We start from the raw sequence: 135,560 nt of genomic DNA on the forward strand, positions 1-135,560 counted from the left end.
ACTCTGAAGAACATGGAAAACTAACTGGGAACTTCAAGCCACGAAGGAAGAAAAATCTCAAGACAGAGGGAGCCTTTGTCCCTAGCTGGTTTCTGGTGGATGCCCCTTCAAGGCCTGGGGCCAGATCTGTTCTTCAGTAATGGGTACAAGGAGCTCAGGGCCCATGTGGGTTGCTGGTGGTGCTTCCCCCCCATCCTTGAGTCACCAGAAGATTATGTCAACACAATGTTCACCGCCTAGATTGTCAGCCCTGCTGCTTTTATTTCAGCTCTGGTTTGTATTGTGTAGGAAAATAATAGGAAATCTTATAAGAAAAGCAGTCGGTGCATCGCACATGCTGCCTTTTCTTCCTTTCAGGCTGCTCCCAATCAATGGAAGGACATCCACAGATTACCACTGCGGTGGGCAGATGGGCTGGCATCTCTTTATCTTTGCACTTTTACCTGGCAGAAGCATTGATTTCAGGGACCAAATATAGTAGGTTGTGCTGAAAAGATTCCCCCAGCCGAATCTTCCAGAGTTTTTCATTGCAGTCCTAGGCACACCTCCTCTTTCCACATCTGGCTGATAGATGAGCAGGCCCAACAGCTTTTCCAGGAAGTTCCTGGGGCGTGGAGTTTTGCTAAACCAGGGGAGCGTCAAGCAAGCAAGTAGGAAGTCTACAACTCTTTCACAACTCAATTGTCGATATGGCTTCACAATACGCCTCTGCCGTGTGCGCCGATGGCGTCATTTCCATGAGAGGGGCAGCTATATAAATAAATGAAACCATCAAGGTGAGTGGTCAGCACTGTATTTGTTCTCTTCATTTATGACCCTCTAGCAAACAGAAGTAACGGAAACTGACTGGGAACAATTCAGACCCTTCCTTCCTAACAAAACTGCAAGGCAGCTGCTACCTTCTGTAAGAGCCTAAAGACGGGGCTCTGCAGCTGGCCTGGGGCTCCAAAGGGGGGGGCTTCACACGGGGTGGTTGATAGATTAATATCCAATCCCACCCCCCACCCCCGCTCATCCTACTCCCTCCTTTCCCATCTTTTAGCCAGTGTATTTTGCATTTTTTACAGCTTTGTAGTATTTTATTTCTAGAGTTTTATCTTTTAATGTTGCAAGCCGCCAAGGGTTAGTCTGTGGTAAGATGGGCAACCAGCACATTTGACAAATAAAATAAATATATAAAATAGTAAAAGGAAGGCTGGATCGTCCCCCTTGGTCTTTGAATAAAAGCAGATGTTGTCAGTTTGCACGCACAGATGTGGAAAATACGTGGGAAGGAGCTTCTGGGAGGGCAGCCTCCGTGTCCCCCCCCCCCGGGTCAATGCAGTTATGGGTCATTTCTCACATAACAGCAATTCGGCCTGTGGAAAAAGCGTCTCCGTGTTTATTACTTGGGTGGAAGCCCTGGCTGCTTCCTTCCCCTCTCTGGGAGAGAAAAATAAATAAACCACATGCTGGAGATTATAAATACTTACGAAACACCCCACAGAGCTGTTGCTTAGCAATTCAGCAAGGCATCGGGCAAGCCGATAAGGCAGGCTAGAGCATTTTTTCAAGGGTGATTAAAGCCGCACATTTTGTGGTTCAAATCGATATATGGAATTTGGTCCGCCTTACGGGCAAGAGGTACCTTCAGGGCGATAAGGAGACGGGAGTGCATCGCTGGATACGGAGTAGGCCCAAGCCCTTCACCGAAGCGGGCAGAGGACCTCAGCCAACCGGGTAGCAGCGCTTTTCAGGTAAAAATGCCAGCCAGGCAGGGATCTGAAAAGCTCAGAAACATCACAAAATGGACCAGGGCTCCAGAGAAACTGGCAAACAGTCACGCCATGGATCATGGCATGAAAAAAAATGATTAAAAAAAAAGACAACAGCAGCAGAGGGGCCTGTGGGCCGGAGAGCAGCCCTTTCTAGAAGTGAGTCTCTAGAAAGAATACAGAGAAGATCAGCAAAGACGATAAAGGTTCTGGAGGCCATATCATAGGATGAACGGTTGAGGGAGCTCGGAGTGTCTAGTTTAATGAAGAGAAGGCCAAGGGGGGTGGCAGGATAGCAGCCTTTCAGTATCTGAGGGGCTGCCCCAAAGAAGAGGGAGGGCCAAGCTATTCTCCAAAGCACCTGAAGGCAGGACAAGAAGCGAAGGATGGAAACTTATCAAGGAGAGATCTCCAACCTAGAAAAAGGAGATCCAAGCTCTGCCAGGATCACAGTCCTTTCAGAACAGATGTAAAGTCTCTGTGGCCCCCCTCATGTTGCTGAAACACAGCTGTTCACAATCTCACCAGCCTGGCCATGTTGAAGCCACAGCCCTATCAATTCAGCCATCCTGAAACTTCATTCATGTTTTCCCAAGAATTATTTAGATCTTTCAGTATATTTTTACATTATAACTTTGGTGAGGATACAATTTGGACCTGCAAAGTTCATAAAGAGACACAGGAGTCTGGATCTAGGCTGTCTTTCCACTGCAACCGAGAAATGTCTTTGCAATATTCTATGCTCAGTAAATCCATAGTGCTTTATATAGGATAATTCCAAATTTTTGTATATAATTCAACATTGCGTTCACATTTTAATGTGGCATCAATGTTCCCAAAACCATATTAACAACCCAATGGATATTAAACCAAAATAGGGTGATGGTGGAGGAAGCTTAGATCATTTGTATAAAGGTCCGCTCAATCATTGCATATTTCCAGCATAATAAAAATTTACAGCCATCTTTTTTTTAAATCTTCCCTGAGGTGTCTGGTAAACAAGCCAAAAATATTTTGTTGAAATAGCCATATCTTCATATTACAAGAATCATACTTAGTGTTATTTAAGATCCTTAAGTGCTGATGCCTGCCTCCATTGCATTCCCTCTGAGGGATTTTCTGTCTCTCTACTCCTCCACACCCCAATAAATTGAGCATGTGACATTTGTGTGTTTTGTGTGTATATGTGATTGAGATGGGTGGCATATCAATTTAATAAATAAGGTATGTATGTCTATATCTAGTAGTGGGATTCAAATAGGTCAGGGGTAGGGAACCTTGGCTCTTTTATGACTCGTGGACTTCAACTCCCAGAATTCGTGAGCCAGCATAGCATGGCTGGCTCAGGAATTCTGGGAGTTGAAGTCCACAAGTCATAAAAGAGCCAAGGTTGCCTACCCCTGAAATAGATGAACAACCGACTTCCGGAAGTCCGTTCTGGGCCTGGGCAACAAAAAATGAGCTATCGGTTCTGCCAAAGTAGTGCAAACCAGCTGAATCCCACCACTCTCTCTATCTCTATAGATATGGTATACATACACTGTATGCACCTGACCAAATAAATAAATGACCTAGGCATTACCAAAAAGAAAAAAGTTTAAAATTCAACAGGAAAGCAGTCTCCCCCCCCCAAATATTCAGGTTAAACTTGCATTTTTCTGTAGCAGAGTTTCCAACCATTTGCTCCCCCCCCCCCAGTCCACTGAATTTTCAGCTGCAATTTTATTCCTCTCGACTAAGCTTTTGGTGTTATCCGCAGCCTCTGAATATTCGGGGTAATAAATTCAGTGCAAAGACCAGTTTCATGAGGAGCTCTTCCATTGAAGAGCCTGGGCTGGAATTCATGAAAACATCACTATTTCAGGACAAACAGAGACCATCCTTTGTAATCACACTTTATGTGAGAACCACAACGCAAGAATACCTGAGTCGCTCTCCAGGGCTGTCTCCCACCTTTCCTTGCTCTAGTTTTTTCTTGTCTCCCCCCCCCCCCCCAGAAAGCACCGATTGATATGCTGTTCCTGTTCAGGGCAAACTATATTCTGAAAAGTGCCCCCCCCCAAAAGGCAATAATTAGTGGGCAAAGGAACTTAAGGAAGAAAAAAGGAGATCTTATGACTTTGTTTTTTATTATCCTTGCGCATCGCCCTTGTTTCCATGTGTCCATCCACCATCTCACATGTTTTCTTTTGCCCCATAAACTTCTCACCTCCATCTAACCACGACTTCCACTGTCTTTTCCTTCTCAGGTCACTCACTCTTCCTTTGTATCTTTTTTCCTCCTCCTCCTCCGTCATAATGGAACATTACCTAATGGTAAGGCTGCAGAAAGAAAGGGCACAAACCAAGCATGGATTTACTATGCGTGAAAGCAAAAGGGTTTCTTCGCTAGAGGCTACTACGGTAGTCTTAGTGTTAGATTAAATCAGTGTTTCTCAACCTTGACAATTTTAAGGCATGTGGACTTCAACTCCCAGAATTCCACAGCCAGCATTGCTGGCTGTGGAATTCTGGGAGTTGAAGTCCACATGCCTTAAAATTGTCAAGGTTGAGAAACACTGGATTAAATAGCACTAGGAGATACAGGCCAGGTACCAAGACTCAGCATAATGAATTTGAATTGAATACTTGATTTGGCTAAGTGTGTGATTAGACAAAGCACAAGGAATTTGTGTCCGGTGCAGAAGCTCTCAGTGTACCTGCAAAGCAACAGAATAACGATGTTCATAATAATATCAATAAAGGGGGGAATAAAGAAGATGATAAGAAGTCTTCTATTGTTATGGTTTACCCTTAATCTTAAGTATACTTTATTTGCTTTTCAAATTTTAATGCCCTGCATTCATTCTCTATTATTTACAACCATTTTCAGCTTTATTTAAGGAACCGTTACACATGGTATTACTTTAACAAGTGTGGCTGTGAAAAGAGGTTTTATTCCCACCTCCCAATGTCGACTTGTGAGAAAATGCTATTCTAGGCATCGGGGGTCAAATTATTCCCAAAAGTGCGCTATGAATTTAAACATTGCTCTGGATTTTTTGTGATTTTAGATATGACATGTACTTTCACATGGCTTTTTTTCTCTTTTTCTCCCCCCCTCCTTTTAAGAAACTTTACATTGGTTCTTGTTTGTTTTTATCTTTTGATTAAAATCCTTAACAGAAATTAAGAAACAGTACTGCTTGCGTTTGTTAGCCTCCCCCCCCCTTGGAGTGGTCTAGACCAGGGGTAGGCAACCTTGGCTCTTTTATGACTCATGGACTTCAACTCCCAGAATTCCTGAGCCAGGGCTCAGGAATTCTGGGAGTTGAAGTCCATGAGTCATAAAAGAGCCAAGGTTGCCTACCCCTGGTCTAGACCCAATAAACAGGTGGCCAAGCTGCCCCAGGGCCCGTCCCTTTTCTTGGGGTACCCCCCCCAGGCCCTGTCCTGGACAACCTTGACCTGCCCTGCCCAGTTAAGAGTCTAGACTGGAGCAAAGCAATCAGTCAATCAGAATGGAGCTGGGCGGGACCTTGGAGGTCTTCTAGTCCAACCCCCTGCTCAAGCAGGAGACCCTATAGCCATTCTGGACAAGTGGCCGTCCCATCTCTTCTTAAGAGCCTCCAGTGATGGAGCACCCACAACTTCTGGAGGCGGCAAGCTGTCCGACTGGTTGATTGTTCAAATAAAATTTGAAAAAAATGTCTAACAAAATGGTTAGTTTGGTGAAGTGACTTTATCCATCAGACAGCCCAGCGGATTCCAGGGTTCCCTCCGTACCGCGCAGAGATGGGGCCACTCTGATCAGCAGACGCAACAAGGGCGGAGGAAGACATCCCGCTGCCCTTAAGGGCACAAGGCAAGGGCTAAAATGGGGGGGGGGTGTCAGACTCACTTCGGCTCTCCCTCCAGTGGGGCTCCCAGCAGCTCTCCTGGCACTTCCATGCCTTGAATCACCCCACCTCAACCAAGGTCCGCCTTAGGACCGGCACACAGGGAGAGGCTGCGTAGGAGCAGAGGGATCCTTGGCCCAGTCAATCCACCCCCTGCGGGGAGCAATCGGACCGAACCAGCCACCGGATCCTTCAGGGAAGCTGAAAACTCCCAGAACTTGATGGGGTCCATCGATCCCCTGGGTGGGCTGATCTAACAGGTCCTGTCTCCCTGCAGTTAGTGCTGGCACCTGTCAATCCAAAGGCAAGCAGAGGGTCATCTGATCACGGCAATCCACCAATGTCTTCACTGCCAAATCACATCTCAACTGCCCGAAACAAAATACAGATCCAGCAAATTCCTGTCGGCATGCTTTTTATATTGTATACTCTGCTAAATGATTTTTGTTCCTGCGTTGGTATCTATTTTGTGTTTTTTAAAAGTAAGATTGATTTAACATTCAGCATCTTCCTTAATTAAATGATCCAGCAGACAATTCTTAATCTATACAACTAGCTTTAACGTAAACTGTTCTCAACAGTCCTCCTTGCGTGCAGAATTTACACCCGTATCTGCTCTGTGGTGGAATGTGTTAACGTTCAAACAGGAGTGGGGTTTGCTAACGGGGCCGGGTCCCTGAAGCATCGGCCAGAGCAGCAATGACTAAGTGAAAACCAGAAACCACTTTGCAGCTCAGAATATTGAATAATCTTTATTGAAAATATAAAAGATTTACAAAGCCACTGATACCCAGGATGGAAGAGTTCATTAAACGTTTTTAAAAACATCAGAATGGCAGAAAGTCAATGATGTTTTTCACAAAGTCTCTTTTCCATTCTCCCATATTTTTTTTCCGGTAGGAAAGTTCTGTGCAAGAATTGCTTTTCATGAAACAAACATTCTAAAAGCCATGAGTAAATTCATTATATTGTAATAGGAAACTAACATTACTAGCAATTTCCCCTATTAATGGTTATTAAAGCCTCTAGAAGAAAAACCACTGATTTGGAAATTGGAACAAAAATAATCAAAAGGAATTAGTAACTAATGCTGTTTTTTTTTAATCAGCCACACACAATCCTTATATTGCTGTATACCCTTCCCCATGGGGACTTTAGAAATATACAATGAGTTTAGCATACTCATAATGCTAAAAAATAGCAAAGTAACGTAACAGATTTTATTAATCTTAAATGCAGCTGCCAGAAATAGCCTTACAGCTCTCCTCCCGGATAAAGGAGGGATGGCTACAAAAGGTAATTTAATCCATTATATTCTTGAGGACGACTCAGAGGCTACTCAGAAGCAAACCAAGAGTCGTCGTGAGCTGCCAGAACTGAATTCCTAATTTTCTGTATTGTAGCACCGAAGGGAAAAACATAAAGAAACCAACCATGTTAATTCCATCCATTCTAGCAGGCTGTACTTTTGTTTAAGATTAAAAACGTTCAATGCGGAAAAGCACATAATTGTAGTTTTGGATTTTAATAGCCAAAGGCACTGAATTGATCCTGCAACCTGCCCCGGGTTCAAGAGCAGGCCCCGCCCAGGAGTCAAGCTCCTCAGCTGGCCCCGGCCTTTTCCCTCTGGGGCCACCGGGGCGCATCCAAACTGGATCCATCCATCCATCCATTTAAACCGCCATGATTGACTGAACTCTTGTGTGGAAGGATACCAATTTCTGGAGCAGGGAGCACGGAGTTTCTTGTGCCCCCCCCCCCTTCTCCAAGAGGCACAAGCATTACGCATTCCATTAACAGGGGGGAGGGATGGGGAATTATGGGAATGGGGGCTTTTTTTCCCATCTGCGGAAAGGTAAAATAAGCTATTTCATCTGAGGCAAAATGACACCGCCAAGAATTCTGACTTGGAGGGAGGGAGGGAGGAAGGAAAGAAGGAAGGAAATTGTTAACAAGGCACTATATGATAAGCATGAAGAGTCCCTGAGACTCTGGTTGGGCTCAATATCTCCTTTCTCTAGTTAAGTAGTTCAGAAGAATTAGGAAAATACAATACAGACTATTTTATAGGAAATATACCTATAGGAAATAAACCAGTTGCTAGAGAGTATATAGCTTTTTATCACTTTTTTTTTAAAAAAAGACCTTTTTCAAATGCAAAAATTGGTCCATTTTTAATTATCAGTAAGCCAGACTAATTACTTCACTAAGCTTAAACTGCTTTCAATTACAACTTTGCAATATTGCTACAAGAGGAGTAACTACATTCTAAAAAGCTGGATGAATGCTAAACGAATGAGGCAATCTTAAGAGCGTTTTGTTATTTTGAAAACTGCCAGTATAGCATATAAATCACAGTATCAATACTGAAATTTAAAGCTAAACTTTCCTTTAAGTTTATTGGCAACTCCACATAAGAGAAACAACACAAAATTGAGCAAACAACGCTGCTTCAATTATCCCACCCGGGGTCATGCGATTCAAAATCCTCCAATAAAAATACTGAAATATTTAATGTATAATCTACTTAAAGAGCAGTCACAGTTCAGTTACGATGGACCCATCTAGAGGCTACTTAAGATCCAGATTTTAATTTCCAATCTGTGGGCCCCCCCCCTTGCAGTCACATGACCAAATTTTGGGTGCCCAGCAACACCAGTGCATTTATGTCTGTTTGCAGCATCCCTTGGTGAATAACCTCTATTTTAAGACTGCTTTGTCAAAAAGTAGCACTTACTTGCTTTCTTTTGAGGGGGGGGGGACACTGTGCCCATAGCTACTGACTGGTTCATTTAACAACTGCTTTTAAGGATTATGGCAGCTGTTCACAAAAGAGGCTGGTCACATCACGGCGATAAGCCGAGGGCTGCCTGTCACCCGGTCCATGAAGCCAAGAGCTCCCACCAAGCCTTCCTCGGTACGGGAGCTTTCTGCCTGCAAGGGGAGGGAAGCCGTGGGACCCCAGGGTCCTTGGTCAAATGCAAGCAAAGCCCCCCCCCCTCTGCCTATCTGGCTCCTTCCTTGCCCTGAAACTTCTTGGGATTTCCCTGCTTTCCTGGCAGACAAGTCAGCCCGTCCGATCCATGAACGGTTCTGAGAAAGTGGGGACCCCGTCTGGACATCTAGAGGAGGGGGAAGAGGAGGAGGCGGTGGATGGGCAGCTGTTGCTGGAAGATGTGCTGGAGACTTTGCGGTGCAGCTATCGCTAAAAACCTGCAAGGAGAGACAGCCCCGGGCTCTTTGGGGTACCAGGAATCCATCCTGCCCAGCCCTTTTCCCTATCGGAGCCGCCAGGAGGACGCTGCGAGAATAGCCGGAAGGAGCTGCTACGCAACAGGGGGAGCTGGTGTGTTGTTGCAGGTCACCTGCTCCAACTTCTTCTAGAGAACAGCCACACACCCTCCTCCTCCTCCTTAGGGATCAGTGGCGGATACGCCGTCTCAAAACGACCAAAATGAGTCAACCGTGGCAGTCTTTGCAAAACTACTCTTAAAAATGGCAGCCTGCTTTGACGGCTTCATCTTTTCCTTTTCGAAAAATCCAAAGCAGCTGCGAGTGGGACAATGCGCACAAAAGGGAATTTTTGCAGTTTGGGTTAGTGACGTCGGCTGAGGTGTGCGGGGATAAAGGTCTGGTGCCCACTCGCTTGCCAAGCCACGTTCTTAAACTTTACATGAAAGTTTCCAGGCAGCGTCCCTTCGTATTTTAATACCTAGAACAATTTATCAAAATGGGTCCAAGTAATTTATTCAAAAGCGGAAGGGCTAAACTTCTGGGAGAGATCGACCGAGCCACTCTATGAGTGACCGCTTGCATTAGGGGCAGGCGAAGGAACTTCTTTTAACCCAAACTTTTTATCTACAACATCCCCAAACCCGGATTTCTACGGTGGTATTATCGACAGGCTAGGGAACCCCAGGCAGAGGCTTCCTCCCCAGGGGCGCTTTCTGAAGAGCGGCGGTCGATGGCACCTCTGGGGGGGGGAGGGCTTCCGGCGGGAGATCCGGGCGCCGGCCGCTGGGGCGGAGGCTACAGGAGCCGGGCGTGGCGTCTGTGGGGCCGGGCGTAGCCGCTGTCGCTCGAGCTGCCTTGCAAGCTGTCTTCTGCGTCGCTGCCGCTCCCGCTGCTGTCCATCTCGGCCGGGGTGAAGCCCAGTCCTTCAATGTCCACCTCTACACGGGGGAAGAGGAGGGAAGCGTCAGAGTTGAAGACCGTAAGTCTCAACGTTGCCAAGACTGGACATTCCTGGCTTAGGATATGTGTACAAAGGAGTTTCCGCTTGCAATAAATGCACTTAAAGGGTAACTCCAACTTTTCAAACTAACTCTTACCTTTAGTAACCCGGAATAAAGTCCAGTATTCATTCTGCACAATAATAGTAACAATGCAACAATCACCTCAGTAGGTCCTGGGACACTGTCCAACATTAACATGGCAATTGTTGCAGGATTACCTCAAATTGGATTGGAACAAGACGTGGCTTACGGCCTGAGCTGTCGTTTGTTTTGCAAAGAACACGCTGAATCTTGACGCTTTGGACCTCTGACATTAAGGCTTCATTCTTCTCTGCAGCAACCGGTTTTCTCTCTAACTGCTAATTAAATTTGTTTTTCCAGCCCATCACAAATTGTTATTGAAATTTTGTTTTTCAAAAAGAAGTTGGGTAGCTTTGAATGGCCTTGAGTCTTCCTGCTGCACACTCTGCACCTGTTGGTGCGTTTCAAGTGTGGATACTTTTAGATGGGAGATCTCAGAATTCGAACTGCCTACCTTGCTCCGAATCCGTCGATATCGTCGATCCGAGGCTGTCTGTGCGGACTCGCTCCAGGCCCTGCACGGAGAGCTGTTCCAATCTACGCTTGAGGTACCGATGTTCTCGCTGCAGTTGTTCTTTAATGTTCAGAGCTTTCCGATCCTGTTCTTCCAATTTCTACAGACCCAAAATCAATGAGACCCATCTGCTTAACAAAGAAAATAATCTTCTGCTCGCATCTGATTGGCCCCCGGATTGCAGGGAAGCGATCCTGAAGAGGACTGCAAGGTCCAGACTATCCCCACAGGGGTGATATAGTAGCTGCCACTTTTCTTGCAAAGGGTGGTGGTAGGCAAGGAAGCTGGAGACTTTTCCCAGCAGCCCTGATTAGGATAGTGGGGGTGGAGGTGGGGGGCGGAGAAGGGAGGGGCTCCAAATACTTGCTCCCCCAACTATTTCTACAGAAATGAACCGAATCCCTGCTGCTACTAACAACGGGGAAAATAATCCCAATTAACCTTGTTCCCCCAAAAAGACTCTCTTTCCTGAACAACAATCCCTGGTTGGGTTCGTGCACACATAAAGCTGTAGGACAGTGTTTCTCAACCTTGAGCATTTTAAGGCATGTGGACCAACTCCCAGAATTCCACAGCCAGCAATGCTGGCTGTGGAATTCTGGGAGTTGATGTCCACATGCCTTAAAATGGTCAAGGTTGAGAAACACTGCTGTAGGATATCGTAACAGTCTGTCAAACAGAATGATTAAACGGATATGGAACCATGTAAGCAAACAAACAAAAAATCACAGCTTAAAAAGCAACCGACTTTACAGTTCTCCAGGAGGTAGTCCCAAAGAAAGGAAAAGCATTTAGTTGAGTACAAAGTGGGTGTTACAAACAACTCGCTGTGGGTAAGTTGAGATTGTAACTCAGAACCCTTTTCCTGTTAGTTAAAATGGATGTTTCTGAATGGTGCAGGGGCGTCCGAGGCCGGCACAGCCTCTGCTGCAACGTCCATCTAAATCCATTTGCGCCAGAGGAGAACCAGGTGAAAAATGAGCCCTTAATCCTCTCTTTCAGCTACCTTTGGCCTCATCTCCATCCCCACTAAGGTAAACATAACTTTGGACTCCAGGGAGTCTTTGACTCTTCTTGCCAATTCTTCTCTATGGGAATATCAGGCTCTCCTGCAGATGTTCTGCACTGAAGGTCTGGTTACAGGTCATTCAAACAAGGGCAGGTAATTTGCGGGCTGAGTCCACCTCTAGTTGTAAATCAAGGGTTTTTAAAACCACTTGAAATAAGTCACAGTGATCTGGCAGGCATGTTATGTTAAGAAAAAACAAAAAACAAAAGGGGGGGAATGCTTTTGTTTCCTACATATCAAAGCCATTATCTAGAAGTCTCCCTGTTCATTTGTGGCTAAGGAAAGCAAGAACGTATATATTTTAAAATGTGACTTCTTCCCATTTTATATACTCCAAGTTGTGGGCGCACGCTGCTCTGATAGCCCCCAGGGCAGGGGTAGGCAACCTTGGCTTTTTTATGACTTGTGGACTTCAACTCCCAGAATTCCTGAGCCAGCATAAAAGAGCCAAGGTTGCCTACCCCTGCCCTAGGCGGTGAAGCACAGGGTGGCTCCAGAGGGCTTCTTTTGTGAGACTTACTTGGGTGTGTTTGGGACCCCAACGGCACAAGCCTCGGCTTTTGTGGTGGCAGGGCAACGCTTTGCCCGTTCCTGAAGGGTATGGGCAGCCATAGCATAAAGTCTCCGGAGGAGTTGGGGGAACTGAGAAGTTTAAAAAAAACCTTCAAGACCGGTTTATAAATGAGATTGTGCAATTCCCAAGCTATTTCAGCAACATTTTTCGAAGTTGAAAAAAATTATAATTTGAGCCAAAGTCTGAAACAATCAGAAGAAACAAAGGAGACCAGCGGTCAAGGCTGGAGTTAAAACCTCTTCTTATATACTCCTGCGAGGCCCTATACAGCCTCTGCCCTGGACACAAAAAGGGTGTGTAAAAAGGTGATCCTACCAGCATTTCACAGTACTCTGAGTAGCGGGCGACTCCAGCTGACCGGGTCCCTCCCAAAGGCTATACAGCAGGTGTTTCCCACAATGATTTAGGCCTCTTTCTGATTTACCTTGATGTGTACCTTGGCTCTTTTCAGCAGGCTGAGGGTGGTGTGCCTCGTGCTCTCGGCTCCTAAAGGGACCAGCTGTTTTAACTCTTCTAAATAGAGCCGTAGTTTCGCTCGCCTGGAACGATCGAGAGTTAGAAATTTGCTTTAGTGTCATTAGCATTCAAAATCTGCCCTACTTTCCACACAGTATTAATTGCAAATAAGTTATATTTCCCTAGCATTTATGCCTCACAGCTACCACACGCAAGAGATCTCCTCCAGTATCCGTGGGGATGCATCAGAGGCTGACTGGGCACTAAAGGAGCCCTGAATACACCCTGCGTGTTCGAGTCACCAAATATGTTAAAACTATAAGCCCAGAGTAAGATCCACACAACACAGTGTATCAATCCAAGCAAACCACACTACTACAGTGTTGTATCAGGAAATGGTCTGTCGACACTGAAGGCCAAGCCAACAATCAAAGACCCCCTTGGGCCAAGCACGATTCCTGGTGAGGGAATCCCTGCAGTTTTCTTGGAAGCGATCTGCTATTTCTTTCTTCCAACAGGCTCTTGAAGCACCCAAATGAACGACGCCCTCGCAATATCAAGTAACTCATTCAATAATTTTAACTACTGATACACAAAGTTCCTCCTTTTATTTCTGTTTTTCTTTTAGCAATATTCTCTTTGAGGCAGAGAAAATAAAAATAACGGGATCTCCAATCTTTCCTCCAAACTAGGCATTCTATTAGATCTCTTCCTTTCTTCCCTCCATCTCCAGTCAAAATCTGGTCTTTGGATAGCTTTGACTCAGCTGTTCCACAGCTTTCCAGGATCTACAAAGGACAGCTGAGGTGTGCCAGAGTGAATTGAAATGTGGGCACTACTCAACATAACTGTTGTATTGATTCATTTAGTGTTCAGGCTTTTCCTAACGGGAATCTTCTTTCCTCACTGACTGAATCCGTATTTTCACGGAGCTATGATTTTTTTTGGCACAGTGCTCTTTTCATTCACCAAAGCCCAAAGAGTTCCGTTTGGAGGGAGGAGAAACAATTTGCCATTTAGAACAACACAAAATAATGCAGGAATCCATCAGCATGTTTATTTTCTCACTTGTAACAAAAGATGGAGCATGCAAACAAGGAGTTATTGGTAAAAAATAAAAAACCTGTTAGTTGGATACAAAAAAGCTGAGATATGGTCCCCATCTTCCCAGCAGTCTCCTAAAAAGTATTATTTGGGGTCCTCAAATCTTCCACTGGCTCTGCCTGGGAACAGTGGTGCCTTCCTGGCTACATTCAGATGTGCTCATCAGAGCTTCTGTAAGCCCGAGACCAAGTTATTGGAAAAACCAGAAAAGCCATTCCTTCCAGGTAAGTCTGCCTGCCCTTTAAACTCAGGTAATGTTAAAGCGAAATGAAGCCCCTAACTAAAGTATGTTCTTCTCCAGTGCAAATATATTTGTGTGATTTAAAAACAGTCAGTAACAGGATCCTGAAACTTGGCTTTTACATTCACCAGGACATCCTGGAGCCTTGTGGCGAACTGATGTAACCATTCTCATGTGATAAAGTCCTTGGGTATAAGGCCAGAGACTAGTCTGGTTAGTTTCCACTAATGCAGAAAACAGCAGGGGCCTACCTGGAGAGTCCGTCCCCGTGTACGAAGCGAGGGTGGAACCCAATTCCTCTGAAGTGTACATCCACGGGAGGGGTGGCTGCTTCCTGGATCTTCCCTCTGCTATTTCTCCCCTTGCCACTTTCCTTCCCAGTCCAAGTCTCCAGGGCCTGAAGCCATGCAGGCCTGGGCTTCAGATCGGATTCCAAACAGGCTGCTTCCGTCTGAACGAGGCTCCTGGATAGCAGCTATCTATTTTTCCAGGACTGGGGGGCGGAGGGGGGGGAGGGGCGCTGTCCTCTGTCTGGAGCTACCCTGCATCCCTGGAAAGTTGCAAGCCCATGTTCCGTTCACACTTCATATGCTCCAGAGCACCAGGGTGGAATGCAATGCCCAGGGATGCAGTCCCAATGCAAAGAAATGGAGTTAGCTGGATGGAGAGGAAACAGGCCTTCTTCTCTCCCCTTACCAGCATTATTTCTTTTAAATATCTATAACGTGGAGATTGACCCTAAGCAGATACATGCTGTGGCCTGCTTCACCAGGTGAATCCCAAAGACAAATTTTAAACGTGGGACCGGAAATTAGAAAGTTCTTTCAGATTTGTAATATACATATTACTCAATAACTTCATTAGTTAATTATGCCTTCTAATTAAGAGTAAGTGATGAAATTTGTAACTGCTAATCTACCTAAAGGAAAGCACTACAAATGTTCCCAAACAAGGAAAATGACAAAACAAAACAAAACAATAATAAATTTTAATAGAGTATCCGATCTGGGTGGTTCATTCCCACGAGAGGTTTTGTCTTCCAAGGTTTTGGACTGGTGCCGATGTCCCCATCCTGAGGGGGAAGTTCCCCCTGGCAGTGTGGGAGCTTTGGGCTATTGGGTGTGTGGCATTTATAGGGTGCCTGTTGTGTGTGTGGCTTTTTAGATGTTGATTGGGGTGTTGATGGCTGGCTATTACGTCATTGGCGCTCGCCCACTAAGTTACTTGATAAGCTGGTGGTAAATCTGCACTCCTCAATTTTAATATAATTTAGCGTATATTCATTATTAAAACTACCATCTTTTGTGGCATGGACTGAGAGCTGAATCTACAGTATCTTATTCAGCTCATTATTTTTGCCAAAATAAGTTTTCCTTTTTTAATAAATGCTCCAAGTCTTTAGCAGCAGCAAGCCAAAATTTCAGCTTTTTATTGATCTTTTATCTATGTGAAAACTATGTTTATACAATGCGATCAACAAAAGATAGTAACACACGAATAAGCGACATAAAAGGGCACCCATGTGGAAGCCCCCTTTTTGCTAATTAGGGCCTGCAGGTTCTTCAAGGGAGGCATTTGGGCAGAGAAGGCAGACCTTTCCCCAGATTTACAAGGCTGCTGCTTCGTAAATCTGTTCCAGGCTGTCTCTACACATTCAGGTGCCCAGGCAGCAGAAAGCATTCTGCAAAAGCCACGAAAAGGCCCCCCAAATAAATGCTATATTCATTCGCAGAGAGCATTTCTTATGTCCACCTCTGCTTTCCATTCTTTCAAGGGGTTGTACTACACTGTTAATTTCGGCAGACCACCCAATTCTTCTTCAACTTTCTAGGGATGGGAAGTTGCTTTCATTTTTCTCTTCCAGCTTAATGGTGTGCTTAATTCTTTTAAAATAGCATAAATTCATTTAATCCTATTTCCAGAAAAGTCATGTGTCCATAAACAGTTACAATTCCTTAAAATGAAATCAGAATTTATTAAATGTAATTTTATTTGAAACTGAAATATAAATCAGAGATGTTTTAAAACAAATTCCTAAAAGATTTCAAATTTGCTGCAAACTCCTGATGAAATATGTACGTATAAAATTATCCATATATAAATGGTATGTATAAATATGCAAATGAGTAAAATTTGCATAAATTTAACTCACCGATTTCCATTAAAAAAGCTTCATTGTTTTATTCTATCAATATGCAAATGAGTAATTATCAATCAATACATCTGAATTGCCATCTGTGTATATTAATACCTCTATCAATTCTGTTATTACTTACCTATGTTTTTCTAATTCATTATGTGAGGACCTATTAAAAACAGAAAATGTGATACTTTAGAATATTATGTATTAACTTGGAGTACTTTAGAATATTGTGTATTAACTCAAATAGAAACATTTGTTTTAAAAGTTCCTAATAGGAACTATTTTAAAAGAATTTAGGCACTTAACTCAGTACACAAAGAACACGATTTCTTTGTTTTTCTCAGGTTTAACACAGTTTTAAGATCAACCCTGAATCAGATTAAATTTCTGTAATATCTCAAACTGAAATTTGATTGTTGGGATGTAATAGAAAACTCAGTCACAGGACTAACTGAAGATTAAATGAACTTGGACCATGGCAGAAAACAGTTACCTTAGTAGATATGTTTTTCCTCCTCCTGCCTAAGAACTTAAGCTAAATGTAGAAGCAAGTTCAACAAACAGCAAACCTTATAGGACACTGTCACGGTATCCTGAGGAAGGAAGCCATCTCACGGGCCCTTTAGAATAAACTGACATTACCTCATCCTTACCTTTGGGAATCTACGTGAGAAAAAGTATTCCCATGAATAAAAGTGTAATTACCACCGGGCCAACAGTATCACAGCAAAAATACCGCACACGTTCAGCCCTGGCACAGTGCACTCGGCAGGGAATTGCCGTGATTTCATAGGCCAGCCGCAAATAACAGACTGAGCCGAAGGCAAAAGAGCCTCTGTACATTAAAGGCTGGTGGCTCAGTCACATGGCCAGAGAGGGGAAAAAATGCTCACCTTCTTATTTGGCAACCTTTTCTTAGGATGAGAAGGTACCAGATATGCAATGCTAATAGCGGACTCAATTTGGGGTGCCCAATACTACCCGCTATGCATCTCCCTGGGGAGGGACCAATGGTGGGATTCAGCCGGTTCGCACCACTTCGGCAGAACCGGCAGCTCATTTTTTGTTGCCCAGCAGGCCCAGAATGGACTTCCGGAAGCGGCATCCCCACAGAGAGCCGCTTGTTGACCTGTCTGAATCCCACCACTGGGAGGGACCTGCAACTATTCTCCACAGATCTGGCACAGCACCTGGAGATAAAAATCTGGTTTCACACACCACGAGATGTCTGGTTTTAACAGGCCATGTTTTATACAACACAGTTAAGCAACCCGTCGCTATTTTCAGAACAGAGACATCAAAACAGGGCTGAGAACCGAGTCGGGGATCACGAGATCCACTTTAGGGCACTCCTACGTTCAATTGGGTGCAGTCAGCAGGGAACACAGGACCGGACCGGGCCGGGCCAGCCGTGCACCGGCTGGATTGGGCCACGACTGTAGGACAGCAGGGTCCCGAGTGCCGTCTGCTCCCGCCGAGCTGGCCAGGCACCGTAACAGGGCCGCCAGCTTCTTCGGATCGGATCTGGAAGTGGTTCCCTCCGGCCGGTGGGGCTGGCTCCACTTCCCCTCTGCCCTCTGGGGCTGCAGTCCAGGCCTCGGCAGGGCCTCCTCTGGCCCTGGAACCGGGGCTCCTTTGGGCCCGCCCGGTGCTGCCTTGGCCGGCCACAGGTACAGTGGGCTCCAAGGAGGCTGTTCTCTCCCGCAAGGGAAGCACTCGGGCCCCCCTCCCCAGGCTCGGACAGCCTCGCACGGCCTCCTGTCACCCAGGCGGCCCACCTGCCTCCCTTGCCGGGAGGGGGGAGAAAGCGGGGACTGGGCTCCAGGGCCAAACGCCCCCCGGGGCGGCCAGGCGGGGGGCGCGCGGCTATTTGGGCCGGTCCCCTCCCGGGCAGGCTGCTGGTGGGGGAGGAAGGCAAGCCGGGCCTTCGCGGGACGAGCTCGCCTCTTCCTCCGTTCCCGTCCCGGCCGGAGCAAGGCGGCCCAGGCAGGCAGGCAGGGCGAGAGGAGGAGCGGCCGGGGCCCCACCCGGCCCGGCGCTCGCTTCCTTTCAGGGACGGATCTCCCCTCCCCCCCTCCCTCCCCGCAGGGCTCGGCCACGGAAGCGGCTCCTCGGCTGACTTTCGGGGGGTGAAAAAGCGCCCCTGGGGACCCCCCTCCCTCTCCCGCAGAGCCCTCCCGGGCGCCCCCTGCCCGTCTAGCAGCCTCGCGTGCGGCGCCCGCCTCCCTCGCCCCGCTCAGCCCGGGAGGCCTCCTGGCCAGGGCCGGAGGGCGGCGCGGGCCGGGCTGCCCGGGCGACGTGGCGGCGGCGCCGGGAGGGAGAGAGCCCCGCGGGGGGCGGTGGAAGATGGCGGCGGCCTCCCCCGCCCACTCACCGGCTGCCGGGGGCCTTCCTGGCGGCGGTCCTCCCCCGGGCGCAGGCCCGCTCGAAGGGGGGCAGCGCGGAGGCGTAGCCGTGCTCGGCCTCTGCGGGAAGAAAGCGCCGCGTCAAGGCAGGCCCGGCCCGCCGCAGCCCTCGCCCGCCCGGACCCCCCCCCGCCCGCCCCGGAGCCCCCCGCGCACCCCGCTCGCGCCGCTCCAGGTACTCGGCGGCCTCCAGCAGCATCAGCAGCGAGTTCCACTCCATCGCCGCCTCGGCCGCCGCCTGCTCGGGCTCCCCTCGGGCGCGCCGCCTCCCGCCCCGGTTGGCAGGTCGCTCGCTCGACGGGCAGCCGCGCCCGCCAGTCGCCGGAGGCGGAGCCGCCGCGCCGCCAATCGCGGCCCGGACGGGGACGCTCAGCCCGCCTTCGGAGGCGGACGGCGTGGACGGCCCCGGCCGTCGCGGGCGCTCATAGGCCGGCCGCTATAGCAACAACTCCGAAGCCGAAGCTTAGCAACAGCACGTGGTGGCCCGGCCCCGCGCTCGCTGACTGGCTGGGCTCGCGTATGCAAAGCGGGGCGCGCCGCGGGATTGGGCGCCAGGGGGTCTATGCAAATGAGGCCGGGGACGCCGACGTCACGAAGCCTGGGGGAAACGGGCAGCGGGGGGGGGCTCTTCTCTCCGGGGAGCGGGAGGGGTTCGCTTTCCCCCGAACCGGCAGCTGCGCCTCCGAAACCGAGACCGGCGCCCCGAACCGTGATCCGCGCGGCCTCTCCGGGTGCAGCGATTCCGCCTTGATTCGGATCTCTGCCACCCCCCCCTCCCCCTTTCCCCCCGGACGTTATCCCCAGCTGCTCTCTGCCAAAGGAGGCGCGTTATTATTTATGAGGCTCGGAGTCCTGGAAAGGCCGGGCGGCTCCTCGTGCCCTGGCTCCGCTTGGGAGTTGGTCCCCTTCCTGGGAAGAGCCCCTGGCACCTCCGCTGCTTGCAGCTGCCGTGTGCGTTGAATTCCTAAATAAGCCGCCCTGGGGGTTTGCCCATATTCCCACTTTTCCCCCCTGCAAAGGCAATTAGCAGGAAGCGACACGAGCCAGCCTGAAGGATGAGTTTGCAACTGATGGCGTTCGAAGCCGAGGACTGGAGTCCCTGTAAGATGGCCTTGAAGGTGAAAGTTATATAGCAGTGGTTCTCAACCTTTTTAATGCTGCGACCCCCAACCGGTCGTAAGTTGAGGACAACCGGTTGTAAGTCGAGGACTACTCAGCTGGTGCAGCACCGTTTGCAGAATGGGACTTTTGGCGGGCTCAGCAGGGCAGAGACAGCCTGGACAATTCCTATTGGCTTTGGAAAGCCAAAAGAATTAGACTCTATTCAAGAGAGTCTCTTCTATTGGCTTTCAAAAGCCAATTGAATAAAAGGGAGTAGCACAGCTAAGGAAAAGGGGGGAAAAAATGGCGGACTGCGTTGTTTGGCGACCCCCGTGAAATGGTCGTTCTACCCCAAATGGGGTCGCGACCCACAGGTGGAGAACCACTGTTATATAGGCTTATGCGGGTTAGTTGATGCCTGGAATGGAGTGGAAATATTGCCCCGGTCTTTGAGAATTGGACTTACAATTGAACGGGAGAAAAAACCAGTGGCGTCCTCGCTGCCGGCTGGGCTTGGTTCTTTTCTTGCAGATATTTCGGTGCCCAGCTAGGCTGGCAAATTCAGAAAACCAGAAGCACTTTGTTTTCTGGAAGAATCTGGATGGCTAGGAGGGTGATGTGATAGAATTATGGAAGTCTACCAAAACAGTCTCCAGACCAACTTATGTTGTTCGTCCATCGATTTCGATGAAGACCTTGACATCTTGTGGGTCGTGGGCCGTCAACGATGTGTCCGTAGGTGGCTTATAAGACCGATGTTAGCACGGAATGTTCTGCCACATACTGAACAAAGAAGTGTAGACACTGTTAATTCAGCATTTGCAGCTCTGGCTTTGCGGAGTGCTCGCTTTTCTTGTGCCAGACCAACTTATACCTGGTGCAATTAAGGTGGAGTTATTCTGAGTCTCTTTCTCCCGCCTCCTCCTCCTCCTCCTGGGCCTTAGGGTCCCTTATGAAAGGGCCCCCTTCCCTCCCTCACATTCCTGCCTCCTTCAACCACCCAGGGTTGGTCCTTGTGGCACCTGGGACCTGCCTTTTTTAAAGCCAGAAACCAGGATAAATACCTAAGAGAGCGCTGCATCTGTTGGATTTTTCTGCCCTCTAGCAGTCCACCCTTTCATGAGCATGACACAGGATCATTTTTCCAAATCCTTTGCTGATATTAAGGTATCTGGTGTCAACAGCATTTACATGATCGACTAAGGAGATCGCTCCACATGATGAAAGGTTGATGTGGCAAGATTTGTCCTTGACAAATCCAGACTAACATCAGGCAGGAGCTGTATTGCTCCAGATTGACCTCTTCATGATCTGCTCCAGAATCTTCCAAATTATAGGTTTTAATACTGATTTGTATGTAGTTTAAGGGATCTTCCTTTTTCTCTTTTTTTGCAGATTCTCCACCCCCCACACACACACCCTTCTGTCATCTGGCACTTGCCAGTTCTGCAGGATTCTCAGTGACTAAGCATGAGGTCAGCCAAACCAGCCACAGGATCCTTCGGTATCCTAGCAGGCGGTTCATTTAATTCGGAGAGCTCTTCCCCAAGCATCTTTCGGTCGGCCTCATTCTTCATCCTGGCTCCTTCGTCCTGCTTTTTGCATGGCATCTTGTTGGGGAAGATGGAATCAAAACAAGAATTCAGAAGCACTGCCTCTGGTTTGATAGCGCTTAGCATTTTGCCTTCTTTATTGAGCGGTTGGTATGCTTCCTCTCTTCACTCTGAATGCGTCAAGGCTCTCTGCGTTGTTCTTGGCATCCTTTGCTTCCTACCCTCGTTCGTTCTGAGTTTTCGTTTCCTGTCACCAGATCTACAGTTCTTGGCTGTCTGCAGGCATCTTTGGTGACCTGGCCCTTGTCCCGGCCACCAAATGTAACTTCTTCTGCTTTGTTTTTGATTGTTTGGAGACGCCTGGGCTAAGCAAGAAGCACCCAGTCAAGGACAATGGATCCTCCTGTTGTCTGCCTGTATCCTCTGACAGTATTTACCCCCAAGACCACTGGGAATTTCCCGGAAAGACCCAGCTTGCAAACTTCCCAAGGTCATTCAATTTAGATTTCTGAACATGAACGGGTGCTTTTCATCAAGAGTACTGCCTGTAGCTTTTTCCTATTGTCTTCCTCCTCCTCTTTTATTCCTTCTGTGACTTTGGGACTAACGGTATCCTTCAGCGTCCTTCCTTTACTATATTTCAGTCCCCCTACTGGGTCGCCATGACAAATATGAAATCCCAGTTGCCCTTCTGTCCTTAAGGTCTCAGTGGGGCTGTTGCGTTGTCCGAAACTCATCGTGTTGGGAGATTTCAGCTCTAGGGTGAGAGGGTTTCCTCAGGAATGGCTCGGAATGGCCTAATCCAGGCATTCTCGTTCTCTGGCTCTATGTGAAGATGCAGAACTTGGGGGACCGACTCTGAAAGGGCCCACTGGCCCGGGGTGGACTTGCAAACCAGCCTCCTTCCTATGTAGGGGCCGGATCTGTCCCAGAGACCTGGCCTCACTGTGCACTCGTGTCGCCAGCTTCATAAAGGTGTTATTTCATCTGCCTCTGGTTGGATCCAGTTTCACTTGACTTAAAAGACCCGAGCCTTTGTGACTGCTTCACTTAACAACTGTGTTGCCAGTCCCAATTGGGTTTGCTAAACGAGGACTGCCTGTATCTCACATTTGGTAGTTGCTGAGGTTTCTGAAACCTTCACGTGTATAATTACTTTTGAGTTTCTACACCAGTTTTAAGAAAAGTTGCTGCCTCTGGTTTGGGCTAAAATATTTCTGCAGCTCTAGGTGGCTTTCCGAGAGTCGGGTCAGTTCGGAGGGCTCCTTAATTGTTTACCTTGCAAGGCCAGGTGAGTTTCCTCCTCTCTAGAGACTCCCCCCCCCTTATTTTTTTTTAGACTGAGCTCTGCAGCTTTCCTTTGCCTTCCTCCTTGCGTTTCCAGGTCAGTTTCAGGAGCTCTTCAGAGGGTTTCCACAGCAATCGAGAGCCTTAATGCTAAGTCAATTGGCTGCTGTTGGCAGAGGGTGAGCTTTGAACCACACACATTCCACTCAGAGGGCCAGACACAATGGCCGGACTGCGTCTTTTCCCAGACTGACCTTTTGACGGTTCCTTTCCGGTGGTTTATGAACTGCCCTCTAATCCCAGCCATTCCAAGCGGTGCCCCAACATGGTTTGCAAACTGGTTTTAGGGAGGAGTTTTTCCTCCCCAAGAAGGAAGCTTGAAGATGCAAACTTTCTGCTTCGTTGCTACCCCAAATATTCTCAAGACTTGGGGAAAACATCTTGGTCTGTTCCCCTTGCTATCTGATTTTACCTTTATTTTGCTTAGGAAGTATTGTAAACTTTATTAAAAGTAAACAAACTGCCTCCTATTAGATCAGGGTGTTATTCAAACTTATTTACGATGCGAGTTGAATTTTAATTCAGCTGTGGAGGTGGTTAGGAGCATCAAGTTTCTGGCTTTGTAGTTGAGCAAGTTTGGTTACTCAATAGGGAGACACTGGTGAAGCAGGCACAGCAGCGCCTGCATGTTCTGCGTTGCATGGGAAAAAGCGGATCTTCCTTCCCCTGTCCTGACCAATTTCTACAGAGGGACGATGGAGAGCATCCCGTCATACGGCATTGCTGTCTGGTTTGGAAGCATCCCTGCTTCAGACAGGAAGGCGGTGCAGAGAGTGGTGAGGACGGCAGAAAAGATCATTGGCCGTTCCCTCCCTCCCGTCCAGGACGTGGCACAGAAGCGCTGCTCGAGCAAGGCCTGCAGGATTGTCTGTGACGCTACACACCCTCTTCACGCCCTGTCTTCCTTGGGGGGAGGGTATGGGTAGATGTATATGAGTATTACCTGTATTAGTTAGTTCAAGAATTGATTCTGGCAGCCATAGTTTTTTCTCGTCATCTCAGACTCCAGGGCTGGTATCGGTGACATTTTGAGGGAAGGCTCAGGAAAACATCTGGTATGGCAAAGCCAGCTGGGAGATTCTAAGCCAGTCACTTTCTCTCAGCCCTAGGAAGCAGGCAATGGCAACCCGCTCCCAAAATCTTGCCAAGAAAACTGCAGTTAGGTGAAGATGAGTCCAGGTAGTTGCCAGGAGTCAACAAGGCCTCAAACATACATAAATAAATAAAACATAAATATAAAAAATTAAATAAAGAAAACATAAATAACAAAAAAACCAGATCCTGGCTAGAGATTTATTTGAATTTATCCTCTTCTTGACGGGCCCAGTTGCATTTACCATCTAAATCTCTTTAAAAGACAGAACTTCTGAGAGGTTCTGCCAGCCTTCCTTTTGTATCTCTTCTGGGTCTTTTTAATCACTTTAGCTACATGCACATAAAATAACCATGTCATTTGTTTTCAATGTAGAATTTGAAGGTTTTTTTTTTCTTTACAACAGTTAAGCCTATAGCACATGCTTCTCAAAAGGACCTAAAGAGAAGTTTTAACTGGGGCAGCTATGCCGTGAAGAATATTTCTGCATCAGCAATTAAGATCTAAAAGGCTTTAACAAGGTAGGTTTCCTAAGGAATATTGAAAAAAACGAAACCCTCCAAGAAAGCAAAGCTTTCTATTTTAATGAGAACAAGATCACATGGAAAAATTAGGAACATTATATACACAGTTTATTTACCTAATTACCTGTACAGGTTATATTTATTCTGTGATTTGGAAGGTCACTGAGTAATAAAATAATATCTATGTTCGTAATAGAAGATACTCTGTTTTAGAAAGTAAAGCATTTAAATTACCTAGTTCCAACTTTTTTAAGATACAATATTCACATTCTATTTGATTGAAAACCTCTCTACTCAAAATTCACAGCAGATTATTTTAAATATGTGTTATAGGGTACCAATAACTGGATTATAATGAAATCTGATGTCATTGATATTCTAATGCTTACAAACATTAATTTCAGTTATTTTAAAATTCTTTAAAATTAATTTATCTCCCTACAGAATTGAAACATAAAATTTTTAAAACAGTAAGAGTGCTAATATTAAACAGAGCAATACAGAACAGTCTGGATTCTGCAAAACTTTTAGTATTTAAGCTGTTTTCTAAAAACCAATATTTTAAACAGAAAGATTATACACACATCATTTAAAAATTACCTGTGTTCCCTGAACAATATAAAATTTTTATCTTTTTTATAATACAATATATACTAGATGCAAGATGCAAACTTCAAGACCTCTCCATGCCCGGCAGAAATGCACAACAATCAATTTATAGAAAAGGCATGTCTTGTAACTTCGCAGCAACAAACACACTGCTCTAATTCAAATAAAATGTAATTATGAAAAAAAATAAGAACTTGTTTCTATTTTTGCACCAGATCTTGCAGCTTTACACTTCAATTACATACTCCATTCTCCCAATCTTTCCACATCACGTTTTCCACATACTTTAGTTCAGTCATAACCTATTAAATGGAAATTTATTATCACCACACCATATTTTCTGCATAACATGTAGACATAATTTTAAGGCAAGGCAATCTATTTGCAAGGAATAAAACCAGAACAATGTCAGTATTCATCAGTATAAAGGTTTTGGGGGAAAAAACCACTGATGTATTGAAGTAGATTACATTAAGTGCTGTACCTATACAATAAACTGATTATTTGGCATCTTCCATAAATCCACCATCACCACTTACACTCTACAAAGTCTGATGATTTGTTGACATGTATAAGCAATGTAATAGTGCTAATTATTGGACAATATTACTAAGAGATTTGTGGAAAAGCTTGGATGTGTCCTTCAAAGTGGTCCTGATGTACAGATTTTGAGTAAAAGGCATCCATTCTCCAAATTGGAGTGTTCCAAATTCTGCCAAGGAAGTTGGGAGAGCAGACCTTCTCTGGATTTAAAACAGAGCAGAGGAGCTCAAGGACAAGGGCTATTTTCATCCTGGTAGGTGAGGCTTGTTATGGATCTGTAGGGATGATTCTGAATTTGCAGAACAGCAACATTAACTCTTCCCCTCCTTCCAGCGATGAGAGAAGCTGGATGCACAAAGGCCAACGCCTTTTGAAAGGCACAACTAGGCTGGTGGCCTCCAACCACCGTGGATGGTTTGAAGAAGCACTGTGCAGTTGGGCTACCAGATCATTATTTTGTTACTGACAAAAGGAGATTTACCTGAAAGACAAAGCATATTTATTTTTTTAGAAGCACAAATGACTTCCTTGAAAATTTATAAAGCAGATGTCCATTTGCAGTTTCTTCCGGAATTAAAACTACCCATGTCCTCTGTCCAGCCTTTCTACATTCTCCCCATAAACCTTTATACCTAAAATTTCACTCCCAAAATAAAGGACAAATAGTTTTAAAAATAGAAACTAAAAGAAAAAAGACAAGAAAATAAGCTGTTAGAGATACCTGTTCCATTGATGGACAAGCTATGATCTGGAGATCTTCATTACTAAATTCTTCTTTTAAGACCGCATGCAGCTTTTGAAACACTTGCTGGATATTGTTCTTAAAGAGAAAAAAATACTTGTGACTTCATTATCCTAAAAACAGCATGCGTACAGACACTGGCTCCAAGGTGGTGCGATGGGCTTCCACTCAATCTTGCAATAATGATGATAATGCAAAACAGGAATTTCACGTATGCTAACTCTAAAAGTGAAGAAGGTGTTAAGCACATATTTACAAATAACGTTGGATGCTACCAAAGACTTACCCTCACGGGCTTGAACAAGATGAATTCGGTGTCCTTATTGGACAAATAAAGTGACATACTCTGTAAGGTTGGCGGCAGTTTTGTTTTTATCCTCCTGTATGTTGATGACACCAAGTCACTGATCTTCACTGTAAATAAAATACACACAAAGACTCTCATGCTACAGAATTTCTTCCGAAACAGTTCTGGGCAATATCTCTCTTTGTGTTTTAGGATGCTTTTCTTTTCACTGACTACATTTTTATATACGTAGGTAAATCACTCTAAAATCAACAACAAAGCATGGGAACAAATAATACATTTAAGAATGTGATTACTAGGAATCCTTGATTTATAGCTATAGTTGAGCCCCACAATTTCAGTCACAAGTTGTGATAGCTTTGAAGCAAGTCACCCTGTGCCTGGACCTGATTTTAGGAGGTTTTCTGCAGGGTTAGTAGGGTTAAGCGGACAGGGCAGTTGTTAAACAAACCCACTGCTTTGTAACAGTTTCCACCTGTTGTAACTTCAGCAGGTCACTAAGCGATCGGTTGTAAGTCATGTGCCACCATCCCTCCTGCGGGATGGCAGCTAAGAAGGACCAAGCAGACTTAAGAGGGTTTCCACTTTAAAATACAACACTGATTTCTTCCATTAATGTTAAATTTTGCCTAATTAAATCGAAAACAGATTGCAGCTGATTGAAGAGCAATCAAAACCTGTGAGTTGTAGCTACTGAATAAAACTTGCAACAGTGATTGTACTTAAAAAGCCTTCAAAATAAGCAAGGCTCATAAAGAGATCACAAGAGTTTTTCACTGTTGGAAAAAACCTACCTGGTTGCGCCCAAGGCTGCTGCGAAAGGTTGTATTTAGGGCCCCTGGCAGAGACCACCGCGGTCAAGGCCGAAACCTAAAGGAATGAGAGAAAATACACAGTGTGTGTTAAATAGGTGTATAATGCTTCACAGACAGCATTTCAGCGGGCTCAAAAGGTTTCTTATGTCCCAGAGCACTTTTAATTGGCATCCAGCAGCAAATCTGCCCGTTCACAGGTCGTCTTTTTCTTTCTTAGAAAGCAAAATATAAAACGAAATCTCAAGCCTAAACAGGGTGAATCAAGATGATAATAGTGGATTTCTAGTATTTTAATACCTTGGACAGGAATTCCTGCAGGGGCTCCACCAGCTGCTTCGTCTGCTGCTGGATGAACTGCTCGCAGGCCAGCTTGAGGTGCCGATCCACGTCCTTCTTGGAGTCGATGTAGTGCTCCCTTATTTCTGGCGTGCCCTAGGAGAGGAAGGCGGGGGGGGGTCTTCAGAAATTGCCACACCCCCAAAATTATTTTCTCACGCCCGTCAACCTTTCAACAGGTGTTCTTTACCTCCAGTAAGAACTGTATAATTGCATTGTGGCTACTTAGTCTGAAGAACTGTGGGACAGTCATGGGGTTCAGAATTTTAAAGGCAGCATCTGTGAAAAGAGAACTGCTTTAAGGAATATTTATGAATATTTGTCTTATGCATTCAAATCGAATGGAACTTGTAAGAATTCTCATGCAAATTTTGAGGATCACATAGAAATCATACGTATGCAGTATGTAATTGTGATGTTTTCTTAGTAATATCCAGCCTACTGATAATCCCAAAGATGCTTTTTCAGGAGGGTTTCCCTGTAATTCCTTTGACGTTTGTATCTTAAGTAATACGTACTAGAGCCCCTTGAAATAAGTTCATTTTTTCCCTTTGAAATTGATGTACTGTTCCTCCCTCTCTCTTTTGTACACGTATCCACCACCCCACCTACCACCCCTTTAATTTTATCAGTAACTCTGCTTTTATAGTGAATAACACTGGATAAAATTCTGACAGGGAAGAAAAGCCAGAGACAGAATATTGAGTTTTCTTAAATTTTGTGTAGGAAGAAAAACCAAAGGTTTTTTTTTTTTTCCAGGAGGCAACTGGGCTCTTTTGTTTTTCTTTGAAGATGTTTCACTTCTCATCCCAGAAGCTTCCTCAGCTCTGACTGGATGGTGGAGAATGGAAGGATTTATACTCCTTGCAGACAGTTGGTCCTTTGCTTTCTTTTAGAAGGTCATTGAGGCCACCTGGAGGTTTATCTGTGTCCTCAGGGTCACCTGAGTAGTGCAAATGGTTCCAGTAGTCTGCATTTTTTTCCTGGAAATCCGTTCACACTCCCAAACCGTTCGAAGGGGGTTCATCCCAAAGTGCATGGCTAAAAGTCCATGGAGGTTCTCCGTCCTCCAGGTCAGGGTTGTCCCAAAGGTGCTTTTTCAGGAGGCAACTGGACTTTCTTGTGTTTTCTTTGAAGATGTTTCACTTCTCACCCAAGACGCTTCCTCAGCCGTGACTGGAGGGTGGGGAAGGGCAGGATTTATACAGACCGCTGGTCCTTTGCCTTCTTTTAGAGAGTCGTTGAGGCCACCTGAAGGTTTATCTGCATCCTCAAGGTCACCTGAGGGGTGTGGATGGGTGTGGGGCCTCCTTGGAACTGCGGAAAGGAGTGTGTGTTGTGGAGCTGTGCTTTCTGCAGGGGTTTGTGGAGCCTTCTTGGAACTGCAGAAAAGCATCTTTTGGACCCCCCTGCGCTGGATGGCTGAGAATCTCCATAGGACATTCAGCCTATGATGAAGTTTTTATTGAGATGTACTCAAACCATACAGGCTACAACCCATTATCTCCCCATTCCAATTTCTGACCAAAAACGCCCTCTATGCACAACGGAAGGCTTGCAAGATTCCGTTCATGCAGCCTGACACTCAAGTGCACTTAGCTGATCTAGCCCTGTTTCCTGCCTGGAGGACTGGAATCAGTTGGGGGGGAGGAACTTTGGCTGAAGGGTTTCCCATCCCTGCTGCGCATGGGACCCCTTAAATCACAGCCCTTCCGTGCAAGTCAATACCTCTGGTTTTCTTCAGATCCAGCGAAATTTCCTTAATTGTGAATTCAGTGTGGAAGGGAGCAATTTGCTCACGAAGAATCAAAAGGTGCTTTATTAGAAAAAGCTGCCCGTCGATTTGGGTCTAAATACAAGAACAACATAGGTCACGGCGGGTGGACACAAGAGCACCGGCCTGTAACTGATCAAAATAAGCCAGAAGCAGTTTTGAGGCCACACAGACCGACTGAAGGCAAACTGGACGGCCTCCGTTTCATCAGGGCAACCCCCCCCCCGTTCCCCCCACTTGAATCCAGCCGCCAATGCCTCCCCGCTTGCTTCTGACCTTGCTTTTAGCAATAGACTCTGCAGCCGCCAACAAGGACTGTGTGCAGGCCGAGAGCGCCTCTTGGGATAGTCCTTGGAAGACCGTTCCCTGGAGGAGGGAAAAAGAGGCAGCGTTTCGTAACAGGTCGAAGGTACCATTTTAATTTCACCCAGCACAGATTATACAGCCGGCACCCCCATTTTGCATGGCTAACTGTGATTTATTTACCTTAAACTTACCAGGCAATAAACCTGAAACAGCAGGGCAAGTTAATAAAGATCTGCGTTTTCCCACGTTTGATTTTAAAAATTTACATTTGTCCACGCCATTCTAATTTTTAACAGATTGGGGAAAATTAAAATAAGCGTGAGGTAAAGCCAAGAGGTGCAAAACATACAATGGGGGAGGGAATTCATATTTCAGAAGTGAAGTGATTTGTAATTCTGCAGCTGCAAAAGGATCATTAGGCTACTATTATGCATTTAAAACTGAAATATACATTACCAAAGGATAAACTTTAGCGCTAAATAGTTCTGTGAAACCGCTGCCATAAACTTTGAATGCCAGAGCTATTAAAAGCCTATCAAATATAACTCAGGATTTGACTTTCTGTCTCAATTCTAACTTTAGAGAAGGTTAACCATCAAAACTCTTACGCAGTGTGATGTGAAACAAAGCCTGTTTTTTTGTTTTTGTATGAACGGAAGACAATATTTCAGTGTGCCAACTTTGGTCTTACGTGTGCATTCTCTAAAATTCTTGAAATTAAAAAAAAAAAAAAAGTTTTAACGTGAACTGCTTACATCAATGCACCTATAAAGCTTGGAGAGACAGACCAGGGTCCTCCTCACGGTGGGATACCACATCCCGTGGAGGTCGGCGGGGGAGACGGTGTTGTGGGCTCTCGGACTACAAGGTTCCGACGTGTCTGTGAATACAGAAGATCGCATATTTAAAGATGCCCAGTTATTGCGCAGGGTTACCGGTAAGGTAACCAAATGCCTGCTGGGCCTATGAAAAGCATTCAAAACTGCCACAAAGGAGGTCTCAAAATTCTTCAAAAGCTTTTACAGTCACACGTTCCCTGTGTAATATACACCATTCCTTTCTGCGAGATGGTTTAAATCAGTGTTTCTCAAGCTTGGCAACTTGAAGATAATGTGGATTTCAACTCCCAGAATTCCTCAGCTAGCGTAGATGGCTGGGGAACTCTGGGAGTTGAAGTCCACACACATCCTCAGGTTGCCAAGTTTGAGAAACTGTCAGTTTTTGGTTTATATAGTAAGGGATCATCTCCATACGGCACCGTGTTACACCATCCGCTGTACTTAAGAGCGGAAGGAAGCTTTTCAGTGTTGTTGGACTGAAGCCCCAGGGGCTCTCGAAAGGCAGGGCAAGGCTCAATCTTCATCCTTTAAACCAAACAACGTTCAGAAAACGACAACCTACTAGTAACGACGGGTATAACCTTTCAAAGAGAGACTTAAGACTGATCCACACAAGCCAATGAAGTGGTTTGTGTCTGTTTTCCTCATGAGATTTCTAGATACCGAGAATCAAGGGTCCAAATACAATTATTACCAGCAAGCTTTTTCAAGGACACAACTTTGCACAACTGCACATACATACCAAGTTTTACCTCGCTGCAGCTGCCTGGATCTTCCTGCTTTGGAGCTGGCAAAGAAGCCTCAGCGGGCAGCTTCTTCTCCTCCTCCTCTTTTAAGCTCTGGGCAATTTGCTGCCAGGAAAAAACCCATTTTGTGAAGAAGCCCATAAAAAATGTTTTGCTTATTTTATTATTTGTTATAATTCTCTCTCTCTCTCTCTCTCTCTCTCTCTGTCCTCAGAGTTGATCTCGCTCAATACAGAATGGTTCCCTGGAGCTAAAAATCTTCCCGCAAAAATAGTGTCTTGTGTCGCAGACAATTGACTGATATTATAATACTGAATCTTACTTAGAGGATAACATTTTCATTCGACATCAGTCGGTGTTGTTGTACAAGAAAGCCCTCAACCCCGAGTGGACATTTTGCTTAATGACTTAGGACAGAAATTATAGGCTCAATTGTAGTTATAAGTTGAGGACTATATGTTTATACAGATTTAGTTTAGAATAGAATAGAGCTGGCAGGGACATTGGAGGTCTTCTAGTCCAGCCCCTTGCTCGAGCAGGAGAACCTATACTATCTCAGACAAGTGACTGCCCAGTCTCTTCTTAAAAGCCTCCAGTGATGGAGTGCCCACAATTTCTGGTGGCAAGCTGTTCCACAGGTTAATTGTCCACAGGGACGTGCAAGGGAAGGGGCAAAATGGAGACAGTTTTGTGCCCTCTCTATTATTTGGTCATGAACCTCTCAACACAGTTCGATGCCTCAAACTCAGGGAGTGCATGGCAACATTTGACTCCTCAAAATAACAATAATTTTTATTTTGAAAGTACAAACATTGTCAGGCAGTGAGCTGGTGTCCGCCGTGCTCGTCATCCTTAATGCCCCCTCCTGTCAAGACAACGCTCCGTTTTCCTCTGCCAAACCCTTACCTCCATCATTTCCAACTTGGCAGGATAGGCCAGGTCCCCGGGGGCAGGCTTGTAGCCCAGAATGTCCGTCTGAATGTAGATGTGGGTCCTGTAAACCAGCCGCTCTTGAACATCTTCCAGCATCTGCTTCACTCCAGCAGCGAAAGCGCCCAGCTGTTTCACTGTGAAAAAAAAAATTAAAGTCACCCTTCAACTTTCTCCTAGTTATGATAAAAAAAAATTCTATCCACTAATTCTGTCCAGATGCAAACAGTATTGCCATAAAGACCCTGAACTGAATTTAGGATCGATCTCTTCGTTGTAAACCTTTTTTTACTTGCCACTGTATTTCATTTCCCAACAGGGAACAAAGTACTGACTGCGCAGAGGACGGACAGGCTTCCAAGAATAAAACCAGAACAATTTTATTTGATAACGTTTACATATTATTAATTACTAATGTTAAGATTGGCGGTGCGTGTGTGAACTACAACATCCTTGCGGTCAGTTGTATCAGGGTGAATAACTGCAGCAGCCATAAAACTTTGAAACTGGGTTGTAAGGAGCTTGTGTGTGTGTGTTCCGTTGTAATTCTGAAAAGGTTACTAAGCAATTGATTGCCAAGTGGAGGATTACCTGCAGATACCCTCCAGTGATGTTTAAAATGCTCCCTCTTCCCTTGATTGTTTCATTCTTATTTGTTCCACTTACTGTGGTTTTGCACGTGATCTTCGAGCATTTCGTTTTTAAGGATCCCGCAGAGTTCAGACAAAGTTTCCAAATGAATTACGTGGATGATCAGCGGCCTGAGAACGTCATATAACGACAAGCACAGCTTTTCCAAGAGCTGACTAAAAAAGAGGAGAAAAAACACATCAAAAGATCAGAAGTGTTAATAAATGGCTGGCTCTTTCCAACAAAAAATGAAACCTAAGGCATCCAGCCAAAAGCGGATGGATAAGTGGGTAATTTCTCTCCACACTGCTACTGGGATTTCGTACGATAAATGATAATATTGCACGGACCACCTACTCCAGTTTGGGTGTTGGCTTTGTGAAGAACTCGTCAAACAGCTGATGCTCGTCCTGGCACACGTGAGCCATAAAGGCACAGCCGCTTCGTACCTGAGATCAATAAAAAAACAAAACCAGATGCACAGACATATTGCTATGATTTCTGAACTCGTTCCTCTACTGCTGAAATCTACCAAGGATGATGACTTGGCAGTTAGGAATACTTTACTGCAGGTCCCTGAGCTATCAGACCAGAGTCACTTGGTTGGCTGTGCCCCGGCTTCTCCGTTTCTGTTTTCCAAGCCCTAAATTTATGGACTGGATTGTCACCCGATGCTATTAAAAGAAACGTTGCTTGCAGTTTCAGTCAAGATATAAAGGACTATTGCAAAGTCAAATTAGGAAGCAGAATTACTCAACACACGCTACTCAGGTTTTAGCCAACCTTAGTTAATTAATTCTATCTCTCTCTAGGATCTCTCAAATCACAATGAATTTTATTCAGCCTGTAAGAATATTGGCCGAATAAAATCAAAGTTCCCCAGGCAATTTTGATCTCTTCTGGAATTGTTAAAAAAAAAAAAAATCAGGCTTGTGCATGATAAAACTGAGAGAGAAAAATACATTTCACTGAAAGCTAAAAAAAACACTTTTATGTGAGCAAAGTATTTTCCTATTCAAAAGGAGCCACCATTTCATTAAAAAAAATGAAAACAGAGAAAGATAAAACAACAAAAACCACGATTTTACCAGAGCACAATGATCTCTGTTGTTTCGATTTGTTAATTCTGTGACAGTGCTGGTAATGCTGGGCCCCAACAGCTGTTCCCTCTGATGCAGGTAACAGAGGTGGATTTCACTTAACAGTTGTCGATATCTAGACAAAGGGGTGGGGGACAGAAATTACATTTTAGAGATAGTAAACACATCCCTTTTTATATCCCTGTTCTCTGTTTTTTTCTCTGTTGAGAATGGGCAATAAAAAGTGAATGGATTTTTGGGGGGGCTGCAGTCATCTGCATGACTGAAATTACGCAGACAACCACTGTGAAACAACAGTGCAGCGATTGTGCCATTTTCAACATTAGGTATAATTTTAAATGCCTTTCAGTGACAACCCTGGAAATACTCAACAATTTATGGCCTCACCCGCTTACGAGAGGCTGCCTCGCCCAGTCACCTAAAAATAATCCGAACACAGAAAACTACACAAATCTTCAGCTTAAAAAACTATCATTGCTTGCTTCCAGTTGGTTGCTAGAAGCAAAAGAAAGGAATATAAAGTTGGCTTCTTTGATTGTGGCTAAAACATGGAATATTTTAGAACATTCTGGAAACCTTTATTGAATTTTTGCCAACATTTGGACAGAAATGACAACAATTTTTGGATTGGTAAATGGTGGGGGGGGGGAGATGAAGGCAGCTATGTTATGTAATCCCCTAGGGCAGGGTCTTCAAAGTTGGCCCTTTTATGACTTGTGGACTTCAACTCCCAGAATTCCTCAGCCAGGCACGTGTGGAATTCTGGGAGTTGAAGTCCACACGTCATAAAAGGGCCACGTTGGAAGACCCCTGCCCCAGGGGATGGAGGAGCCATCAATCTGCCTCTCCTTGTTGCAAGGCAGATGGGGAGTTAGTTCTCCATCCTTTTTTTCCATTTCTCTTCCTTTCTCTCCATTTTCTTTTTTTTCCTTTTTGCACTTCATATTTCTTCTTTTCTATTCTTTTTTCTTCCAATTTCAGTTTGCACTGGCTTCTACCACTGTAAAACTGTTTAATGAAGGGTATTTTTTTTTTTTTTTTTTTAAAGGAAGTGGCACAGTGCTGCCTAGGCAGAATTCAGCATCTCTTGAGAACGTCTTAGGCGTGTCGCTCTCTTTCTGTGGCTTCCAGGACGGAAGGACGGTGGGCTGGAATTATCCTGGGCTTAAAGGACCCCTAATACTACATGCAGTTCAAAAAAGAAACCACAGAAATGCGTACAGATTTTAAGAAGTGCAGTGAAAATAACAGAGAGACCAGAAACTAATTGAAAGCAAAGGAGCTCTCGGGGTCTTCACAGGGGATTCCGAGGGCAGAGAAGCCAGGCGGATCCCCAAACTCCTTCTCCAGGAGGTCTCCTGCATGCTGGCCACAAAGTTACTGATCCTCATTTGTCTCCAGCTGCTCGCAAAGTCCCGAGCTGAGCTGAGGGGGCCGAAGGAGGCCCTCCCGGTCCAAGGGAAGCCAGAGGCTGTCCCACTGGGGCCAGGGGGGGGGTCTCCCCAATCAGGCCTGCTGTGCTCAAGGGTGGAATGAGGATCAGGTGGCACCTTCTTGTGCCTCAATCCACAGAATAGTATTTTGCATTAATTTTAATATCAAATGCAATAAATAAGATTCTACGTACTCTGGCATTTTCTCAGATCGTTGCTCGATTTGTTCAAAAAGTGTCTAGGGAAACAGAGGAAAGAAAATAAAGGTAAATGATTCCTCAAATAAAGTTTTTTTTCCTGTTTCAATTTTTCTTTTAATCCCATTCATTAACTCCCCAGAATCCCTTCTACACTCCAAAAGAGACTCTTTTCTGAAGAAATACCTATGAAAAAAACCTCACCTTTCTGTCCTGCTAGACTAAATGCCTTTCCTTTTCAGTCCTACTAATTCAAATCGCCCAATGTTTTTTAAAACATGAAGAGTCAGGTATAATTTCATGACCCAGCAGAGAAAGAATATAAAACCCCAATTCCCAACATGTTCAGGTAAAGCAGCTAATTCCAGAGACTAAGAGATAGCGAAGTGAAGCCAATATAACAAAAGTGTGATTCAATTATATAAAAAAAGGATTAATTGGATGTCAGCTACGATCTTGCAAAATGAACCATCTGCTGGTCCAGCTGGCAGAGCTGGCTTTTATCCCAGTTATACGGCAGTGTTCTAGGTGAACACCAAAGCCTGCACGGCGCAGGACGTGACGCAAGCATCTTCAGCACCCACCCTCCAGCTTTGGCCCCAGTGTGGATCTCAGCACTAAGCGCAATTGTCAATTTTTAAAGTATTCTCGTAGGCCAATGGGCATACATAAACAAAACGAGTAAGTTTTGTTGGAGTATAAAGTAAATACCTTTTCACAATAATGTTATGTTCCTTCTGACAATCACCCTCCACTGCTTGACTTACCCTGACTTTGGGTGCAGCAGCTCTGAACTTCACATAAAATAAAGTAAAGGCGTTGTCTGAATTTGGAGCAACCAAAGGATCCTAAAAGAAACAGACAGTTATCTCCTTGCTGCATTACTGCACAACAGGGGGAAAAATATGCACTATGTATTCAGGGCCAGGCCAGGTTCCCAGCCCTTTTCTAACTGGTTTACAGAGTCAACCTGTTTCTCCCCCCCCCCAAAAAAAACTATCTGGGTCCTCATTTTACCGACCTCGGAAGGAGCCAGTGTGGACTGAGCTGTGGACTGAGCTGTGAAAAAGTGTTTGTCCTTTTGGGGGGGGGGGTGTTTCTGAATACAATTTTCTATCTCTTTGTCCCTGAACGTAAGTCCTAACAAAATGGAAAGGGGGGCTGGGTGAACAGAGAACACCAAAGGTGGGTATTTATTTCATCCGACAGAAAATGCAGCCCTTGGTCAAAACGAAGTTGCCCAATAAAACACTGCTGAGGACATTTTTGCAGATGATTTTCATTTAGCGCCCATGTAACACTATTTAATATATATTAATAACATACCCTTTTAATTAACTGATTTGTGAGGTTCTGTAGGGTATTCACAGTATATGTTTTCATAAGATGCACCGCTTTAGAAAGACACTGGTTACACTTTGCCAAATACACAGCGTAGTCCCTAAAATTTGGCTGCAAAAGAAGGAAAGTGTGTTAAACAAGAACAAATAAAAAAGTTAAATAATTAATAAGGGAATGATGGATTTCCTGCTTCAAATTGAACGTGCAGAAGCATTTTAGATAAGCAAAGTTCCCTCTGCACCAAATTAAAAGCAAGCAAAAATGCCATTTTTGTTACGGTATCCATCCACGCCAACTTTAAGACTTGTGGACCTCTAGGAGTTGAAGTCCACAAGCCTTAAAAGTTGCCAAGGTTGGACATCCCTGACCTAACTACTGAAAAAAAAAAGGAACATAATCTTTGGGCTGTAAGGCAAATATTTATGATATTGCTCAGGTCTACAGACAGAAATTAATAACTTTATTTATTAATCAAATTTATACACCACTCATCTCGCTCTCCAGATGACTCCCCACATAAAGTCCGTGCAAAAATAAAATTAGAAGGACGGAGAGAGCATCCTCAAGGCCCCAGACCTACACAGTTCTGCCCTTTAAAGCCCTGTGTAGGATACGAATAATACCCACATGGGAGGAAACGTAGGCTATGCAGTCATCCAGCTTGTTCAGCATCGGGATGAAACTCTCGCTGCTGACAGACAGGGTAGGTGAATTCAGTTTCTGACAGGGGCAAAAAGAAACCAAAGTACACAATAAATAAAGATGCACAACCAAAGAATCCTCCATTCAGTACGATTACGACACAATGTGCTTTCCAAAAACAGTATCTTTTTAACAACATTATCTCATTATTTTGTACCCATTTTTATACTTTGAGGATTCTCTTTGGAATGACCGTCTTTTTAATCCCAGTTCCATTAACAGAGAAGAGTTAGGGAGCTCAACCCACAGCCATTCAATGGGCTTGGAAAGGACGCTAGCCGGTTCTCTATAGGGGGAGAAGAATCAAAGGTCCTCTGACTAGGACAGGAGGAGGAAGTTGTCGTGATTCCGTGCCAGCCTATGTTCCCAACAGCTGAGTCCGGGGAATCTGCGGAGGAGATGGAGGAGGCATTCGGAGGGCCATCAGGGTCAGAGGGAGGCTCTGATGAATTACAAGACTCGTGGTTTGATGAAGAGCCTGGGCCCTCCAGTTGTGTTCTGGATGAAGCTCAGATGTGTGGGGAGAGTGAGTCGGACTTGGAGGATTCACACCTGATGGACATGATTGATGCTCGTAGACGCTGGCAATTAGCTAGAGCAGATCAGCAGCAGTCAATACGACAACTCCAGGGGAGAGGAGAAGGCATTGAGAAGCCACGCCTTGGGACTGCTTTATAAAAAGGGAAGGTGTGGGCGGTGCTGGTTGCTGAAGGCAACCGTTTGTAAAGAACCAAGGATCGTGGTCTGTTTTGTTTTATCAGTGAATTTCTTGTTTAAACTTCTGCTCTGTTTACTTTTGTAACCAATTATCTGTTAGGAAAGTATTCTGTGTTTTTGTTTTGGAGAATAACTTCTCAGGACTGTTTTGAAAATAAAAAGAGGTTGGTTTTCCCAGCCTACTGTTTAGGAGGGGTTTGTTCTTGTGACGTTAAGAAGGACGGACGTAGGCTGGGACAGAACAGAAGTGGAGCGATCTGGGTCCCTGGATGAAATTTCCGTTGCTAAGCAACACTGCTGCAAAGTGCAGCATCGCATGGCTGCCATCGTTAGGTGGATCCTGCCTGGTTGTGGCCTCCCAGGTGAATTAATTGCCCTTCTCCATCTCCTACTAGTTCCCCCACTGATCTGTCAGAAGCTGGCAATGAAGGTCATAAAGGACCGTCACCTCACTGCAGGACACTGCAATTCTAAGTTGTGCACCAAGTGACCCCATTGCAATCATGTGACACCACTCTGGGGACCCTTTCAGCACCAGGGCTTTGAATGGTGGCTGAGTGAGGGGCCCTTCAGTAACTTGTGTATGTGCTCCACCTTCCTCTATTGTCTTGTGTTTAATCTACCATTTTAATACACCTTAAAGAGTTTTCCTCCTTTGCTGCCTTTAAGGATGAAAGCCTTCAAAATAGCACAAGATATCCTATCAAAAGATTACTTGAAATAAAATTTTAATGAATTCTATGTATATTTCTGAGTTTACTAGGTTTCAATCTTAAAATGGCAATTATTAAATAAGAACAGCTAGTCGTCAACATTCATTATGTGCTTTTAGAAAGAGCTTCTAATGCAGAGACTGGGCTGTTCTGGATGGTAAGAAGCTGAGCAGCAATATACCTACTGTGTTAATATTTTCCAGTTCGATGAAATAGGACAGTTTCTGGTGGATGTTTTCTGCCAGGTCCACGAGCTCTGACTATTTAGAAAGAAATACTATCAGGTAATTAAAAGCATGTTATAACGTACAACAGGGAGTCCTTAGTTGCTTCTTAAAAATCATAACATATTTATAGGTTATTTATACTGACATTTTAGTATATTTCCTAACATTTCACTTGGATATAAACTTGATATGGCAGTGATATACAGAGGGCAATAATGCTATTGTAATGAACTAAATGAATCGATTATTTTTTAATTCATAATTAAGGAGCAAGATGTACTACAATGACATCATTCTGGTGTCTTCATTCCAGTGTGCTGGTCTAGAAACAGGAGATGCTGAGTTCCAGGCTTCCCTTCAATACGAAAGCCGGCTGGGGGTCTTTGGGCCAGTCCCCCTCACACCGCCCAATCTGCCTCACAGGGTTATTATTGTGTGGAAAATAGGAAGCAGGAATATTAGGTATACATGCCACCTTACCTATATCTAAATTATAGATAAAAGGCAGGATAAAAATATAATAACTACAACAATAGTTCTTCTTTCTTATAAGCCAGTGTTTCCCAAACTTGACAATTTTAAGGCATGAGGACTTCAACTCCCAGAATTCCACAGCCAGCAACGCTGGCTGTGGAATTCTGGGAGTTGAAGTCCTCATGCCTTAAAATTGTCAAGTTTGGGAAACACTGTTATAAGCCATTGGCTCATGGTTGCAGACCTCCATCTCTTCAACAGTTATATTTGTGGTAACAACACATCAGAGGGAAAAAATATAGCCAAATTATACGAGAGCTAAGGCATGTGATGCTAGACTCCAGAACATCAATTCCTGCATTAATGGCCTTGGGAACTCAAAAGCTGATCTTCTGCCACTCAGCTCTGGAGTTACCTGCTCTTTTAACAGCTGCTCGCAGGCTTCATGCAAGGTTCCTGTTTTGGTTGAGACAAAGAGGTATTGTTCCTGCAGTGACTTAAGGTGCTGAAGAGCACAATTCACATCATTCAGTATGGCATCACACTGCTCTTCAAATCCAGAATAAGCTGCCCTGGTCAGCCTGGAGAAACAGAAGCACACAAACCACAGAGTGCCTTTAAGTGTTTGCAGCAATGGGGGAATTGATGAAACAATGCAGAAATTTTGGACTGCCTATTGAATAGCTACTGCATGCAGAATTACGTACGCTAATTCTATGTGTACTGTGGTTCATTTGAGGCACTCCGTTGGGAAAGGAGACGGTAAAAAAGAAATTGAAAAAAGTAGCTCTGGGTAAACTGGAGAAATAACAGAATATATAAAATGAGTCTAAGATTCCAAATAACTTGTTGAATAAGTGAAACAAAGGGAGGAAGAAAACAATGTTCAATCTACAACAGGGGTCCTCAACTGGTGGGCTGTGGCCCACGGCAGATTTGCAACTGGGCCGTGTGAGTGGCAGGCCAACACATGTGTGTGCACACAGCCCAACTCGCATAAGCGGCAGGTACATACACTGCCCCTCACACAAAACCATCCCCTCTTCCCCCCCCTCCCTCATCATGCTGCACTGCCAATCTGGAAAGGCTGGGGAATGATGGTGTACAAGATATAGAAATTAAAGTTCGTATCGGCTGCTTTAGTTATTATTGATGGCTACTATACACTGTTATTCAAATTACAATCAAGAGAATAAATATATATATATATATATACAGACCGATATTTGGTCTCTTCATCTTGATCCATCTGTGCACGAAGTTGATCAAACCACGAGAAGAACTAGACGAGTGAAAGGATAAAGCTCTTAAATATCACCCTTAACTCAGAAGAAGCAGACAATTCGTTCTGTGTATTGTTTGCTGTTCTAAAAATGTTGTTGAAGAAAATAATATTTTATCAATGTTAACTAAAATCTGAAGAGAGCTGCATACTGATTTTTTTTCCCCTCCACCTTGGCAAGGTTTTCCACAAGTGCTTTGCCCCTGCCTCCTTCCTAGGGCTGAGAGAAAGTGACTGACCCAAGGTCATTAGCCAGCTTTGTGTCGAAGGCTGAACTAGGTTTCCAGCAGGATGCCTTAATCACTGCACCAAACTGGCTCTCAAGCGCTGTCATTATTTCTATTTGCATAAACTTGTGGGTTCTTCCCTCCCAAATCCCAGCATTCACTTTTCCTCCCATTTTCACCCAAGTTCAAAAGACAGAAATGTACTACGTCAACCCAATGTAACTTGAAAGCCCACTCTGGAGTTCTGGTAACAAATTAAAGAGGCTTTAGATGCATTGACTCTAACATCCTCAGACTCCTTAAAATGATCCAACTGAAGAAAGGAGAGGCCAACATTGCCAGCTATCCAGGAACTGGTTATTTCAGTCCCAAATGGAATTGGAAAGCTAAGGGCCAAATTAGTGATTAGAGCTATGCAGTGACATGAATTTGAAAAGGAAAAGATAACTTGCTTGTTGCAGCCATCTGAACCTCCTTAAATCAAGTGCATTTTTCCCTGCCTCTGGCTGGTCAAAGACACACATTCTTCCTGTATGCTCCAAATCATCTTTGCCTTTTGCAAACTGAATCTCTGCACAAGTAGTCATCTGTAGTTTTTTTGTATTAGTCCAGAACCAGAGAGAGTTTGCTGTTTCTTTGTGTCTTTTTTTTTACCTGCTGCGCCGTTTCAATTCTTTCATTTTCCATACCAAAAGAAGAGAATCCTTTCAAGAGGATGTTCTCTGTGGATTCTGGCAACATGGCTGTCAGCGTCACCGTTAATGATGGCTGGACCAGACTATTTAAATCTTCTATGGGTAGCTGTTAAAAGAAAAAAAAAATCATTCAATAAGTCTCCTGGCAGGTGACAATATTGTACAAGTAAATTGTATCCGGCTTGTAAGTGATAAAATATTGAAGCAAGGTCTTTACATACTACTAATATACATATAATATACACATTCAAATCATATTTAAATACCAAGGGAGAATCAAGCAGTAACAAACACACCACAATCCTCCAGTAGCAGTAAGAATCACACGGTCCAAGGGCCAAACTGGAATATTAAACTACAATTAACATTCAAATCCTGCTAAAAAGCCAAGCCACATAAATTTACCCATGTAATCTTGACATCCTAAATTGTAATATTGATACAATTTTCACTTTTCTTTCCCTAGTTTCAGTACATTAAGTTTTCAAAATAATAGAATGTTAATATATTATGTAGCCAATAACAGAGACTCTTGGTAGCTGAGGGTTGAAGGAGAAGCCCAGGGTGGTCTCTCAAGCCGGGTGGTACCCAGACTGGATCCCATCGTCAAGGCTAGGAGGCTTTGCTAGAGCCAACCCCTCCCCTCCCTTCCCCGCTTCTAGACCAATGATGTTGATGATGACAATGATGTTATCCATTATTTAGTCCATTTAGCCCAGGGGTTTTCAACCTTGGCAACTTTAAGACTTGTGGACGTCAACTCCCAGAATTCCTCAGCCAGCTTTGCTGGCTGAGGAATTCTGGGAGTTGACAAGGTTGAGAACCCCTGATTTAGCCGATCTTATCCATTCAGTCGTATCCCACTCGGGGGCGATCCTCTGGGCCGGCTGCTCTCCCCACTCCTTCCTCCTTCTCGGGAGTTGCCCTCTGCTCTGTCCGGTGCGTCCGATGGTGTGTCCGGCCGGCCCCTGTTTTTGGGCAGCCTGGTATCCTTTCATCGCTAACTCCTCCGAGCAGAATTGCTTTCTCTCCCGCGCCTGGCACGGCCAAAGAGGGCGAGACGCACTTCTGACATTTGGAGGACTTTTCCCCGAGGCTTCTGCTTCGCTGGGGGGAGAGACGTCTGCAAGAAAAGCTCCAAGCCCCGTATCGGAGGAGGGAGAAGGGGCGCCCCGAAGGAGCCCCTTCCGCGACTTCTTCCCAGGCACCCTTCCCGCTCGTCCCAGAAGGCTTCACTGCCCCGGGCTTGAATGCCGCCCCTCCCGCGGGGCTTCCGCGTGGTCTCCTTTCCTCCTACCCAGGCCACTTGCCACGACAAGCCCGCCCTTCCCACCCCCTCGCTCCCCACCCGGACGGGGGAGCTCCCGCGAGAGGGGCCAGCCTACCTCCGGCGGCAGGGGCAACCCCGGCGAGGCCCCGCGCAGCTCCAGCACCGAGTCCCGCTGCCGCTCGCTGAGAGGCGCCAAGGGCCGCTCGGAGCGCTCCCACCAGCTCAGCCGCTCCGCCGCCGCCGCCGCCGCCATCCTCGCCCCCGGCCAGCAGCGCCGACGAGGCGGAAGGAGGGGCCGCGCGGGCGACGGAAGCCGAAACGGGCAAACATCCGCCGAGAGCGGCGCCACTTCCGGTGCGGGGATCCGGAAGTGGATAGCGAGCGGACCCTAGACTTGCGAGCGTTAGAGTGACGCCTGGGAGGCGATTCCAAGCCCGCTCTGCAGTCCTTTGCCTTCCCTCCGCGGGGAGCTCTTTTCTCGCATCCCAAAATGCCCGCAGAGACCCCGACATTGTTCTTCCCTCCAGCTGGTGTTTGGAGGAGGGGTTGCCTCAAAGTCTTCGAGAAGAGCGAGCCTCGAGGCCAATGCCTACGGAGGAGGCTCCCATTCAACTCAGAGGTAGGCAACCTTGGCTCTTTTAGGACTCGTGGACTTCAACTCCCAGAATTCCTGAACCAGCTATGCTAAGAGAAAAGGGAGAGGTTTCCAAGCTGAGCCATGCTGGCTCAGGAATTCTGGGAGTTGAAGTCCACCAGTCATAAAAGAGCCAAGGTTGCCTACAGGTCCTGGTGTCCCAAAGGTGCTTTTTTTTTTTTTTTTAAAGGCAGCTGGGCTTTCTGATGCTTCTGAAAGAAAAGGAAACATTTTCTTAAAGAAAAATCAGAAATCCCAGCTGTCTTTAAAATAAAATCACCTTTGGGACTCTCAAGGCAAATCGCCTTTATTTAGGTATTTATTTATTTAGTAAAAACAGAGGGAACATTGGGTTCACGATTACAGCAATGACATTTTTATGCGTTTTTTAAAATCTTATTTTAAAAAAGAAAACACTTTCAAGTCTGAAGGCTAGCAACACTTATTCATTTATTTATCAAAGTAGGAAAAAAGGCGTATTTATTTTGTTTTTCAATATAAACTAATGCTTCTTTGTTTGATGGGAAACAATAAGCCCCAATGAGAAGGGTATTTATTTAAAGACAAACAGAGGAAAGAATAAGTTTCAAGGCCAATAGCATTTGTTTACTTATTTATTTTTTTAAAAGGGGGGGAATGAATGTCAAGGCTAATACTGTTCACTTAGCTCAGAGATCCTCAACCTTGGCAACTTTAAGACTTATGGACTTCAACTCCCAGAATTCCTCAGCCAGCTTTGGAAGTTGGGAGTTGAAGTCCACAAGTCTTAAAGTTGCCAAGGTTGAAGACCCCTGACTTAGCTGAAGACACCAGCTAAACCATCTTAGCATTCTATGCTACAAAGGGGATTGTCATTTGATATTAATCTAAATACTAATGCCATTAAGAAATGCAATGTATTTATGTTTGATAAAATGTTTACATTTGATAAATATTAATTAATAGCAAACAAGAAAAAGCGTTATCAAGCCTCTCCATCCAGAATTTTCCAGAGGCAAAAAACTCCAAATATATTTCCACTAAAATTCTCCCTTTATCTTATTAGGGTAGAATTCACCACTATAACCTTTCTTCAGTGACTTCACGATGTACAATGTTGATATGTATATTTAATTGCAATATGGAATTCATTGATGGAATCCTGATGGTGTTAGGTGTGACCGAGTGACAAGATCATGTCACGGAGGATAAGCTGATCTGGAGCTATTAGTCACAATGGCTGCATGGAATCTTCTGAATATTAGACCTGGATACCAGTTGCTAGGAAGACAGGGTGAAAAAGGGCTTCATTACCTTTTCATGGGCTGTCAGAAAGCATCCAGCAGGGCATTTTAAGAAGGATGCTGGATGGGTGGTGAACCATCCATTTTGAACAGGAACAACCTGCAAAATTCATACTGATGGCAGCTTTCTGCCACCCTCCTTAGTTCCAGCAGAGAGGCGGCAGAGTGGCAGGTAAAAACCACGCATCACCAATAGCTGAATCATTCAATGAAATGAATCCAGTCTAATCCAATCAATCAGTCAATGATTTGAATCTGAATTTGAATGATTTTCCAATCTTTACTTCACCCTGCCTCCATAGCTAGAACAAAATTGATAGAACTGTGATCTAGTTCTGTAGAGTTTTCCTTTGATGCTTGCCTACCTTTAAAAGCTGTGCTCCATTTGTGAGATATAAAATGGTGGTTGCTATCCCTCTGTCGTCTTCTCTATAGAAGCCCCCGTCCTCTACTGCATGACAGTGGTTGGGCAATTTGGAGGATCTTCTGCCAAGCCTAGATGCTTCATTCTGAGGGGACACAAGGAATATTTCTATGCCCTGGAAGTCTCCTCATTGCCATCATAGTTACTATCAATTCTGTTGTTTTACTGTCCAGTTTGAAACCATAACTTTCTTTATTTCCCTTCAATTCTTCTTCCCTTTAGGGAAGGTTACGAATAAAGATTATGCTGAGCAGCTGAGCTTTATAACTCATACTTTGGTTGGGTCCTCCAGAAAACGTAGGAGATCAAGTAGCCTGTAACAGAATTCTTTTATTAGTACAATCCTTGAAAAAGCTGATTTTGATGATATTATATGCACACTGTTTCAGCTCTGAAGCCTCTGATACAAAGAAGTTTCACCCGGACTTCCAGAAGGATAGAGAGTATAAAACTTGCTGAAGATCAGACCGATGTATTTTGTAATGTCTTCTGGACTCTTTCATGCTCAAGGCCAAGTCTCAGTTCAAAAACATCATTAAACAAATATAATAATATTGATTCAAATATTGTATGTTTTCTTAGAAAAGCACATTTATCTTAATTGAAGAAATAATATAGCAATGCTTTTTTCTTTCAGAAAACAGTCTTGTTTCCTGCACTGGAAATATGTCGAAGACCCCAACCCCCACAAAAGTGGGTAGTAAAAAAGAGTTGCCTTCAGAGGCGTTCCCAGATGCAGCGTCCAAGCCGGAGAGCAGCAAGCTCTCCAGCTCTCTCCTCACAGTTGAAAATGTCAAAAAACACCAAGAGGAGAACCCTGTGGCAAAATCGAATCTTGCTCAATGGTCAATAGAAACCTACATTGAAGAGAGCAACCGCCTTTTGAGCGAGAGTGGGAGCAGGACAGAGGGGAGCAAGGAGCAGAGGGGGTCAAGTGAAGAAAAATCAGGAGCTCTTCATGAAGGTTACACAGAAAATGCTGATCAAACTTTAGGAAAAGGTAGCTGTGGCTTATTTTCTTCATATATACCAGGGGTCTTCAAACTGGGCCCTTTTATGACTTGTGGACCTCAACTCCCAGAATTCCTCAGCCAGACACGCTAGCTGAGGAATTCTGGGAGTTGAAGTCCACAAGACATAAAAGGGCCAAGTTTGAAGACCCCTAATATATACCTATCCTATCTAACCAACAAATTAATCAAAAATCAGATGTGACAACTTTAATGTATTTTAGGATTGAGTTACAAATTAGTGGATAATACTGTATTGTATCTTATAGAGCTAATGAAAACAATTTTCCCACTTTTATTATGATTTGAAAAGCAATCTTTTTTCTTCCTCCGTGTAGATTTCCAGACAAGACCTTTGTCGACTCCAGTTCCTGAAACTCAGTTACCCAAGTAAGAGGCGGTGCTTATTTTGGAACTGTTACCAACATAAATACATCAACACACACTAATTTGACAGATTTATAATATATAGAATGAATGAATGAATGAATGAATGAATGAATTAATACAGTATACATTTTCAGCTGTTCTCAGAGGCCTTACTTCCAGGAATGTAAACTTATATATATTTTAAATAATTTATTTTTTGTGAAATGGATTTAAAATATTTGTCTAAGCATTTTGAAAACATTTGCAGATGAACTAATAATTCTGAAATGGAATAGACAATAAACACTAATATGCATCATTTTTTTCTCCTTCCATCCTATACTTGATAATGTTATCGAGTTATTTATTTCACTGGCATGTCTGCAGAATAAGGACAACAAAGTCAAGATGGTAGTCCCAAAAGTATAATTGAAGCTCTGCCCATTTATAATTGGATAGCAAGATGGGCAGCATGTAAATTTAATAAACAAAATAATTGTTTATGGGAAAGCATTTGTAGATTTAATCGCTGCAGATTGATTTGATATTTCAGACTGGTTTCTTCTGGTATAAGGCATGCTAATTACAGTAGTATCAGCTGCTTTATAGAGAAGATTGTGATATTTTTAGTTGATTCATGGATTTGTAAAAATGTATTTGTTATTTAACAAGTATGTACACTTATCTATATTAATTAAATATGGTTATACATTATTATAACAGTTAAGTGAATAAATAGTCCCTCTGATAACAACAGGGCATCTGTGCGATGCCTCCTGATAGGAAATTTCTTCCTGGATTTGTTTTCCCCTCCTGCAGAAAACGAGAAGTTGCCGATTTGGAGACTCAGACAGAATGGAGCTACTCCGTCAGCTCTGAAGACTCTAGTGAGCCGAGTAGGTTCCCGCGGAAGCTGGGCTGAGAGTCTGGGCTTCCAAGGGGAGGGATGGGAACAAGGAAGTGAGGGATGGGCAGAGGAGGGGGCTCCTGCAGTTAGCAAGAGCAATTCAGGGGTGAAATTGATGGCTCAGAGAAGAGGCTGATTCTCTTCAATAGATGTGTTCAAAGACAGGCCAGTTGGCCTCCGGTAGGGTGAGATACAAACATTAATGCAATTCTGTTGATAAATTATTGAGTTTGATTCTTGCCATAATATCTCTCATGTAGAAATAGAGAAGAAGGAGCCGAGAAGTACAGGTAGAAAAGAGAAAAGTGAGACCACAGAAAGCAGTAAGTTGCAAAAAAATCGCGGTATTTCCGTAATATTCCTGAAGCTGGTATGGTATCAATTCCAATCCCATTAGGATTTACGAGAAAAGCGCATCTTCCTTGCCCTGTCCTGACCACTTTCTACAGGGGACGATAGAGAGCATCCTGTCATACAGCATCACAGTCTGGTTTGGAAGCATCCCTGCTTCAGACAGGAAGGCAGTGCAGAGAGTGGTGAGGACGGCCGAAAAGATTATTCCCTCCCTCCCATCCAGGACATAGCACAGAAGCGTTGCTTGAGCAGGGTCCACAAGATTGTCTGGGACACTACGTGTCCTCTTCGCAAACTGTTTTCCTTGTTACCTTCTGGGAGGGGGGGGGGCTCCGTGGTATCCGAAGCAGAACAGCCAGATTCACTCACAGTTTTGTTCCATACAGTATTAACCTTGTCAACTCTAAAGCTTCCTCCTTCCGTTATGTATTCAGGATGGACAGTGATTAATATTTATATGTTATTTTTATGTAAGGGTGTAGGTCTCTATATATGTTGCATATAGTATGTTTAAATGTGTGTTATGTATGTGTACACTTTGAGAACACGCAACTAAATTTCATTTTTAATGTGTGCCATTGTGCCCACAGTAAAAATGATAATAAAGATTATCTATCTATCTATTTGTCTGTCTGTCTATCTATCTGATTTAGAAACATTAACAGATATAATAAATTTTAATATTAAAATAACCAATTGTGTAGAGTGTGAGAGAAGGAGGGAGGGGAGGGGAGGGGAGGGAGGGAGAATGGAAAGAAGGAAGGAAGGAAGGAAGGAAGGAAGGAAGGAAGGAAGGAAGGAAGGAAGGAAGGAAGGAAGGAAGGAGGGAAGGAAGGAAGGAAGTCTTTAGGAGTATCCAGACAGGCCATTGTTTGAAAATGTTGCCGGCATCTCTTTGAACCTTGACTATCCAGGGCAAATTGGAAAAATAGCTCCGTTGACCCCCTATCCCCTGTCTTACCCTGAAGGGAGCCAATTCACATGGGCAAAAGGTGAAGTTTCCTAAGTAGCTTCTGCCACATTTTGAAAGCTATCATCTTTTCTTGACAATTCCCTCCCTGGATGGAGGAGGCAGGCTCTTCCTTTCCCCCTGCTCACCCGTCAGCCAGGGGAAGAGCAGAGGAGGGAAGGGCAGGAGGATCCCCGAGGCCTTTTGCTCAAGGAAGGACCGAGCGAGGGATGCCTCCATCCTGAAGGTCCTCCTTTTTCCCTGGGGTCGCTTCTGCTGCTCCCTTTCGTGTACCTGGAGCTCCCTGGCTTCTCCAGAAGGCTCCCATTTGTGACTGATACCTGTTCAGGACTTTGATAGCTTTGTTGTTGTTGTTGTTGTTGTTATTCAGCAGAAATATTGTATCACACGGAAGAAGGAGTATGTGAGACTGAGCTGGAGACTCAAGGTACGCTGCGTTCTACTAGTCCTTGACTTACGATCACAACTGAGCCCAGAATATCTATTTATCAGTGAGGCAGTTATTAAGTGAGTTTTGCCCCATTTTACAGCTTTTCTTGACAGAGTTGTCAAGTGGATCACTGCAGTTGTTCAGCTAGTAACACAGTTATTAAGTGAATTGGGCTTCCCCATTCACTTTGCTGGTCAGAAGGGTGCAAAAGGGAGTCAAGTGACTCTGGGACACGGCAACGGTCACAAATTGAACCGGTTGCCAAGTGTCTGAATTTTGATCACATGACCACAGCAATGCTGCAACAACCATGTGAAAAATGGTCATAAGTCTCATTTTTCAGTGCCGTTGTAACTTGGAACGGTCGCTAAATGAGCCATTGTAAGTTGAGGACTGCCTGTTTTAAAGGTCTTCTGAAACCCTGAACGGATCCACACCGGGCTTTCTAGAGCACCACCAAAGTCTGTCACATCCCTTCTCTGCTTTATAAATCGCTGCACATTACATACCACCAGAGCAGTGTTTCCGAACCTTGGCCATTTTGAGATGTGGGCTTCAACTCCCAGAATTGCATTGCTTTGCTTTGTTCTGCTTTGCTTTGCTGGAGAATTCTGGGAGTTGAAGTCCACACATCTTAAAATGGCCAAGGTTCAAAACATTGTACTACTATAGCCAATAACATTTATAATTGCTGGAGTAGGAATGTGTACATGCTAGAGGTGAAAAGACACTTGTGTCGAATTAATTAGATCATCCAGATAGAGCCAAAGAAGGGGGGTCATGGTTCTGACAGACCAGTGCTTCTCAACGTTTGTGTGACGGCGACCCCCGTCACACAAACGTTCTGCGCCGCCCCCCATGCGCAACGCGCGTGCGCGACGGCCCCCCACGCGTGGCGCGTGTGCACCGCGCCACCCCCATGCGCGGAGCGCATGCGCGGCGGTGCCCCCATGCGCGGAGCGCGTGCATGGGGCTGCCCCCATGCGCGGAGCGCGTGCACGGCGCCGCAAAAAATGGCGGATCACCGCCTTTGGCGACCCCAGAAAAATGGTCGATCGACCCCAAATGGGGTCGCGACCCATAGGTTGAGAACCGCTGTGACAGACAGAGTCAAATAAAGCAGAACTCCGAAGCTTGCAAGTTCCTCAAAGAACATGTTTATTGATGCAAAGTATCAACACTTCAAAAATGAAACCAAGTCTGAATAGACACCTAACAATTCCCCAATACAAAGTGAAGAAATCCCACCCCTAAAGCTATGCAAGCTACTACATTTCCCAATACATCTTCTTGGTGGGCTTTTCACACGCCCAGCCTGCAGTCCCAGGAGCAGCCGATGACCTTGGTTCCCATGGGAGTAAATCTGTTTAGTGTAGCGAAGCACATGGTAAACCCTGCTCCCTCCGTGCTGTACGTCAACCGAAAATGAGTAGGGAAAACAGCTGCAGCAGCCATGCTCATTTTCAAAGTTGACAAGAGGCTTATATCTTTTTTTGGATTTTTTTAAATTATATTTTCCCAGGGCCAAGTGTTCAGATCCTAAATATTTCTCATTATTTTTGTGGATTTTTTTTCACAGTTAGGAAGCTTGGTTTTCTATTTAAAATGGTTATGTGAGTAAGTATAACTCTGATTTATTCAGAATATTTCCCAGATAGTTTTTATATTTCATTTCACCTGGTATGTTCTTTTATGAAAAAAAGGCAAACTTTGGAGTCTTTGCTGCTGTCTGAGCTTGGATGTTTGCTTGCAAACATTTCATAACCCGACTAGGTAATCTCATCAGTGCTAGTGAGTTGGGGGTTCTCTTCTATGGGGACTTTGTTTTCTTTTCTCTTTTCTTCCCTAATGAAATCCTTTTCCATACATGGCTTTGTCAACCTCAAAGAAAGCACTTCTGAGGAGGAGAAGATAAAGTCTTTTGTCCTAGATGAGGTGAGATTTCAGATTTATTATTTCTTCCCCTGAAGCAAGATTATTCAGCTTTTGCTGCAAATTCAGGACATTTTGCAGCTAAAAATAACACAACACACCAAGCAAATTCAAAGCTTTTTGTATAGAAAGCCAGCGTGAGGGCTTACCTACCTCTGCAAAATGATCCAAAGGGATAAATCTGAGGCTTAAGAAAACCCAACGCTTCTATTCAAGATTCCAAATAATTCAACAATGGCAAAACAACCAAGCCCCGGGGAATTATTTATTTATTTATTTAATTTTATTTAAGAGAATTTATATGGCTGGTAGATAAAAAAAAAACAGTTTTAAAGGAGTCTCATTAAATGCTCACACTGTCCCAGGAATCAATTATTTAAGAAGAGAAGGAAGGGAGCATCCCGCATGAATAGAATAGAATAGAATGCAGAATGGAATGGAATGAAACACAGAATGACAAGAGTTGGAAGGGACCTTGGAGGTCATCTAGTCCAACCCCCTGCTTGAGCAGGAGACCTTATACCATCAAATGGTGGTTCAATGTCTTCTCAAAAACCTCCAGAATAGAACAGAATAGGGTAGGTAGGGTAGGGTAGGGTAGGGTAGGGTAGGGTAGAATAGCTTTATTTGGCAAAGTGTGCTGAGACCCGCAAGGACTTTGTCTCCAGCGCAGAAGCCCTCGGCATACATGCAAAGCAACAGAGTAACCGCCATCATCATAATCATGATCCCCCAGAAGAGCGGGTGGTAGAGAAGTTGAGTAGGAAGTTCGTGGAGGCAGCTGAGCGATTCTTAGGGCTTGAGCTCTTCTGCAAGGACCAGCTAAAGGTGGGCAGGCAATGCTAAGTGCTCTCACTGAGGGGGCTTGAGGCAGGCAGGACCCCCCCCCTTCTGGCTGGCCTCGTCTGCCACGGAGGGACTCTGCCACCAGGCTTCCCTGCTCCACTTCCGAAGCGGCCTTTTCTGGCTGTGCCAGGGTGAGCCTGGCCAGGCAGCTTTTCTACCACCCACCCTTCAGATCGAGGGAGGCGAAGTACCACATGAAGTCTGCAGTCCTGTTGGCTACCATTTGACAAGGCCCGCACGCCCCCCTCCTCTCTGGCCACAGCGTCTGCTCTCCATTCTGGGCATTTGGGGGGTCCACGGAGAGGAGAGGAAGGTGCCACCGTGAAATCTGAAGCCCCGGAGCTTTCTCAACCCTTTGTTATTTCCAATAGCATCGATCTGCCAGCTCCTTTCTCCACCTGCCTTCAGTTACTACAAGGTCTTGTTATTACAGCCTATTTTGATAAAGTAGAATTGGAGCAAGCCTTGTGATATCCACGCCTGCCTATCTGGAAAGGCTGGCGCCAGCCTTGGATGCTGGCGTCCCCTTCCCTTCCCTTTTCACCAAAGACAGCCAAGGTTCCTCCCTCACCGCCTCCTGTTTTCCAGGGCTAACTTCATGTTCTGCTAATGTTTGCTGCATGTTTCCCCAGAGTCTCCTCCGTAATCCTCTGTGTACACCATCACAACTACAAAGAAATCCTACTTAGTCACGACATCGACTGTTTTTCTACCCAGTTGTGAATGTGAGGTTCTCGCTAAATGAAAACTATGATTTTCACGAACGTAGAAGTGATGTGTTATACTGGGTGACCTGTGTATAATCAGGTTTACCTACAAAACTTTTTGCACTGTGGATTAAACCTTGATTAACGCCTTGTTTCTTTGAGGAACATTCGGCCACTGACCTGTGCCTGATCGGTCGCTGTGAGTTCTGCACCTCCCTCCTGAAGCCTTTGCCCTCCCCAGAGGAACTGGAGGAGAAACCGGAGAGAATGGATCATGTAGGTCTGTCTTTTAAATATCTGTCTGAATGGCGATGATGGTTTCCTGAGGAACTAATTGCACAAAGAACCGGGTTTTTCCCGGTAAAACCTTGGACGAAGCCTTATACTATATAAAACTGTAAAATTATCCATTGTTAATGGCATAAAGCAGTGGTTCTCAACCTTTTTAATGCCGCGACCCCCAACCGGTCATAAGTCGGGGATTACTCAACCAGTCGTAAGTCGAGGACTACTCAACTGGTGCACTGTTTGCAGAATGGGACTTTTGGCGGGCTCAGCAGGGCAGAGACAGCCTGGACAATTCCTATTGGCTTTGGAAAGCCAATAGAATTAGACTCTATTCAAGAGAGTCTATTCTATTGGCTTTCGAAAGCCAATAGAAGAAAAGGGAGTAGCACAGCTAAGGAAAAGGGGGGGGGGGAAATGGCAGACTGCGTTGTTTGGCGACCCCCGTGAAATGGTCGTTCGACCCCAAATGGGGTCCCGACCCACAGGTTGAGAACCACTGGCATAAAGCATCTCTGTAGGACCGTAGTTTTGGAGGAGACAGAATTGTGCACATTGGCTCTCACAACCTGTATCCCTACTGATCCCTAAAGGCAGAGAGGCAGCGATGCAGGCAGCCCTCGACTTACAACGGGTCGCCCAGTGGTCGTTCTAAGTTCTGAAGGAGCTACGGGGGGTGGGGGTGGGGCTGACTTACCATGCAGTCCTGACGGTCACCCCTTCGGCCACTCAGCAACCAGCCTGCATTCCTACTATTTGCAGCCTCCTGCAGTCACTTGTATGGTGGGCTTTGTTGAAAATCGGCATTTATTTCCAGTTTTCGGTAAAACCACACTCATTAGCAATTTATTGATCCACATAATGACTGCTGCAAAAAAACCAACAAAACCAGAGCCACGTTGGGACACAAAACAAGCCTTTCCTCTGCTGGAGATGGTTAAAGGCTGAAAAGGCCGAGGCCAGACCCCAGGAGGGCCGGGGGCGGCCATCCCTCCTCTGAACCCCGGGCTCCTTTGCAGTTTCTGTGTTGCAGGACGTACAAAGAGGTCTTCCAGTGTGTGGTACAGGAGCTCATGGAGAGGCGAGGCAGTGAGATCGACATCCGTCCTCATCACCGAGGGTCACTGGAGAGCAAGACTAGAAGGATGCTAATGGAAGAGTAAGCCGCCTTCTAGTTGAACAGCTCCCTCTCCTATCTGAAAATCTAGCTCCTTGCTGCCATCTAGTGGTCATCAAGATTTTTGCAGTCCACACCAAATGCTTAATGTCCACCCTCCCCTGCAAAATATTCTTTTCCTATCTTAGTGGGCTTTTGCCAGGTGGACACAATTCCAAAATAAAGCACTGGGTGTGGCCACATTTAAGTCTGGCAAGGTAAGAATAGTCTATGTAAGAAGCAGCGTACTGGGGAATGATTTATTTAAATAAACCCGACATGTTTCCAGATAACAGAATAACAGAATTGGAAAGGGACCTCGGAGGTCCTGTAGTCCAACCCGCTGCTCAAGCAGGAGACCCTGTATACTACTCTGATCAAATGGCTGTCCAATCTCCTCTTAAAAGCCTCCAGTGATGTCATCAGAACAGGGCTACAAATTTGTGGAATTTCAGTAGACGTCACAATGGATTGCAGCCCAATTGTGGGAGCCTTAAGTTTGCAAACTAGCATATTCCTACCAAATTAAACCCCCCCCCCACCTTTCCAATAAAGTAAGACAGGGAAGGGCCGCAAAGAGGCCGAAGGAAAATTGCCCATCTGTGTTCTTTGGCTCAGTAGAAAAGCCAAGAGCCGCGTGCTTTCTCTGACGTGCTTTATCAATATATTTGATTGGTTTCTTTGCTTAGCTGCCCTCACCCCCATTTTCGTCAGCTGCTTGTACGGCATCAACACCTTAGTCCGCCTACTGACGGCTCATTTTCAACTATTTTTCTCCTAGTTTACAAGAACGAGGCTTTGAGAGATACAGAGAGATATTTATGCAATATATAAAATATGGCCCATGTGAGTACCCTCTAACCCTCCGGAGCCTGCCTATCCTCATTTCATTTCTCCAAATAAGGCCTCCGCCTCTCCAGGAGTTCCCGTGGAAAAATGGGAAAGCATCTTTCCTCCCTCCCCCCCCCCCGTGATAAAAGAGACAAATCCTGTGAAATCCTGACCTTCTTGAAGCTCTGGACTATTCAATCTGCTCTTCAACGTATTTCAGGCATCAAAATTCATTTCAAGTTCTTGGACCACCCGCCCCAGCCAGAAACCGAGAGCCTAGAGAAACGGTATCCGGAGCCCAAAGAGCTGCTGGAGATGAACCTGGGATTCAAAGCTGAGCAGCTAAAGGTGGGCGGATCTCCTCCCTGGCGGGGTCCCAGTTTGGGAGCCCGAAGGCCCGCTCAAGAGGCGGACGGAGCACGCTGGGCCCCCCCTCTCTGGCCCAAAGGGGGGGAAATTGGAGGGCTGCGCTCTGCACGCCGACCTCACAGCCCCCCACGGCCGTCTGGGGCTTTACGCAGCCCGTCCTGCCCAGGAGCCCCCGACAGCCCCGGGAGAGCTCCCTCCTCCATTTTTGACCCACCACAGAGACCCTTGAGACAGAGGCGGAGGGGTCACTCGGGGGGTCCCGGGGCCGAGGATGGACTGAACCCGCCTCTCCCTGGCCCTGTGTGGCAGCTGGGCCTTCTCAGGCTCCTCTCCCTGACCCAGGTGGGCGGCTGACCCCGCTTGGCCGGCCTTCAGGTGGGGCTCCATCTCCCAAAAGGCCTTTGCAAAGAAACAAAAGTCCTTGCGGGCTTCTGGGGCGGCTACAGGGAGTCCTCGACTTACAACAGTTCATTTAGTGTCCATTCAAAATTACAACCACAATGGGAAAAGTGTCTTACCACCATTTTTCACACTTACAACCGTTGCAGCATCCCCAGGGTCACGTGATCTGAATTTCTGCAACTGACTCATATTTATGATGGTCGCAGCGTCCCGGGGGGGTCACGGGATCCCCTTTTGCGACCTTCCAACAAGCAAAAGGGGAGGCTGGATTCACTTAACGGCCGTGTGACTAAGTTAACCCCTGCAGTGCTTCACTCAACAACTGTGGCAAGCAAGGTCATAAAATGGGGCAAAATACACTTAACAAATGTCTTGCTTAGCAACCGAAATGTTGGGCTCCATTGTGGTCGTGAGTCGAGATTCCTCTTTTCCGTGGCAGCCGGCTGAGAGAAAGGAAAGACCCCCTGCCTCCCAGTCGACTGTTTCCAGCTCTGGGCTTCCAAAACTCCGAAGGGCCCTAGAAAAATAGCTCTGCTGCCATCTAGTGGCCACCCAGGTTTTTGCATCCAGGCGTTAACGTCTGGTCCTCATGTGGCTTATTCTTACTAGTTATTAGGTAGTATGATTAATTTCACAGAGCCTCTGCTCCCTGCGTCTTTCTTAAACAACTCCCTTACTTTCACCCTAAATATCTCTTTCTTAAAGTTTAACTTTCTGGTGTAATTTATTCATTCAACTTCTACGGATGCCCAACTGCTCTGGCAGTTCCCAGATTTGAGAACTATCGTATCCAAACAAATTGGAAGCCAAAGACGCCAGTCCATATGCGGCATCCTAAAAAAACCCCTTTCATTTCGGTGGCTGTGCAGCATGCTGGCAGCTGGGGGGGCCGTGTGATCGGAGGCGAGGAGAGAGCTCTGGCCTCCCCTGTTTTCTCTGCTTTCTTCCTCAGCTCTGCCATCCCTTCCAGCCTGTGAGAAGATACTATCAGGATGGAAAGATCTTCCTCCTCCTCTTCCCGGACGGAACGGGCCAAGTCTAATATCTGCCAATGAACAAAATTCAGAGCCAGGGCGTCCAACCTCGGTGGCTTTAAGGCTTGTGGAGTTCAGCTCCCAGCAATCCCCAACCAAGGAATTCTGGGAATGGAACTTCACAAGCTTCAAAGTTCCCAAATTGGACCCCCCTGGTTTAGAGGAAGGAGAGGGGTCCTAGCTGAAAATCCCTCTCTCCGGGAGACGCAAGCGCCGTATGGGATCCGAGGGACGTGTGTAAAGGCCGGAGGGGGGGGGCAATTCCTCATTTATCTCTATGGTCAGCCTGGGGGAGGGAGGGGGCAGGGCGTCCCCTTTCCGAGCTGCCTCTCTAACAATTGCCCCAAATTGTAACGTTTGCTGCTGAGCTTTTCCACTAAGCTGGACGCTTTAGCATAACCAGCCAAGGATAGTTTTGTCAATAAAAATAAATGTAAGTGGAATAAAAATTACAAAAATAAAAAGAAGACCATGTTACTAAGATAAATATATATATATATTATTAAGTCATGGATCTATCCGGCACCCCGGATGAACAATATCCTTCCTTAGCTCCTACTCAATTACCCGTCAGGCCGCTTGGCCATCCTCATTACTTACGAGAGGGAGACCCAGTTCACCTACAGCGTCCTTCGTGACACCAAGGGCGGCGAAATTCTGGCCTTCTTCACGAATCAGGGCTACGCAGCACACGACCAACCAAAGGGAAGGCTCAGGTAATCGGAGGGGGGGAAAGAAAGGAGGGAGGGAGGGAGGGAGGGAAGAGCTTCCAGCAGCTTAGAAGGGCTCCCTGGGGGGAGGCTGCAGGCTTGGCCCCGGCCAGGCTCCCGTCCTCCTGCATCCCCAGGCCTTCTGGAAGGGCCAGATATAAACTAAGTGCCCAAAGGGGAGCAGAAACCTCCTCCCGGAACGGACAGGCAGGTGGTTCTCACCACAGCTGGGACCGGACTTGCTAGCCCTGGCTAAGCCAGCAGCTGTTAAGCGAGTCGCCCAACTTTATTCCTTGCCCCGGTTGTTGAGGAAATCGCAGCATTCGTGAAGCGAGTTGTGCAGTCATTAAGTGAACCCGGCTTCTCCCCTTTCCTTCCCGGGTTGGGAGCCGGCTGGGGGGGGGTGTTGGTGGCCGTCACTCATCCCAGACGACAGGGATGCCGCCAGACGTCCTAGAGACCTGCCAGTGGCCAAGCGCCCAAATTGTGATCACGTGACCACGGAGACGCTGCAGCTGCCGTAAGCATGAGGACCGGCTGTAAGCCACTTTGTTCAAACTTTAAATGGTTGCTACACGAGGGGGCAAAAGCTGAACCTGCCTCTACAAATCTTAATCAGAATTCGGATTGTTTGGACTGTCAGCACGGAGAACGTGGGGGTTTAGGACTCTCTTTGCACATAATGGGTGTAGAAAGGAGCAAAACTTTGAGAGCCAAACTGCTGATTTTTAGTCCCCTCTGGACATTTCTTAACATGAGAGCTTCACGCAGACCTTAATGTTTTCAGCAAGATGATGGGGCATTTCCTGCAACCATTTAAAGTGTTTACGAAGCTTTTTATGGAAGGTGTAGGATGGTGATAAACACTATGGAGACGGGCGTGTGCTGCTGCCTGCATCCTCCCCCCACTGGAAGTCCGAAACACACACACACACACACAACCCCTTCAGCCACATTTTAATTTTGCCTTTTCCGCCCTAGGCTGAACCTGGACCTTTGCAGGGGCTCCGTCTTTGACGAGAAAGGGCAGCGGCAGAAGTTCTGGAGCTGGTGGGACTTGGGGACCCACGTCCACGCGCCTCCTTTCCAGCCCGTCTGCCTGCAGCTCAATGTTTACATCCGGGTTAAGCTTAAAGCCCAGGATCAGATTTTCCTCACGTTTACGAAGGCTCACGACAGCCTCCGCCTCAGCGTTGGTGCACGGCTGAGAGTGAGTCTGCGGGGCCAGGCGGATCCAACCTCCGTGGGGAGCAGTTCCTTTCTATCATTTACTAAAACCAAACGTTGCTTGTGGGTGGAGACCCAGAAAGTGGGTCCGCTCGCCTGCATGGTAAGGGGCAGGGAGACCCCCTCTTATGAGGGCAAGGACCCCCTCCACCCTGTCAGGGGTGGCCATCGGGTGGGACCATGAAAAGTGGCCAGTCTGCTTCGGGGGCAGTTCAAGATCCCCTCTAAAGCCCTTCATGGGTCCAGGCTACTTGAGGAACCTCCTCCCCCCGCTGGGGTTGGCCTTCCCCACCCGTGCTGGCGGAGGAGGCAGACTGGGGGTCCCGCCAGCCCATTTATTCCAGCTGGTGGGGGGGCTGGGGGAGGAGGGCCTTCCCTGTGGTGGCTCCTGCTCTCTGATCCTCTTGCCTCCCCCCCCCGGATGTGAGGTTGGGCCCCCAACCCTCCTAAAGAGGTGGCTTTGCCAGTCAGCTTGGAGGCCCAGTGGGGGATCAGCGCATGGAGGGAGTTGATCAAGTAATAACAGATCCCACTTCCCCCCTCCACTCTGTCCTCCCCGGTCCTTAGGTTTCAATGTCTGGTTTAAATTTTTTTATGTTTTAACTGTATACATATCTGTAAGCTGCCCAGAGTTACCCAGGGGTAAGATGGGCGGCCAATAAATTTTATAAACAAATAAACAAACCAACAAATACAGGGGAAAGGGCCTTCTCGGTGGTGGCCCCTTCTTTAAGGGTCATCATACCCCGTGAGGTACGGCTGGCCCCCAGCCTGTTGCTGTTGGTTCTCCACAGGGCCCTAAAGACGTGATTTTCTCCAAGGGCCTGGGGACCCCGAGGGGAAACAGTGCCGATCAAGAGGCCGATTTGATTGTGTGTCTGCTGCCTTGGGGGTGGGGTGGGGGGCTTTTTTTAATGGAGGTTTTATCACACGGTGGGATTTTTAACTGTTGTGAGCTGCCTGGGGTCCCTGTATGTGAGTGGGATGGCTCTATAAATTTGTTTAATAAACAGATGAATAAATAATATGACAAGGGAGCACACCTCCTATGAAGGAGGCAGAGAAAAATGATCTTTTCTTCCTATTTGTAATGGAAATGTTTCTGGATGTTTCTTTGTATCCCAAGGCTCTTGCCTTTCATAAGGTGGTATCGAAAAGGGCCTTGTTTCATTTATGGGATGTTGTTTATAGAGTAAGCTTTGAAAAAAAAATTCTGGAAATGAACTTGAATTCTACTATATTCTGTTATTCGATGGCTCTTTGTTTTCTTCTTCTTTATCACTCTTCTCTTAATCACTACAATTATACTCAGCTTTTCTTACCTCACTTTATAGCCACCCTTTGGATTTGTGTATGTATGTATGTTGCGGGTTTTTCTATTTCACTATTAGAAATTCACCTCTGAAATGTCGCAGCAACAGATTGTCATGGACTCCAGTTCTTTTGAAAATGAAGTCTTTCTTTTGGTCAGTGTGAAAAACCTAGTTGCGAAAGATAAACAAGTTGGTTAGCAGGTAGCTTTGGTGATGGAAAGAAGGCACACACGTATTTATTCTTCTGAATGTAGAACGTAACTTGTTGGATCTATATAAGCAAACATACGAACCAAGGAAGCATTGATATTAACATTATGGATTAATGATGTTATGATGATACAGTCCATGGTTCCCCCAATACTTCAGTCTCTCTCAATCCACGTTGTCTTTTTCCTAATGGCTTTCTGCAGCTGAAGGATTCAAGGATGCTTTGGGTTCTTCAGCGATATGGAACCACCAGGCACCTCGTGAGCCCTTCCTTGCTTGAGAAGATCGGCAATATCTTGACCCACGTGAAGAAGCTACTCAAGAAACTGGACTCTGATCCCTCAAAAGAAGCTGCAGACCTGCGTCTTATATCGAAGGTGTATGAAAGGATGCACCGACGACAGAGACAGCCCAAGGAGAGAAATTAATGTTAGATTGCGGGAAGCCAATCTAATATTTTAGTGGTACAGAAACTACATGAAGTTAAGCTTCCGAGAGAAGCCATTAAACTTTCCCTCCATCTATGCTGTAGTTTTATCTTTTCATGTCTCTTTATGTGACACACTTAAGGGTTAGGTTATCCCGTTTGAACCAAGAGGCTCTACTTAAGACCATTTCATTCAGCGACTGTTCAAAGTTACGAAGAGGGCACTACGAACAGCGACTTTACAACCGGCCTTCGCACTTGTTGCAGTCACGTCATCAGAATTCGGGTGCTTGGGAAGTGGTGTGCGTTTACAATAATGGCACAAATGTCACTCACAACCTTCCCGGAGAGCTTCCAACAACATGGATTCACCACCTGGTTTCTTGGGTTGTAAAAAAAAGGGGGAAGATGTGTACTTTCAAACTTGTCAGATATTCTGTTTATGTAACCTCACAGTAAAGTCAGAGAGTTTTTCTGGGTGTGCTGCTTGGCCGGCCTACCTCGCAGGGCTGACACCCCTGATGGGGGCTCCTTGTTTCTAGCCCAATACCTCAATTACTACCCCCTCCAGATTAGCTCCATCGACTGACACGAACCTCAGGTAATATTCTTACTTCCCATTAAGTCAAAATGGCAAGGGTTTTGCAAAATTACTCTCAATATTAAGAGAATTATTTAGCTTATTAAGCTACTACCTTTATTCACAGACGGTTTGAAACCCCTTCTAATTTTCTAACAAAAAACATAAAAGACTTTCTTACTTGTTGAGATTATTTTATTTGTGACATTTGTAAGCTATTGTTTTTAAGTGGAAGGTATGTATCTGATATTTTCAAAGTAAAAACAAAAAAAAACAATCAAATGCTTAATATATTATAAAATTACTCCCAATGTTGTTCATTAGAAATATACTATGAATAATTTCTGTAAGAACCATAGAAAAGAGAACGGCTCAGAAGGTGCGTAATAAACCACACGGAGTCCTTGGTGCTCTCCGAGTTTGGTTGTTTTCCTGCAGATGTTTCATGACCAAACTAGGTAACATCATCAATGCATCACTGAGGATATTGCCTAGTTGGGTCATGAAAGGTCTGCAAGAAAACAACCAAACTCGGAGAGCACCAAAGACTTCATAATTCAACCCTGAGCTACATATATTCTCTTTTATGAATACAATATATAACAGATAATTTATTTTACATTTGCCATTATTTCTGCCTCAGCACATTTCTTTAGTTTTCCATACTACGTGATCTTTTGGGGGGTATTTAATTAAAATGCAACACAGATCCTACGATTGAAGGCCTTCTGTCTGTGGTGCTTTAGAGCACGGCTGTCAAACTCACTGCGTCAGGTGACATGTCGCGATACATCGCAAGTTTTTTTACACTGCTAGAACTGGGGCAGGAGTGGCCTCCGTGTGATGCAACCGGCCCGCGGACCGGCAGTTTGACACCCCTCCTTTAGAGGGAGAAGCAAGGCCACTTTTCCACAACCTCCAGAACTAGATAAAGACGCAAGATCTTCGATCTGGGTCCTTCTTTCATTAAAAAGAAAGAGGTATTTTAGGTTAAAAGGCCCATTTTTGCAAATGTGGATGTGCAACATCGGACGCGCTAATTCAGCCAACTCCAGTCGAGGCTCTGCAAAAGAAAACAGGGCAATAATCCGAAGTGCTCTCGGTGTTGTTATGCAGTAATCAACATAAAATGGGCAAAAATCCAAACTCTTAATTGAGGAACAATCTCTGTGTTTTCTTAACTGTTCTACAATTCTCTTGTACAAAAGAGGTCACTTAAAATACCAAATAAAGTTAATTGTGTTTGTCCCACTGCTGGCATCTCACGGAGCTGGTGTGTTTCCAAAATTCCTTCCAAGTCCCTCAAAATTCCTTTGAGGAAACTAGTGGAGAATTTTTCACATAGGATCAAGTGATGCATCAATTATCCACCCCACTTGTAGTTAGTAGGATGAAACGGGGGGAAAAAACCTGCCCAAAATCACCCCAACTTTATTTTTCCCCTCCCCCCCTCTAAAAATGCCCATGCAAAGTTTCCGCTTGGATATTTGTAGATGAGTTTCTCTTGCTGAATTAGTGAATAACCCACTTTCCAGGCTGTCTTTTCTTCTTAATAAATGAATTATTTATTGCAAGTACGCCTGTCAAAGGGAAGCTTCGACTCACCGTCATGCTGCTATTTTGGCCGTGTCTTGCTTCTTGTATAACGGCGCTAAAACTGTCAAGATAGCTTAGATTTTCTTCTAACAAATGTGCAAAATTCAACCTGCCAGGAAAAGAACAAAAATGGCTGCCGTCTATCCCAAGTACTGCTAACAAGGAAGGAAACTATTTAAATACACAAATTAAAATCAGGAGCTTCCTTTTCTTAAGCAGTCACAATTCCAGGTATTTCTTTTTGGAGGATGAAAAGATATTTTGCGATATGAATTAAAATTAGTCCTTAATTAAGCCCGCAATTATAATCTTTTAAGTTGTGACCCTATTTTCAAGCATTCTTTTCTCCTTTAAACTTCAGTTTCACATCATAGAGATACGCTTTATTCTACTAACTGTGCATTCAGGGCATATGGCTTTTTCACACCGTTAAACACTGGTATATTGCCCTCTTCACTAAGCTGTTCGTTTAATTAACGTAGGGCATTCCCTGGCAGGGGTGCCAATGGCCAGCCCTGAGGCCGGGGGCTTCAAGCAGGAAGGAAGGGCCGCCTTCCCCGCCTCTTACGTGTTTCTAGAGGCTTCTGCAAAAGGCAAAGGCTGCAACATGGTTGCCGTAGCAGCTTGGGAGAGCCAGGCAGGCACCGAGGACGGGACGGGACCCTCCACGCTGGAGCTGGCCGATCGAGCAGAAGTTTGAGTCTGCAAGGAAAAGGAGGCGGCGTTTAGGACAGAAATGCCTGCTGCCTTTAGCGGAGGATTCGCATCCTGCAAGGCCGCTGCGTTTATTCTCAATGACCCGGATTGGGGGATGCTGTAAATGGGGGTCAGGAGGAACACGGTTTGCGGTGCCAGCAGAAAAACCGGTCCAGGTGACCGAGCTCCGCCTTCGTTTGGTATTCGTTGCACTCTGGAGAGCAACATCCCGACACTGAGGAACTTTTTCCCCATCGGGGGCATCAATGGTGCCCCATTTCCCTCTTCTAGCCACTCAAGAATGAAAAATTGTGTAAGGCTGCATTCGAAGGTTGAATGAACTGACTGGGATTAAAGACTGCGGGGTCAGCTCTGTCTTACGGCCAATCTGGTGGCCGAGGTCTGGCCCTCAGGCCTTAAAACAGCTGTGGGAAATGAGGTGGTCAGGACGGCACAAACCCCCTCATGGTTGATACTCAGCAGATGGTGCAGAGTGACCAACAACAAGAGTGTGGCTGGTGACATCTGAATGTCGTCAGAATCAGCGGCACCCGAATTTTGAGATGTGAGCTTTTGTGCCGAAACATCTTGGCCCTGCCTAATTTAGGGATATAAAATGGGGCCTTAAAAGTGGCCCTCACATGTCCTGTGCTGCCCAAATCTGCACTCGGCTTTTCTGGATGGTACGCAACGAAGCTCTGAATTCTAGGGAGGAAGTTAGCCAAATATTTCTGACAGGCTTTGGAAACAGACACACTTGTCAGAATGTCTCTCCGCACAAGTAGTATTTGTACCAAATTCTGCTTATATGTTGGTGACGTCGGCAAACCGGTACACAAATTACAATGCTGGTTTATAATGTAACGTCGACAGGCTGTATGAAATATTCATCAACACGGCCTGGTTGATTCCCCGGCGGGAATCCCAATCCTTACGCAAGCGATTTTCAGCAAATGCCAGATCTCCCTCTGCCGTTTCCCCTGCATTTGCATGACTGAGTTGTCAGCTTCCTTGATGCTGTTCAGAGCCACATCAATCTTGGGAAGCAAGTCGATGATTTTCTGTTTGCAGCCCAGCAATTTGCTGTGGTTCAAAAAGAAAAGAGAGCGTGAGAAGACGAGCAATGATCCTTTTCCTCAGCGGTGGTACGAGGGCATCCAGGGCAAATCAAGGACAAATTCAGGAATATTTCTAGGGACGATGCGACCTCCGTTATCAGCCAGGGAACAGACACCGTAATTTCTCTGGCTATCTCCTTTCAATCCCCTTCTTTTTCCATTGTTTTCACACAAATGTTTTGGCTCGGTGCTTAGCCACCTTTTCAATAAAACACTTTCTCAGACTCGGTTTCCCTCAGAGAAACAGTAACATTTACTGCTGCTCTCTTGAAGAGACATTAAGCACCTGGGGGGGGGGAGAAAGTGCTTTGGCACTTCATGACTTCAGTGGCCCTCTGTCTCAGTGCTTGTTTGCTTTTTTCCCCTTTATTGAACATTTTAAAGAAAGTGTATGAACAAATACAAGAGAACACATAAAAAAAGAATAAAAGACAAATAAATAATTCAGCTAAGTAAATCAGGAATTAAAATAAGTTGCAAGCGATAGTTTTCTAAAATTCATTAACTAGTAATAAATAAATAAACCACATTAAGAACCTAAAATCATTATTAAAATTAAGCTAAAAATTAGTAACAAAGACAGTTAATATACTGTGAATTGAATGAAATTGCACACTTTAATAAATTCAGTCTATCATTTCCAGCAATGTTTCTCCCTTTTGGCAATCAAATGGAAAATATACCAATGATGTTTTTCACCAATTCTCTGAGAGGACACACTACGGCTCCTGCATTCTCCAGAGCCAATTTTGGCCCCTGGATTGTCCATTGGGGTTTCAGAGCCAGACTTTTCCAAGAAGGCTTGTTTCTGTCTTTCACAAGAAACAGCAGATCAACTTAAGGAAGTATATTTTGAAACTTTGAACAAGCTTTGATCAACTAGAAATACAACTGGAAAGGGTGAGGATCACATTTTTAGTATCTTTTTAATGGAGAAGAAAGGCAAAAGGTGAAGCAGATTGACAGAGAAGAGGCACCAAAGTCCAAGTGACCTTCGTTGGATCATGGTCACCCTGCTCCCTGGGCACTGAACAGGAGTGGGAAAGGAGAGTTGTGGGGGATCCTAGGTGTGATTACGGCCGATTACCTCAGATGCCTGAAGAGCTCCTTGAGGACCCAGTCTTGACTCTGAACCGTCTGGACAATGATCCTCACCATCTCTGTGCTGTCGCTGTAGACGTGGTCTGAAAGACAGATCTCTCCCAATGGGAAACTTCCTCCATGTAAAAAAAGCACGGGCGATCCAAATTTTACCTCAAAAGATGCCGTTTAGAAAAGTCATACGCTTTAAATCGTGGGCGCTCCATCACTGGAGGGTTTTAAGAAGAGACTGGACAGTCACTTGTCTGAGATCATATTGGTTCTCCTGCTTGAGTGGGGGGCTGGATTAGAAGACCTCTAAGGTCCCCTCCAGTTTCTATTCTATTCTATTCTATTCTATTCTATTCTATTCTATTCTATTCTATTCTATTCTATTCTATTCTATTCTATTCCTATTCCTATTCTAAATTAGTCTTAATAACAAGAATAACATATTTGTAACTGTTAGATACATCAGAAATTCTGGTAAATATGACTATAAAATTTTGTAGTCATCGAACAAGACTTCCAATGTCGTATCTTTCAACATTTCCTCAACCCAAAGTGCTCCAGAGACTGCTAAAGCTCCATTTAAGGGAATGATGAAGTATCTGACTAGATAGGGGTCAGCAGCATCACCGTAGGAACAGCCTCTATATTCTAAATTTTCACCCTCAAAGCAGGAACAGCTAGAAATGACCATTACAAACTTAGAAAACCAGTAAAGAAAGACAAAAAGCGAAAAAAAGAGGCAGAGGATCCAGCAATGTCATCTTGTTTTTAAGAGGTGCACCAAATCTTTTGTGTTCCCAAGTCTGCTGAGCCCATCCATCCAGGGCCCTTGGCCACGTTTCTACTTAATACCCCTCATCCCTTCCATGCCGGCTGCAGCTTCCCTGGGACTCTGCCCTACCTGGAGGCCTCGACTTCAGTTGCTTGTAGAGTTCTATTGCTCTCTGCTCCCTGTGGGGAGAGAAAGAGAGAGACAGACATAAACTCCTCTGGGGTTAGCGCTCATTCGTAAAGGCCGGGGTGGTGGTGGTGGTGGTGTTCATGAGGTTTAGAAATGCAAACACAACAAACGATCAACTTCTGTTAGTAAGAGTGGGAGCGTCAAAGTGTTTACCCTCAATAAAATGGCGGGATATTTAATCTGGTAGATCTTAAGGGGAAGATCTTGAAGCTCTTTATCGTTGTCCAGGAACACTTGTGCACAAGGAGAAGCAGCAGCAAAACCACAATTGATGCTCTTAAGGCTGAATGATGTTTTGTTTGTAAACGTTTAGCACGCTCAACTCAGGCAAGCTTTCCACTCAGACCAACTTGGTGGGCCACTTAGTAAGTACCATGGTAAATTTTAATGTTGCAACTCAACGAAAAAGGAACACGTGGGCACAGAGTTCCACTTCTAATTTAAGAATTGTGTTAAAAATATAAATACTGTATACTTTAAAAAAAAATACAGGTAGTCCTTGAGTTACGATTCTAATGGAGCCTGCCCGTCACAGTTGTAACTCGTGACTGATGACCTAATTTGTGGAATCAAGCAGAGAAGGCTGGCGACACGGGAGTGCATCCGCATGAGAGGCAGGGGATTATGGGGGCAGTATCTGTGGGTGACCCTGGCCAAATCAAGAGACAGAAATTTTAGGTCTACAGCTCCATTTATTTATAACGTTTTTGGGCAGAGGCAAGGCTTATTAGCTAGGGTGCCATTAACGATGCTTCATAGGATAATAATAAAAGCCTCCTACTGCGCACTGAGGAAAGTTTGTTTTCTTACAGATTTTCCATGACGTCGTTCTGACGTCGCACGTGGAGGCTTCTCTGCAGCTCCACAATTTCGGTGTGCAGCGCCATGATCTGTTCATCCAGGGAGCCGATATCTGCCACCTGCACAGGGGAAATAAAAGTCCCTCTCTCTGATAGACTGAAGGCAACGTTGGGATCTTTCTTCCACCCTGAATATAATCATCCAACTGGATGCCTCTTCCCGTCGGGCAGCAGAAAAGGATTTGCCACGTGGCGCCTCCTTCGCCGGGGTTTCCCATGGAGCCTGGCTGGTCCCTGGCTGGAGATGCCCTGCAGCGGCCTTTCTCAACCTTGGCAACTTTAAGATGAATGGACTTCAACTCCCAGGATTCCGGGCTGGGGAATTCTGGGAGTTGAAGTCCACAGGTCTTAACCATTGCTAAGGTAGAGAAATATACACACCAAGTAGCGCCTAGGGCAAGGCTAGGCAACCTTGGCTCTTTTATGACTGGTGGACTTCAACTCCCAGAATTCCTGAGCCAGCCAGGCTGAGGGGAAAGGGAGAGGTTTCCAAGCTGAGCCATGCTGGCTCAGGAATTCTGGGAGTTGAAGTCCACGAGTCATAAAAGAGCCAAGGTTGCCTACCCCTGGTCTAGGGCTAGATAGCCTATATTTTGAATAATAAACAGTAAAAATGGAAAAGATCTGAATGTTCTCAATTTAAGAGACCTTGGAAAAACAGAAGGTCTTCTTCACAGACTGAGGGTTATTTCTGAGTTCGGGGCAGCGTGCTTCTAAATGCCATTTTGATCAGAGAGACGATGGTGGGAGAATGTTCCCCATGGCTGAGCACACTCTAAAGGGCAGCTTTATTTGAGGATAGTGCCAGATGAGTGATAATGAAACGCAGAACGAGAAAGGGATGCTTAATTTTTATTAGCTTCCTGTTCTTTCCCTATTCGTGAGCTGCTGTCTCAGAATTAAAAAATACATAACAGTAACAATAAATTTGGATTTAAAGCAATGCCTTCTTCTTTGGATAATGAAAAGGTTTTGATCACTTTCTTATCTTCATTTTTAATTATTTAATTTTGATTAAATCTGTACGTGGATAAGGTACTATCTCAAAAATAAAGATTCATTTTAATAAGGGTCACGGGGACAAGAACAATAAAAACAATAGGTTTAAAAGAATACATTCTGCTTTTGACCCATACCTTTTCGCACAACGAAGCTTTTTCTTCCATGTCTTTCCAAGCCTTTAACATTTTCTCTGAGGCTTAAAGAAATACACTGGAGTTAATTTAAAGACACCATTTTCTCGGAAAATGAGCAACGCTTGTTGTGAAACAAACAATGCTTCCAACAGAAGTAGCAATACTGATGAATTTTGCAAATGGCCAATAAAGGCTCCACCATCAACAACTTATATTCACTGATATGCTGTTATTCAGCCTGGATTCCTTCATCCCTTTGATTAGATTTTAGCTATTTTAACATATTTTGTACATTTCAGACAAGAAAGAGGTAGGAAACAAGGATCTGGATTTCTGGATTTAGGAAAGTTATAGGATGTAGATGGTTAAGAAGATGAACTGACTGACAAACAGTTTCAGCTATAAGATCCTGTTTGATCCCAATAATGTGGATGGCCAGCACCAGAGAAGCGCTCGTGCGCTCTCTCCCTCCCTCCCTCCCCCCTCCCTCCGTGTGTGTGTGTGTGTGTGTGTGTGTGTGTGTGTGTGTGAGAGAGAGAGAGAGAGAGAGAGAGATGGGGGGGGGGGAATGAGGTTGAGCGGTGGCTCCCCCAAAAGTTAACCAGCACGTTGGGGCCATCACCGGCCCAAAGGCTTACAGATTCCGTAGGTCATTTGGTCACTGTAACGTTCCAGGTCCAGGTGGATACTTTGCTGGAAGAAATTCAGTTTGGCTTTCAACTGCTGTGATGCTGAGATCATGTTGTTTTTCCTGTTGGTTAAATTGGTGTTGTACCTCAGAAGACTCAACCTGGAAATTGGGACAGAGAGAAGTTTGCATTAATCTCTGTCATAACTACATATAAACATACATGGATAGAGAGCGCTGGTGGCGCAGGGGTTAGAGTGCAGCATTGCTGGCTAACTCTGCCCACAGCCAGGAGTTCGATCCTGACCAGGTTAACTCAGCCTTCCGTCCTTCCGAGGTCGGTAAAATGAGGAACCAGATTGTTGGGGGCAACAGGCTGACTCTGTAGAACACTTGAAGCGGTATATAAGCCCAAGAGCTATGGCTATTTGGGACTCCCAATGGATACCCCTTCCTACCCCTGGGGGCCACAGGAAACAGCAGAAGGGCTGCTGGTCGGATTCGTCCGAGCCCCTCCCAACCGCTGGGCTTCCTCAGGGGCAGCTGGGACTCACATGGCAGCTCTCTGGCCCTGGAAGAGGCGGCTGTAGTCTTCCTTCAGGCCAATGACGTAGTGCACGGCTTCAGCCCAGATCTTCCGAAGCTGGAAAATGGGCAGCTGAATTTTGCTGTCCTTGACTGAGAGAAGATAATGGCCTTATTATCCTTATTAGTATACTAAGAACGGGAAGTTAGAAGAAGGGAAGGGAGGGAGACACTGAATTTAAAAATATTTGTGATGCAACCAAAGCTGACACAATCCCTGCTTATTACTGAGTTGAACATGATGTATTTTTGCAATTCAATATTTACAATTTGCACACGATTGTTTACAAATTCAAAGAAAACGATGAATGGGTCAGGAGCAGAAGCTTGTACATTCTTCTGACTGATTTAGTGCTAGTGTTTTTTATACTTTGATATTTTAATAAGGTCTCAAAGATGATTGCAGAATATTTTTCCTAAATATGCTGTCGCTGAATCTTAGAATAACAATTATTACTAAACTGAGACAAACTTACCAATATAATTTACAGAATCAGAAAGCGTCCTAGAAGCGAAAGGGCCTTCATATGTAGTTTTGCTTTTATCAAATAAATATACCATGTAGCTATCCCAGCCTTTCTGGCAAAGAGGAGAAATTATCAAATCAAAACATTTCCTTGCAAACCGTGAGAAAGTACCAATAATCCAGATAAGCAGTAATAGCATGCGAGAATAGATGAATAAACTCATACATATATATGATACATACACACTCACGGAGTGAAAAATTTACAAGTCTTAAAAAAAGGAGCTGGAAGAAGCTACTTCTGATGTAGGCGATTTATTTGAAGGATTAACAAGCACTTAGAGGTGCTAAGATGCCTCCGCCTTGCAAACACTAACTTATTCTGTCAAAACTTTGCAGCCTTTCGTAGCCTTGCAAAAATGGAATTTAATGGAAGAAAACGATGCATTTTACCAGAGCTAGTTATGGAAAGCCTCACAGGGAATAAAAATAAGTGGGAGCAAGCCATCCCCACAAATTGGACCGTTATGGAAACTGGTGTGACATAAATCCTCACGTTCTGCCTGGCTGCCAGGAACGGTCCTATCAAGGATGTGCCCCTAGCAGACCCCCTTTAACAGGATTTGAGAAGAAATCTTACTACGCCCTCGATGACACACTGAGAGGCCGGCTTCCGGGGGTCCAGGCAGCTCCCCATTTCAAGGAGAAGCTCCTGGTTTCCTGAGCTTATTCCAGTGTCAGATTCAATTCGAACTTGCAGGGAATGAAGGCTTTCCTCTGGCTGCAGAGCGTAACTAAGGATCTTGGCAGACGTCATGTTTAGGATGTGGACGATCTGAAAACAAAACGCCACAAAGAAAGAGCAAAATACTCAATATTTGAAAGCGGTTTATTTTTGAAATTTTTTTTACCAGCCCCCGTGAATTTAGGAGACAGGTTTAAGATGCTCAAAATAAAATAAAATAAAATAAAAGCTACAGTATGATCGAAGCAGTAGGGATTTTTTTTTTGTAACAACTAGTTTCTTGCCCAAATTTCTAATCATGTTAGTGTTATTTCAAAAATAAAAGTGTACTGGGTTTTAATTAATTTCCTTCCTTGGAGAAAGGGTGACTATTTTGTCCTGATGTCACCAGCTCTGAATATTTGGAGATTCAATAAAAGAAGCAAATGAAAGCTTATAAAACGATTGTAATCGTAATCAATCTTTTTGACTGAAGTTTGTAACGTGGCCCCTTACCTTCAGACTTAACAATTGTTCCATTACTTGAAAACATCTGTAGCCGTTTGTGTTGGGATCTATCCCGCCTCCTCTTTGCTGTGGATCCCAAGTCAGCATCAGCTGAAGCCAGTGCTCCATGGTTTCTACAATCGTACTAAGCCATAAAACGAAATAAGAGCATCAGCCCATCGGATGGGCCACCACCATCCTGCCTCACACGTGGCCTGGCTACTTGAAGGGCTGCCAGTCCCTCACAACATCTGCCTTGGGAGCTTTTGATCCGCCAGGACTGGTGTGCCCCAGCGCTGGCTTTGATTAAACAAGGGCATCTACGGGGACTCCCTCTGTGGCTCTGCCTTCTGGAATGAGGCATTCCCCCCCATGAAAGTGGAATAGCCCCTGACCTGTTGGTGATTCAAAGGATTTGGAGGAGTTGGTTCTTCCATGAGGAAGGAAGGAACGGAGGGAGGGAGGGAGGATTTAATGCAGGAAGGAATTCTATTAATTAAGGAGAAAAGAGAGAATGAATGTTACCTGCACAAGCTGTTTGGAGTTGGCAAATAAGCGCTAAATCTAACTTCCCCAGTCATCTCTTCCCATGCAAAAATGCATTTGGGGTCTTTCTTCTTGATTTTTTCATGCCTACGGGAAAAGAGCAAGGAAGGTGGACATCAAGGACTAGAAAGTAATAAATTAAGCAGCTGAGCCCACATATATTCTCTCTCTCGCATTCTCTCCCCATGTGTGTGTGTCTATGTATATGTACGTGTGTGGTATACATATATATATATATATATATATATATATATATATATATATATATATGTACACAATATATATATACACACACACATATACACATATACACACATATATATATTAAGTGGTTTTTGTTTTTTTTGAAACACCCTGTCTACCCAAATATGGGAAGGAAGCTTTTGCCCTTATCAGTCCCAATCTAGCCTCCGCTACTGCAACAAATCATTTCGAAATAGCTATACTAGTCTCCCTTTAACTCTTTGCTGGCAATCCAAATTTAACATATATACATATACATACGTACACACAGAGACAGACATGTACACACAGACACATAAATAAGGAAAAACAGTTGGTATCTCAGAGCCTATGATGCCTCTAGCAGGATGGGTAACCTCCAGAAGACCCCTTGCTTATGGATGGTTCCCCCTCCCCAAAAGAGCCATGCTCAGCTTGGGATTCCCCTAAAAAAGCTCTTCCTGGATCCACACTGGGGGAGAAAGAACCGAATCTCCTTCCCTGCTGCCTCTCCTGAGGCTGCCTGGGTGTCCCTGGGGGTGCAGAGAAACCAGCAGCTCTTTGGCAAAGGTGAAACGTGCCGGCCGTGTCCGCCCTGCCCCCTCCCCCAACTGAGCCAGAGAAACGCACCAGATGAAAGGCTGCTGGTTGTGCAGGAAGGGCCTGAAGCCCGTAATGCACTCGAAGATCAGCGTCCCAAAGCTCCAGAAGTCCACCGTCATGGAGTAAGGGCTGTTGTCAAAGAGTTCAGGGGCCTAAAACAAAACAGCAGAAATGGGGAGAAGCATCATTGACAGAGCCCCCCCCCCGGAGAGAGAGAGAGAAGAACGAGGGCAATCTGTGCTCAAATCTCACCAGGTACTGCAAGGTCCCCACGAAAGACGTGCATAAGCTTCCTTGATCCAGATCCTTGGCGTATCCGAGGTCTATGATCTTGTAGATTACCTGGCAATGAAATCACACGGCAAGTCGTTTTTTCACCTGAGCTGCTTCACTGAGAAATGGGTGTTTCTCTCCATTTTTCCCCCCTAGCTGAGCCTCTGAAACGGGGGAGAGAGACGGGGAGAGCCTCTGCTTTGATTGGATGGGAAGGAAGGAGCCGGCAGCTGAAATGTCCCTTTAGACCAGTGGTTCTCCACCTGTGGGTCGGGACCCCATTTGGGGGCGAACGACCATTTCACGGGGTCGCCAAACAAGGCTGTCCGCCATTTTTTCCCCCTTTTCTTTGGCCACACCCCTGGCACCTGGTGGTGTATAAGTGGTTGGGGGTCACCATAACATGGGGAACTGTATTATGGGGTCGCGGCATTAGAAAGGTTGAGAATCACTGCTTTAGATGTTGTTCTGAGGTTGGAGAACCAGCTCCTCAAGCCATCACCGGTGGACCTTGATTTATTTATATTCCACCTTTACTGTGGGTATAACAATAAACATACCTAATATTCCCTCCTCCAGCTATTTTCCCCACAACGACAACCTTGTGAGGTGGGCCGGGCTGAGGGAGAGAGAGAGGGAGTGCCCAAAGTCACCCACCTTTTGTGCCTAGGGCAGGACTAGAACTCAGGGCCTCCTGGTGACTGGGCCAAAGTCAAGGGCACCTTGTGGTTCAAAAGAGCAGGAGGAAAGGACCTGCGGGCGGAGAAGGCGAGGGAGGCCCGGCCCAAAAGGCAGGAGGGCCTGGCTCCTCCGACCCCCTCGGGGGCCTCCTCCTAGCAGGGCCTGGCCCAGCAGAGGTGGGGAGGGAGCAGGGCAGGGCAGGGGGGAGCCTGCTGAGGGATACGATTCCCCTTTCCGTGGCCCGTTTCGTGGAACAGTTTGACGAAGAAACCGACAACCGCAGCCTTCTAAGCTCATTGTTGCAACGCCCGGAGTGTTTCACTTACCTTTCCGGCTTCCTCCTGAAGGACAATATTTTCTGGTTTAAGATCTCTATGAATTATTCTGTTTTCATGTAAATACTGGATGCCAGATCCTGGAAATTATGGGGAAAAAATGCACACATTTAGAAAAAAAAATTGAGACACTTTCTGATTCGGCTTTTGACAACAGTGGAAAATCCAGAATATGCTCTAAGCTCTGTCCCAAAGCCCTCCTGTGGTCTAAACCAGGGGTAGGCCACCTTGGCTCTTTTAAGACTCGTGGACTTCAACTCCCAGAATTCCTGAGCCAGCCACGCTGAGGGGGAAGGGAGAGGTTTCCAAGCTGAGCCAGGCTGGCTCAGGAATTCTGGGAGTTGAAGTCCACGAGTCATGAGGGAGCCACAGTTCCCTCATGCTGGCTCAGGAATTCTGGAAGTTGAAGTCCACGAGTCACAAAAGAGCCAAGGTTGCCTACCCCTGCTCTAAACAAATAAAGATTAATTATTTATACGTATTCAGAACTGGTGGGCTTTTTAAATGAACTCTGAGGCACAATAACGAGACTGGGAAACAAAACACTTTTAAATCACTTCATGGTGGGAAAGGACAGCTGACATACCAATGTCACTCAGCACAGAAAGGATCTGGCTTTCCTTAAGACCGCAGCAGTTTTCAGGCGCATTCAGCAGCTAAAAGAGTAACCGTGGCAATAATAGGAAGGTTAGAACGACTCTTCTATTTAATAACCAACATACACAGAGCTCAAAGGACAAAACACATCACTAGCAAGCTCTGTGTTGGAGAACGCAGCCCCTATTTGTGCCAAGAAAATGAGGGCTGACCGTCAAGGGAGTGAAATAATGAACAATTACAAGGCCAAGCACAAAAGAGGGGGAGACCCCCGGTGCCATCGGAGTTTGGCTCTGCAGCTCAACATCCGGGTCCCAAAATTGGTAACCGACCTCAAAGGAGGGATTGCCTGAAGCCCCGGAAGAGTGGAAGCCGAGTGCAGTTTTATCTGCTTCTACGTTTTAGAGGCCGTGGAGAGAACCGAAGGAGTTTGGCTCCCTTCTGTCAGGGGCAAATTGGTGGGGACACCCTCCGGACGTCCTCATGTGGGAAGGGGGCTCCGGTAGCCTCCGAGTGGGGTTGAGGGGGGGGGTCCCTCCTGGGTTTCTGCAGGTAGCAGCCCGAGCGGGAGGCGAGCAGCCCAGGTGGATCCAGCAGCCTGCCGCCCTGGGAGGGGGAGGGAAAGGGGCCTTGCCTTCCTGAGGTCTCCTCTGGAGCAGTACTCCATGGCCAAGAGGGGCACGGCGTTCACCAGGAAGTCCAGCTCCTCCGGCAGGTCCAGGGCCTTCACCACATTCGGGTGATCCAAGCTGCGGAGAGGAAGGGAAGGGGAGCCTGAGAGGGGCCTTGGAGAAGGGGCTCCTCCTGCTAGAGAGCCCGCAAAGGCTCCCGGGAGGCCTCCGAGCCCAGGCAGGAAAGCAGGAGGCAGCCCATGAAGCAGGGCAAAGGGGTGGTGGTGGCTGGGGATGGTGGTGGAGGCGCCCGGATAGGAACTGGGAGGTGGTGAGTTCTAGTCCTGCCTTAGTCCTAAGGTCTGGCTGGGTGGCTTTGGGCTAGCCCCTCCTTCCCAGCCTCACCCGCCTCGCAGGGTGCGGAGAGGAGGAGGAGGAAGGAGGGCTGGGCGGGTCAGTTATTAGTAAAGATAATAAAGGCGGGATGCAAACAAACAACGGTCAGGATCAGACTAACATCCGGAGTCTCCAAGGGGGGACAGAAGGAGCCCGGCCCCCACCGCCTGCTTGGTTCGGGCCAGGTGCAGCGCAGGCGGGACCCCCGAAGGGCCCAGGTCTGCGGGGCATCCGGCTGGGGAAGGGGACCCGCTGCCCTCCCCCCCAGCCCCGGACGGACCCGTGCAGGATCTGCAGCTCATGGCGCCAGCGCTCCTGCTGCTGGGCGCTCAGCTCCAGGCGGCAGGCCTTCACCGCCATCCGGGCGCCGGACTCCTGCAGACGGGGCGGACGGGGCAGAAGAGGGGAAGGAAGCGCCGGAGGGCGCAGCGTTAAAGCCGGCCGGGGCGGACCCGGGACACCGCCCGCCTCCCCCCCCCAGCCGCCCCGCCCTTCCCGGGAGGCGGAGGGGCGCCCTGCCCGCGGCGCCCACCCGGTGCTGGTAGAGGGAGACGGTGCCGAAGCCGCCGCTGCCCAGCCGCTCGCGCATCTCCCAGGGCCCGCAGCCGGTGGCCCCCGGCGAGCCGCCCCGCAGCGCCACCGCCGCGCCCGCCGGCAGCCGCTCCATGCCCGCCCCGGCCCAGGAGGCCCCGCGCCCGGGACGCCGACGCCGCTCCGCCTCTTCCGGGGCCGGGCGGAGAGGGACGCGGCCCGGCCCCGGAGGGGGCTCTCCCGGAGCCTCCCTGGGCAGCGGCGGAGGGGACCGTTCCCCTCTCCGGCAGAGAAGCTCCCGCCCCGCCTGCAGGGCCCGCCTGCCTGGCGCATACGCGGCTCCCCCCCCCCCCGAGAGCCCGTCCGAGGCGCCTCTCCCAGCGCCGGTGGAGCCCCCGCCAGTCGCCGAAGCCAGACGGACTCTGGGCTCCCAGCGCCCCATCCCGAACTGCGCCAGGCGCCCGGGCAAGAGCGAGGAGCGCCCTCCGCGCGGGGGATGCGCAGCCCGGAACCCGGGGCGAGACTGGAGAAGCCCGCTGGCCGTCCGGGCTCCCCTCCTCCCTTGGCCGAGGGCGCCTCCCCGCTTGCCCGCCGCCCCGAGGGGTCCAGCGCTGGAGGTCGTGCCGGGGGTTGCCGTGGGAAGGAGCGCTCCGTGCCCGACCCTCCCCCCCCCAGGCCGTCCCGCGCGCGTTTCCTTCCCGGAGGGGGCTTTACGGGCGGCCGTCTGGGCGCCCCCGGTGCGACTGAGCGCCCGTGCCGCGGCCCGCCTCCCCGAGCAGCCCGGCGGAGTGGAAGGAACCGCCCGAGACTCCGGGGCAGAAGCGGAGGGCGGTCGGTGGAGACCCCGGCCGTCTCCCAAAGTGCGGGCGAGGAATGAAGGCAAAGAGCCTTCCGGGCTTTTTCCCCTCGCTGTGCAAATTCTGCTTTTCGATCTTCTGAATAAACTCAGGAACCGTGTGGGGCTTTTTAAAAAAAGTTTTCACGCGTAGCCCAGATTGGGAATCCACCCTCGATCCCTTGGGATGAGCTTCGGCGGAGTCTTCTTTTAACCGTGGTGGAATAGCGCCATCTGGCGGCCTCCTGGATCCTCCGCTTTAGTCCATTTATCAAGCGCTTCAATTTTCCCTTTTTGTCTGTTGACGTTGCTTCCCCCCCCCCCCGTTATTCCGGCAGCTCTGGGTCCTTTTTCTTTCAGCGAGGCATGCTTGCGTGTTAAGGCCCAAAGCCAAACACTTGATCTTTACATTTTATTTCTACTTGGGGAAAGGCCAGGAAGTGCATCATTTTTTGTTAAGCCGTCTATAGTCACTGAACTTGAGTGGGCAGCCATAAAGGGTTGCCTTTTGCTACTTGCCTCATAACTCTTGAAAAGCCAGCTGTTAATTAAACCAGAGTTGAGGTGGAAACAAACTCTACGTCACTCGTTGTTTGCATATTCTACTCATCACTTATGGAGAATAGAGCTGGAAGGGGCCTTGGAGGTCTTCTAGTCCAACCCCCTGCTCAAGCAGAAACCCTACACTATTTCAGATAAGTAGCTCTCCAGGCTCTTCTTGAAAACCTCCAGTGATGCAGCACCCACAACTTCTGGAGGCAACTTCTATTCCACTGGTTGATTGTCCTCACAGTCAGGAAATTTCTCATTTCTAGGTTGCTTCTTTCCTTGATTAGTTTCCATCCGTTGCTTCTTGTCCTGCCCTCAGGCGCTTTGGAGAACAGGGTGATCCCCCTATTTTTTGTGGCAGCCCCTCAAATTCTGGAAGATTGCTGCCATGTCATCCTTGGTCCTTCTTTTCACTAGATATACCCAATTCCTGCAACCCAATTCTTCCTATGTTTTAGCCTCCAGGCGCAGCAGTTAGAGTGCAGTACTGCAGGCCACTTTAGCCGACTGTGTTCAGCAAGTCAGTGGTTCAAATCTCACCGGCTCAAGGTTGACTCAACCTTCCATCCTTCTGGAGTAGGTAAAATGAGGACTCAGATTGTTGGGGGCAATGTAAATATATATATATATATATAGGTCTTTGGTTGTTCGGGTTTTCTCCCGCGTAAAATTGGAAGTGTCTTGGCAACGTTTCGACGAAGTCACATTCGTCATCTTCAGGCTGGTGTTTTTAGCTTCTTGCTTTGAGCAGCAATGTGTGGTTTTAGCTGTTTCTTCCTTTTAACTGCCAGTGGGGGTATGAACTGATTGGGTGGGAGCTTGGCTGTGTTCTGATTGGGTGGAGGTGTGTTCTGAATGGTTAGGGGCTTGGCTGTGCTCTGATTGGCTGGGGGAGTGTTCTGTTTGGTTGTGCTCAGGTTAGTCTGAGTTGCAGAGGGGTTTAAGATTTTGGGGTTAGGGAGTCGTTTGTCAATAAGGGCAGGTTTCCAAATGGCTGGTAGGCGGGAGGTAAACCTCAGAAAACATATATATATATATATATATATTGTCCAAATAACGATCACCAAGAGAATATCTATAAAAATAGAAATTTAATCCACCAAGCTTTCGTCAAATACACTTGACATCGTCAGGGTTAAAAGGCAAACTACGGGGGAGTCTTATATACAGTTGTTTAATGCCTGTTTCCGGCTCCTGGAGCGCGTCATAGGCCCCAGCTGATCGGGCTGAGTCCTAAGCATACGCCCCACGTCAGCATCTATCTCCGTTCCATGGTTAGTTTGAGTTCGATCATATGTTGCTTCGTTAGTTGTTAACGGGTTGGAAGCCCAAGTCCTTTTTCCTTCCCTATTCGTAACCCCTCCACCATCCCAGACATCACTTCCCTTTGTGAGCGGGGGTAGGCAATTATCCACACTGCCTTCAATATCACTACATGCCCCAAGGCTGCTTTGATCCTGTTTTCCTATCTCCCGGGATTGTAACACAAGCTCATAGTCCCCCCCCATGCTATTCCTCCTCCCCTCCTTTTTCCCGTAGGTTCTCCTGAGCGGTCTGCTGTTCGTTTCCACGCTCTCTCTCTTGCGCGCAGTCGCGATGTTTCTTGCCGTTGTTCCGTTATCAGTGCTTCGTTGTTCCGTCCATTGTTGGAGAGCACTACTGCCGTTCATCCCCAATTCTCCGTTCTCACTCCGTATAGTGCTCCTCCCCTTTAACTGCAATCGCTGTTTTGTCTCGCAACTTGGTGTTGGGAGTATCCGAGGGGGATGCATTCTTCTACTCGACTGTGACCGGGTTGTCATGGTGTGTGTGGTGCGTGTGGTAATATCCTCAACGGGGGGTTCGTCCTCGGTCTCGTCATCTTGGTTGAGCTTGGTTATATTCCGTTTTTCTTTCAGTTCATCGGGCTCTACTCCATCTCCATTCCGTCCCACCAATGATCCGTTCTCTATGGGTCGTGGCGCACTCAGCCACAGTTGCTTGCTGGAATCAGTCTGTTGTTGATCCGTGAGAGGGGAGCTGTCAGTGAGAGGGGAGCTGTTTTTATTTCTAAATATATATATATATATATATATAATATATATATATATATATATATATATATATATATATATACACATTGCTTACTGGTGTACACCGCTTAGAGAGTGCTTGCACTTAAAGCGGTATATAAGTCTCATCAATCAATCAATCAATCTATCATCTTTGTTGCTGTGTTCTGCAGTCTTTCCAAAGTCTCAACATCTTTTCTACAATGTAGTGACCAAAGCTGTATGCAGTGCTCCAGATGTGGTCTTACCAAGGCCTTATAAAGTGGTATTCATGTGATCTTGACACTGTGCCTCTGTTTATGCAACCAAGGATTGCATTAGATTGTTTGGCTGCTGCCGCACACGGCTGGCTCATCTTAAAGCAATCATTCTGGGAGACAATCTTGTCACCAAACACCGAAATAGACATGCTGCTGTCCTTAAATGCAGCAATTTGCTTTGATTGACTTCTTGCATAAGGCGTCATTCATAAATAAACTGGGACTGAGGCAACAGCTCAAAAGCGTAACGAGCAGGTCCAGGGCGAGGCGCGCAGGTTTCCGGGGGCGAAGAGGGTGATGGGAGGAACAAAGGGGGAAATGAAACGGGGATCTTTTCCTTCAGAGCTCTCCTCCTGGTGGGGCTGCTCCTGAGCATGCGAAAGCTGCAGCTGATCCAAGCCCGGTGGTTTTCCTGCCTTCCCTGGAAGGCTCCCACTGTTGCTGTCCTGGTTGCCTGTGGCTGCTGCCGAATGCGGTTCAAGATGCAAAGACGGTCCCCCCTCTGAGGCCCTGGGTGGCCCCACTTGAGGGACCACCCACTCCCGTCTTCACACAGTCGGGGCAGGGGTGTCAGCAAGCCGAGGTGTTGGCTGCAATGATACAAAGCCCTGCCTTTCGTTGCACAATGGTGGCCTCCATCGTAACCTTGTTTTTCTATCCTCAGTAGGGTGCCCTGAATAGAGTGGGGCCAACTCCCTCCAGGTGGCCCCATCTGAGAATGCCATGGGGGGGCCTCTGGAAGGGGGCAGTCACTGCTCCCCCCTTGGCAGCTGCCTCCCTCCTCCCACCCAGCCCAGGATGGAGGCTTGCTGGGAACGTTGGGGTGCCCTGGTGACAAAGGGGTTGCTTTCCTTGGGCCCTTCCGGGTGGGTTTACTCACGGTATTTGTTTGGGGGGCTTTTATAAATGCTGTTTTTGATGCTGGCCTGCTGGCACACTTCCAGAATGGCCAACGCATAAAAAAAATACACTGAATAAATGCACATTTTAAAATGCTGAGAAATGACTTAAAATGGAAAGACCGAAGGGTCCCTGCTCTTCCCCTAAGCCACCCCAAAGGGAGAAGGATCCCGGCTCCCTAATTATTGGGGGCTGCCCCGGTTCCCAGCCTTTCCAAGGATTGGGGGGGGCTCTTCATTTCTCAGGGTTTCCTGGTCTCCCCCAGGAGGGTCCCCGTGCTTGGAGGGCAGCCCCGGCCTCTCGGATGCCCGGGAGAGCCCCAAATCCCGCTCCCATCGGGGACGGCCTCTCGGGAGACCCCCCTCCTCGCAGGGGCGATGCGTGGCCCGACCGGGGCGGAGCTGCCTGCTGGGGGTCCGTCCTGGCCCCCGCTCACCCACCCAGCGGGCGCAGGGGGCGCGCGGGGCGGGGGCGCGCAGTGACGAAAAGCCGCCTTGCCGGAGGCCGAACGGGGGGCTGTCGGGGCGGCGGCGGCTTCTGCTGGCGGGCGGACGGACGCGGCGCGAAGCAGCGGCAGGGAAAGCCCGGAGCGACGGAGCGCGGTACCCGTCGGGCGGCCCAGGGAGGCGGGAGGGGCGCCTCTTCTGCGCTAATGCTGGCGGGGGGGGACTGGGGGCGGGAGGAGGGTCGTCTCCCCCCTGCCGGGCGATGGAAGGAAACGCCGGTTCCGGGCCGGGGGGGGAGCTGCAGAATCGCGGCCGCTCTCGGGGTCCCTCTCCTCCGCAGCCTCCCCCCCCCCGGGGAGCGGCGCCCCGTTGGGGAGGGGGCGGCGGGTTCTTCGGGGAAAGCGGTGGGGGCAGCCCTCCCCCAGCCCCGGTGCTCCTTGGGGGGAGGGGGCCGATCCCTTGACTAGGTCAGAATCTGCGGTGAAATTTGCGTTGGGAGGGGGGGGATCATTTTAAAAGCCTAGCCCAGAAGTTAAGAGCTTGTGGCTCTAAATCGGCTTCGTTGACCGCGGCTTCCCAATAGGCTACACGGAGATGCGTTCACACTTCATGCCAAGCCGCAAGTAAACAAGCCACCATATTTAGGTTGCATTAAAAAAACCCCATCCGAGTCAGACCTTAGCAGACAGGTGAGCCTCCCTGCAGCCGAAGGGCAGTCAGTCAGCCTGCAGGACCAAGATCAGGTGAACTGCTAGTAACGCCTCGTCCTCCTTCGGTGCCCTTGGAACTCGGCATCCAATTCTGATCACCAGGATAGGGGGAAAAAAAGACCCCGAGGCCCTAGAAATAGCGCAGAGAACAAAGGACGGAGGCTAAAACCTATGATGAAGAACAGTTGCAGGAATTGGGTTTGGCCAGCCTAGAAGAAAGAAGGGCCAGGGGTGACAGAGAGCCCCCTCCCAGTATCTAATGGACTGCTGCAAAGAGGCGGAGGGTCACCCTGTTTCTCCAAAGGCAGGGCAAGAAGCAATGGAGAGAAGCAGCCGGGAACTAAGGAGACACGTCCTGATAGAAAATTGACCAGTGGAACAACCTGCCTCCAGAGGTTGTGGGTGCTGCATCACTGGAAGTTTTCCAGAAGAGGCTGGACAGCCACTTGTCTGGGATGGTGTGGGGGGGGGTCTCCCGTTTCAGCAGGGGGCTGGACCACCCCTCCTCCAAGGTCCCTTTTCCAACTCCGTTATTCTGAATATCCTTGTCTGATGGGAAACCGGATAGCTCCAGATTGTTTCCCGAGGCAAACCAAGGGCTGCCAGTCTCCAAGCAACAGCAGCCCTCAGAGAAACTCCGGGCTTTCTGGGTTAAATCTAAACGCAGAGGCCCCCAGGCAGCCCTGGCCAGGTTCTCCTCTGACAAGACCCCTCTCTCCCTTTGATTTTGCAGATCCGGCCCACTTCCTGGAGACCATGAGGGTGAAGTGCAGCCCAGCCGTCTGTTGGACTCTCCTCTTCCTGCTGGCCATTTTCATGGACAGCGTGGCCTGCAAAGGGGGCCGGGGTGGAGCTCGGGGGTCAGCCCGGGGGAGTGCGCGGGGCACCTCCCGGCGGTCCAAGCCCGCGCCCCGTTACAGATCCTCAGGGACAGCCCTGCGCGTGGCAGCGGCTGCTGCTGCAGGAGGAGCTGCGGCTGCCGCTGCGGCGGCCGGGATGAGCATGGCGGGGCAGGACAGCCCCGAATACGGGGAGATGCAGCCCAGGAACAACACCGCAAGGAGCACTCACAACCCCCAGCCCTGGCCCCTCCTCTGCGTCTCGGCCTCCCTCTGGTGTGTGGCCCTGGTGCCTCGGGCCCTCTGACGTTCAGAGCCTCTGGTGGGCGGCCTCTCACCCTGAGCTCCCCACAAGCGATCTGGGGGGGCTGAGTCTCCCTACCACGATTTACTCAACGGTGCCAAAATACATTACAACCCACTCCTGTCCTGGCTGGTTTCCCCAGTTTTTACTTATTTATTGAGACTGCCATCCTAAAGTCAATCCAAAGGGGGGAGGGGAGAGAATGGTTACTTAATGGTCGGTGTCTGCTGGTGGACATTCTGAGATGTGGCATCCCTGCCCACTCTACGTGGACCGTATTCAAATTCTTCATGCAGCTCTTTTCTAACGATTAAGACATAAAGGCCTTCAGACCTTCTGCCAAGAATTTATTGCTACTTTTATACAGTGGATCTCCAGGGAACAATCTCTCCCTCCGGTGCCTTGGAGAGCAAAGGAGCTTGACTTCAGAGTCATTCCATGTCAGATCCACCCAGACGGATGCGCAGAAGTCGGTGTGGCAACACAGAGAACGTGCTGGACATGGAAGAGTCCGACTCAAGTCGGACTCAACTATGTGCAATTTCTGGCTACTCATTCCTCTTGAGGCCAATTTATAGATCACCAGGTAGATGGGAGGCTCAAGTGAGGGGACAATATCTTGTCTCCTATCTTGAGCAACTAAGAAAAGCTGAATATTATCAGTTGTATCATGTTCAAGGCTACTATTGAAAAAAATCGTTTCCTTATCCTCCTCTAACTGAGAGAGTTTGGTATGTAACACGTGGCTCTTCTTTTGGCCAAAACCGAGAGAAGCCAAACGTGTAATACACAACACTCTTCTTGCATTGTGTTTTGAACTGGCCGAAGGGGGCAATTGCTGTATTGGTGCAAACATCCAAATTGCTCGGAGGCAGCCACGTCCTCCAAGTAGACAGAAGAAGGGGATGGTCAAGGGCAGAAAGGGTTGGGATGGGCATTGACCTGGACAGGCTGCCATTTTTGTTGTTGTTCTTGTTGTTGTCATTAACGTGGTTTTAATTTCCTGTGGAAAATCTTCTCAAATGCCTTTGCAGCAGCTGGAAGATTCTGAAAACGTCTATTCTCCTTTTGGCTGGGATATTTCTGCCCTCAAAGTCCAGTAAAAAATCATTTTGGGGAAGCAGCTAATTGGGTCGGCCACGTCCCTTCAACCAGACCGCCATGTTTTTGAAAACGTGCCAGAGTTTTCAGAAATTCAGTAGGGAGATTCAATAAACAGCTTTGCATAGTTGATATGACATTTGCTGCCCTCAGATATTACGAAGGCTCTTGAGATGATTATAAAATGGATGAGACAAATTTGTGGAGCTATTAGACTTGAAAGCCAGGCATTCTGAATTGCGTACAAGAGATGGGCAGCTGTGAGAGAGGAGGCAAGGCAGCTTTCCCTGGACACAAGCTTTCCCGATGCAGCCGAATGGATACTGGGTCACAGAGAATGCTGCTCTGAATAGACCTTTGCCCTGATTTATCTCATTCATCAACTCCAAAATGTTTAAGAACTTTTCCATGCATTTCAACGCCTGTGATGTCTGGGTGCAAAGAGAACTAGGAATGGTTCCTGACGTTCATTTATCTGCTGGTGTTCAATTCATTTAATAAAAGTCACCACAATAGCCTGGTCTGTACGTATGATATTTTGGATTCTGAGGTTCTGGGGGGAAATGCACAGGTTTTGCTTCCAATAATGAGGGGGTGAAGACGTTGCAGCAAATGTAAACTTTTTTTTGCACTGGATGGTGCGTATGTTTGTGCCTCTGGGTCAGCTTTTGACTCCCGGGGAGCGTCCGGACTCCTCCCTGCAGTTGCAGAAGTGCTTTGCCACTCTGATGCGACAGCCTTTCTGCACTGGGGACCGGTACTCCGCTTATGATGCCAAGATCCTTTCTACAATCCGTACGCTCAGCCAGGCGTCCCTTGTGCCACCACAGGGCTCGGATGTCTGTGGAGACTCTCAATCATCCAGGTCACAGTGGTCCCACAGGTGCTTTTCCAAAAGACAAATGGACCTTCTTGGTTTTTTCCCTTGAAAATGTTTTGTTTCTTATCTAAGAAGTTTCTTCATTTCAGAGGTCCAGAACTGAAGAAGCTTCTTGGATTAGAAGTGAAACATCCTCAAGGGAAAAAAACGCGAAAGTCCAGTTGCCTCCAGAAAAATGATGGGGCAGTGCTTTGATCTTCCCAGCTGCAGTGGAGGGAGCCAAAGGGCCTTATCCCCCCCCCCCCGCATTCATACAGAAGAGGCCCCCGGAGACGGCCTGTCTTCTGACAGCTGTTGGATGACAGGAGCCAGAACCGGAGTCATCAGGAGCATTCTGAGTTATTCTTGGCAGAGAAAAATCAGTCGTGTCTGTCTCAACTTGGATTCCGACTTTGAGGAAGGACCCTGGGATGTGACTTCAGCAACTGCTTGTCAGGATATTTTGAATATTTGGGGGGGATTTGTACATTTTGAAGATGTGTACAGGAAGTATCATGAGATGAAAGCCGCCATCTGTTTTATGCAACCTTTATAGTATTTCGCCGTTGATTAGAAGAGCGTGTATTGGCCTCTGCCTTGAAAAAGACAATCAAAAAGCTGACTTGATGCAAATTAAGACTTTTATCAGAGATAAAAAGGGCTGCAATTTGGAAAATAGAATAATAGAGTCAGAAGGGACCTTGGAGGTCTTCTAGTCCAACCCCCTGCTCAAGCAGGAGACCCTATACTGTTTGGGACAAATGGCTGTCCAGTCTCTTCTTGACAACCTCTGGAGGGAAGCTGTTGCCCTGGTTAATTGTTCTCCCTGTCAGAAAATTCCTCCTTAGTTCTAGGCTGCTTCTCTCTTTGATTAGTTTCCATCTGTTATTTCTTGTCCTGCCTTCTGGTGCTTTGGGGAACAGGTTGACCCCCTCCCCTCTTCTTTGTGGCAGCCCCTCAGATATTGGAACACTGCTCTCTCCTTCAGGAGTCACTTTACATGTTCAATTCATTGTTTTATCCTTTTTGTCTTCTGCATGCTTGATGGAGTTGTGCTGTTTTTTCTTCCTTCGCAAGAGGGAAGTTGGTGCGATAGCCATGGAAGAGCAAAGTTAAATTGTTTATTCATAATATCCAAAAAGGGAAGCCAAAACTATGGGACACAGCTCTGTTACAAAACATGGAATAGCAATCATTTAACTTGCAACAACGTATTAATTTCATTTTAAAATAGTAGCATTTGTGAACCATGGCTTATGTGGTTTGAATCAAAGCAATGCAATCTGCTTCATTTTTTTTTAAATAGGAGATAAACAATAGATCTCTCCAGCTATTGCTCTGCCATCCAAGACAAGCTGGTGCCCATGCCCTGAAGATACGGGATGGAGGATTGGAAAATAGATGTGAAATGATCTAGGATTAGCGATGAAAAAGTCCAGGGGGAGACCCTCCCAAGGGAAGCTTGCATAACCTCTTGCCCCCAAAAGGACCGGCTCTAAGAGCCACTTTGATACTGCAAGGCCCGGCCCAGCTGAGCTTCTGAAGAAAGCAAACACCTTCACAAAGCAGCACAGAGAGTTGTCCGTCGCTATATACACAGCTCTAACCCAGAGGTATCAACAAAGTCACACTGGCCTAGCCTTTCTTAAGTGTTGCTCCTACCTCCTGGTCCTGGTAGATCCTTGGAACTTTCCAGAAGAAAACTCCAGAGCAAGGTCACTCAAGGATCTCACTCACTTGATCGAGCATTACTTTCCCCAGAAGCCCTTTACGGAACGTGTAGATAAACTCACAGGCTGCCGCGTTGTAATTGGGGACCGATACATTCACATTCCCTGCCAGAAGAAGGAGAAGCCTCAGCTGGGGGGGGGGAACACCTCCTGTCTCTGGAGGGTCAGGCCCATCTGGTTCCCAAAAGCTGACACTCCCCCGCTCAGCATTCACCCCTGGGCTCCCCCGTGGAATCTGCCCCTCCTGCTCAGAAGCACCCGGCTTCCTAGGGACAGGAGGACAGGACTCACCTGTGCCAGTCAGGACCTGAACTTTTTGCACCTTGCCCAGGTGCCGTGCTATGCTTTTGAGTACACTCCCCACTTCGTCGCAGGGGCCACTCAGCCCGTAACGCTCCACGTAACTGCAGAGTAGGAGGGAGAGGATCCTGAGGCTTGTGGAGGGCGTCCCCCAGGCCCACCCCCGAGCCCAGGGTCCCTCTCACCTGAACTGCTGCTGCTGGTTCAGAATGTAAAGAAGATAATCGGCGATGACCTCCACTCCCACCAGGTGATCGAGGATTGCCCCTGAGCAGAGGAAAAGCAGGCAGACAGTCAGCAGGGCAGGAGAATGTGATGGTCGTCCTGCTGGCAAAGCAGGGCAGACGCCCAAAGAGTTCCAGTCATAGAGGAGACAGCCGGGAAATCAGACTTAAGCTGGATGCTAATTTGGAGAGGATGCAACACACCTGAACTCCACAGACATCAAGCAAACCCTGCAGAAACTAGGCTCCCAGGGCTGCGGAAACAGCAAACAGTATGAGCCGAGGTGGCGCAGCAGTTAGAGTGCAGTACTGCAGGCCACTTTAGCTGACTGTGTTCAGCAGGTCAGCAGTTCAAATCTCACCGGCTCAAGGTTGACTCAGCCTTCCATCCTTCCGGGGTAGGTAAAATGAGGACCCAGATTGTTGGGGACAATGTAAATATATATATATACATTGCTTACTGGTGTACACCGCTTAGAGAGTGCTTGCACTTAAAGCGGTATATAAGCCTCATAAATAAATAAATAAATAAATAAATAAATAAATAAAATGTCACCCCATCCTCCACCCTGTAAGTTTCACTCAAGGAAGCGTTAGGCTACCGAAAGGAGCAGAGGGCTGCCCAGAAGCGTCGTGGGGAAAGAGAATTCCAGGTCAAGAGAGCCGGGCAAATCGGTGGCCGACTAGCCTACTTCCTTGGCAACAATCCGACTCTTCTGACTTTCTGGGCTCCTCCAGCAGGGCCCAAGGGCCCCCTCGCCCACCAGCCCCATCGTCTCCGTTTCCAGAAATCCATTTGGCTGCCTGGCCTGCCTTTTCTTCGAGGGCTCAGGACAGCTTCCACGGGGGATATGAGGCGGTGGGAAGGCGGGAGAAGGACCAACCCAACATCTCCCAATGAGGTTTTGTGGTTGAGGGTGAACTTGAATCTAGTTCTCTCGAATCCGGTCCAAGTCCTTAAATCTGATTTATTTATTAAATGTGTATGCTCCCCAACTCTCTACCTAGCAGCTCTTGGACAGCTTAAGATACTCTAAATAACAGAAGACAACAATTATAGGAATCAAACCTTAAACCATCAGGCATTAAAAACTAAAACCTTAACATTAATGTTAAAATAACTAAAAACTAAGGCGTAGATGGGGTGGAAGTGAGATATATTGTGCTGGCCTACCAGCCACCTCCCAAATGGGGTGCCCCACATTGGCCCCACATTGTAAGACCACACCGAGTCCTCTCACCACATAGCGCCAGCTTCAGCCCTGTCTCAACGGACTCAATTTGAGGAGACAGCACCCCAGGAGTATCCAGCAAGTACATGAGGGGCTTTTCAGACACCTGGAGTAAGAAGATATCAGATTCAGATTTACAATCTCAAAAGCTGCCCCAGAGAATCACGGGACACGACGGTTTGCTCTGTGTTTAAGAGATGACTGAAGACATCAATTTCCTTTGCGTTTTTGGAATTACCCACCATGACCAGTAAGAGCAACCAACTTTTAGGCCTGAAACAGGATTAAACTCTCAGCATTTAGAATCTTCAATCACTACATCAAAGTGGGTCTCAGGACATAAGGCACCATTGTTTGAGACCTATTGCTTTAAAAACAGTTATAATGCAGAAACTGGTTACCAGATTTGATTGCAATTCTTTATTTCCATGAAAGCCTGAAATATAGGCCCAATTTAATCTTAAAATTATATAGACATGCACCTCTAGGTCCAAGGTGTTGGGACTATGCCACGCTATTAATCTCCACTATCCCTTCCAGATAGTCCTCTCTAATGGGAAGGAAACAAGAAGCCACTCAACTAAGAACATCAACCCTACCATTGGTCAGTGGCAAGAGAGAAGATGGAGGAGAAACAGGGTGCATCTACTAAACTTTGTTGAAAATGACCAGCTCTTTCGGACACCCTCTGCCTTGCCCTGTATTCAAGGGTTCGTTACTTAAGAATCAATATTTCAGATAAGAACCCAAATCTGTACATTTGTCTCCATTTGGCACAGAAATCATTGGATTACCTGGATCTTGGTCAGAACCGCTTTGGTTATACCGGGTGCCCCACCAACCGGCGCGGCTTTTCCTTTGTTGCAGGGAAAGAAAGGAAGAAAAAAAAACACAATTATGTGCATTGAAGATGGCAGCGCTTAGCATCTTCCGTTGTCACTGTCTGAGGAACTAACTCTCCCTTTGCTTTAGGTCAGTAACTGACCACGACCAGAAGCGGAACTTGGCTCCTGAGGTCAACCCCGTTATCCATTTCTTCCAAGCAGGGATGCCCATCCCGCGTGTCCGAATGTCAAGACTGTTTTTTCCACCACTGCTGGATAGACTTCTGAAAAACTGCAGCACTCCAACAGCTCTTGCCTTGGCTTCCAAGAACTTACTTTAAAAACTGGGTTTTTAAAGAAGTATTTCAAAAGAATTAATCACTAATGTGAAACATTCTGCAAAGTTGAACCAGACCAGCACTGTTTTCAGATTATAACCACGACTGTGTACCAATTCCACTGGATGTTCCATTTAAATGTATCGATTTGTTTGGGATCAGAAGTCACAGGAAATACCTTTTCTGAGGTGAAGCTTTCTCAGTGAATTGATGATTGAGGATTTCCCCACATTTGGCACACCGATTACCATGATGTTGTTATCCACATTCTGGAACCAATAAGAAACAATTGAAAGTAACCTTGAAAACACATTTGGCATGGACCAGAAAGAAAAGAAACAGGGGTGGCAGCCCCAATTGTTGACAGATTCCTACAGAGGGACACATATGGAAACATCCTTCTCAACATCTAGGATCCCATTAACTTCAGGCCAGCGATGGTTGAAACCTGGGGTTGTACCAACCCCAGGAAACATTTCTTCTCTTTTGGGATGCTTATAAGGCTGGAAAGGCGCAACTTACAAAAGCCCACTCTGTATGTGCTGGAGCCTTTGCGCTGAACATCGGTTAGGCATGAACGTCTGTTCTTAATGAAATCTGCATTTCAAAAAGAGATATTCCCAAGTGCTGGAAAAGATGGAAGCCAAAGGGGCTAATACTCAATAATTTGTTAACCTAAAATTTAGAATTTCTCTGAGGAATTTGTTAATAGGCGTATATACTATATAGAGCAAGCATGAGTCCTCTAAAGAAAAGTCTGCTTTGATTCGTTATTCTCTTTGTCCAGGCAATTATTTGTCATTTTATTTAATTTTAGGGAGGAAAATAAAGAAGGATCATCAAGTCCTGCTGACAGGACTAGTGTCATCCTGAATAAAGTGAGCCCGTGATCTTCAGGTTAGGGTTATCTAAAGTTACAGGAGATAGAGAGGGCCAGTTTGGCAGAGTGGTTAAGGCATCAGGCTAGAAACCAGAAGGCTGTGAGTTCTAATCCCACTTTAGGCACAAAGCCAGCTGGGTGAACTTGGGCCAGCCACCTTCTCTCAGCCCTGGAAAGGAGGCCAGGACAAACCACTTCTGGGAAGCCCAGCCAAGAAAGCTGCAGGGCCTTGTCCAGGGTGGTTCTCTCCCCCCCCCTACAGGGGACAATGGAGTGCTAATAAATCCCCCTAAAAATGATCTAGTTCCACACATCAGGAACATTGCCACAGAAAAGAGCAGGATAATCCTTTTTGTTATTAACCAAGTGGTTATTTAAATATGAAGGAAAAGCACAGCAATGTTTTTGTTATTCAGAATGTTCACTTTAACTCACCTCTGCCCTCTGATAACGCTGACTGTTTTTGATCAGTCCTGTGAGAATGGGAATAAGCTACAATAAAAGAAAAGACAGATTCAGTGGAACTGCAGGTCTGTTTTGCTCTTGGAAGGGGGAAATAAGGCTACATGCCTACTTCTCTTTCTCTCTTTCCCTCCCTCCCCCGTAGCCCTTCTATGAGGTAAAACCGATTAGAGCCAAGGTCAATTATTCATTCATTCATTCAAGAAATGTAAATGGCTGCTCAGCTCCACAATTCCTTTGTACCAACTTTATCCTTCAATGAATAGGGGGAATGGTTCTAGAATAAAGAACTCTCATTGTCCAGCCTCATCATGATAGAATGTAATGTTGCCCGTTGGAATTGTACCTTCTTGATATTTTCATCTGTTAAGCAGTCGGTGAAGACAACGTGCTGCAAACCTTGCTGTTCCAAAAGCTCCAGAATTCTCTAAAAGTACATCAAAGAGATTCACAAGAAGTATTAGTGTGGCTATTATAATTTAGATATATCATAGCCGCCCAGCCTTACTAAATGTATTAGTAAGGCAAGAGGCTAATTAATCTCTTAATTAATCAATAAGGCAAGAGCCTGATGAAGAAGCCAGGTGTTATCAAACAGGCCAAAGCAGACCTGAAATTTGAACATCAGACACAAAATAAAAACAGCAAGAATTCAGATTCCCTACTGCAAAGTTAGCATGAAATGTTTGGCAGGACCAACATTCCTGTCTAAGCTAAAAGAATGACTCCCCCTCCCATATCCTTATTTGGGCGTTTTTCAAACTCTGGTGCAGCCTGCAATGTAAGAGGGAAAACTGACAAGATTCTACTTACTGACTTATGGGTCAGATCTGCCAAATCCATTTTATTCAACACCAACAAATGTGGACGGATGCCCAGGACCTCGTTCAAGACAGGATTCCGCCCGGAAAGCGGAATGTGCATGTACTAAGGAAACCAAGGCCCACAATCCAGATGCACAATAAAGACTGCATTTTAAATGGAAAACGAAGTGGTAGGTGAAGGCAGCACCAGAGCCCAACTCCTACCATTTTCAAATTCGTAACTTGGGAAGGACAGAGGAAATTATAGGCTGGCCAGCTTAATGTCTGTTCTAAACAAAGTGGCAGAAATGGGAGTCAATGGAAGAAAGCAACTACCGCAATCCTATTGAAGAACAGTTTTTGTTCATAGAAAATCAGCATGGATCCCACAAAGGTAAATCCTGCCTCACCAACTTAAAAAGCTGGGGAAACCGTGGAAAAGGGCAGCTGGTGTTTCTAAAAAAAAGGGCTGGAAGTCAGAACTGAACAAAGTGCTTGATTGTGAGCCTATAAACACAGTTTCCTTTCCCAGCAATACGATGTGCTACTTATTGTTTACCAAGGGCACGTTCCCATGACCTGCTCACCCCACTGCTAAGGCAGACCAGGTGTTCTGGTATAGAAGTGATGTTTTGCCCCCCCAGAAATATTGTACGTGGACAATCTAGGGTATCTGGAAGAGGAAGACTGAGATGATGCAGGAGGGGCATGTGATCTGCTTGGCTGCAACTGGGTGGTCTCTGATCCTGCCCATCTGCCTGCTGGGTTTTGTGGCTGTTCTTCAGCTGAGAGACAGCACAACCCACAGCATCTGACAGGAGATGCCTCTCTTGTGGACAGAGCAATGGTGACCACACAGGAAGCCCCCAGAGGATCCGCCCCATGGCATGGCACGGATGGAGCTGGTGTTCGAGAGCAGGAACGGTGTGTGTTCAGGATCCATCTGTTGGGTGCTTTGGGTGGTGCCTCTCAATCCATGCCGTGATCTCTTTCAGACTGAGCGATCAAGGTTCCCATTAGGGAAGAAAAGGGGTCCAAAAATACATTTATGTAGAAACGAGCCTTCCGGTCTCCCATACAGCCAGGCCAGCAGGGGAAGAGCTGGTGGCTGGACGGAAGGAGGCTGGTCAGCGATCTCGAGTGCATCGTCTCAGCAAGACACTTCCATGCACCCCGATTGTTTGCATAGAATAGCCTGAGAATCCTAGGGCTGGAGGGGGCCTTGGAGGTCCTCTAGTCCAGCCCCGAAGGCAGGAGTCCTTACACCACACCGGATGGAATGGCTGCCTTGTGCCAGCATCACCCGGCCGGCCATGAGGCAGAGGCGAAGGCTCGAGTAGAGCGTGCTGGGCCAAAGAGGCTCCACGGACGCGCTGCAAGCGGGGACCTCCTCGCCCTCAAAGCCGCTCTCCTCAGCAAAGCCCCCCCAGCGGGCCCGGCGGAAGGATATGCGGGCGTCGTGCACCTCCAGCAGGCCGTCCACGGCTCGCAGGGTCTTCCTCATGTCCTTCAGCCCTGCGGGAGGAAAGAGGCGTCCTCGTTGCAGCCGCAGCCCCGCCGGAGCAGGAGGCCCCGCGCCCTCCCCGCCCGCCCTCCCCGCCCGTGCCTCGCGCCATGTGCCCGGGGAACCAGCGCGCCACGTCGCGGCCGCCGCACTCGAAGCGCTCCCGCCAGCCGCCTCCCGCCGCCCGCAAAAGAGCCGCCAGCCGCATCCTGCGCCGCCCGGGGACCAAGGCTGCGGGGCCGGCGCGCTCAGATGACGACACCGACCCCCTCGGACGCACCTGGATGACGCCCGCGGACGCCCCGCCCCCACCGGAGGAGGGGCGCTTGTGACGCCACGACGGGGAGGGCGTGGCCGGCGCTCAGTCGCCCAGTCGGGAGGGTGACCGAAGGAGGCGGCGGCGGGCGCTGGGCAGCCGTGGAGCGCGAGGGCGCAGCGGAGGAGCCCCCCGGGGGGGAGGGGGAGGTGAGGCTGCCCTCCGGCGCCCGCGGCCCCACGAGCCTCGGGGGGGTGGCTGACGCGCGTCGTCCCGTGGGCAGGAGCTCGACCCCCCCCACCTGCCCTCCTGGTGGCCCCCCGGAGCGCTGCGAGCCCCCCCAGGCTCTTCCCGGGACGGGGCCGCGGGGAGCAGGAAGCAGCTGGGTGACCTCGGTGCGCTCCCTTCTCTGCCCGGCCCACCTCGCAGGGCTGTTGGGGTGAGGAAAAAGGGGCAGGAGTCCCGGACGAGTCCCTCCCCCCCGCTTGAGTTATCGGCCTGTCTCTCTGTGTCCGTCCGTCTCTGTTCATCTATCTATCCGTCCGTCCATTCCCCCTCTATCTATCTATCTATCCATCCATCCATCCATCCATCCATCTATCTATCCACCTACCCACCCACCTCAAAGGTGGGGCAAAGGCCCATCGTTGTCCCCTCGGGAGACTCCCAGGATTGCAAAATCCCCCTGAGTAACCTCCCCCCTCCCTCCCTCTCTCCAGCCCCCCGGGATGAGCCCCTGCGAGGACAGAGACCCCCTGGCAGGGGCAGCAGCAGCTGAGCTGGATCCAGCCCAGCCCCATCAGGAGCAGGAGGAGGAGGAGGAGCAGCCCATCCTGGAAGATGCCGATCCAGGGCAGCTGTCGCCCGCGCCTGCCGAGGAGGAAGCCGCTCTCCCCAGGGGCCACTGCCAGGCCTGGCTCCTGGCCCCGCTGGAGGACGCCCGGTTCCTCATCTGCTGCACCAACTGGTACTAGCGGCTGCCTGACCGGGCAGCACCCCGGACGGCCTTGGAAAGGCCCAGCGTCCATCCTGAGGCTCCGAGACGCGTCTCTTGACAGGCTCCAGATGGGCGGCTGTTATTAAAACATAGGCAACCGTGACTGGCTTTCCTGGGCACAGGCTGCTTTTGTGCTATTTGCTTGTTTGTGTTTAACTTAATCTTAACTTCCCATATCAATTCCCAGCCGCCACCTGGCAGTGGATGGTGTTGGTAGTGTATTGGACCTGATGGTTGTTGGGTTTTTTTTAGATGTAGGGGCTGATCATCCAGGGCTTTCTAAAATCACCAGGTGTAGATTTTTTCTGCTGCTTTAATTCTGACTATATTTACACTGTGCACTTAAGCATGGCTACCTTAGCTGAATAACAGAAAATTCAACTTTATGGATTTACACATTGTGCCATGTGGGCAATAAACTCTGGGCTGGGTGTGCACAAAACAAACAAAAATGCAGCTGAATGTGCCTTGTGAATACAGCTAAGGTTAGGCTGAGAAATGTAAAAAATGATAGAGCAAATATTTAAGGCACATCTACTCCAAGATTGGAGTTGGAGACCTAACCAAAGACTTTTTGTCCTGCAAAAGGACTGATAAGAAATAACAGGATTCTCATTTTTCTCCAAATGAGAAGAATACGCTCTATAAATATACTCTAAGTCTAAACTTTATTCCGGACACTTTGAAGAATTTGAACCTGGCATAAAAAGACTTTTCTCTCTGCATATTTATAAGTCTGAGTGGACAATGATTATAACTTTTATTATCGTTGTAAGATTAAGCAAAAATGACATTATAAAATATTAAAAAGATGATTAATGAATGTGTGTCACCATCTTACTCCCTACACCACAGTTTTTGAAGCATGTGTCATTGGAATTATGGGACCCACAACTGAGTTTCTGAAAACCAGAATTTCTAACAAGGTTCTGGTTTATAAAATACAATCATGTGAGTTTAGGGAAAAGCAACGAAAGCATATTTCAGATATTAACAGAACATTTTATCGTATTTGACCACATTTTCTTTCAATCAACTTTGCTAGAAGAGTTTACATTGAATGAGAAAAAAGAACGGAGGTCTGTGGACAATATCCTGGGTGACCAAGGCAGCATGTGTGTCTGTGTAAACATTAGGTTGTAAGAACAGGTCTAGAAGGCCTAGTTAATATGTGGAGAGCAGCAAGAAATTTCAATACCAGGAGAAGACCCCAAAAAGCATCCCGGAAGGCAGCAGTCAATCACTGGGTTCATCCTGTTTCTAAGAATACAGAGATCTCCCCCCCCCCCGAAGTCACCAGAGGTTGGAGGGAATGAGCGTAGAGGCTTACAAATGGGTCAGCCACACTGTATTCTAGTAAAGTTACATGGACTTAGCCAATGTGGTTAATTTATGTTCAGGAGGTGACATGAACCCAGAAAATTGGTTTGAGAAAACTATTTGGGAGTGGATAAGCGTGCCATGTAAATGCAAAGAGAGATTCCCAGGCTTTCTGTTCCTATACGGTCATAAAGGCGCAGAACACTTGCTTATAATAACCTGCAGTTTGTACTGGTGAATAAGTACGGCTAATGTTAAATAGAGCTTCACTCAAAACAAATCAGCTTTATAATCCATGAAGATATTTCCAACAGATTGTAGTTACAAAGACCTGGATTCATACAGTGGATTAAGCAACACAGAGACACATACATTGCTCAGCACAGTGTGGGAAGACAACGGAGAACTGACAGATGGGTCTCAGCAGCATACTGGAAGTATTATAAAAAGTGCATTTAATACAGTAGGTGGGCTCGTGCAGAATGCAAATTCATAACTTACCACGTCATCACATTTTGCTTTGTTGATATAACAGACCAAGCTATACGGATTGGATCTTTCATGTAGCCAAGGCCAAATAACTCCCAATATGGTTTTATATACCAATGGCTGAGTAAACCAAAAATTTGCTAATTTGTTGCTTAATGCATTGTGCAAATTTAGCCAGTGCAATTAAAGGTGTCAGCTCATTTTCCATGGGATGTGGTGACTTCAGGAGATTCTAGGGCAGCGGTTCTCAACCTATGGGTCGCGACCCCATTTGGGGTTGAACGACCATTTTACGGGGGTCGCCAAACAACGCGATCCGCCATTTTTCCCCCTCGGGGTGGCGCCGTGCATGCGCGCCGTGCATGCGCACCGTGCATGCGCGCCGTGCATGGGGGCAGCCCCGTGCATGCGCGCCGTGCATGGGGGCGCCACCGCGCATGCGCGCCACACCGGTGTGACGGGGGTCGCCGTCACACAAAGGTTGAGAACCGCTGTTCTAGGGGTAGATGAGGTAGAAACAGCAACATGAGCAGAGGGTTATTTAAACGGAATAAGGCACACCATTGGGATATTAGTGTTGTATCCTCTTGACAAAAATACTCCTAGTCATTAACTTGGGGAGCAAAGATTCCTGGACCTTTATCAGACTAAGTAAAATAATTGTTTTAATTAGTTTAACTTGTTTAATTAGTTTAACTTGTTTCTTGGTCTTTGGTGAGAAAACCAGCACAGAAAAAGGTGCCGTGTGGTCAACTGCTACTCTCCAGCCTTGCACACGGAGCCTGGAGTGAGTCGTAGAGACGGATGAGGCGGTTGGCTTCTCTCCAGCCGGACAACAAGGCCCCGTGGGTGGTGGAAAAGAAGGAGCGATGGGTGGCCTCTCCTGCAAAGAGGAGCTGAGGGGGAATCTGTAGAAAGAGAGAGAGGGCAAAGTTACTCCTGGGTTGCCGTGGAGTAACTCAATCCAGTCACGGTGAACAACTGGCAGGCATATCTGGTTAGGCTCCGGGATCTGTCAAGCATTGGGATTGATCAAAGTACCCCACTGGAAAGCCCTGGAGACAGAAATCTGCTTCAGAATATTGGATCAAGTGCAAAGTCTTGCTTTACTTCTTGAAGCCCTACACAGATCTGATGGCTTTCCTGGTGCTTCTGAAGTTGTTAATCTGGTTTCTCAGTTTAATTTATCATTTAACTACTCCAGATCTATTTCTGCAGAAGTGGTGTGTGTACACTGAACAATATGCTCAGCCCTGACATCGACAAGAATCATCAGCCAATCCATTTACTGGCTTGTGAGACTCAAGCAGAGAGCCAGGTTGCTGTAGTAGTTCAGGCAGCAGACTAGGAACCAGGAGACCAGGAGTTGTAGTCCCACCTTAGGCATCAAAGCCAGGTGGGTGACTCTGGGGCAGCCATTCTCTCTGAGCCCAACCCACCTCATAGGGTTGTTGTTGTTGTGAGGAACACAGGAAAAGGAAGATGTATCAGGTATGTTCACCACCCTGAGTTATTCATAAAAATAATAAAGGTGGGATAAAAATCTAACAAACAAACTCTTTATCCACCAAAACTCTTTTGCCAATGTAACATTTGAAATCCACAGATGTTGAAAGGGCCGAGGCTGAGAAACCCCCCATGAAATCACCTTGGAATCAGAGGCCTCCTCAGGGAGGGGCTGAGCAAGTAGGTCAATGTCATCCCCAGAGCTTCCCACAGCGATGTAGCTGTAGGACCCCTTGGTGTAAGGTTCGCTGTGCCACCTGGACCTCAGTATGTTCTTTGGAGGAGCCAGATGTGAATTTCCTAATCAAAACACAAACACACAAAGCAAATTAACATTTTAATCAGCGCCTGAAGGCAGGACAAAAAGCAACAGATGGAAACTCATCAAGGAGAGAAGCAACCTAGAACTAAGGAGAAACTTCCTGACAGTGAGAACAATTAACCAGTGGAACAGCCTGCCTCCAGAAGCGGTGAATGCTCCAACACTGGAAGTTTTTAAGAAGAGACTGGACAGCCATTTGTTCGAAATGGTGTAGGGTTTCCTGCCTGAGCAGGGGGTTGGACTTGATGACCTCCAAGGTCCCTTCCAACATCATCATCATCATTATTATTATTATTTCATTTGAATTCCACCTTTCCCACCAATCTGATAATACAGAGTTCACTAGGAAATGGTGATGTTCAGGGAAGGCAGGATGGATGGTTCTTCCTCCCTCCCTCCCTCCCTCCCTCCCTCCCTCCCTCTCTCTCTCTCTCCTAAATCGGGCAGAACTGTAGAAAATTTAGGCCCATCTTTTTAGCAGAATATTGAGGTAGTTGCTCAGAGTTGCCTCCAACCGCGAAATGGCTGGCATATAATTTAAAAGATAATAATAGTAATACTAAGGCATGGTTATACATGATCCAGCACTTGCCCAGAAAGACTACATACCTGTTGCTTTACGAAATATTTGAGTCAAAGTTGTAAGAACTTCAGAATCTGACAGGGTTTCCATAAATTCAGATTCTTTTCCAGCAATGAAGCCGCAAAGTATGTGGCCGTGCCTGTAAAGACAAAGACGGGAGGAAAAACATCGCAAAGTAAGTTTCCACAAGGAAACTGGATTTTTGTTCTGATTTTTTCTTTTAAAACATTTCGCTTCTCATCCAAGAAGCTTCTTCAATTTTAACTGACGGGTGGGAGGCAAATACATATCTTAATAAATAATACATAAATACAATTTCTCCTCCTAGTTGTTAGTTAAGATCTATTACAAAAATAACATCAGCAGGTGGACAGCAACGGTGCAAAGCTTGCAAAAGTCATTGTGGGTCACAGACTAGTGTGACTTCTTCGCTATTCTTGCTCAGCCCAGCCAGCCACTCTGCTCGAGCTGCAAGGCAGGAACAGAGCTTGGCTCACACGACAGCCTCCCTCCCCGAGAAGCCCCTTCCAGCCCCCCCCCCGTTCTACCCCTTACCTCTCAGGTGGCTGGAGAACAATATAGCAGGCAATATTCTGGAACCAGGTGTTTTTCAAGTCAGCAGGACGCTCCTCCAGAGGGGACTCGTTTTCCCACACCACCTCAATTATTTCGACATCCGGCTTCCAGAATGGCTGCTCAAATTCCAGAATAATTTTATTGGTGGTCCCAAAACCCAAACGGTGTATTACTTCCACCTTCTGGGATGGGAGAGGAGGGCAAAAAAAGGACTCCTGGTGTTCTTTGAGGAAGCCTACAAAGAGGAAAATGACATGGCCCAGATTAGAGCAAATCAGAATTTGAGGGAAAAGCCTCCAGACCTCATTGAACAAATTTATTGAGGAAACACTCAAGAACAATGCAGGAGCTGAAGCCAAGGTAATACGATAGCCCACTGCTAGTTTCTCTGATGGTGTTTTAGGATTCATTAGTTATGAAGGCCAGAGAACTACTTCAAATATCAAAAATAAGAGTGACTCAACACTATTTTGTGTGGAAAACTAAGTATTTTAATTTGTCTGCCTCCTTTTTCTCAGTCTTTTAATTTGTGCATGTGTCAGCAGCCTGACACATGCACCCAAACGCAGGCATACCTGCAGCCATTTTAAAGTAAATTCAACAAATATATTTACAATTAGTGTTTAAATAAAAATGTTCCAATGTTATACACTGAACATGCTTTTATAAGCAAAGCAAATTATATACGTTTTTTTAATAAAGCAACAAAGTGACATTAAAGAAAATGTACATGTCGGGGACGAACTCTGCACTGATTCAACTTTGTGTGGTCCACTGAATCTTTCTTAGTTAATACGGATGGCATCGGTCCCTGCCATTTTGAGGCAAGATGCACAAATAACTGTAAACAAATAATCTTACAATTTGACTTTCTCAAATTCGAGAGCTAGACTAACGGTGTCCTAAGTAACTTCCTTCTCCTGCGGCCTTCTCCAGATGACTGCTTGCTAAGCTGGTAGCAACACACTGACCAGGTAGCAAAAGTCAATCTGTTGTGCTGCAGCGCAGAAAAATGTTGACACAAAATGGCAATAAACCGAAATTAGATTTCACCTAAAGGCACCGTAACGATGACGTGGTCTGCTAAGAACTTCTCTCCATCTTCACATTCCACCTGCACGCCAAAGAACCGGCCTGTGGAGGCCTCTTCCGAGTGGGACCTTCCCCAATGAATTGTCTTCACCGGCTTATCAAACAGCACCGTCCCTTTGGGGAGAGAGGCCAGGAGGTGGTCCGTGAGGCCTTGAAAACCACTAGGAGGAACACACAAAAAATTAGGCAGCCTGAAATGTACTTCGGTGCAGATTTCTTCTTATTATATTGGAAGCTCAGAATCCAAGCTGCCCTCTATAAAAAAAAACAAAAAAGAGGAGAACCAGGAGAACACGCTAGGGAAATAAACCTTAAAATTCCAGCTAGAGGAGAGATTACAGAAGACATGAGGCAGAGAAAGGAATTGCTGAAATGCACGGACTTAACCGAAAGTCCCCAAAGCAAAAACAGGGGTCTCTTTGAGGGGCTCACCTGTCCTTCCAAAGCTAAACCCCAACATCTCCCTCTGAGCAAGGGAGTCTCCAGGACAACTAAAAACCTGGGAGTGAAAGAACTGCAGGATTTTCACTGTTTCTCTTTCCAAATGAGAGGCGGGGAGCACTCACTCGGGAAAGGTGCAGTCCAGGCCAGGAAGCATGAGGTACTCTCCAAAGGGCCCCAGAGCCAACTCGTCCAGGCTGTCCGTCGCATTCACACAGCACTCCATCTTGAAGTAGGCGCTGAGCAGGGCCAACTTGAGGCGCCTGGTCTCCTCCTCCTCCGGCGACTCTCCCAGCTTCTTGGCTATGGCGTCTCTCAGGTACTCCCCCAGGCTGGGCACCGGCACTTGGTCCGCCTGCAAGAACTGGCGCGCTTCCTCCAGGAGACTGGCGAAGAAGACGCCCATGGACTCGGCCAGCTCGGCCTTCAGCTCCCGGCCCTGGCTGGAGTACCAGGCCACGGGCCCCACCGGGTGGCCCTGCACCTCCAGCCGCTGGTTTTCTTCCGTCAGGGCCTCCTCGTCCAGCAAGCCGGCCTCCGAGGCCACCTGGAAAACCGGGTTCCCCTCGGAGGGCCCGTGGATCCACTGCGCCCCGACCTCCACCACGCCCTTGCCTGCGGAGAGCAGCCCAGCTTTCAGCCCAGCTTTGCCTCCCCCCATCCTCGGCGAGAGGCCGGGGCTTGCAGAGGCCGAGGCTGGCTCTGCGCCCCCTTTGCACCGGGAAGGGCGGCATTCCCGGGGATGATGGCAGACACCCCCCCGCAGCAGCCCCGGGGCCGCCGCCCCTCCTGCTCCTCCCGCGCCCTGCTGCAAGCGAGCCCCCCCCCCACCCCTTCTCAGCGCTTGCAGGCAGCTCGGCCGGACTGGGGCTCCGGGCGGCGGCCGAGGGACAAGGGAGCCGCGGCTGCCCTCGGATCTCCGCAGCCGGAGACGCGCCCTGCCCGGCCCGGCTCTGCCCTCCTGCCTTTAGGGGTCCTGCGCGCTCCGAGGCGCCCCCGGGAGGGGAAGCGAGCCCCGCCGCCCGGGCTCCAGGGACCTCGGAAGGGGCTCCGCGGGGCCGGCGCCGCCCCTACCCGGCCGCCCCCTCCTCCTCCTCCCCGCGGAGACTCGCCAGGCGCCCCGGCTCACCGAAGGCGGCGCTGCGGATGCGCCCCCCGGCGCGCCCCGAGGCCTCCAGCAGGCGCAGGTGGGCGAAGCGCGGGGAGGCGAGCAGCCGCTGCGCCGCGCCCAGCCCCGCCGCGCCCGCGCCCACCACCAGCACCCGCGGCCCGGCCGGCGCCCCTCCGATGCCCGCCATGCCCGCCGCCGCCGCCGCTCCTCTTCCTTCCCTGGCCGGGCCGGGCCGGGCAGGGCGGCGGGCGAGCCCCGGCTCGGCTGGGAGGCGCTTCCGGGCCGCTCGGGCGCCGCGCAAAAGCCGGGCAGGAGCGCCGGGGCGCTGGCCGGACGGGAGGCGGCTGGGAGCCGCCAGCTGCGCCGCGGAGCCGGCCTTAGGAGGCCCCCCGGGCGAGGGGCTGCTGCGCCCGTGGGGGCTCCGGGCCACGTTGGCGGGAGGGGGCGCGGGCGTCCCACTGGCGGGAGACGGGAGAGGAGGGACCTCGAGGCCGCCGCCCGGAGCCGCCTGTGCCGTGAGATGAGCGGCGGTGATGAATGGGGAAATAAATAAAATATTGCAGATAGCAGCTGATTTTGGCCGGGTCCCCGGGGGACTTTTCCTAGCTCCCCCTCAGGACCGTCTTTCCCCTCCCAGGCGGCTTTAAGGACTTAACGTCTGTTGTGTGCAATTCTGGCCCCGGATTCCAGTGATCCGGACCCTGTTTTGGGGTCCAGGTAACTGGGAGGTTTATGTTGCTCACCTCTGGACTATCCTTGGATTCTTGCCCTTTGATTTTATTTATTGCCAATATATTTTCCTGAACCTTGATATGGTCTTGTTAATGATTCTGCTTTCTGGACTTCTAACTCCACTCTGGTACCTGCCACAGTTGATTTTTCCAAGGGTTCTTCCACGGTGAGGGCTTTGCACCTTGAAACAGCCCAGCCCCTACACAGGTTGGATGTTGTCTTCTTTAAACACGTGGTTAGAACTAACTTCCTTCTGCTTTCCAAGATGCACAAATAAATAAAAATGTGTAGTGGCAGCTTAAAAATGGCCTGATTTTGCTGGCACTTAAACTCTGGTAGATGATAGTCTAGTTTATCTGAAGTACAAAGTAGCCCCAAGAGAAGAACATTTTACAAACATGGAGGGAATAGGGTGAGGAGAGAGGTCACAGAGGGAGAGACAGAATTCCTTTAAATACCAACCATAAATAATTTCTAAGGGAGTTGCCATGTTAGTCTTTTCAGCAAAAATAATCCTGTGTTATCTCAGGAAGGAATAATAAATCTATTAGTAGGTGGCATTATTGTCTGGGGGGAGAAGTTTTTAAAAAAGGGAGAGATAAACATAAAATGGGTTAGGTGTGAGGCATGTGGGAACGAGCTAACAATATAACCTGGCTAGATATTTATTGCTACAGAAAGAGCATTTCAGAGACCAGAGGTTGCGTATTCTGCGTGATGAATTGCTGGCGGCAGAAGAGATGCGGTTCTTGGTGAGCTGAATCAGGAAGGCCTGGGGACTAAATTCTGCCAGGATTGTGGATCAGAAGCCTAAACAAGTGGGGCAGATAAAGGCTTGTGAACTTTAGAAGAAAAATGGACAGTTGCTTTCAAAAAGTCTAATAAAAAAAAAAACCAGGAAGATGGTTAGCATGTAAAGTCCACGTTCCAGTTATCTACACTGATGCACAGAGTACAGGAAGTAAACAGTGTTTAGCAAAAGTAAAGCTTCCTTCAAGTCAAGCTTGACTTTGAGCGACTTCATGGATATCGAATTATGCTTATTTATTTAGAATTACAGCCCACTTCAATACAATCGGTTCTAAGTGACGTACACTCCTGGTTTACAGTAAAAAGGATTAAAACGGTAAACCCAGCAAACATAAGAATAACATCGCAGCACGCCAAAGAGCTGAAAGTCCCCACATTGATGCAGTCATCTTAGCTCAAGGCAGGAGAGGCCCCAACCACATCACGGTCTCTTCTGGGAGAGCCAGGTCTTCAGGACTCTCCTAAACCTCAACGGAGGTGGTGCTAGTCTGAGTTTGGGAGGCTTCGGCTCAGAAGGAGCAGGCCAGCCATGGGGAAAATCCTGTCCTGGGATTTGGAGCTGGGCCTTGAAGGGAATCCTTCCCGAATACTCAGCTGGATAGGCAGGTGTTACCTGCCATTCGGGGGTCTCCAGGATAAGCAAGTCCTGAGCTGTGTGGGTCTTTCAAACCACAAACGGCCTCTGGAATTGCACCTAAAACCAGCTAGTGACCAGTGCAACGGTTGCAGTACGGAACGTGGCCTGCCTGGCCAAGCGAAGAGAAGGCCAGGGGTGGCGTGAAAGCAGCGTTCCATGTTTGAGGGGCTGCCACAAGAAGAGGGGGACAACCTTTTCTCCAAAGCACCAGCGGGCAGGGCAAGGAATAATGGATGGAAGATCATTGACGAACGATCCAGCCTGGAACTAAGGAGAAATTTCCTCACAGGGAGAACAATGAATCAGTGGAATGGCTTACTAAAAAATACAGTAGCTTTTTTCAGCTATTTAGCCACTTTTGGGGCCAGGACTTTCACACAGAGGGGGCAAAGTCTTAAGCCCCTGATTTCCTCCATAGCAATTAATCCGCCTTGCTCAGAGTTCCAGGGCCTCCAGGCGCTGCCATGTAGCTTTGCCCTGCACTGAAATGCCACCCAAAGAGCCTTAGGCATTAATTGATGTGTTTGTTCTGCTCGGTAATCATTAATTGCCCTCCGAAATAAAGGAGTAAATGGCAGCACGAAGAGGTCACCGGGAGCCCCTCAGATGCAGTTCTGACTGGTCCAAAGAGGGTAAAAGAGGGTGCCGTCTGGTTGTGGAGTTTTGGAATTAATGTGCTTTTAGTTTAGGAAGAGGCTCAGCCCTGCTGCGGAAAGCCTCGGCTGTTCCTGAAATCCCTCTGAACAGATTGGAGGGACCATCTCAGGAGCTCTGCAGGCCTTCCTAGCATGAAACAAACCGTGATTTGGAGTGTGCTGGAATATGTTTGTCGACTGCTGGGCGTCTCGACTGGAGCAGGTGAGAAGCGTCGTTGGGGGCAACTTCCCTTCTCTTGTTTCTGTTCTGGACGGGGTTGCCCCCGGGCACTGGCACCGTTGCAAAAACAAGATCTCCCCCTGTTAGGTTCCATGGGCACGCTGAGAGCTTGGCTCTTAGGAAGGAAGGAAGAAGACAACAGCAATTAACTTTGCCCTTTTAAGATTTGTGCTTTTTATCAGAACATTTGGGTCAAATTGGGGAGCAGATGAAAATTGTAAGAAGGAAAACAGTGATGGAAGGAAACTGGATAATATCCCTTGCCTCCCTCGTCCTGTAAGGGAGAGTTTACAGGTAACAAGTGAGGCAGAAACTCAGCACTCCAAATCCTGCAGCTACGGATTGTGTCGCTTGGAGCGGGAGTTATGGCACTATGGAGTCGCCACATATTAAGGGCTTCTCAGTGAACACCCCATGGTCAAAAACATGGAATTAAATGTGGCAAACGAAATAAAATAGAGAAGTAAACCGTCATAAACAGTCATCTATATTAGCTGCAACCCAGGTCTTATGAGTGAAGACACGGGGCCGTCGCTCTCCTGCCCGACAGCCCCATCTACTCACCAGAAACCTTCAGGAGGTCTGTGTCCAGACAGGCTGGACTACGGCCAGTTCTATCGGGAGGGAGGTGGGGACTACCAGTCCCCAGGCTGACGTTGGCCCCAATGTCAACAAAGCCCCTGGCTGGCTTCAAGGCCAGCCAGCACCAGGCCTGGGAGGGAGGGAGGGAGGGAGGGAGGGAGGGAGAAGCCATGAGATTAGACCTCTGAGGTTTAAAAAAGGATCACTGGAAAGCAAATGTTTAGCATTACTTTCTTTTTTCCAGTGCAATAATGACTTTTATCCTTCTTTGCCATGTCTGTGAAACTTCTGCCAAGTCAAGCAAGTGAAGATAAAGCGATAGGCGTGAGGTGACTTGCAATCTAGGGCTAAGCCCACGTCTGGGAAGCTAGGGTTAAAACCATTTTCTCACACATGTAGCACCATTTCCATTGTTTAATTTCTATTATTTCTCTTCCATTTCTTCCTTTCTCTCCTCGTCCCTCTTAGTTTTTTTCCCCATTTTCCCAATTATTAGACTTTCTTAATAAAGGTGTCCTGTTTTCTAGGTGTTTTTCATATACATCCTTCTCCAGATGTTCTTCCCATGATACAGGCAGTCCTTGATTTATGACCACAGTTGAGTCCCAAATGTGCATTCCCAAGCAAGGCGGCTAAGTGAGTCACACTCCATTTTATGATCATTTTGCCAGAGTTGCTATTCAAATAACTGCAACTGGTAAGTGAAGCATGCCGTCGTTAAGTGAGTCTGCCTCCCCACACTGACTTTGCTTATTAGAAGCCAGCTGGGAAAGTTACAAACGAGGGGATCCCGTGGCCCCAGAAGGGCGCCACTCTCCCAAATACACGCCGGTTGGCGATCATCTCCCCATTTTATAGGGGTGCTGCAGCCCGCCTCTTCTGAATGTTTTCTGAAGCATGCCCAGCCCTAGTATTTCACCCCCACAAAAGACGGCTGAAGGGGAGTATAATGCAGACAGCATTTCAAGCACCCGAAAGACACCACACAAAAGGACATCAAGACCCTTTCTGGATAACCTAGGGTGCAATATTCAAAAATAATTTAATGGGAAGGCAGGTTCTGACTGAACGTTAGGAACAAACTTCTTAATAAAAAGGGAAGTCTGGTGCTGGAAGCCACTGGCCAAAGAGCCGATGCTCCTCTTTGTGTCCAAGGAGACACTGAGCAGTCATCTTGCAGGTAGGTAATTTGGATTCTTGCTCCGATTAGAGGGTTGACTGGACAGGCAGAAAGTTCTCTTCCAAGTTTAGGATTTTGTGATTCACTTACTTTATGGCTGCTCTTTGTGAAGGTCTTAATTCCATTTCACTAGCCATTTGTTATTTGGTATTCTGTCCTGTCCTGTCCTATCCTATCCTATCCTATCCTATCCTATCCTTTGAAACAATGATAAATGGAATCTGCCTTTGCAGAGCAAAGTGGTATTTTATTTCCAAGAGAACCTCTCGGTTCCACACAGCCTCCAGAGGCCTTTTCACAAAGTGGACATGACCTGTGACTTAACTCGAATGCATTGTCTGGAATTGTGCCCATCTGCTCAGGAAAGAGACTGAAGGAAATTGAGGTAGTTGAGAACATCTGGCCGAGGGATCTTGGGAGAATGGCAGGGAGTGACCTCCGCCATTTCTCTTCTTGTAAATTAGTGATTTGTGTACCCTCCATGGCAGCCTTTTTATGAGAGCGTCCATGAACCGTGAACACCAAGAGTGCAAGGAGGAATGCGAATGAAAGGTCAAGGACTTGACTCCCAGATCTGATGGATTAATTCATTGCACATTTGCAGGTGTTGAGTGAAGAAGAATGTGGCTGCATAATGAAGCTTGTTGTAAAATTTGATCCTTCCTGGACTTGTTCAGTTATTGAAATGTGCTGTTTTCACACTGACCCACCAGGATGTGTCTCTGCAGACGGGGGGGGGGTAATTCTGCCAGACCCCCAGCCAATCTTAGGAATTCAGAATTGGCAGGGCTGTGGGTGGAATTGCCCCCTTGTGTTCCCTGATGCTTCACAAAGGAACTTTGGGAGCTGAATTAAGACATGAGCATTGAGGAAAGAAGGGAAGGAAGGGAAGGGAAGGGGAAAGGGGAAGGGGGAAAGGGGAAAGGAAGGAAATGGAAGGGAAAGAAGGAAAGGGAAGGGAAGGGAAGGGAAAGGAAGGATGAAAGGAAGGGAAGGGAAGGAGAGGAAGGGAAGGGAAAAAAAGCATTTTGGCTGCTCAGCAACCAGCCTGCATTTAAGCAGTTTGCAACATCCTATGGTTATGTGACCATGATTTATGGCATTTTTTTTTTTGCCGAAAACCAGTGTTAATTTCCTGTTTCTGGCACAAAACACCCGTTGTGGACAATGGATTCAGTTAACGACCATAGCATTTGCTGGGTGACCTTGGGCCAGTCACTTTCTCTTAGCCCTAGGGAAGAGGCAATGGCAAGCCACTTCTGGAAAACTTTGCGAGGAAAACCGCAGGGACTCGTCCCGGCAGACTCTGAATCAGACCCCCTTAAATGGGTGGGATGGGGCGTCCCACCAATGTTCCCTTCTTTGGAAATGGCTAGGAGAAAGGCTGATATTGCTGTAGATGTGCAAAGCCTGGCGTGAGATGCAATCATGTTATGTGTGTTGTGGCATATCGTTAAAATGACCCAAGTAATGGCATTTGTGTTATTTGCAACATTGTGCCATGCCCCATGCAACTTCCCTCGTTCTCCATGGATGACACCTTCCCGCTGTTAAGACGATGCCACTCACGAACGGGCTTGCTCCGCTTTCTTTTGCACCCCAGTGCTCCTTGGCGTGGGCATCGACACCCTTCTGCACGGACAGTCGAAGAGCCTGGCCCTTTACCTCCTGTGAGTATGGCTGCGGCCGGGTCTGAGGGAAGGAAAGCGGCTCTGGGCCCCTTCTTGAATCACATCACGGCCTCAGTTGTCCTTCTGGAGGGGATTCCCCCAGGTTGAGCACCTGCCTCCCTTGGCTTGGATACCTCTAGTGGGAACTGTAGTTCAGCTACGCCTGGGGTGCCTTTGCTATTCTAAACTATGGCCAAGTGAAAAAAAAATGCATTCTGGGTGTCCTGCCACATGAAGAAAAAGAGGTTCCCTTCTGAATTAGTTCGGTGTTTATCTTCTGAATGTTTATTGACAGCAAAGCTGGAGCTTCTGGGAAGCCCATTAAAAGCCCAGAAGAAGACAGTCACCTTCTGGCCCCCTGGAAGTGAGCCTGGAGGAACGGAGAGAGGGTCCATTGGGGTGGGCACTGGGTGGGTTTCACACGATAAATCTCTCTGGCTTCCTTTAGCAGCTTCCTTTAATAGCATCCAGGCTCTGGGCTGTCTTCACATTTTATGTTAGTGAATAATAATAATTGGCTTCCCTGGGGGTTCTTTACAGCAAGGGGGGGGGCAGATCCTTCTCCCTTATTTGCAAGGATTTTAAGTGTTTTGCAAAGCATTTGGTTCAGGAGGAGGGCATCTCCTTTTCTCTCCTCCCAGGCTTCTGGGCATCTTTCTTTCCTTCAGAAACCTCTCTCTGTGTTTCGAACAACACCTGAGGGGTTTTATTTCTCCTTCCTCCATCACCCCTTCCTTGTGAGATGGCTCACCAAGCACACAACTTTATTAGGCTGGACTAGAACTCACAGTCAACTAGTTTCTAGGCCAGCCCCATAACCACTAGGCCAGACTGGCTCTGCCCTCCTCCTTCTGGAAACCCCTGTACCTTTCCAACCGTTCTGTGCTTTATTATTATTTTAATTAAATATAAGCTGATTGCTACACAGAACAGAGAGTTTTGTTTTAAAGCCTTCAGCCATGATTGTTCCACACTCTTTGCCTTTTTTTTTAAAGAAATACTAACAAAAGGGAAAAGCAAAAGGAAAACAATAAAACAAAATATCAAAATTAAGGGACAACAAAGAAAAAAAAAGATCACTAACAAAACTGCCTCAAAATGCCCTCTTCTTTTTGTCCAAAACAAAAGCTGTGATGTAAATATTGACAAGTAAAATATCCATTGCTGTGATATGTGATACAGATTTATCCCCTCAATGCTAAATGTTATTGATTGTTCTTCCAGGCATGAAAAGTATTTAAAAGTTTTAAAATAATGGGGGTGTAGCCAAGAGGAACATATGCATCTCAACTGAACAAAATAAACTCATATTAAGTTAATATTCTTGTGGATTTGAGCCCAAAATGTAGCAATTACAAGACAAGCAAAATAAAAATTCTGTTGCATTAACCTCATTGTGAGCTCAAATCTCACATTACTTAAAGAAACTCGCATCAATTTACCAGAATATGTCATTTTTCATAAAATTATGTAAATAACATCCATTTCACCCAGCTCCTTTAATCCTGGAATGTCCAGAGACTGGAGCAAATATATTTTATTTTCATTTTATTGATGAAGCTTATGTGCTGCTCCAGTCCCAAAGCCGGCGAGGCCTTTTCCAGTTCACGCATTCTCTGATCAGTGGGGAAGGAATGGCTGACTTTGCAAAGTGGGTTTTCCAAAACTCCTCACAGATGCCGTACCTCAGAAGCAGACTTGTTGCTGGAATTGTGTAGATTTTATTTACTTATTTAAAAGATTCGTGTGGCTGCCCATCTTAAACAAATCTAGGTGGCTCACAACAGCAGTAAAGCCATAACTATAAAAGATAATCATAAAACAATCAAAAGCAAATTTTTTGTAATCTTCCCCTTAAGATGTCCCACAGCAAACTCCATTAATTCCTGTCATTCCATTAATCCTGTCCTATCCTATCCTATCCTATCCTATCCTATCCTATCCTATCCTATCCTATCCTATCCTATCCTATCCCAGGGCCTTGGTCAAAAGCCAGGTCTTGATGGTGTCTGAAAGACTAAAAGGGGGCTGGGGGCTGGCCACCAGGGATGGGGGAGGGTGATCCCCCATGGCTTCCAAGATTGATTAAATGTGGAAGTATACATGTTGGACCCAATGCATTAACTCCCACTCCCCATTAGTCATATTAATGGTACTACATTAGACCCCCATCTCAAAATGGCTGTGGGAATCCATTTGTGGATTTAATGTGGAAGCATATTTTAAAATTTCGTGTTGTGATGTTATCCAGACCTTCAAAGCCGTCTTAGATTAATGGAAGAAGTAAGGACATCTCTCTGTTTCTGTTTACTTTAGATCGGTCCTGAGAAGGAGCAGCCATTGTTCATGTAGGGTAACACAGGAACAGGAATAAAGCTTAATAATCACCCCCCCCCCACGGATGAAGGCAACAGGTAGTTGCCATATCTGGCTACATAGAACATAGAACCATAGGGTTGGAAGGGACCTTGGAGGTCTTCTAGCCCAACCCCCGCTCAAGGCAGGGGACTTCATGCCATTCCAGGCAAATGGCCGCCCGGTCTCTTCTTAAAAGGCCTCCAGTGACGGAGCACAAACAACCTCTGGAGGCCGAGCCTTGCTCTCCCTGTCAGGCAATGCTTGTTTTCTGACGCTTGATGCTTGCTTAACGTTTCTCGCTAGTACAGCTGGCTCAGGAATTCTGGGAGTTGAAGTCCACAAGTCATAAAAGAGCCAAGGTTGCCTACCCCTGACCTAGACCATTGTTTTGCCACCTCAGCAACTTTAAGACATGTGGACTTCAACTCCCAGAATTCCTGAGCCAGCCATGCTGAGGGGAAAGGGAGAGGTTTCCAAGCTGAGCCAGGCTGGCTCAGGAATTCTGGGAGTTGAAGTCCACCAGTCATAAAAGAGCCAAGGTGGCCTACCCCTGCCCTAGTAGGAGGCCGGTGGAGACGGTGAGGCCTTCAGGCTTCTCTCCTGGCATCCCGTGCGTTTTGTCTGGGCAGGGCCTGAAGTGGCTACCGGCACGGGGATTGCCTTTGCCTGCCCTCAGCTTGCCTCCCTAACAGATCTTCATGCTTCAGTATTTCAGGGATGGCGGTTTCTCTCTGGGAAGTGGCCTACTTTGCCAGCCTCCTCCTGATCTCCTGCTTCGTGTGAGTTTCCTTCCTGTCCTCCCTTTGACAGGAAAATGGTCCCCAGTCAGGTCCAGGGCCTCACGCGGGAGCCCATGTAAAGGGACTTTCCCTAGGGCCAACTGCCGGGTCGATCAATATTCGGCATTTGAGGCAGTTCATCTGAGTGGTCTCCCAGCCTTGAAAATGTATAATAGGACGGCATGGAGGTCAGCCCCTCTCCCTCTTTGCAGCCCCTGGAGGGGATCCGCCATGCACACTTGCTGGCTCCGAGCCAAACGCCGGGGAGCTTTCCAGAAGTTCCTGGCGTACGCCTTGCTCTCCATCGCCTGCTTCCTCAGCCCTGTCCACGTCTGGCAGGTCATGTTGCCAGGTAAGTGGGGGCGGCCCCACGGCCCCGGGCAGGAAGGGCAGAAGCCGGGAATGGCTGCTGCAATCGGGAGAGGTTTCAAAGACCTTCTGTCTAAGGAGGGCGCCCAAATTCACCCTTGGCAGAGGGCAGAGGGAATGGCCTCGAGGGGCAGGAAGGCGGCATGGGTGCCACCAAGGCAACGGTCGGAGAAGAGGGGCTGGAGCCCAGGCCAAGGAAGTCACCCTGGGGAGCTGAAGTCCACCCATCTTCAGTCTGCCAAGGTTGAGAGACCCCAGGTTTAACTTTCTCTCCACGTGTCCTGCAAACAGATGGAAGGAATTAGCTGATTAAACTTCAGGAAGTCTTGATTTAAAAATAAAAAAGAATATGTGAAAATTATTGGAGGGAATCCAAGATCAAAATGATTGGAGAAGCAAGTAGTTTGAGCTACTCGATGGAATCACTGCTGTCTCCCTGTATTTTGCTATGTATTTTATCCTACTCAGAATAGCCTCAGCTTTCCTTCCTTCCTTCCTTCCTTCCTTCCTTCCTTCCTTCCTTCCTTCCTTCCTTCCTTCCTTCCTTCCTTCCTTCCTTCCTTCCTTCCCTCTGTCCCCTTCCCTCCTCTGTCTGCCCTCCTCCTTTTCCAGGCACCCAGCTGATCCTCACCAGTCTAGCCTATTTCCTGCTGAGTAAGCAACAGAAAGAAGATACAGGAAATGGACCACCAGAACAGAGCAGTGATCCTCATGATGAAGCTGTGGATGAAATGGCAGAAGACAGGAGTAGAGAAACATCTTCTTTCCACCGCAAATTTGGTTCCCTTGCTGGCCGTCTGAGGAGCTTTTTCCAAGCTTGCCAAAGGCCAAAGGCTTTCATGGCCTCATCATGCCTTGTCTCTAGGAAGAAGCCAGTTGGCTTGGAGGAACAGGTGGAGGAGATGGTGCTGCCTCTCGGAGAAGAGCCGGAGGGCTTGGCCAAGGAAAGCACATCTGAGACGGCCTTCATCCTTTCTCCCCAGATGTGATGCCCCAGGTGGCTCAAGAATAAGCTCGTCTTTTGCATCAGCTTGCAGAAGTCCAAGGTAGAGACATCCTTGGCAATGACCAACAGTCAAGAATCCTGGCTGGTTGCTCTCTTCACCACGGGTCCCCGTCACACCACAAGGACGGTCTGTTTTTCTTCTGTGGTATTTCATTATTCCATCATAGCAATACAGGTAATAGCTCTGACAGCCGCTGGAAGAGAGAAATGGTGTGGTCTGAGCAATGGACCCTGCTAACATTGCTGCAGAGACTTCTGCTTGGAGAGAGGAACACACAGGTGGCGGAGGGACATTTTTAGAAAGCAATTCCCATTATACAGCTTTGTTATATTAAATGTTATCAAACAGTGTGGCTTTCTGGGAGAAAGTAAGCATACAGAATTGTCCTTTGTCTACGTATGTTTAGGAACTTCCAGACTTGGGAAAGAGGAGGAGAAATAAACGATCATATCCATTGACTGTCCTTCTTTTCAGTTTCCTCCAGAATCAGGAACTCCAGTATTTCGTGGTCCAGCGTTTCCTCTGCTGAGCCCGTCCGGTTGCTTAGCCTCACGCTGAGGGCAGCGGATTCTCTTCCGTCTCCCTTCACCCTCCGCAGGAGAAAGTTGTTAAGCAAATAAAACTGGAATTTCCTAGAAGGATCAGGCAGGTTAAGCAAATAATTTGGGGATTACCTAGCAGGACCACCTCACCACTGGTGTTAAGGTTGTTCAATTCTCATATCACTGTCAGTTTGAACCTCTTTGAAAGGCCTGCAAGTTGCTTTTGGAAAATGAGAACAGGCTGTAGCCACCCCATTGCATCTGAGAGTTCCTCCACTTACTTTAATCTCCACAGCATTCATTGCCCGCCTCAGTCATTTGTATGTCTGGACAGGAATTTATATTTGCACTTACCGGACCACGCTTCAAGCATCGGAGGGCAGGAAAAGAAGTAACAGGTGGAAAAAGAGGGATCCAATCTGGAACTAAGGAGAAATTTTCTGAGAGTGACATCAATTAATTAATTGGACAGCTGGCCTCCTGGTGTGTGGAGGCTTCATGGCTGGAGGTTTTCAAGAAAAGGTTGGGGAATCTTCGGTCTGGTATAATGGTATAAAGTCTCCTGCTTTGTTAGTCCTCGAAGCTACGTTAGGTTTGGGAGCCAACAAAGATCCCTTGAAATAAAGCTCAGGGCAAGGGCACTGGGAAAAGTCAACGGGTTTTGAGATTTGTATCAGTCCAGAATCAGATTGACAGCTTCTTAAGCATACAAAGAATAATGAGAGCCTGAGGACGTATAAGAATGCCAAGTTCTTTGTTTATAAAGACCTGCGTCCCAATTCCTCCCAGGCCATATATGTTCATTTGCAAAGCTGCTCCCCAAATCTGGGAGCCGATATTGCTTGGGCCATTAATTTGGGTCACTTTTCTACACATGAAAGGTGCTGGCTGACTGACAATTAAGCAGAAAAATACGATTTCTCAGGAAGTGAATTTAAGCTTTCAGTGTCCAAAAAAGGCAATGGCAAGCCACATGGCTAATATAGCCAAGACCGCTCAATGTATTTGTCTATTTGGTCCTCAGATATTAAGCTGGACTTGGAAAGGACTTTATTTTTATTTTCTTTTACATCCCTTCAAAGTTCTTCCAATATCCAATAAGGTTGGACCAAAAGAAACAGCACTCGAATCAGGCGCCAGAGGGCAGCAGTGGCACTTGGTGGGCATAAGTATTGCAAAATTCAGGGCTTTTCCTTGAATTTTGGCATTTATAACGATCTCAGCACGGGGCGCATTGTTCCTAGGAAGCTCAGAGGCAAATCCGCCGCTTGGCGTCCTCAGCCTTTGGGCTGCCGGCCCATTGCTCCACCCCTCTCGCCCCCCAAGCCCCTTCTCCTTTCCAGGGACTTTCAGAGTTTCAGGTCAATGCGATCACTTCCCAAAGACAACATGGCAGAAGTTGTAACTTGCTCCCAGTTAAAATGACTCAGACAGAAATCTCAAAGGCAGCCCTGTCACTAAAAAGAATAATAATCTGATGTGTATAGAAAGTTGAGCAAAAATTAAGGCCAGAACAAACCCACACTTGAAATTAGGACGTTCAGCCCTTCGAGATAAATAGCATGTTAAAATAGTGATCATTGCAGGATAGATGAGAGCCTTCACTGGCCTGAAAGGACAGCTCCATCCTCTGCTATCAAGAACCAGTGAGAAGAGATCCAGGTGTGCCTCCAGATGTCTAGTTTAATGAAAAGAAGGACTGAGGATGACACCATGGCAGTCTTCCAATATCTAAGGGGCTTCCCCAAGGAAGGAGAGGGGCTCAGCCGCTTCTCCAAAGCACCTGAAAGCCGGACAACAAGCAGCGGATGGAAACCAATCCAGGAGAGAATCAGAAGTGGGGGGGGGGGGGAAATCCAACACTGGAAGTTTTACAGAAGAGAGTGGACAGCCCTTTGTCTGAAATGGCACAGGGTCTCCCGTTGCATCCGAGGGTTGGACTAGAAGACCTCCAGGATCCCTCCTAACTTGGTTATTCTGTGATTACAGGTGTTACTATTCTTCGGCTGGTCTCATCACAGTAGCAAGGATCCACTTTCCATTAATTGGGGAACATCCTCGTCGCAAGGCGGGCTTAAGTGGAGCAGGGGAGAAAGGCAGGAGAGCCCTGGGGGGTGGACTTCCTTTCCTCAGCTAGCAGCAGCGTTGGCATCTGTTCTTGTCCTTGAAGATAAGTCTGCAGCTGATCTGAACGGGGCCTGCCTTCCCAGATGTTCCACGGGATTCCACATCTGGCCCTCTGTAGCTCAGCAGGAGGGAATCTGGAAGCCGTACTTCAGCAACATCTGAAAGCCGACTCCCAGTCTTTTACTTGGTGCCAAACCAGGCCTTTGCTGGCCAGCCGGCTGGCTTTATTAACAGGCCGGCCGATCTCTCTGTCCGAAGGGGCCACACAGGGGTCAGTGGCGGCCAGGCCTCTGATTTGACTGCAGTCGACATGCACTTGCAAGGGCAGGCCTGTGTCTGAGGGGACGCAGAGGATCAGGCTGTCAACAGGCAAAGGCTGCCAGAGAACAAAAGCAGATCGAGACACAATTTTATGTAGGAGAGAGAAATCTGATCAGGCCCTCCGCTCTCGTGCTCCAGTTGGGGACGTCGCAAATGAATAATGGCCTGTCTTTTTTCAGGAAAAGAAAACTGTTCTGAGGCAGGGCAATCCGTCCTCAGGTATTAAAAATGCAAATCTGGCTACTTTATTGTGTGTCCCATTCCTCCCCTCGTCTCAGGTTATGCCTCCCAAACAGAGCAGCAGAAATAAATTCCTCGGAGGGAGCGTAGCCCCGTGGCAGGAGCGTATCTTGCATCTGGGCGAATCTGCAAGTAAAGACAAAGAGCTCCGTCCTTTATTGTGGCTTCAACAAAAGCCGTGGCTACCTGCCTGCATCTCAGCCGCAGGCCAAATCACCTGGTTCATCTCACCTGTATCAAAGAAGCCTCTTTTTAACTGCCTCTTGTTAAGGTGCCTTTGACAACATGTCCAGGACATCCTAGAGATATAAACTAGGAAGATAATATTCCCTTGGGACAATCCAAGCTGTAAATTACCTAAATTAAGATCTTCTTGTGGCATTTATAGCAGGAATAGGCCAGGACAAGCAGATCCCTACAGTGCTGCAGCTGGAGAAAGCGTGATGGTGGGGGGGCCGTGGCCAAAAATTGCCAGCAGGATCAAAAGATCTCAAGACTGAGGCGGCCAGACCATCTCTCTGAGGCCTTATTGTTTAGGAAAAAGTTGGGAGGAAGAGGATGAGGGGGTGGAATTTTGCGTTACAAAAAAATAGGTTGCCAGAATTGAGAATAGATAGAGGTAGTAGAAAATGGTTAATAATAATTTTGTAATAAATTTCAACAATGATCTTTAAGAACATTCTCAAATAATTGAGAATAGTTAAGAACCTCCACATTTGGGGGATTCTGCAGTTTTTGGGTGCCCAAATTTCATGATGTTCTGTCCAAACTACAGTCAGAAGAAGTGTGGGTTAGTAGAACATATTCTGTTGGTTCTCCGTTTTCCACTGAATTTTGATAATGCCTTCAAGTTTGTTCAACATTCCTGTTTGGCCAGAAAATATATATATATATATACAGCCCTATTTTATCAAAAGCATTCTGTCTGGTCAATTTCCTAATCTCTTTTAATTTGCATTCTTAATTGTATCACATCAATTTCTCATCAATGGATGACGAGATTGATCTATTTTTACAGATTTTGTGATTCTCATGGCTATTCCAGGATTTATTTATTTATTTTTTTAAACCCTCCTAACTTCTAGTATCAGCAAGGGTTCCTGCCTATTGCTGTTCTTTCCAAGCCATGAAATGATCTTTATTTATGTTCCAGTTGGAGAGCTGTTGCGCCTTGATAAATGCAGGCACTAAGATTTTAACAGTAACCATAGATTGCATTTCATATCATTCTTTAAACCACTGTGCATCCTATGAAACAAATTTTGAACATGTCACCAGTTCAGAAAGACATAACATAGTGATGGAGGAGAGATTCTTGAATTACAAGAAATCAAGACTCAGCCTGAAGTAGGAAAATGGTTCGGTAGGAAAATTGAATAAAATACAGAGTTTGGATCTCTGTAGGAGCTTGTATTATGGTCTGTTTCAAGGCAGATAATGATCTTACTATAGGTTCCAATTGCATGCCTTTAACCTTGGTAATTACAAAGGATAATACTTCTCTTGGTCTCCTTTCAGCTCAGGCTAGATTTACAGCACTGTCAATATTCTGATAGTATTAGCAGGAGACTAAGTGTAATTTTTTAAAATATATTTTTATTATTTTAACAAACAATATCAAGTAACTACATTAATCCAAGATACATATAGAGAGGGGAAAAAAATAAAAAGAAATCAAGAAAAATAGAGAAAATACAAAAGAGATCTGCTGTAATGGGAATGGCAGGGAAAGGTATTATTATTTCATGATTCATTTGAACCAGGATGAAACCTGGGACCAATTCTTATGTAAAACATAGAGGCAGATTTCCCATTGATACTCAAATCTCTAATTCATTCTTTAGCTAATTAGTCACAGTATTCATCTATTTAAAGCATGGAAGGTTTAAAAGATTAGGAGCCAGTGTTTATCCCCACCCTTTCTAAACTTCCAGGATACAGTAAGTTGTAAATACAGATTTGGGATAATGGAAATTGATTTTCCGGGACACGTTGCCCAAACATACTGCAAGCCTGAGGTTAATTCAGGTGTGTCTTTCCAGTTCCAAACAATTTTTTAATTGCTTTAAGTAAGATTGAATTAATTGTTTTAATTACAAACTATCCAAATAATGTTTCAATCTTGGGTCTCCATTGGTACCTCTATGTACTTTTAATTAGGATATCCTTAATCCTAGACTTTTTATAATTACGTATAAATATAGAAATAAATCTTTACCATGTACAGAATCAAATGATAGATAATGAAATTGGCTATAATAACCACAGCTAATTTTCCCACTAATGAGAAAGAATGACCTAAAGAATTTTGATTGGCCCTAGACGGGGGTCATGATTACATTACCAATTTCTAATGCTAGCTTTTTAAATTATTATTCCTAAGTGTCTAAATCTACTTGGGCTGTTATTAATCTAGCTGATTTTAGAAAATATTTTTGCTTCCACCAAGCACTGCCCTCTTCTTCCTCTTTCTGGAGACTTGAAGTGACAGGCTTATGGAAGTCAGCAACCCAGGGGCCAGAAAGTCAAGATGTTTACAGAAATGGCTGTATTTGTGGCTGCCATCTTGACTTTTCTGAAACCCCCCCCCCCCCGCTGTCTTCCTGCAGACATCCCTGGGTTGAATCAGCTTGTAATCGTGGTGTGAGCCCAGATTTTGTTTGTCTTTGGGGTGGCTGTCTGAGACTGAGCTTCAAATGTTCCCTCAGCTAAAGAACAGGAGGGGGGGAAAGAAACACCCGTGATGGGTGCCATGCCGATGGAGGCGAGTGAGATACAGAACGATCTAACTGAGGCCGGGGCAGCCTTTCCCAGCTGCTGGGCTGGGCTGAGTCTGAACTGGGCGAAGATGCCACCTTCTCCCCATCGTCTTGAGTCACCAGAGAACAAAAGTGGCACCACACTCATACTCTGCTCCGTTGCCAACCCTATCCTGTTTTCCTTGCGTCTGTGTGGCACGCTGCTGGGCGGGTGGGGGCAGTGGGTGACAAGCAGAAGCCACCGTGACGCTTTTTCTGATTCCTCCATTCATCTCAAAGTGCTTGGAAACAGCTTTTCTGCTCCATCTGAGAAAGAGGCTCCCTCCGCTTCGGTAAGCCTAAAATAAGGTCTGCCCTCTGCCCTCCGAGGGGTCCATTTCCTCTGCTGACCCACCCGGAGGACTTTCATTCCCCAGGGTGAAGTTCTGATCCGAACAGGCTGCGCGAACGTTGGGCTGTCCAGGATTTCCTGTGATTTAGGGCTCCAAATTAAAAGAAGCTTCTTCAAGTGATTCAGAAACACAAGGCTTGGGAATAAATTTACAGCAGCTAACAGTTATTCCATCATTAATCATTATACTGGAATTCTAATAGCTCCGAGGGCCAGAATATATTTCTCTCCACGAGAAGGATCAGATAAACAGTTTAACCATTTAAAAAGTAAAAATCAAAGCTGAATTCCATGCAGCTTAACAAGTTAATGAGAACCAACTCAAAGACAAGCTTGGAAAAATCAAACAGCAAAAAAAGTTAATCCTCTTGGAATTTAACTTCTATTTCTCTTGGTGTTTGTATATTGCTGAAGACTGTTATATATATATTTTTTTGTCTGGGGGCCAAGTTTTTTTCTGAAGAGAACGTATATCTGTACTTCCCAGATTAGCAGACATTTTTATATTGCTTACGAAGGGGCATTATTCAACCCAGACCATAATGCTATCATGGTTTATTGGACGGCTTCCAATAGAGAATGTTTAGCAGGCATATTTTTGGAACCTATTAGTTACTTTTCATGCTCATTGGATATACGGTAGAAAGAGCAATTTCCACTGATTATAGAACTGCTAGGGATCCGAAAGGTGAGATAAATTTGGGAATTACTAGTGCTTTAAAATCCCCTGTGAAAAATGAGACGCACCATTAAAATGTGATATACAATATGTGTATAAACTTGTGTAAAACAAAACACTAAATCTCATCTAAAGTTCATTTACATATTTCCCCCAAGATTCCCACATGCCATAACATGAGGGGATTTAAAGGGCTAGTAGGGTAACAACGACCTTGCAGTGCAGATCCCTAGATTCCAGTGTAAATCCAACTGAAATACCTACTTACCTGAGGAACCGTCTCACTCCAAGGGAATTCTGGGAGTTGAAGTCCACCCATCTTCAGGTTGCTGAGGTTGAGAAACACTGCTGCTTGCTGCTGGGGATCCCCTTGGATCCCTCGGCCAAGGAGGGTGAGGGAGGAGGGCCTGCTCTGCGGTGGCTCCGTCCTCTAAACGATCGATCGTGTCCTGCGAAATGAGACTCTCCCCCACCCTCCTGGCCCTCCAAAAGGGCCTTAAAACCTGGCTCTGCTGACCGGCCGGCCTGGGATCCTGATGGGGGACATTCCATGCTGGAGGGAGTTAGGGGGTTAAGAAGAAGAAGACCCCACCCGCACTCAGCTGTATTCGTGTTTTTAACTGAGTTAATCTTGGTCTGTAATGTTTTTATGTCTGCCTTTATGAGGTTGGAAGTTGCCCAGAGTCATTTGAGAATGAGGGGTGCAGCATATACATTTAATCAATAATAAATAAACACCCTCTTTTGCTCCTTGCAGCCACAATGCAACGCTTTTGACAGCCCTCTTTTTGTACTTTTGGAAAACGGGTTGTAGCTGAGGGACAGGAGCCGGTTCAGTCCCAGCAATGCGCAGATGGTCCTTGATCACAACAGAGCCTAACATTTCGGTTGCTAAGACAGCTAGTTGTTAAGTGAATTTTGCCCCATTTTATGACTTTTCTTGCCACAGTTGTTAAGTGAATCACTGCAGTTCTTAAGTTAGCAACACGGCCTTTTAAGTGAATCCGGATTCCCCATTGAGTTTGCTTGTCGGAAGGTCGCAAAAGGGGATCACGTGACCCCAGGGACGCTGCGACCGTCATAAACGTGAATCAGTTGCCAAGCGTCCAAATGTAAATCACGTGTACCAAGGGGGATGCTACCAAGGTCATAACTGTGAGAAATGGCCCTGAGTCCCTTTTTTCAGTGCCCGTTGTAACTTTGAACGGTCACTAAAGGAACTGTCTTAAGTCGGGGACTACCTTTAGCGCAGCACAAGGTCCCTGGGAGACAAGCGTGGTGGACAAGCTGCTTGGCTGTGGCTGATGGACAGGGAAGGGGCAAAGAAGAAGCCCCCCCACCTCCTCAGTCCTCCCCCATCTCCCGAAACAAGGAGACTTTCCTGCACCACGGCTGGTCCTGAGGAGGGCAAGGAAATGCCCCCCCTGCCCCCCCTCACAGGAAATGGGCTGCTGGCAGGGAAGCCTAATCTGGCCGCTGCAAACCAGCACCAGCGGCCTGTCGGAAAGCAGGAGAGGGAGAACTGAAAGCAATCCTGCAATCTGCGAGAGCGGATAAGGAGGAGGAGGAGGAGGATGTGTGTCTCTTCTGCCTCTCCGCCAGCCACCCCACTCAGGGTTGCTGGGAGGCTCCCCCAGTTTCCCAAGACCCCCACCAGACCTCCAGGTCTCCACCAGCGGGGACCAGAGAGCTGTAAACAGCCGCTGGGAGAGGGAGGGAGGGAGGGAGGCAACGCTGGCTGGGAGAGAATTGGATGGGCTTGGAAGGATGGGGGACAGGATGGCTGCCAAGAAGTGGGGGAATCTGAGAAACAGCGGGGATGAGGCCCATGTGAGGAGATTTGGGGGGGGGAGACTGGGAGGCTCCGTTCCCCAAACAGAAACCCTCCCGATGACAAGGTTTCAACACCGGCCACTGCCAGGGGGCTCAGGGGGACCGGCGCGGAATGGCGATCTCCACCTTGGCATGGCAAAGGGCTGGAACCCCACTTCCTGCCTTCTCTTGGCAGGGGCCTTCTTTCCATAACGTCTCCCCCCTCCCCATTTTATCCTAGCAGCCTTCTCATAGCCCCAGGTTATCCTTGTGCGGGGAAGCAGTTTCTCCTGGCTCTGCAGCAGCAGTTCTCAACCTCAGCCACTTTAAGAGGAGTGGACGTCAACTCCCAGAATTCCCTAGCCGGCCATGCCGGCTGGGGAATTCTGGGAGTTGAGGTCCACTCCTCTTAAAGCGGCTGAGGTTGAGAGTTGCTGTTTTAGAAGACAACAATCACAAACCCCTTGGGAAGGCTGAGCTGAATCCGGTGCCGAGCCGAGAGGTGGATCAAATAACATCTGAGGTTCCTTCCAACTTGTATATACTTTCTACGACTTTACGATTCCTGTTACCTCCAGGTTTTTAAACAATGCACAGTTTCAATTTAAACTCCGCTCTATCCTTTTTTTTTCGGGGGGGGGGGGAAGAATTACACTTTCATTAAAAACAGATTCTCAAGATGAAGCTCTTTAAGTGTCTCCTGACTTTCGAGATTCCTTCAGAATGGCTGCTCTGCTTTCAATTGCCTTCTCCAGAAAGTTACTTTAAAATTAATACGGCAGATGCCGGCATTAGTTGTGGGATGAGTGTGTGTATACAAAAGTGGTTTTGTGGGCTAATAACTAAGATGCAGAGACAGTGTATGAATGCAAGTGTCTAGGAAAAATGTGCGGCATGCACTTATATATTAGAGAGGGTGACTCTGGACGACATGAATGGAGGGTGAGAGTTTATCCATATGTGATACTGGATTTTTGACATATGGATATATTGGATCTATGGATTTATACATATGTGAATTGATATATTTGTTATGTGCCCTTAGGAACTACATCAGGCCTTGGCATTTTACGGTCCCACGGGGCCAACTCTGGCCCTTTGGCTGTCTTTGTCCAGCCCGCATGAGGGCAATCGGATATTAGAAATCAAACATAAGTGTACACCACACACATGCAATACCACTGCATTGCGAGTTTTTGGAGAGTCTCAGTCATCCAGATCATGGTTGTCCCAAAGGTGCTTTTGCAAGAGGCAACTGGACTTCCTTTGTTTTTCTTTGAAGACCTTTCGCTTCCCATCCAAGAAGCTTCTTCAGCTCTGACTGGTGGGGAATTATATTATTAAGTTATACATACATACATACATACATACATACATACATACATACATACATACATACATAATCTAATGTGTGCCTACGCCAGTAGTGGTGAACCTATGGCACGGGTGCCAGAGGCAGCACTCAGAGCCCTCTCTGTGGGCACAGGCGCTGTCGCCCCAGTCCTAGGCCTTCAGCTGGGTTTTATAAAACCTTTTCACTTTAGGCCTCCGCCGCCGTGTGCAAAAAAAAAAAAGTTTCAATCAGTCAATTTCAACTTCTTGCAGGAAAAAAAAAGATCTTGCAAAGTTGAAATTGATTGAACTTTTCAGTTCCACCCAGTCTGCCATTACCACCACAGCCACGCCCACTCAACTGGCCACACCTACCCTATTGGCCACACCCAGCCAATGAGCCACTCGATGATGCATAAGTGAGTTTTGGGTTGCAGTTTGATCACTCAGTCTCTAAAAGGTTCGCCATCACTGGCCTATGCACTTTCACAACCCTATAGGTTTGGCCCTCCATAATAGTCCCAGTTTCTCATGTAGCCTCTTGGGAAAATTAATTGCCCACACTTGGCCTACGTGGATCCATTTTCTTCACGATGATCTGTTCTTAATCTGGTCCTCCAGGTCTGACGAGGCTGCACTTACATCCACTCTAACGGAGCCCATCCTTCCTCCTCCTGGCTCGTCTTCTTTTCTTTCCTTCTACTTTCCTATTAGTAGCATAATTTGTTCTTGTATTCTGTGCATGATCCATTGCCACAGCTCCTTAGGTACCATAACCGTCATATTTACTTTCCTTTCTCATCACAATATTCTCTATTCCATCTGAAGCCAAAACATGTCAAGTTTTATAAACAGAGGAACAGGAATTAGACCATTGCTTCCAGCTGATGGTGACTTGCTAAAAATTGAAACTTGTTTTTCCCAATAAAAAATGATCCTCCTTGTTATATCTATTGCTGGGATGATTCCTGCCTGCCATTGAGAAATCAACTTAGTTCCACTTTCATCCGTATTTTCAGGCTTAATTCTGGTAGCAGCTCAGTTGTAGTTAAGTACAACAGTAGCAGCAGGAAATTGTTATTGTCTTTATTTTATTTATCAGATTTATAGAGCCACCCATTTCATGAGCAAGTGGCTCTGGTGGTGTGCAACAAGACTAAAATAATAAATATCTAAAGTCACGATCATTTGCAAATATTAAGGAGAATTTCCCCCCCTCTTCTTGTCCACGTCTTTAACACAAAACAGTCAAGGCAAATCTATCTTTCTGTCTAGTCTTTGGGGGAATCGGCAGGTTATGATACCGCAGCGTGCTCAGTCCAAACAATATTTTTAAAAATCAGTCTTTTTCATTCCAGCTCAATTAAAATTAATAATGCGGACTACTGAACAAAATAGTTATCATTTCCATATTTCAACATATGCATTATTTTTATTCTCAGCCTTACTTATCCACTGCCTAGAAGAAAAGCGAGACATTCAAAAGCAGGAAGCATTAAAAAAATAACGTCTATTGTTACATCTTAGTGTCGAAAGCAATGATTTCATCGTTTTTATCTGGATTTTATTTATAAGGCCCATTGTAAAAACAATGAGTGGCTCATACAAAAATGTCTGTACAATTTTAACAACCGTAAACTGCAACCCCATTTATAGCTGATATAGTCTGTAACTTTTTTTTGTACAAATAAAATCAATTAATCGTAAATCTCACATGGGGTTTTACTAACCTAAACTTATACTAAGCCTCAGAGGCTCTATTAGCTAAAGAAATCATTTTAATAATTTTACCAACTGATGGTAGTGGACATAAATTATTATTTTATTAAATATATTTTAAGCCCTACGGACAGAGTACAAGATTTTGAAATAAATAGAATTGGCTGAATCTATGACGTAGAGGTATCCAATCAGACCACGTCCAGTCTTGGCCCAGAAAAGTCAAGATGGCCGCTTCGATGGTCTGGCTGAAATTCCACAGGTTGCCATCTTGCCCTTTTTTGATCACCCCTTGAGGGAACCCCTGGCCTTGATGCTACCCGTAAATCAAAACAAACTTTCCTGCTTCTCTAATCAGCTAGGATTCTACAAATGGACCCAGGCAAACATATATCACTATAATCAACATTTCAATCATTCTCAAAGAGTGAATTAAATCCTATTTACTAGCCATGTCCATTATCTTTGCTGCATCATTCCATATTGCTGCCACTCAGATGTTTGGTGATCACCATGAAATAACCCACAATGGCTTCTATTACAAAAATAAAGTTAAATTGACAATAAAGATTTAATTGACAACAACAAAACCCTTAGATATAATATCAAATGAAAAAGCCACCAAGATCACTGTATAAGCAAACATAAATTAAACACAAAATGGTGCCATCAGATCCAGACAACCTTCACTTGCCTTCTTATATAAACACCACACTGCAAAAAGAAAAAAGAGAAAAAAAACAGCGCCACCCCAACCTCCACTACTCTCCAATAAAGCATAATCCCAGAGTCGAATCCTCCCCAAAGTTGGGGAGAAGCCAAGGAAAGATAGCAAGCAAAACCACTGAGATCCCTCCCAGATTAAAAAAAAGAAGAAAGAAAATGAAATGAAAGAAGTTTTTGATTTTCGTGGGAGAAACAGTGTATGTGTGTCCATCTGTGGTGCGTGAGAAAACATGAACCTATTTTGTGTGTGTGTGTGTGTGTGTGTGTGTGTGTGAGAGAGAGAGAGAGAGAGAGAGAAATTGATCTGAATGTTTGAGTTGAAGTGTGAGTTTGTCTCTGAATAATGTGTGTGCACACACAAGTGTGAAATCGAATGGTCTGTGTGCAAAAGAGAGAAACTGTGAGGACAAGAGAGTAAGTGTGGTTAGTGCTTTGGGGGAGAAAAATTCAGAGGGGAAGACTAAAGTTGGTTGGTCAAAGCACCAGGTGTCCGAACAGGGAAAGGAGAACATGGACAAAGGCAGGGAAAGGTGGCCAGGCCAGTTGTTTCCCTTTTTTTGGTATCCATCATAAAAATTATAGGAAAAAACCCGCCCCCCCAAAAAAAGGAATTTTAAAAAAGGGTACCCAGGGTTCCATGTATATGAAATTACTTTTTCCACCCAAGGAGAAAGACGGGTTTTTCAATCGCGAGGTTTTCCTAACGAATCTCTATGTTTGAGGAGCATATGCTAGTGATCATATGGGCTTGAGGGCTGCTCCATGAGAAGAAGGCCTTCTTGAAACTTCTTCGAAGAGGAGCCACCCTTTGGAACTTCCCAGAGTTTCACAATGTATGGAAATGTTCAAGTCGATCAAGTAAATATACATGGACATGATTAACGGAATTAAGGAAACAATACTAGGAATCCTTAAATTGCCTTTATAATACGGTGTTCCCTCCATTCCAATTATTGCATTAGAACCTATATGTCCCACAGGCTGACTGCACAGGCCCCAGTTTTTACTAAATTAATATTCCAGAATCATTATAATCATCATCATTTACTGATGTGAAAGAATGCATATAAAATTCATAATAGTTTAATAGATTTTATTTTACATTCAATTCATGTTGACACTTCATATTGTAATGGAAATCCACCCATTAAATCTGGAAAATTAGAACAAGCTGAAAGATCTGCAAAAACTGATTACAATAACTCTGGGATATTTATTTATTATTAAATTTCTACACTGCCCATCTCACCTATGAAATTCTGGGAGGTTTACACCAACATTATAAAACCATATAAACATACGAATAAAAACATAGCTTAAAAACAAGTTAAAACTTACGTTCATTTGAAATGCCCAGGTTAAAAAATGATTGCCCTGCAATGGACCATTTCACCTAATCGAAGGTCACAAACAAACAGAAACGAGAGTTTTAGCAATATGTGGACAGATTGAGCTTTGCACGCTCTGTGCTCACAGCTGCTGGGTCTCCAACTCACCTGGTTAAGCAAGCTGTGCGAATACAAATGTTGTATAATAACTTGGCCAGACCCCAGTAAATGTCTTCAGTGTCCCAAGATAAATAGCTTTTTTCTGACTCTCAAGATGAACACGTCTCCCTTTATCCTGGTCTTCAGAATCACCTCATGTAACGTATAAACTCCTTCCAGCAAAGATGGAGCTGAACTAAAGAGTTGCTCCTTTGCCCACTTCACAAGCAAGTGGAATACTATTTGTTTGTTCTTCCTTTTATTTTGAGCAATTCTGAAGATTTTGTTGTTGCTGTTGACGATCGCCAACATCGTTGCCAAATCCTCTCATTCTGAACCCAAGTCTTCCTTGACACCACCAGCTCCCCTCTGTTCGTCTCCTACATCAGGGGTGGGGAACCATGGCCCCTTTGGGGCCTGTGGACTTCAACTCCCAGAATTCCTGAGCTGGCAGTTGAACTCATAAAGGGGCCATCGTTCCCCACCCATATCCTACACAGATCCTTTTTAGGATCAGAATGTTCTTCGGCTTTTTCTCATCCATGCTGGCTCTTCTGGTGTCTGTCATTTTACCCTTATGAGGAATGTTTTCCATTTGTTTCTTGACTTCTTTTACTTCTCCAGTTCATCTGCCATGGACTCTCAATTGTCACCAGCCTGAAATTTGCTTTTCGGACTTTCAAAGCCTGACCACAAATTCTCAGTCCCAGGAAACCCCTGGATTACGTGGATGCTTTCCCTCACCCGTCCTTCCTCCACGTCTCAGTGGCGCCTACGTCCCTCCCGTGGTCCTTTCCTCCAATCAGCAAAAAAAGAGAGGGGGGATTTTTGGAGAGCCTGGGCTGGCAGAATTTATCTCCCAGCAATTTCCATGGTAATTTAAGACCCCTGTCATGATTATTTCATGCTTCCTGGAAAGGCCTGCAATTTATAAATTTGTGGTCAAGCGCTCCATTGTTTTTATTCCTTCCCTGTGCAAGTGTTGGAGCCAGGAAGGTGAGAATCCAGGATCCTTGGATCAGAATGAATCCTTCAGTAAACGAAGACCAGGTGGAGGGTCCGAGGAAGGGCCTGCGAAAGAAAAAAAAGGAGGAGAAGGAGAAAGAAACTCACCGTCGTCGGAATCTAAATACTCCTATCAGGTTCTTGGCTTGTTAAAGTGTTTCTTCATATTTAGAAGTTACTTGATTCTGTAATAAAGTACCTTTTAGGAAAAGGGAGAAATTGTGGAGTTCCAGAAAGAGGATTATTGCAAAGGGCAATTACTGATACCTCCACATTTTAATTCCATCTGCTCCATATAGGTAATTCTCTTGGAATCCTGAGTAGGTTTTTCAAAATTTATAGTGTCCTGGGAGGATTTTACGCAGCTGTCATACCAGTCAACTCCAAGCTAAAATCTGTCTCGGAGCAAGCCCCAGCTGCAGGCATTGGACTAATATATCCAATATGTCTGCCTGCATCCAAAGTTTAACAAGCTTCGTTTCAACAAAAATTATACTCTGACTATCAAAATATACATTACATAGAGAGGAAAGCAAACATTTCTAAATGCACAAACCAAAAGCAGAAATTGTACCCAGTGTGGTTCAACAGCAGAAGCAAATCGCTTTCACTAGATCAAACCAAACACTGCCCAACAATCAGCTGCTAGTATAGACAAATTATTCTACTGTGTCACTAATCGTTTAATCTCTCGTGATCGCTTTCTTTGGATTATCGTATGGAACGTTCTGACACGATTTTCCCCCCTCTTTTGAGACAGAAGTCAGAGGTTTCACTTACACCCCTGTCGGCTCTCCAGGTCTTGACTGAGGGGTCTTGTCTGCTCTGATGTGAACTTTGGAATCAGGATCCGCTAACCAGGAGTTTCAGAGAAGACGGGTTTATGCAGCAAAAGAGAACTGAGTACAAGTTAAAGAACTATAATACTGCACTTATTTCAGAAAGAGGCACCTAACTGTATCGTCTTTCTTGGATTTATTTCTAATAGACTAAACCTTCAGGTTTCTTACAGTGCAATTCCACAAACCTCTTGACAACCACATTCTCTCATTCCTAAGTTACTCAAGTCTTCCCTTCCATTTTTTCTTCCAGGACGAGATCAGCTGCTGTTCTTATAACTCTAAGGGGGATAAACTCCTTTTTATGTCTTAATGCTACTAACTGGAAGGAGGGATAATATAAAACCCTCTTGGTGGGCCCCTTCTGTGTGAGAAATTGTTAGGACAGGCTGCAGCCTGAACCTCCTTTCACCCCAGCCCTGGCAAAACAGGAAGAGGCTTTGAAAAGAGAGAAATGTGGAGGTCCCTAAACTTTGCCTTAGCCCGGATAGCCGGGGAACCAGGCAAGCTTTACCTGGAGACTTCCACGGGAGCTGTTCCAAGTGAGGGCCAAATTCCTAAGGATGTTTTCAGAAAAAGAAAGCACATGTTAAAGTATAAGAAGGAATATAAGAAAGCGACAATTGTACACACAGAATTCTAAATAAAAAGAGTATTGTCAGTCTAGCTCAGTGTTTCTCAACCTTGGCTGCTTTAAGGTGTGTGTGGACACCATCCCCACAATTCCCAGCCAGCACTGCTGACTGGGGAATTGTGGGATTGATATCCACACACCTTATAGTGGGGAACATCAACTCCGGGAGTTGACGTCCACACATCCTACTCAAGTGGCCCAGGCTGAGAAAGGTTTGATTAGCTCAGGGGTAGGCAACCTTGGCTCTTTTATGACTTGTGGACTTCAACTCCCAGAATTCCTCAGCCAGCTTCTGGGAGTTGAAGTCCACAAGTCATAAAAGAGCCAAGGTTGCCTACCCCTGGACTAGCTAAACAAACTCCTCTTTGAATCAGCCTTTCGATTTCTGCATGAGTTCATGCCGCCTGAAAGAATGTCCTGACCTGAGCTGGCAAATTAAAAATATTCCAGTGACTACTTTCCTCGTGCAGGGCCCTTTTTCTCATTTGTAGCTTGCTAGACTCAGGATGATTTGAGCCCATTTTTCCCTTTTTGACTTTGGAGAAGCGCAATTCCATTTATTCAGGCCTTTCCGTTAGGTGCGGTAGGGGGCGCTCTTGTGCCATCCCAGGAACTCGCTCTGACTCTTCCCGAAGGCTCGGCTCGACGGCCCGGACTTCGGCGTGATCGCCGCTTGTTGTGCTGTCCGCTCTCCCTGAGGGAGAAGGAGGCTTCATTTCGCCCCTTGGAACGTTTTCCCTCTCTCTCTCCTCGGAGGCCCTTCGCTTTTCCCGTCTTTTCCAGACGATTTCCTTCCAAAGGAAGCCCTCAGCTGGTTGTCCATCAAACGGGTTTCAGTCCTCCCCGCTCACAAACTCCTTCCACGCCTGTCACAGTCCCGTTCCCCACCCCCAGCTGTTATTCCGAGCCTCCACCCTGTTCTCCCTTCCCCTTTTTGCTTGTCCTGCCCATTCGCTTATTTCTGCAGGCGTCTCCTGAGCAAATAGCCTGAGCCTCTTATTAGTGAAACGCTTTATTAAGTTGTCCTCCACTTCTAACCAATTCTATATACAATAAAGGAGCAGCTCAGGGCTGCAATGAAGGGTCCTGGGTGCTCTCTGAGCTTGGCTGTTTCCTTACCCAAACTAGGTAGCATCATCAGTGCTTGTGTCCTTATCAGACGAGCACTGATGATGTTACCTAGTTTGGTAGTGAAAGGTCTGCAAGAAAACAAGCAAGCTCAGAGAGCACTCAGGGCCCCCAATTCTTGAGAAGTCACCAGCCCCAACCTTGGAATTGTCTGCCTGGAAAGAGACCGTCTGAAGGGCCCCGTTTGCAGCTAGATGTGTGCACAGTCTGAGAATCAGGATCCGCTCGAAAGGCCCGCAGGTGAACCGAGGCTAAGCACTACTGAGCAGATCCTGGCCTCTCAAGTGGGACGGGAGATGCATCTGCTCGGAGACTGGAAGAGACCGAAAATCTTACGGTCTGGTGGGATTTAGGCATAAGAGTCCCAGGCAAAGGGCTCAGGAGGCGACTTTAAGCCTTTAAATTCAGCATTTTTAAAAATCCTGTCTTCAGATGCACATCAGCAAAGCCCCGTTTCCTTCATCCGAGAAACGTTTAACTGATGAATTGCAGGTAAGATTCTTCAGGCGCTCGGTATCTGCTCCAGCCACATTTCTTACACATTTATTTATTTTAAAAGTTGGCGTGCTGCCCATTTCCTTAACAGGTCAGGGCGGCTTGCAGAAACGCAATTAAAGCCACAGAAATACCATTACAGTAAAAACAACCTTAAAACTTTATTAAAGCAATAAAACAATGCACTTTAAATAATTAAATTTTAAACAGTTTAAATGGTTAAAAGGCCTGAGTAAGTAAAGTAATATATTCTAAGCCCGCTGGAGCCGGGCGGCCAATACATTTAAATAAATAAATAAATAAATAAATAAGTTCCAGCACTATCTTTCCCACCATGTGGCCGTGGAAAAATCAGAATTAACCGTCAGCACTGAATGTGCCCCTAGCAGACACCCTACGAAGGGCCCACCAGTGGTCAGAGGGTGCTGGGGAGACGGTGGACAAGCTGGTCCTCCAGTGAACAGGTGCAAAGCATTTTGCCACCCCCTGAGCGCCTGGAGTTGGGCTCAGAAGACAACCGTCGATTGTTTTAATGTGGGATTACGCTGGCACCTTGAGGAGGAACCGCTCACCTCCTGTGGCTGCCCTCTAAGCCAGCAAAATGCCCGAGCGTGGGAGTTGAAGTCCACACATCTTAAAGTTGCCACATGGTTGAGAAACTCTGCCTCAGGCCTCGGCTGGACCTGCTGCTGCTGGTGGTGGTCAAAAGGCCTCCTGGCCGCAGTCACATAGCTGACCAGCCCTGAGACTGGATCCAGGAGCACCCCAGAACCCGATTCTTAAGGGAGAGAATGACCTGGAAGTCCCGTCTGGAAGCACTGAAGATCTTGCCTGTCTTTGGGTCTCGGTTTGTTCTACCCCATCCAGCCTGTGGCAGTCTGGAGTCGTTCGGAGGTGTCCGTCCCCAACCTTACAGGAAAGGGAAGCTGTAGCTGGCATGGGTATTGATTGGATGGGTGTCTGAGTATGCTGACATGCTCCAGCTCATAATCCTATTCGGGAAGACCAGGTCCGAAGGAGCCCAGGACCCTCGTGGCAGCTTATGGGCCATAATTCTGAGGGGGATCCGCAAAAGTCCTCCTCGCCTGGCCCAGAAGGTTAGGAGCAGAACTCCTGCAGAGGGGCACCTCCAGCCTCACTCCCTCAGCCACCCCAGGCTGCGATATCATGGGCAACAGCCATGATGAGAGGTCCAGCAGGCTCACAAAAGTCACACAACCCCCCATCTCCCCCTCCCATTTTTCCTAATGCATCCTAATATGGAGAGTAGGACTAAGGCGCATTTACATAGGTATGTTCCTCCAATTTATTCTGCCCGGTGCAAGATCTTTCCCGCCAGGCATTTAATTTGTCTGACTTTAATGAAGACCACAGCTCGCTCGCTCAGCCTCCCGCTTCAAATTCTATCAGCCCTGCCCTTCTGACACAACTCCGCCTTTTGAGGCAGGCATTTAAAACAGAACCATTCACCCTTTAGGCTCCCAAGTCATTTGTCTCCCATTCAGTTTTGCTAAACAGCAACAAGGTTTGAGGTCCCACCAGCTTCGCTCCTCAGTCAGACAGAATGGCCCCAGGTGGGTTTTTCCTGTAGATTTTTGTGGAATAGCCCAGTGTGCAAACAGACAATGGAACAACATTTTCACCTGATCACGCTGAATTCCTCTTGCCTAAATTTTAATCAGAGTTTTTAGAACCCCATTAACTCCTCCTGCAAGGCCGTTAAACGAGGAGGGGTAGGTGGCCCTTTGAAGCTCACCTTCTCCCCAGCGGTTTCACAGCCTCCACCAGTAGGGAGGAAAGTGTCTCTCCTAGGAAAGGCCGCTCACTGCCTCTAGTAAGTTGTGGGATGTTCTACAACAGAGCAATGTCCTCCTTCTGTGTCTCCAGGTTGTTCTCTGCTCCTTTTAGCTGTGCTTTTACTCTGTGGCCATTTTTGCCAAACTTTCCAAAAATTCTTCACCACTGAGAGGTGCTCCCATTTGAAGCCGTGTTAAACCAATAATTACGACACAAACTTTTTTCTGGCACTTTTGACACTACGATGATCTCCTTCATTGTGATACTGAGAGGAGGGGGCTACCGAATAGGTGGACCATTTCCCAGTCCAGTTCTGTTTTTAAGAACTATATAAACAAGATTTCTCTCTCTCTCTCTCTCTCCTCTTTAATTGGTTCCCTTTTGTTTACTGCCACCTCCGCCTCCGCCTGCCAAATCCTTCAGATTGCTTCAAGTTGGATCATTGAATGCCTATTGTTTGGACTCCCTGGACTCTCTCGTTTCATTCCTGGCTTTGAGGACTGGACTCTGATTAGATTCATCTGTATGTAAACCACTTTCCTTAGCTTCCTTGTAGGACTGGGAGACCCGGCCTTTCCCTCCACACCGGGAGAAGTGGAAGCGTCTCTTCCTCTGCCCTCTGGTTCCCAGGGAGGGGTTTGGCCTGCTGGGCAGATGCTCTCCTGGCGCCTGGTGGGTGTGCCAGCACCTAGGCAAGGGCTTGGCTGGGAGTCCACCGGGAGGGCCTCCTCCTCCTCGACTGGAATCGGGGGGCCCTTTGCCTAGAACATTTTCCTGGTCCATCTTAGCAAGGAGGTTTAATGGGGAAACCATCCCTGTTTTAGATTGCTGCAGCCCTCGACAAAGTTCCAGGTGTCCTAACAAGACAAAAGGTTCCCATTCTTGGATAAAACTTGTCCAAAACAATTAATTCTGCTTCCCCCCCCAAGAGAACAATTTCTGCATGTCTCCCCTAGAGACCGGATACCTGGCCAGCCTTGGCTCTCTCAGAAATGCTAAGCAGGAGTGAAGCTCTTTTGCTGTAGATTCTCTTGAGCTTCTTCCTGGAGCTTTACCTCTTGCAGTTTCTCTCTCTCTCTCTCTCTCTTTTTGCCCCTGTAGCTTCGTCCTTAAATTCAGTGTTTTCTCTGGATTCATGGGCGGAAGAGGACCAGGACACCTGAGAGGTGACCAGGCTTGGAAACGGAGGCCAATGGCAAGCCACTCCCGTGGGGCTGCCTGGAGGTGTCCAGGCAGGGACCAGCTTCAACCCCAGGGAGACCTCAGGAATTTCCACAGAATATCCGTTCCTCTTTACCTGCAAAGTTCCTCTCTGGTTGCTGAGTTTGCAGCCTTCCAGTGGGGACATTCAGCTCCCTGGGACTTCGGTTGTGTGAAATGTCTAAGCTCTCTACATGAGCACAAATCCGCTCCTTGCCCAGTGGTGCTAGCATCATCACAAGACTCCTCCGGATTAAAGCGGTCAACTGTGCATGGGGGACTTTTTCTTCCCAAAGGCTGCAATTCTGGGCTGGTTTTTTTGAAAGTGGTCAAGATTTCCTCCCCGAACAATTACAGTGAAATCCTTAGGACTCCCTGGTCTGCTGGGATGCTTCAGGACCTGGGTCATTTCCTTTCGGCCTTTCTCTTTCTCTCCTGCAGCTGTGGTGTGCTGGGGAGGGGGGGGCGGGTTGGCTGCAGCTCCCTTCTGAAAGAAGCTCCCACCACTCTTTTGCCTTGACTGGGGGGGGGAGGGGGCGTCGTTCACCTGGATGGGTGGGAAGCATCAGCATCGCTTCTGTTCCGGAGGCCTTTCCTTCTCCGGAGTTTTCTCCTCCGAAGAGCGGCCTTTGGACCAGACTATTATTCTCTCCTCTGCTGAAATAGCCCAGCGTCCTTCCAACCAGCGTTTCTCAGCCTTGGCCGCCGGAGGATGGGCGGCCTCCCAGAATTCCCCAGCTATCCAGCGGCTGGAGAATTCTGGGAGTTGAAGTCCTTAAAGGGGAGGAAGGTGGGAACCGGTGCAAAGCCCTCCGTCCAGGTGGGAGCCCAGTGCCAGAAGCGCATCGTCCAGAGGGCGCTCCGGCTGTGCTCCGGGAGAAT

General features: G+C 46.9%; 8 protein-coding genes and 2 long non-coding RNA genes across 20 annotated transcripts; 5 read left to right on the forward strand and 5 right to left on the reverse strand.

Annotated features, from left to right (window-relative positions):
* Positions 1–6,357: 6,357 nt before the first annotated feature.
* On the reverse strand, positions 6,358–18,772 carry MXD4 (MAX dimerization protein 4). 2 transcript variants are annotated; one of them, XM_039347637.1, is made up of 6 exons: positions 18,611–18,772; positions 18,424–18,514; positions 16,183–16,212; positions 12,542–12,644; positions 10,403–10,562; positions 6,358–9,804 (listed from the first exon to the last, which is right to left on the reverse strand). In XM_039347637.1, exons 1-6 carry the CDS (start codon positions 18,672–18,674, stop codon positions 9,662–9,664), a joined length of 591 nt encoding a protein of 196 aa, XP_039203571.1. In that variant the 5' UTR covers positions 18,675–18,772; the 3' UTR covers positions 6,358–9,661. The 2 variants fall into 2 exon arrangements, with proteins under 2 accessions (XP_039203571.1, XP_039203570.1); XM_039347636.1 differs by having other exon boundaries at positions 12,530–12,644; positions 18,611–18,771.
* A 335-nt stretch (positions 18,773–19,107) lies between these two features.
* On the forward strand, positions 19,108–24,868 carry LOC120309924. The gene is made up of 2 exons (XR_005557224.1): positions 19,108–19,572; positions 23,955–24,868. It is a non-coding gene; the product is annotated as an uncharacterized LOC120309924 (long non-coding RNA).
* Positions 24,164–43,358, reverse strand: COG3 (component of oligomeric golgi complex 3). Of its 2 annotated transcripts, XM_039347639.1 has the most exons (23): positions 43,143–43,356; positions 41,717–41,863; positions 40,774–40,835; positions 39,969–40,134; positions 39,038–39,112; positions 37,348–37,440; positions 36,706–36,831; positions 36,147–36,227; positions 35,377–35,420; positions 33,738–33,864; positions 33,007–33,098; positions 32,686–32,825; positions 31,996–32,156; positions 31,086–31,194; positions 30,260–30,384; positions 29,475–29,564; positions 29,153–29,273; positions 27,615–27,703; positions 27,386–27,520; positions 27,068–27,143; positions 26,253–26,380; positions 25,946–26,044; positions 24,164–25,705 (listed from the first exon to the last, which is right to left on the reverse strand). In XM_039347639.1, exons 1-23 carry the CDS (start codon positions 43,278–43,280, stop codon positions 25,676–25,678), a joined length of 2,454 nt encoding a protein of 817 aa, XP_039203573.1. In that variant the 5' UTR covers positions 43,281–43,356; the 3' UTR covers positions 24,164–25,675. The 2 variants fall into 2 exon arrangements, with proteins under 2 accessions (XP_039203573.1, XP_039203574.1); XM_039347640.1 differs by lacking the exons at positions 24,164–25,705; positions 25,946–26,044; positions 26,253–26,380; ... (1 more) ...; positions 27,386–27,520; positions 27,615–27,703 and adding an exon at positions 28,294–28,741 and having other exon boundaries at positions 43,143–43,358.
* Positions 43,359–44,728: 1,370 nt separating this feature from the next.
* ERICH6B (glutamate rich 6B) lies at positions 44,729–61,479 on the forward strand. Of its 2 annotated transcripts, none has more exons than XM_039347642.1 (15): positions 44,729–45,116; positions 46,006–46,368; positions 46,717–46,768; positions 47,567–47,643; positions 47,915–47,977; positions 49,349–49,405; positions 51,297–51,343; positions 53,056–53,169; positions 54,198–54,337; positions 55,116–55,180; positions 55,386–55,513; positions 56,889–56,977; positions 57,534–57,686; positions 58,662–59,010; positions 60,634–61,479. In XM_039347642.1, exons 2-15 carry the CDS (start codon positions 46,035–46,037, stop codon positions 60,856–60,858), a joined length of 1,893 nt encoding a protein of 630 aa, XP_039203576.1. In that variant the 5' UTR covers positions 44,729–45,116; positions 46,006–46,034; the 3' UTR covers positions 60,859–61,479. The 2 variants fall into 2 exon arrangements, with proteins under 2 accessions (XP_039203576.1, XP_039203577.1); XM_039347643.1 differs by having other exon boundaries at positions 58,662–58,890.
* Positions 61,480–61,614: 135 nt separating this feature from the next.
* Positions 61,615–77,058, reverse strand: CHUK (component of inhibitor of nuclear factor kappa B kinase complex). The gene is made up of 21 exons (XM_039347641.1): positions 76,603–77,058; positions 76,351–76,445; positions 75,698–75,812; positions 75,053–75,122; positions 74,458–74,546; positions 73,430–73,519; positions 73,205–73,329; positions 72,332–72,439; positions 71,816–71,951; positions 71,216–71,410; positions 70,586–70,688; positions 70,079–70,202; positions 69,535–69,686; positions 68,897–68,958; positions 67,711–67,820; positions 66,841–66,890; positions 65,935–66,031; positions 64,665–64,812; positions 63,602–63,735; positions 63,043–63,142; positions 61,615–62,500 (listed from the first exon to the last, which is right to left on the reverse strand). Exons 1-21 carry the CDS (start codon positions 77,041–77,043, stop codon positions 62,474–62,476), a joined length of 2,571 nt encoding a protein of 856 aa, XP_039203575.1. The 5' UTR covers positions 77,044–77,058; the 3' UTR covers positions 61,615–62,473.
* A 3,095-nt stretch (positions 77,059–80,153) lies between these two features.
* SPRN (shadow of prion protein) lies at positions 80,154–85,524 on the forward strand. The gene is made up of 2 exons (XM_039347647.1): positions 80,154–81,798; positions 83,086–85,524. Exons 1-2 carry the CDS (start codon positions 81,309–81,311, stop codon positions 83,496–83,498), a joined length of 903 nt encoding a protein of 300 aa, XP_039203581.1. The 5' UTR covers positions 80,154–81,308; the 3' UTR covers positions 83,499–85,524.
* A 1,032-nt stretch (positions 85,525–86,556) lies between these two features.
* Positions 86,557–94,015, reverse strand: MTG1 (mitochondrial ribosome associated GTPase 1). Of its 2 annotated transcripts, XM_039347644.1 has the most exons (11): positions 93,855–94,014; positions 93,699–93,763; positions 92,259–92,363; positions 91,792–91,872; positions 91,419–91,475; positions 90,282–90,372; positions 89,736–89,797; positions 88,951–89,047; positions 87,671–87,752; positions 87,477–87,589; positions 86,557–87,290 (listed from the first exon to the last, which is right to left on the reverse strand). In XM_039347644.1, the coding sequence occupies exons 1-11, from the start codon at positions 93,958–93,960 to the stop codon at positions 87,172–87,174; spliced, it is 978 nt and encodes a 325-aa protein (XP_039203578.1). In that variant the 5' UTR covers positions 93,961–94,014; the 3' UTR covers positions 86,557–87,171. The 2 variants fall into 2 exon arrangements, with proteins under 2 accessions (XP_039203578.1, XP_039203579.1); XM_039347645.1 differs by lacking the exon at positions 92,259–92,363 and having other exon boundaries at positions 93,714–93,763; positions 93,855–94,015.
* A 56-nt stretch (positions 94,016–94,071) lies between these two features.
* LOC120309929 lies at positions 94,072–95,828 on the forward strand. Its single transcript, XR_005557225.1, has 2 exons — positions 94,072–94,217; positions 94,728–95,828. It is a non-coding gene; the product is annotated as an uncharacterized LOC120309929 (long non-coding RNA).
* Positions 95,829–97,456: 1,628 nt separating this feature from the next.
* PAOX (polyamine oxidase) lies at positions 97,457–102,660 on the reverse strand. Its single transcript, XM_039347648.1, has 7 exons — positions 102,464–102,660; positions 101,460–101,949; positions 100,855–101,054; positions 99,781–100,036; positions 99,252–99,364; positions 98,463–98,620; positions 97,457–97,722 (listed from the first exon to the last, which is right to left on the reverse strand). The coding sequence occupies exons 1-7, from the start codon at positions 102,630–102,632 to the stop codon at positions 97,564–97,566; spliced, it is 1,545 nt and encodes a 514-aa protein (XP_039203582.1). The 5' UTR covers positions 102,633–102,660; the 3' UTR covers positions 97,457–97,563.
* Positions 102,661–104,242: 1,582 nt separating this feature from the next.
* On the forward strand, positions 104,243–113,900 carry TMEM72 (transmembrane protein 72). Of its 7 annotated transcripts, none has more exons than XM_039347652.1 (5): positions 104,243–105,482; positions 108,866–108,932; positions 111,998–112,069; positions 112,282–112,421; positions 113,051–113,900. In XM_039347652.1, exons 1-5 carry the CDS (start codon positions 105,413–105,415, stop codon positions 113,425–113,427), a joined length of 726 nt encoding a protein of 241 aa, XP_039203586.1. In that variant the 5' UTR covers positions 104,243–105,412; the 3' UTR covers positions 113,428–113,900. The 7 variants fall into 7 exon arrangements, with proteins under 7 accessions (XP_039203586.1, XP_039203588.1, XP_039203584.1 ...); XM_039347654.1 differs by having other exon boundaries at positions 112,006–112,069; XM_039347650.1 differs by having other exon boundaries at positions 112,006–112,421.
* The last annotated feature ends 21,660 nt before the right edge of the window (positions 113,901–135,560 follow it).

The sequence above is a fragment of the Crotalus tigris genome, unplaced genomic scaffold (assembly GCF_016545835.1).
Source record: "Crotalus tigris isolate CLP2741 ecotype Arizona unplaced genomic scaffold, ASM1654583v1 scf7180000018097.2503214, whole genome shotgun sequence".
In the NCBI taxonomy this organism is placed as follows: domain Eukaryota; kingdom Metazoa; phylum Chordata; class Lepidosauria; order Squamata; family Viperidae; genus Crotalus; species Crotalus tigris.

Excerpts from the sequence above, each read along its gene's own strand:
- MXD4 (XM_039347636.1), bottom strand. The coding sequence starts at position 18,674 with ATGGAGTGGAACTCGCTGCTGATGCTGCTGGAGGCCGCCGAGTACCTG. Across the intron at positions 18,515-18,610 it reads CCTGGAGCGGCGCGAGCGGG|AGGCCGAGCACGGCTACGCC; the intron begins GTGCGCGGGGGG and ends TTCTTCCCGCAG. Across the intron at positions 9,805-10,402 it reads ATCGACGGATTCGGAGCAAG|AGGTGGACATTGAAGGACTG; the intron begins GTAGGCAGTTCG and ends TCCCCCGTGTAG.
- COG3 (XM_039347639.1), bottom strand. The coding sequence starts at position 43,280 with ATGGCGGCGGCGGCGGCGGCGGAGCGGCTGAGCTGGTGGGAGCGCTCC. Across the intron at positions 36,228-36,705 it reads CAAATCAGTTAATTAAAAGG|GATCCTTTGGTTGCTCCAAA; the intron begins GTATGTTATTAA and ends TGTTTCTTTTAG. Across the intron at positions 35,421-36,146 it reads CTGCTGCACCCAAAGTCAGG|ACACTTTTTGAACAAATCGA; the intron begins GTAAGTCAAGCA and ends CTGTTTCCCTAG.
- ERICH6B (XM_039347642.1), top strand. The coding sequence starts at position 46,035 with ATGTCGAAGACCCCAACCCCCACAAAAGTGGGTAGTAAAAAAGAGTTG. Across the intron at positions 54,338-55,115 it reads AGAAGGATGCTAATGGAAGA|TTTACAAGAACGAGGCTTTG; the intron begins GTAAGCCGCCTT and ends TTTTTCTCCTAG. Across the intron at positions 56,978-57,533 it reads GACGGAACGGGCCAAGTCTA|TTACCCGTCAGGCCGCTTGG; the intron begins ATATCTGCCAAT and ends GCTCCTACTCAA.
- CHUK (XM_039347641.1), bottom strand. The coding sequence starts at position 77,043 with ATGGGGCGCTGGGAGCCCAGAGTCCGTCTGGCTTCGGCGACTGGCGGG. Across the intron at positions 71,952-72,331 it reads ACTCCAAACAGCTTGTGCAG|TACGATTGTAGAAACCATGG; the intron begins GTAACATTCATT and ends TTTATGGCTTAG. Across the intron at positions 66,032-66,840 it reads ACTGAAGTCGAGGCCTCCAG|ACCACGTCTACAGCGACAGC; the intron begins GTAGGGCAGAGT and ends TCTGTCTTTCAG.
- SPRN (XM_039347647.1), top strand. The coding sequence starts at position 81,309 with ATGGAAAGACCGAAGGGTCCCTGCTCTTCCCCTAAGCCACCCCAAAGG. Across the intron at positions 81,799-83,085 it reads GCCCGGAGCGACGGAGCGCG|ATCCGGCCCACTTCCTGGAG; the intron begins GTACCCGTCGGG and ends TTGATTTTGCAG.
- MTG1 (XM_039347644.1), bottom strand. The coding sequence starts at position 93,960 with ATGCGGCTGGCGGCTCTTTTGCGGGCGGCGGGAGGCGGCTGGCGGGAG. Across the intron at positions 91,476-91,791 it reads CAGATGAAAATATCAAGAAG|CTTATTCCCATTCTCACAGG; the intron begins GTACAATTCCAA and ends CTTTTATTGTAG. Across the intron at positions 87,291-87,476 it reads TCAGGTCCTGACTGGCACAG|GGAATGTGAATGTATCGGTC; the intron begins GTGAGTCCTGTC and ends TTCTTCTGGCAG.
- PAOX (XM_039347648.1), bottom strand. The coding sequence starts at position 102,632 with ATGGCGGGCATCGGAGGGGCGCCGGCCGGGCCGCGGGTGCTGGTGGTG. Across the intron at positions 100,037-100,854 it reads CATCGTTACGGTGCCTTTAG|GCTTCCTCAAAGAACACCAG; the intron begins GTGAAATCTAAT and ends TCCTCTTTGTAG. Across the intron at positions 98,621-99,251 it reads AATATTTCGTAAAGCAACAG|GAAATTCACATCTGGCTCCT; the intron begins GTATGTAGTCTT and ends TGTTTTGATTAG.
- TMEM72 (XM_039347649.1), top strand. The coding sequence starts at position 108,771 with ATGCAACTTCCCTCGTTCTCCATGGATGACACCTTCCCGCTGTTAAGA. Across the intron at positions 108,933-111,997 it reads AGCCTGGCCCTTTACCTCCT|TATTTCAGGGATGGCGGTTT; the intron begins GTGAGTATGGCT and ends TTCATGCTTCAG. Across the intron at positions 112,422-113,050 it reads CTGGCAGGTCATGTTGCCAG|GCACCCAGCTGATCCTCACC; the intron begins GTAAGTGGGGGC and ends CTCCTTTTCCAG.